Source organism: Procambarus clarkii, chromosome 27, assembly GCF_040958095.1.
Source record: "Procambarus clarkii isolate CNS0578487 chromosome 27, FALCON_Pclarkii_2.0, whole genome shotgun sequence".
NCBI lineage: Eukaryota > Metazoa > Arthropoda > Malacostraca > Decapoda > Cambaridae > Procambarus > Procambarus clarkii.
The window spans coordinates 18,324,485-18,468,663 of NC_091176.1; the positions used below are offsets into that span (position 1 = coordinate 18,324,485).

Here is a 144,179-nt window from a genome sequence, read left to right on the forward strand (position 1 = left end):
GTCACATGATTATTTGTGAAATAGCTGCATTTTCTTTTTTTTCCTTTTCTCGGAAGGGAACTATATAAAAAAAAATTACAAAAAAAATACCTGTGGATGTCTGAGAAGTTAAGTGTCCGGAGAAACAGCAAGCTTTTGCAAATACAAGACTCAAGAATACAGTTATTGAAACGAATGTTGAACTGTCAGAATATTTATTCAATTCAGAGAGGTAATAAAGTCCTTTACTGCATTTTATATCATAAGTGATGAAATCACAAATGTAGCTGCATATGATGCAGCACAACTTGCAATTTTTATAGGTGATATTGATGAAAGTATTTAGATAACAGAAAGGTTTATGGAATTAATAAAAAAAAGAGGTGATGATATATTTGAGAATTTGTTGGACAAATTGCCATTTATTGGACTAAAGCTGAACTGGCTTCAGATAAAAAGAAATGTGGGTAGAAAAGTTGGCGTGCCTAATAAATTGAAGCAAAAACTATTAGTTGTGAACGACAACCATGAATTTCGTAATATCCATTACATTATTGATAGATAAATGCAGTGCGGTTACCTTGCGTTGATTCCGGGGGTCAAGGTCCCCGCGGCCCAGTCTCTGACCAGGCCTACTTAATGTACAGTAAGACATTAAAAATGGTTATATCATATTGATGTCGCCATAAAGAAAGTGATTTTTAGACGAACATGATAACTTAACCACAGACAATTCAACTGCATTTAGGAAGTAAATTAAAATCTCAAGGACAGCCATATTTCACTGATGTTTGAGGGTAAAGTCGAAGAGATGCATTGAAGTGCATTAATTAGTGCAACCGTCCAAAACACAAATCTAAAAAAAAAAAAAAAAAAATCATTTTAACCCTTGACTATACGAACATTTTATAATGAAATATTTTATGGGAGGAGCCCCTAATTGTGACTCCCTGAAGCTATTTTGCTGAGAAAGCCCAACTACTAGATCACATCAGCTGTGGAGATGAGTTCGGTCAACCGGATAGGACGAAACAACTAGAAACACAACACTATAAAGAAAAAAGCACAGCACTGGAACGAAGCTGCATTAGCAACAAAATGTCTAAAGTTATTCTTCAGTTTTATCATGCCCTGGTTAGGCCCCATTTAGATTATGCCAATCACTTTTAGTATTTTTCTTACTATTTGCATACTTATTTTGTTTAGCACATATGGGGGTGACAATTTTGATGAGAGCCATTATTCAAGGGTTAATATACAGTATCAGCAGAAATATTCAATTATTTCAGGAACAAAAAATATAGACTGATACCTTAAGCATTTATTTATCTACACAAAATTTAAAAATTACAGAAGTTTGGAATATTGATTGTGCATGCTTTTCACATAATACAGCAAGTTTACAAGTGCTGTTGGTGTTATGCCTTCAATACGTGTTGCTGACGCAATCTGAAAATAAAAAATGGACAATAAAAACAAGATAGAGGAGAAGGAGGAATGGGGAGAGGAGAGAAGGGAAGGGGAAGAGAAAGGAGAGAAGGGAAGGGGAAGAGAAAGGAGAGAAGGGAAGGGGAAGAGAAAGGAGAGAAGGGAAAGAGAAGAGTGTTAAGCATATGAAGTACTTGATTACAATGTAATAGAATCACTGTGTTGAAAATAAATTAATACATAGAAATACAGTACATGTAAAATCAAACTCTCTTCTGGAATGCTTCCAGCAGCTCCTTAAGAATAGCTCAGGCACCACTAAGTCTTAGCTCACAACCGACTTAAGAATGGTTCAGGACGGACCGAAACGTAGTCATCCCTTCACTTTCTAGTGTGTGGTTTGGTCAACATATTTCAGCCACATTATTGTGACTCCTCGTCTGCAAGCCTTAGCTTCACACACCGCCATAGAAGTATATCCTCAGCTAAAGCACAAGGCTCTAATGCATAGGGGGAGAAAAGCCAAGCCCTAAAGTAATACAGGCACACAGCTAGCAACAATCACTTCCCCTCAACATCCCATGTAGTGAGGAGGAAACATCCACATAGCCCAGAAGCAAGAGGATATGGGGGGGAGTTCAACTTGCATGGGAAGAAACCCATACCCTCAGAGAACAAAACTCTGGTGGGGCTAAGGCAGCACAAGCCAGCTATCAAGGAAGAGGGACCTAACTGACAGCCCAAGTGAAATGGAAATACAGGACACACAAGTTGTGTGGCTAAAAGCAAAAAACTGAAGCATTAAATGGAACAAAAAGAGCAATGAACTCTCGTCTAATGAAATGTTCATAGGCAATCCAATACCACTTATCTGAGCGTGTTAAGCTGAATGTGGATCCACAACCCGTTCACGACTCAAGCCCATTACATCCAGCAGTCGACCCCACAGACGCATTCATAAATTTTAACATGCTGTTCATTCTAAACGGGAATTTTCTCAAACATAAATTAATATTATAGTATATTAGCATATTGTGCATATATAGGCATAGGTTAGGTTAAGTTAGGTTAGGTGTTTAGGTTCTGTTGGCGATTATTTGTATTTGTAGTACGTGGGTGAAGCATTTACAGCGTTGTGGTTCGAACAAAATTCGCCAGTGAAGCACTTGTTCCAGAAGTGTTCGAATGAAATCAGTCGTGAATCGTGTGTAAACTGTTTTTCATTCATAAACAAGGGGTTTGGTGGGCGCATGGAATCACTTTTGGGTCTTTGTTTGGAGGATGGGCTGTGGATCCAGCAGAATTTCGAACCTGGCTGCACCAAGCTTGTGAATGAGAAAACTGGCTGGCTGGAATCCCAAGTGACCTGGCCTGACATCTAGTGGCTGTCAGGGGCATAATGGCTGGGGGTGTTCATCCTGCACCAATGATTGTTTGCTTTTTCTTCCTCAGGGTAACTAATTTCCTTTCAAGCAGTAGCTTGTTTTCATGCTCTTATATTTTCTGGTGGGAGTTTTCTCAATTTTTGGAAGATTTCTGATCCCAAGTATTCTTCGACTCTTAGAGAAACCCAAACTCTGGTCCTGGCTTCTGGTAATCTTGGGTGGGTCTCAGAGGCATAGTGCAATTTGCTAAAGCTTAGCAGCCCCAATGCTATAGCTTAGGAAGCTACTGAGGGCCCTCCCAGAAATAATAGTAAAGCAAAATCATGGCAGAAATAGAGGAGTAAAAAATAATATATTTTATCTTCTACCGATTACTGTCAACTAAAACTTGGAGCAACGTACCGTAGTAGGTCGAACTTGAGACAACTTGCCACGCATCTCATTTGACAAGCTCATAGATGGACTGAAATTAACATACAGTATACAAATATAATGTTCCCTTCCTTTAGACTGTATGGTATATAAAAAATATACTATAATTTACAAATTCATCTACTTTAAATATGTAATGACATCTATTTAATGTAGTTCAGCTTCAAAAAACATTTACTACTAGTAAAGCTGTATAAATAGTATAACATTTTCTAATCTATTTTGTTCAATATAGCCACAGACCTAAGATTAGAATCAGAAAACCTAATTTAACAACGACAATCATACGTACTTATTGTAGTCAATGTCATGGGGAATAACAAGTGCCTGATCTCTGCGTACAGCTTCTACATCCAAACTCTGGCCAGCTACCAAATCAGCATAAAGTGCTTCAATTTTCAACCTTTCTGCTACCCGTGGGTTACTCATGAAGGGTTCATACCGGGGCTCAACTCTCGCCAGCTCTTCAAATGTTGTATTCCAATAATGCATTCCAAGAAACTGCAGTGCACTGGAGAATTTGCTTTGAAATATTATTTGCCAAAAATGTAAGCTAACATCTTAGCATAATTTTTAACTTTCCAGTATTTCAGCTCCTCAGAAACATTTGACATTAGAAAATATATAGGAAAAGCTAAAAGAAATACAGTATATGAATCACGTATAGTAAGGTAGGCAAATACAAATCCTAAAGTTTTTTCAGATATTTCAAATAAAGATTAGAGAGAAGATTAGATTGTTAAAAACCAAGACAGATCAGTATCTGATAATGAGAAGTGGGGGGAGGGGGTTATTTTAAATACCCTCTACTCTAAGTACCTTGACTTTGTATTTATTAAGAGGAGAAATTTATATTATGCCTGCCGCTGAATAAATCTATGAAGGTGATGGAAAGGTCAAGTTGACTAGTTTAGTCATTACCAGAGAGGAAGTTATTAAACAAATTGAAAAATTAAAACCCAACAAGTCCCTGGGGCAGATGGAGTATTTGCTAGGGTTTTTATAGAATGTAAAAAGGAACCTAGTGAGCTCTTATCTTACATATTAAATAAATCATTAGAATCAAGCACAATACTGGAGTCGAAGAAAGGAAATGGATCAGTGACATCTATCATCCAAATAAGTTTAACATCAATTGTAGGAAAATTGCTTGAATCAATAATTGCAAAAGCTATTAATTTACATCTTGAACAAATTTAGATTAATAAAGATTTCAGGACATAGTTTTACTAAGGGGCCACTAGTGTTTAACAAATTTACTCCCATTCCATTATATCACCAGGGTATTGGTGGAGTTATCCAAAGTTGGATTAGGTCTTCTTTATTTCAAAGAAAGCAGAGTATTAACATAAATAGAGTCAAGTCCAAGTAAGAAACTGTTTTAAGTGGGGTGCCTCAGAGCTCTGTCCTGAGACCTCTATTCTTCACTATAGAAACAATTTAGACACAGGACTAAATAACTCGGTTACATGTGTAACTTTGCAGATGATACAAAGAGCGGTGGGAAGTAATATCAGATGACACAAAATTGCTACTAGGCAAACTTCAAAGGCTTTTAAAATGGAGATAAGATTGGCACATGCAGTGTAATGATGAAGAATGCGGGGTTCTGAGCTTAGGAGATGATAATTACCCCTAGATAATGTAGAAATTATGAAATCAGAATGTGAGAAAGATTTATAAGTCATCATTAGAAGAGATCTTAAGCCAAAAATCAAATGTATAAATGTATGGAATAAAGTAAATAGGATACTGAACTGGGTTTTATTGTATTTCTAGAAGGGTTACCAATAAGACATCTAATATTATTCTTCAGCTTTATCTTGTCCTTCTTAGACCCCATTAACATTATGCAGTTCAGTTTTGGTCTCTGTATTAAATAAGACATTCAGTAGAATGCATACAGAGAAGCATGACAGTTAATCTTAGCAAGTAGAAACCATACTTATGAAGATATAAGAAACTTTATTTACATTCTGTAGAAAGACAGAGAATACGGGATGATACGACTGAAGTATATTAATGCATAAAACAGTATAACAAAGGGGATATAAACAAGGTTATAAAAATATACACACAACAATGGATATAAAATGGATAAGTTTAGATAGATGAAACCCAAGGTAAATATTGGTTTAGAAATAGGATAGTTGATTTACGGAGCAAATTACTAGATAACATAACAGATGTGGGATTGCTGGAGTGTTGCAGACAAAGGTTTAACATATATGAACGAGTTTGGGCAGATATATCCATTTATAAGAGGACAATTGTCCCATATCATATGGGACAATAGGCCTTCTGCAATTTCAGTTATTCTAGTGTTCTTAATTCTGCATTATCAAACCCACTAAACCAAACCCACAAAATTCAAGAATGTATTTACTGCATAAAGAACAAACCTTTTGTAAGTGGTTGATTTGGTTTCTTGTCTACCTAGAAGTTTTGTCCATGTTTTAAAGCTTCGGACATCTTCCCGAAGAAGCTGAAGTGCATCTGAAAGCTGGTGTCTTGTCTGCAATAACTGATCATATCTCTCTTGAGACACACATCCAATGCAATAACCTTAAAGGAAACAGAAACTGTATTGTGCAGACTTCTCACACATAACTTCAGACTATCCCAGGCATTCTTTACTAAACTTGCTCTACTTTGAACAAGAATAAATTACTTTCAAAGAGCTGATATGATTCTGCACATTCAATACACTATAACTTCTGCTAATGACCCTCTTTATTGCTTCAAAAGTTAAATTTTACAGTAATTTTCTTCACCAAGGAAATACTGAATATACAGTACTGTAGACATTTTTAAGAACAGTACTGTAAAATATTGATATGGTCCTAACAATTATTATAACAAAATAACAGCATTGAATGTAATGAAACACCATTTTCTGGGTGAGACCTAGAGGCTCCCCGGAGCTTTCTGGGCTGATATGAATGTATTAGACCCTGGCATCGGTCAAGTGAATGAAGTACAGTACTAGGCCTACCGGGGACCACGAGCCAGAACTTGGCCCCCTCAGAGAGGCATGAGGAGCAATGGCCTATAGAAACCCCCCGTGTGGTTGGAAGCATTCTATCTGCCATCGACCGGGTCAGGCACCCAGAAAGGTAGGCACCCCAAAACAAACCCTATCTGGTTAAAAATTTACTACCGAAAGCCGAACTGTTGGATAGAACGCCCCTAACAAAAAACGAGCAAATGAGCATGACGTCACAAGGAGGAAAAGGGGAAAGGGGAAGCCCCAAGCTTTCAATTACATAATATTACATAATAATGGAAAGTTTTATCATTTCAGTAGAAAAAAATTAGAAAAATATATAACTTCAGGAAAATGTAGCTTATAAATTAAGCAAATTGGGCCTTGTATAGTAGGCCAAGAAGTCCATTCTGCTTATTAGGTACATTATATATACAGTGGTACCTCGGAATGCGAGTGTCCCTGTATGCGAGTTTTTCGGAAGACGAGCAGGATTTCCTCGGAAAATATGTCTCGGAAGGCGAGGGTTACCTCGGAACGCGAGTTTGTTGATACGTGTACAGGCCGACTGGCGCGTGGTGGCATGGCGATCGCGCCTCAGTTTACCAGTGTCTCGTGTCCAGTGACTATCCCACCTGAATTCGGTTTTTTGGCCATTTGAGCATAAAAGTTGTCATTATATATCTTGCCATGGGTCTCAAGAAAGCCATTGGTAAGGTTCAACCTAAGAAAATAGCTGTGAGTAGAGGCAGTAGAGGATGTCCCTTCTTGATTAAGAAAATGTGTGAAGTATGGGAAGAACTGCAAAGTTTTGTTGAAAAAACTCACCTAGATAAAGCTGTAGCAGGCCGTTGCATTGACCTTTTAAATGATAATGTGATGTCTTACTACAGACAAGTGTTAAAATGTAGGGAAAAACAAGTGTCATTAGACAAATTCTTAGTAAAACAAGCAAGTCCTAGTGGTATGCAGGCAAAATGTGCCAGAGTGTGCATACCAGTGAAGTCCTCACTGCCTGATGTGATAATGGAAGGGGACTCCCCTTCCAGACAGTAACTCCTCTCTTCCTCCCACCTCCTCACCATCTTCCATACGCCTACAGCATTCAACATCAAGGTAAGTAATAACTTGAACATAGTTTTATAGGTTTATTTAGATGAATTAGGTATAAAAATTTAGTTTGATGTGGGGTTTTTGGGGTAGTCAGGAACGGATTAATTCATTTCCCTTTATTTCTTATGGGGAAATTAGCTTCGGAATGCGAGTTTTCGGAATACGAGGCGTCTCCAGGAACCAATTAAACTCTTAAACTGAGGTATGCCTGTACCTAGTGGCCAGAACGCACTTCTTGGCCTACTAAGCAAGGCCCGATTTGCCTAATAGGTTGAGTGATTTTCTTTATTTTCCACAAGCATTTCCAATTGGCTTATTTGAATTATTATTATTATATTATATTAAGAACATAAACTATTACCTTAGCTATGTTAGTTTAGGTTAGGTTAAGATAGATTAGGTAGAGTTGGTTAGGTTAGGTCATATATCTATGTTAGTTTTAACTCAAAAAATATTAACTCATACATAATAATATGGATAGCTTTATCATTTCATAAAAAAAAATTTGAAAAATATATAGATTCAGGAAAACTTGGCTTAAAAGGCAAATCGAGACTTGCATAGTAGGCCGAGTACTGTTAAAATATATAATTCAATACGATTGCAGGTTCCTACACTAAACCATCTGGTGTTTTCAGTGCTTTGCAGCTGAATAATACAACATGTCTTGATAACATGTATGCAACACTATGCGTGCTAGTGGCTTTACAAGAATGTAAAAATATCAATGCTATGTACTTTCATAAACCTAATGTACCTTCTTGTATATAAACAAATAAATACATAAACTGTTACATAGTAATGTAACATAGCATAGCATAGCATACTAATGTACCATGCTGGTACTCCATGCTGGCATACCAGCATGCTACAATTTGTCCTCAGAAATGTGCCTAACCTTCATTATCTTTAGTTTCTTTCACTGTATTATTTTTGCTAAACAAAGTACTTGTAAATGTAATTAATGTTTATAATAAACAGTTATGATTGCACACCTAGAAAGCAAATCAAATGTTATAAACGTATAAGAATCAGATTTACAATGATTAGTGTACTACATGCACTGTAGAGTATCACAAACCTTTTTCTGTAAGTCGAAGATCAGCATTGTCTGGCCTAAGATAAAATCTAAACTCTGCACGAGAGGTAAACATGCGGTACGGCTCCGATGTTCCCTGGGTGGTGAGATCGTCAATCAAGACACCAATGTAAGCCTCAGTTCGGTCCACGGTAAGACACTCCTTATTTAAAGCCTGGTCAATGGGAATAGTGGTTCAATTTCATGACATAAACTGCATTCTATAGCTTATTGAAGTCAAGTTTATGCTTTTGCATTGTGTGCACACAATAAGATACTGGTATATTAGATATAAATAGATCAATATTACATTGCCATAGAATGTGACAGGCAATTCCTTAATTAACATTTTGCATTAGCAATGGAGCATTATACTCTGCTTTAGGATACAAATCACATTGTACACAAGACAAACATATTTTATAACCTACCCAACCTAACTTAATCTAACCTCATCCAACTGAGCCTAACACAGCCTAAACTAATCTAATACAGTACATCCTAATGATATATATAGTATTGATAATCAGAAAATAAGCTTTGTGGAACTGTCTTATGTATGATTTGATCATACCCCTCCCCCCCCCTTACTATACATCCTAGCCAACAATTGGGAGCATCCTAAGCAATGTTATGCAAACTGTTATGAGCATTATATACAATATTATGCCCTATTTCTAAGCACTTTATATGTAGTATTCTGCCCAATTGTTGTGAATACTATATGTAATATTCAGCCTAATTATTGTGAGCATTATGAACAATATCCCCACACAAGCATTGAGGGCATAATAAACAATATCCTGCCCTGCTGTTGGGAGCATTATAGACAATATCCTGCCCAGCTGTTGGCAGCATTATACACAATATCCTGCCCAACTGTTGGCAGCATTATACACAATATCCTGCCCAACTGTTGGCAGCATTATACACAATATCCTGCCCAACTGTTGCCAGTATTATACACAATATCCTACCCTACAGCTGAAACCATTATCGAAGATGCACACAAAATATGGACACAAACTACGTGCTGACTATACATAATACCTTCGCCGCAGCATTTATTCCGGCCACAATTCCTTGAGCAGCAGCTTCCTCATAACCAGTTGTTCCATTGATTTGTCCAGCCAAGAAGAGTCCAGAAACACGTTTGGTCTCAAGTTGGGGAGTCAGCTCCCGTGGGTCAACGTAATCATATTCTACACCATAGCCTGTATAAGGAAAAGGTAAATTAGCAATAAAAAGAAATTGACATACTGGGTTAAAATACAATATTCCAATGTCAAATCACAGAGTATTTATAGGGAAATACTTGGATGTTTCCAATTCTTTTAAAAATGATTTATGTACAATCAGGGATTGTATACTGAGGGAACTAAGTTCTGGCTCGTGGTTCCCAGTAGGCACAGAACTCCATATGACTGAAGCCCCAGACTAATATAGCTAATATCAGTTCGACAGCTCCAGGGAGCCAACGGGGATCCCTTCAGAAAAATCATTTTACTCTCATACCTGGAGTGACCATTTCACAGTGTTGGAGTCCTGGTATCAAATGGAGCAAAGTGTGCTGGTGCTCCGGGGGCATTGTACACGACAAGCCTTGCGGATACACCAGACTACTATCTAGACCTTCCGGCTCAAGCCACACCTGATGGTTACGACCTGAAAATCTGACAATGACATAAATATACAAGATAAAATAGTCATTGGCTTTCAAAATATTAGCAAAAAGGAATTAATACTAGGCCTGTCCCCAAGCTGGGATTTGGGAATAGAAAACTCCCAGAACCAACTACAGACAAGCTAAACCTTATACATTAGACATAAAAACCAGGGTTATGGATTTGGAGTCGGAAGAATTTCTTGGGTTTCTGGAGTTAGTCAGTGAAAATGTACAGGCTCTGACTCAAATTTCAAATAAATTTAAATCAGAGACAACCTGGCAGAAGAAATTCTGTTTTTAAGAACAACTTGTTAGTAAATTTGGGATTTTATTTTTATTTTAACCCCTATTATACAGCTAGACGCAAAATTCATTTAAATATTTTGTAGTTATAAGTTTTTCAATAATTTATTATTTTATAACTTTTATAACAACTTTTTTTTTTATTTTCATCTTGAAAAATGAAGGGAACTGGTAGAAAGATGTTCCTTTTATTTTATAGTTTCATTCTTTTATATCGTATCTTACTTAATAACCTCAATGTTTTATTTTTTTTAAGTTTTGTCTTTTGTTTAAAATTTAAGGTTACTGAATGTTCGTAATTTCATCGATAAATAATAATAAAAAGAGCCACTATGGTCTTGCTGTAACCTTTAGACTCAAACTTGAATAAGTTAGGGTTTTAAAGAGTAGCTTGATGATTCATGCTGCCAGTGATGAAATAACTTGTATGCTGCATTCTATCAAGCAATATAGGAAATAAATAATTAGTAGTTATTATTTATTTCACATGCTGTATTGATACATACAGTGAGGAGTTGGAGGTATCATAAATTGAGGAGTTCAAGTCAAAAGTTTTATGTACCGACTCCACAGCCCTTAATTAAAAACATAACTGAACCTCAAACAGTCCAACGCTCACTAAAAACAGTATGGTGAATATGGAATTTCAGGAGTCTGAGCCTGGGACAGAGTGTACAGGCATAATTGCCATGACAACCTCAAAGTTCAGTTATAATACCAGTAATAATAATAATAATTATAATAATAATAATAATTATAATAATAATAATAATAGTAATAATAATAATAATAATAATAATCACAGAGAAAACTTACGTGATATACAGTATATCAATGAGAAAATCAACTGGAGCTGCTCTGAGGTGACTTTAACCCATGACCAAGAGACTCCCAGCTGCTAACGCTCACCACTGGACCACCCAGACTTGGTAAAAGTTATACAAATGGATTTCTACCGAAATCACAGGAAGTCAGGAAGCCTCTACTGAAGCCAATCCAAGTTTTATGTATAAACCCCCAGCATTCAGGTGTAGGCAACATAGTTCATCCACCGTAGTTCAGTTCATTGCATTTTTCAATTTTATTAGATGGTTTTTAAACTGCTGAGGAATCAACTGTCGTCTTACAAAGTATGTCACATTTCGCTCGTATGCGTTACACAAGGCCTAAAATTGTTGTACTGTACTTGAAAATGGAAGTAGCTCGCGAAAGTGATGTACTGTCCCATTCTTTGGGTCTTCTGGTATGTTAGGAGGAGAAACTTTAAAGTGACCGTTTTCTTGACGTTGGGAAACCATAGGAGGACGGGCTGGAGGAATTGCTTCTGATGACTTACATAACTTGTCAAAAACAAATTGCATTATCATGTAAAACTGTATAGATTCAAAGACTATACATTTTATATGTAGTCTCAACTTATAGACCACATAGATTCAATCTGTATGGATTATGATCATTTATAATTGAGAATTAACTGTATACTGAATATCATCTCCCTTCTACTTCTTTCATTTGCATAAAGCATACAACTTTCACATCCATTATAAACATTTATATTCTTTAGAATTTTTATGAACAACTTAAATACCTCTATACTGTATTACCATTTGTTACCTACTCTTCTTTGTGCTGTAAATACATCTTAATATTTTAATATTCACATTGTTCACTGCACAATATTCCTTCTTCACTCCCTTTCCAAAACAATGTGAAGAAACTCATTTCATCAGTATGCATCCTGTGCCATTCCAATCATTCTGCTTTTGATTTATTCTACTATTTATTTACCTGTACTGTATAGTTATACAAGAAGGTAGAGTGGGTAGTCAGTACAGATATTGATGATTAAATGGTACCCTCTTGCAAAGCCATTAAGATGGATAGTGTTTTGATTATAAGATCAGATGCGTTTATCAACCCTCAACAAGTCCACCTTAAATATGCAAAATCCTGTACTTCCCCATTTCCTCAACATTCAGCCAAATTTCACTAATTTACAGTTTAATATCACTCCTAGTGGCTACTAAAGATACACAGAATTATTCTCACCTTAAAACTTTTGATTCGATGGATGGACAATAACGTGGCCCATTAATCTCTTCCTGAACATGGCGATTTAGATGTAACGTATCCCTAACAATCTTCTCCACCTCTGGGGTAGTGAATGTGCGGTAACACATTAACTGCTCCTCTGACTGAAAGAAAATGTATTTCATACATGGCTTAACTACAGCCTACTGAGAAGCCAAGATCTGGCTTTCTCTATGAAGCAAGAGGAGCTTGAGAATCATATCAACCCAAAACCAAGAAAATCCAACTATAAAGTGAAAATGAGGCATAGATTCCCAAAACAAGATATGCCACATCCCCAGTCAGAAAACAGCAGAACAATAGCCATGCCACCTGATTTAGCCAGGGGGCTACAGAAAGTGTATCTCGGCTGAACAAATATTGACCCAAGTGAACACTTGGCTAAAGCATTGGTCCTAAATGAACATCAGTAGAGTCGGACACTATAGCACACAAGCACGTACCTAACTACTATCACTTCCCATCAATAGTCCTCCAAGTGAAGCAAACCAAAACCCAGAAGATAAATGACTTATGAGGAGGAAACCTTTAAAGAAGCTAACTCTGGTGAGGCAAGGGAAATGCATGTAGGCCGTCAGGAAAGCCAATCCTGACTTACAGTTGAAGCGAAATGTAAACACGGGACAAATGCAGGGTGGGTGTCACGAACCAAGAAACATAACAAAATGATAAAGGAATGGTCCCATGCGGAACTAAATATTCAAAGGATACCCACTTTCACCGGTTACTTGGTGGCATAAAGCTACAAGCTGGCCCAGAGGAGAACTGTGTCTGTGGTAACACTGGGCAAGTGAATGTGGTGAATGGCTGGCTGGGACACTTGTGGCCTGGGCTTCCATATAGGGAAAGTTAGGTGCATCACAGGAGGGATGGTCTTTCTGCAGCAATGAGTCTTTGTCTTTTATGGAATTTTTGCTTTTTGGTGTTTTTGTACACAGTTTTGGGTTCATATCTGATTCCCAGACTTTTCTTGCCTCATAGCAAGAGCCAGACTCTGCTCTTGGCTCCCAGGATGCTAGAGTGGGTTTCAGAAGCCAAGTGTGATTTCCTAAGGCTTGGTAAATTCATTGTTTTAACATGGGGGAACCCTCCCAGGAAATGAAAACCAGCGCACACTTATCCAAATTATAAAAAAGTGGTCCCAGCAGGATTGGTGTGTTGAAGGCAATATCAGACAAGTCTGAATGGTTCATCTCACAACAACCCAAAATATTCCTGGTAGGAAGGGTTGGAGTAAGAAACTAGCTAAGAAGGGTAATTCAGCTATTGTATCAAACAACTCACATGTAGGAATGGGTGATTAGCATTTTGTTTTGTATATTATTTCTATTTAGATCATGTGTAAATGTCACAAAGTGTGCTGTGTGTGCTATACATACTGTAGTGCCATGTTACCCAATCATGTTTCCCAGGCAGTATAACTATGGTTAAACAGCTTGGGAAATATGCTGCTTGTGTAACATGCTGCTAGTTGATACAACATGTTCAGTTTGTCTTTGTCTTATCTATTTTCATAAAAATAAGTAGAGTACTGCACCTAGACCTGTTTTTGCCCATTCATGGGTGACAAGTCAAACATCTCTCTTCAAAGGTAAGTAAGTATAAATATGTACCATATTTTCTGATGGGCAGGGTGCACTGTCACATCAAGTTTAAGCTCAATGTCTTAGTTTATGTGAAAATACCTGGGAAACGGCACTATTAAACACTTTTGTATGTTTCATTGTACATTTTAAAAGTATTTCACCTCATAACATCCTTGTAAAATAGAAGTGTATCCTAAGCAGAGGAACTTCTTAAATGATGGAAAATACAGTATTTCTTACAAGATCAGCATGTAGAGGAAAGGAGAGGGGGGGGTGATTGGATGAGGCATGTGACACAGATTTTCACTGTACTGTACAGTACTGTACTGTACTTAACTTCAAAGCTCCTATATTAAACACTCGTCTTTCAGTAATAAATCATTACCTTTCGTCTTGCTAAGGAATCTTTTATCACATAAAGGTGTGAAAACGGTCTGTTATAGAAAAATTTCACTAGAATTCTACAGTCCTCCTATCTATTCAGGGTACACTTCAGGAGGTAGAAAATGAATCTCCTGAAAAGCAGGAAACTGTTCAAGTACTAACCTTAATCCAGACCTGTTGATTCAAGAAGGAAAATGGGACTGGTGGGTTGTCAGGGGCTTGAGGTTCACACTGTGAGTAGTCAATAGTGTTTTTGGCTATTCTTGGTGGTGTTCCTTGAGTTGGAAAAAATAAACCCCATATAAAGAGGATTTCAAGACCTTTCATATTCATGTATAAAATTAAATGTCAATATATCTGTATATACAAGAGTTGACTATTATGTACAATACATAACTGGGTGACTCCATGCCTAATACACTTTTCCAACAAAATCTAGATCAGTAATAAAACTACTACAATCAATGGTATCTAAAAAGCAGGTTAGCAAATATGAAGACCCCTATTGTGCCACAATGACCAAATTTGACTACTTGATAGTCATTGATTCTACCATACAAATTAGCAATGAAAGAAAATCTAACAAATATATTGTGTAATTAAATACAGAGCCCATACCAGATGAATAAAAAGATAGTTGCTAGTACGTACTGTGGGTTACTAAGCACTTTCCACAATACCTGTTTTAAGTCTTCCAAGCCTAAACTTAAGCCTTTCTAAGGTGTTGGCAAGCCCAATGGCTGGTGCATCTCCAAGTCTGCCAGCAGGTTTCACATCTAACCCAATATTGACAACTCCTCTCAAGAAGGTCCCCGTGGTGATGACAACACTGCGACACACGACCTCTTTGCCATTAGCTAGTAACACTCCACAGCACTCGACTAGTTGACCTATATACAAGACAAATATGCATTTTTTATGATAGTACATAAATTTTATTTTTGTCAAAACATGCAATTCGAAATATCAGCTCTAAACATTATCTTAATGTATAAAAAGAAACACTGGGCGATATGTTGAACATTAAACAGTGCTATGCTAAAACATGTGCATTAAAAATGTTGTGTTTAACATAATGAAATGGTCTTTCCTGGTAGGCCATCAATAGCTCCCACTCTGACCACTGAGAGCCAGAACCAGGAATTGGATCTCTCTATGAGGTGAAGGGGGAGCATGAGGATCAGAGATCTGCTCAAAACTAAGAAACCTAACCAGAACTGTTTGATATAAAAAACAAGCTACTACTTCACAGAAAGAAATGACCCTAACCCTACTTTCACATCCATTACCAAAGATACCTTCTCAGAATTTTGGTATTCTGTATTCCTCTTGCTTGGTGGACTCGTTTTCAAGTTTTATCCTGTTCTTGGTAGTACTTCTAGACTTGGCTGTTGAGGCCAAGACCTGTTTCAGGGGTGACAAAGAGTACTGTACAGGAGTTAATGTGTATTGTGTGATTTCCCTGTGTTAGTTGATCCCCGATTCCCCATATGTTCCCCTGCCTCTGCGAGCAGGCAAGATTCTGGTACATGCTCATTGTATGAAGAGTTGGTCATAAATGCCTGGCAGGGGTTTAGCCCTGGAGTACCAGTGCCTAAATTCTAGGGAGCCTCCAGAAAAACGGATTTCGTTAAACTCGATGTTATATTTATACCATATACATAGGAGTATTATTTGCACAATTTTAAGAGGAGCGAAGCCCCTCTATAAATCAAAGGCTGCTGGTTAAAGATTTTGGTCAATTTGTATTCCAAGCGCCTCATTCACCTAGGAATTATAATCCACTGGTCACTGGACATTGTTCAACAAGTCGGAGATGCACTAAAAATGACAACCAAGCCTTAGGCACAAACAAATGAACCTTTGACTATAAGAAAAAGAAAGTTGTTATTCAGCTGTACAAATTTCTGGTGCACCCCTCCTCTGAACTACTGTATCAAGCATGGAGACCTTATCTCCAAAAACACACAACTATTTCAGGAAAATTTTAATGAAGAGCAACACTAATCATTCCAGAACCAAGTCGTCTCTTCAATTTCTAGTGTTTGGTTTAGTCAACATTTTTCAACCACGTTATTGTGACTCTTCATCTACATTCCAGAACTAAGTCAACTTTAATAACAACAGAGATTGAGGGCCACAGAACTAACATCATTAGAAACCATACACAATAGAGGTGATATTGAGACCTTTAAAATATTGAACAAATTTGAAAGATATTAATCCAGTTCATTTTGCTAAAAATGCAATGTAACACATACAACACACAGCTTGAAGTTACAAGCTACAATGTAGAGCAGAAAATGGGAGATGCCTTTTCACCCATACCTATCAATTCCGAGATCTGAAGCTGCTTTTGCCTTTTGTGGATGGGAATCACTGAAGATGGGTCACTGACCTACCTTCCCACCCTATTTATATTAGGGAATACAGGTTTATTTGCATTAAAAAATGGTTATCAATGGAGCTGTCACATCCTTAAACACTTTATACCAAGAATAAATAAAAGGAAACAATCCACTACAAGCCCAGCATGTTGCCAAACTATCGTCCTCTTGCACAGGAGATATGCCTTTTCCTTTCACCTGATGCTTCTGTTCACCTAGCAGTAAATAGGTACTTGGGAGTTAGGTAACTGCGGTAGGTTGCATCTTGGGAAATGTCAGCACTCAACTAGGGGTAACCTTTATAAGTTTAGGTACTGGCTTCCTGTCCCCAACAGTACGATTATTTCTTCCATATCATAAAATGAAAGAAATAAGTGAAATAAAATTCATTCCATGGCTACACTTGAAAAGATGATAAACAGACTTTACTCAAATCCACATTTGAGTTGGTCTGTCTATATCGAAAAATATATCAATCAAATCTTAACTGATCCTACAGCATACCATCAGTATGAGGTTCTTTTAACACCAGATCTTCCACTGATGATTCTATTATAGTGAGGTTAGTTGCTTGAAATAGTTCACTCTGAAGATTTGTCTTGTAAAGCACTCGGTCTATTTGTGCTCGTGGACCCCAAACAGCAGGACCCTTGCTACGGTTCAACATCTGAAAACCAATTGTATAGTGATAGTGCAAGAAATTGTTAGCAATCTTTTTCAAAATCAAGATACAGTACTGTACAAAATAAAAATTTCTAGTCAGTTGAATAAAGTACCATACAGTACAAAATTTTACTTAAGTGATACTGTATAATGAATTGATGAATTAAATTGTTCTTTTTTAATATATATATATATAAACTTTCTCACTACTTTCTTTACCTTTCTGAACAAAGGTAACTCATTACTCTCATATATACCTTGTTTAATGTTAAGGATGCATTAAGCATACCCGTATCAGCATAATATGGGGTCATTAAAGCAGTCATTATAGAAAGACATTCTTAACACCATAATTTATTACCTGGATCAACATATTAAGGTTAGCTTCACCAAGGTGTGGTCTTGGTGAAGAGTGGTTGTGAAGGGCAACTACAGGATATTGATGGGCAGTGAAACCAAGTGATCGAGTCTCTAGCCAGAAAACTGTCCACAGTTGGCCACATTCCAAACCACTACACAGATACTGGTCAGGAAATCCATGACACTCAACAGATTCTTAAGGCACTAGCCTGTGAATTACAAAGTTACTAAGCTACTAGTTGTCAGGTGAACCACACAAACACTAAACTTGGTAAATGTCACTTAACTGAATAATTAATCTCCATTAACCATTACACAGTACTGTACAGTATAGTCAGGAGAAATGTGAGGAGGAAATGAGCCTGAGTTAGAGGTGTTACTGCCATGTGATAGTCACACGGCAGAGCAAACTTATTTTAATTAACGGAGTAGAACGGGTTAACCTAATGGAAGGGCATGTGCTTGCGAACAGGCAAACATGTACACTGGTTTTATAAATTTGTAATGCTGTACAAAGTTAAAACCACCTTGATGAATACTACTGAAACCTATGACTTAAAAGACAAATAAGTTAGCAAGAAACTATAGTTACTCCTTACCTTGTAGTTTATGCCCGATATATCACAGATCCGACCACAAAGGCCATCCAACGCATCTACCTCTCTCATTAGGTGTCCTTTACCAATGCCTCCAAAAGAAGGATTGCATGACATTTCTCCTGTTCAAATGTTAAGAAAAGTTATTCAACATTATGCAGCATGCTAAAATTTCAATATTTAAGTACTGTACTGTAATTAATTTTTATCAGTTGAAAAGAAACAGTAGAAAAAACAGAAAAAGACAAAGGAAAAATATTTGGAAACACTACATATTTATAAAAGAACAATAATCAGTAATGTGGAGGTAAAAGAAATGAAAACCATTGTGGATGCTACCCAGTATGGGCAAGTATTTGATAAGTAAATACAGTATACTGTATATGTATTCATAAATGTGTACACATAAGTACTTCCAAATCACAAATATAATAACCTATAGTGGACTTCTTGTGTGTAATAAGTAGTGTTGAGGCCCCCATCCTGGCCGCTGCGGCACAGGCCTCAGTACCAGCATGACCGCCACCCACCACCACCACATCAAACACCTCCCTCGTGGCCAACCTGCGGTACTGATGCACATTCCTCACCCTATCTGCTACTCGCCACCACCGAAACATCATCAGATATCTGGAAAATTAGAATATGTACTATCATACTGTATACAGTAATATACAAAACACAGAAATACATTTAATAATTATGAAATTTGAAAAGTACAGAACAAATAAGGTTTTGAGTTAACTATATGAAGAGCACCTTTCTAAGCAGGACTATGTTGTTCTCAAGGCAAGAAAATTTCTGGTCCCATTTAACCAAATCATGCACAGCCAGGTCACATGCACAGTTACAGCTTGGGTTGCATAAGGTACGTAAAGATGAAAAAGTAAAGAACTTACTGCCACCCCGGCAGATTACATCTTTTCATATCATGATGCCTACAAGGGTCTCATAGCACAGTTGACTTTACTCTTCACTCACAATCGACGATCCCATGTTTGATTTTCGGGAGGGACAGAAATGATTGGGAACATTTCCTTTCACCTAATGTAAATACAGTACGTGCCTGGGAGTTAGGCAATTGTTGTGGGATTGCATCGTAGAGAGGGTCAGTATTACGACTTTAGGAAGACTTCAGTGCAAGCCTAAAGTATATATACACAGGTTTCCTATCCCCAACAAAATTATTATATCCCATCAAAAACCTTAATACACACATCCGTCATGCTCAGCTTGCTACTAAATTAAATACCCCCATGAACATCACATTCAATTTACAAACTGAAAGCATTATCACAGACCATTTACACTGACATCTCTCATAATTCAATTAATGTACTGTATAGGGATGGCAGGAAGTAGTAATTTTCATCTGCCTGACAGAAATACAGTAATACTGTAAAATTGAAAGAAGTATAAGAGTTGGTAACTCGGCCAACAATAACCTTGCAAATTCAACTGTTGGCTATTCTTGTAGCACTGTAAATGTAATCCTTCCACCACTACCCATTGGATATGGGGGTGCATGACAAGCAAACCAAATTATGAAACTAGCTCACCACTTATGTAAGCTGTTTAGTTTAGAGGCTGTACTCATGGTCGTTCTCAAACCCATTGTAAATATAATACTCTACTGTAATATACATTAAACTGTGTAACTATCAAGACTAGGTACCCTAGCTAAATAAATTTTGGTTTTCCATCCCTTAGCTCATTATGTGCCTTAGTAACTTTTTCCACTACAGTACCACTGAATATATAAAGTAATATAAATTCTACAGTATTTATATTTGATATTGTCAATATATATACTGTTCTTAAGATTCCCCCATTTTGCACCCGCAAGATAACGTAAGATTTTAATGGTTGACAAATGTTAATCTTCTTGTTTGAGAAGCTGTTCACTTGAAACAGTTAAGCAAGTCCCAGCTGTGTCTAGGCACTTATGTCTAGGCACTAGGCACTAGTGACAGGCTGAGCAGCCCAGCAGATTTTCTTCCTATTGGGGAGTGTTGTACATGCTGCTATGGCGGTATGTCCAGCCACAGGATGAGTGGCACTGCCCAATAAACTCGCCCCTCAGGGCAAAATTTAAATTCACAATCAAGGCCACTAGAGATAATGCTCCTCAGGCAAATTTTGCTTTAAAAATCTAGCCATTTAGAGATAAAACTAAACTTATGTTGCATGAAATAGTAAGTAGCATTATTGCAAAAGATGAAATATCTAAAAAGACTACATGTGAGATACAATACAGTAATAAGGTCCTATAACTCTATATCATCTGTGGTTAGTCACTGTTAACGATTAACAATTGTCCGGCTTGAAGTGACAATGTACTTAAAAACTTACTCATGTTAATTAAATTGCATATACACATCAAATATTTTACATTTACCAAACCTAACTTTTAAAACTTACATTGCCGGTGATCAATAGTGACACAAACGTCCCCCCTATACAGTACTTGAGCAGTCGAATGAATGTATAAATTTTCTGTAGAATTTCTAGGCCTCAAGGCCTTGTATTTGTCGTACGGTAGAGCATTATTCCCATTGCGCAGGAACTAGCCTGTCAGCGGCCCACAGTCGTGCAGCCGGAGTTGTTGTTGACGGAATGGATTCATAGTGGTCGCTTCAGCTGCTGATGAAACTATCTCGTTTTCTTTGATTGTTAGTTAGGGGTAACCTTATTTTTTTATCTGATTTCCCTGGGAATCATTAACTTTAGTGACCTCGACGAGGACAGGGAGTCGACGGCTTGTAGGTCATTTGCCTTGATGATCTTTTCCAGGTATATTTTAAAACTCAACACAGTCTTGTCAGCTACGGCTTCGGCAGGTAGCCGGGTAGGGGTTAATATAATGGTTTCAAGAGAAACAGGACTCTGGTACATGGCAAATAATCAAAGGTCCCCTTCTTTCCGCAATTTTTCAACCCCTCCAAGCTTTCTTTCAGGCATCAAAACAAGCAGAGGTACAGCATAATCTACTAAAGATCTGATGTATGCAAGGTACATCATTTTAACAATTCTGACATTGGCACCTTCCTGCACCGTGGGAGGTTACACCCTTTCCAGTTTTAATCCCTCCCTTTCCACCCAAAAAGCAAATTAGAGATCAGCCCAAGCTTCGTCTTAAGGCAAAGCTCAACGCCTTAAGCCATATTGATGCTCTGTCTACAGAGCATTCTCTCTCTCAAATCATATACACTAATGGTTCCCTACACCGCACCACGGGTGCAGCTGGAAGTGCAGTTGTTCTGACAATGGGCGATGGCTTGTACTTTGAGTGAGGAGTCCGTATAAACAACTGGGCCTCTACCCTTCAGACCGAACTATTTGCCTTGATCCTTGCACTGAAATGTGTACAAGTCTCCAAACTTGATACATTAATTGTAAGTGACTCTTTATCATCCTTAAATGCTCTCAACTCTTTAAGACATAACTGTAACATGCTTGTGTCCGAAGCTAGACACAAATACAACAAAATTATTAAGGATGGTAACAGAATCCATTTCATGGGCATGGTCTCCATCTCATGTTGGCCTCCGAATGCATGATAGAGCTGATAAGTTAGCCAAAGAATCTGCCTTTAAAGGAGACGTCGAGAGTAACCTTGGATTGTCAATGAGCAATCTGAGAGCAGCAGTACACCGAGAACTTCAGCAAGATCTTGTAGATCTGAGGCAAAGTGAAATTGACACCAGTAATTCCATCTATCATCATACTATCATGCAAGAGGAGCCACACATCTATGGATCATCCAATAAAATCAGCAGACTTCTAGATGTTACTACTGCTCGGCTTAGACTTGGTTACAAGTATCTCTGGGAATTCTCATTATCTGCCGATGTTGACCTGACCAAATGTAAACTGTGTCAACAAAATTATTTCTGCCCGAAACGCTTTGCGTAATAGTGGCTTTAGGCATTGTATGTACTAGCTCTATCTATAAAGCCAACAAACTTTGTAAAATCTCTTTATGTATGTACCTTTACCTAAATAAAAATTATTATTATTATTATTATTATTATTATTATTATTCGCACACCCTCCGTCACTATGTGATGGAGTGCGAAAAGATACGTGAATTTAGAGACAATTCTATAACCAATGTTACAGCGATGTGTAAATATTTCATTCAAAATGATCTGCTACCAGAAAATTTAGCCAAATATTCCCATTTTGCAAACATAAGAACAAAGGTAACTGCAGAAGGCCTATTGGCCCATACGAGGCAGCTCCTATCTATAACCACCCATTTCCACTCATATACATGTCCAACCCACGTTTGAAACAATCAAGGGACCCCACCTCTACCACGTTACATGGTAATTGGTTTCACAAATCAAGAACCCTGTTACCGAACCAGTATTTACCCAAGTGTTACGACCCTTGGTTCCTTAGTTGGAAACCAGAGGTCAAATTGAGTTCTAAATAATTACTATACATTAATTCATAGAACTGGATCATGCTTGGGTCAACACCTCTCCTGTGTGGCTCTGTCTTCTCCTTTTCCTACTCCTCTCTTCCCTTACCCCATGCTGGGGTAATTTTACAGATAAGTTAATTCGTATTAAGGTATCGTGCTACTGGCTAGGTGTGTGCGTTTTGTTTATAAGTATTGAGTAATCTTAGATGTTCTTATGTATACATACGGTTCTTATGTATATAAGTGGGATTGGGTGGTTATAAATAGGAGCTGCCTCGTAAAGGCCTTCTGCAGTTGCCTTTGTTCTTATGTTCTTATTTTCTTATGTTCTTATGGGGATATTAATAGGGTATTAAAAGTATCAACATAAGACAGAACACGAAACAATGGGTATAAATTGGATAAGTTTAGATTTAGGAAAGACTTGGGTAAATACTGGTTCAGTAACAGGGTTGTTGATTTGTGGAACCAATTGCCGCGTAACATTGTGGAGGTGGGGTCCCTCGATTGTTTAATGCATGGGTTGGACATGTATATGAGTGGGATTGGGTGGTTATAAATAGGAGCTGCCTCATATGGGCCAATAGGCCTTCTGCAGTTGCCTTTGTTCTTATGTTCTTATGTATCAACACAAGACAGAACACGAAAATGGATATAAATTGGTTAAGTTTAGATTTAGGAAAGACTTGGGTAAATACTGGTTCGGTGACAGGGTTGTTGATTTGTGGAACCAATTACCGCGTAACGTGGTGGTGGTGGGGTCCCTTGATTGTTTCAAGCGTGGGTTGGACATGTTTATGAGTGGAATTGGGTGGTTATAGATAGGAGCTGCCTCGTATGGGCCAATAGGCCTTCTGCAGTTACCTTTATTCTTATGTTCTTATAGTGGGAGTACATAACATTAGTGTTCTTACATTCTTGTCTTACATACATGAAAATATCACTAATAATTGCACTTTAATTATTTGCCCACCATGTTCTTTAGTCGCTAGATTTGTAAAGAGAGTTGCACATGAGAGGACTGGAGGTGCTTAAGCTTGGGAGCCTCAGGATAAGACGTAAATATTGGTGTCAGGAAGGTGGGGAGAGTCAGGGAGAGGAATCGGACGCAGGAGGAAGTAGGGTTCAAAAAGTGCCCCATAAGTAGTTGTTTCACGTCATCACTGCGGTTTAATTCCTAACCTAACCTATCCTAACTGTCTAAACTAACCAAAGCTAACCTTTCGTATCGTAACCCAAGGAAATTAAAATATAAATCTGGTTTTATTATTCTAACCGTATGTGAGATATGTGACGTCATCATGACGTTATACAGTCATCTCCAGGGATCATTTTGGACACCATCGCTGGTGACGGCAGTTGTCAGGCCAGAGTGACACGGGACGCTGTCTGTTACCTTACTCGCCGCTCCAGAATGGACGAAAACGCCCAAAATGAGGAGGTAGGCCAGGTCCCCACGGTGTGGACTGCCCGGGGTGGTGCCGGTGGCGTGTACAGGTGGGAGTGTTGAGGCCCCACACAGGTGGCCTGGTCATGACATTGTTTACCTCGGGGTCAACATTCTACACCCCAAATTTGTGACCACTCTCTCGAGGCATCTTTTACAGTGTCTAGTTCTTTGGCACTGGAAGATATTGCTGGGAGCTTTGGTTTACCTGTAGTGGTTTCTATTGTTTTCCCTACTCAATTTGATTCAAGGACAAAATTTAATAAATATCATTGTTATTTAAATTTTTATTTAAATTTCTGGGGGACAGGCAGCCTGTGTTTGTATGTACGTTATGCTGGTATCGTGGTCTTCTCCAGGGTCACACTATTGACCCTTAAAAGGGTGCAGCTGGGAAAGTTGACAGTTGACTAACTCCCATGTACCCGTTTGCTGCTAGGTGCACAGAAGCATTAGGTGAAAGGAATGTGCCTAACCATACATGTCCCACCCAGGATTCAAACCGGGATTCTTGACTGCGAGTCTAGAGCGAGAGCAATTGTACCGAGTAGTATAGTAGTAAGGCTGTAGACAGGTGTCCCACCTGTCTAATAGGTATAATAGGTGTTTACACAAGGCTCATTTTCTGTCAAAACCTTTACAGTGTTAAGTCTTAAAATCCATCGTTAAACCACAGTGAATACAAAGTGACTGTTTCGTGGTATATGTAGCATAATACCCAAGATGGTTCGCAAACGTTTTAAAACCTGCCCACATGTAATTTTTACAATTAGCCTTGTTGAAATGCCCATGTAGCAGTTGACTCTGCTCCTAAGGTCATCCCTTCATTTACAACTTTGTACTATTCAGCCTTGTTTATCTAGAGTTAGACTAATGGACAAGATTGGTAAAGTTGGATAGGCCTAAGATTTTTTTTTTAATTTGGTTATTCTATTTATGGTTTGGAGTGAGTTGGAAACTGGGCAACTTCATCTGAACACAGTCCCTGGTGGCAGAGTGAGAAGACACATACCTAGCCAGTGATTTTGTTTGGGTTTAAGTCATGGCCAGGGAGGATTGACTGGGCTGCAATCCTTAACTGTTTGCCACACTTCCTCCAGCAAAAAAATTGGTTGGCGAGTTGTTCTGGGGGAAAAACTCCTGGGGTGAGATTTACCATGAGCTATGGGAAGGGAAAGCACTCGGCTTGCTAACAGGAACACCCCTCTTCCCCCCCCCCCCCCCCCAGGAAAAAAATAATGTTTTGGTGGGAATTTTCTTTTTAGGTTCATGGAAATCCCAGTTTGAATGGTTACAGTTGTCTTAGTTGCCTCAATTAATAGGCAGGCATCTTCGTATTTCTTTTAACTAGTTGTTTAATTTTTTTCTTCAATAAACTGTGGTATTTTAGATTGATAAACAGAAAGCTTACATACCTTCTTGCACAAATTTAATATAGACGAGGTTGTTTCCCTCCCTTACTTTTCCTTGCCTAGTGACCCACTAAAGTGGACAGCATTTTAATGAGAATATTGAGGCCTTATGTAATTGAACCCACATCACCTTCAGTGGTTGGGTTTGATCCCAACATACAGCCTCAATATTTTCTCATAGATATATCACTGATTTGATTGTTTTTTCTTGCAAATAGTGTAAGGTTGGTTATACCCATGCCAACAAAGGAATCTCTATTTGCTAGGCTCTGTTGATATGGATAAGTTTAGGATGGTGTAATGTTGTAATATTAGGCAACAATCACTCGGCAATAAGAGGTATAAAAATCATTCGGCTATTGGTGGAAACGGGGCCTATGATATGTTTGGAGTATGATCCAAACATCAGTATAGGGTAAAAATGCTGATAACCTACAGTCAGGATTGAAAAAATCTCTAGTACCTTCATTAGTGGATAAAACGAAAACTCAGATATATCGGGAAATCTTTGAACGTACAGTACAGTACTGTATATTAATAATAGGGAGTAAATAAAATATTACACAACATATTGGACAGTAATTTTTTTTCTTTACAATGGAATGTCTTAATTTTTATGTTAACTACACAAACTATTTTTTTTTTAGTCCTAATCTGTGAAAGTAAAAAATTTCCCTGTTCACCTATAAGAGCTAGGTTACAAAATAAATGCACTGTCAGTACGGGTGTAGGTATTAAATAGAAGCACTTTTATATTGAAAGCTGCACATTTACATTTTTTCTCAACATTTGTAAATTATTCTACTCTTTCCTAACAGGACCTATAATTTGAAGATAATTGTTCATGTTATCATTACAGCACCAGTTTGTGGTGGATGAAGTAAGCACCATCATTAAGGAAAGTATAGAGACGGTGATTGGAGGCAATGCCTACACCAGTGCCAAGGTAAACAACTGGACATCGCAAGTGGTGGAAAATGTACTGGGAAACTTATCCAAGCTAAACAAGGCTTTTAAATACATTGGTAAGTTATAGCTTAAATGAGATCTTGATTTGTAGTACTGTAGCTCAGAAAATATTTTAATTTATCTGATGTTTTCCCAAAGAATTTCCCCTCCAAAAGAATGGCCACATTAGAAAAGTCTGCAGGTAACCTATGTGTAATCCTTCGCTTCTCATTTGTTCTTGTTTATTTTCCTTACAACTTTACCATTATTTCTCTGCAGATGTCCAAACCATCATGTAATATGTCTAGCCCTAATCTGCCACTACACATCTCTTGAGATGCCATCCCATGTATTCCATGTGCTTCCTTTCACCCCCACCTACTTGTACAACTTGCCATACATTAATTACTTTTAATTAATTAATTTCAACAGCGTAAATTATATTTTTCTGTATTACACATGGGTCAGTATTTGGAACGTCTAGACTGCTCACTTAGTCCTTTCTTAAAGTCCATACTAACGTTTATGCCTCCCTTAATGCTTCCTTGGGTCTACTTTCCCATGCTAATCAATATAAACATTGCAGTTTCCAAATATTTGTCTCTTAATGGTTAAGGCAGGAATTGGTGTATAGATTTTGCAACCTTAAGCACAAGATAAGTTCCCAATCTTTATTTTTAAATGCCACTGTATGAAATGCTGCATTTCAGAACTTGAATCCTTTTGAAGCCGATTTTTCTTGTGTCAATAGGGGAAAGCTATTAACACAACAAAAATGGGCATGAGAAGTAGTAAGTGACATCTGTTAAAGTACCTAGAATATTTTTTTCCAAAATACTGTGTAATATTTTGTCAAGTTCTCTGGCTCTCAAAATGGATGCCTAGACCTGCTTAAATGATGCCATCAGTTGGGAACAAATGTCACTCCATGCAGTAGTGACAAAAATCTGTAATTATTCTTCCTTCAAATCATAATACTGTACTGTACTTGTACTTATTTCTAATTTTTTTTTCTAGAAATGCCTCCCTCAGTAATGCTCCCCTTACTTTGTCAACTGCTTTGCTGCTATGTTAATGTTTACAAACCCAGAGATCACAATAAGTTCTATTATTAATACAGATATGTACTTGACTTTTTCAGCGGTTATCGTCAGTTGTTGATTCACAGGGTAATGCAGTTTTCATCATATGAAGATTTAAGAAATTGTCTGGGTTTTACATGATGTAAATAGGGATATAATAGGTCTATGTAGATGTAATGTAGTTTACCTTGATCCATGAAAAAATCCTATCATTTCATGGTACAAATACGGTTATCATCATGCAGGTTACTAGGGGAATATGGTCACCATATGATTTTAAACAATTATTGTCTGGGTTTTACATGTATGATGCAAATATGGATATAAAAGCTCTCTGGATGGCATTGACAAGTGCCAGACACAACCATGCAGAGTGCCTCTGCCCGGTGAATCGATAAATATTCACACTTTTGTGTTTTTTCTTACATTTTACATCCAATTAATAATTCTATAATTAAAAATAATTTTTGGAATTTTATATTTTTTTTGCATTTATTTTTTTACCCGATTTACCTGAGGCCCGCTAATCCTATTGGCCTCGATGAGAACAGGAAGCCGGCAGCTTGTCGAAGGTCCCCCCCCCCTCCTTTTCTCTATAGCAGCTGTCTAAGTGTTAATACCATATATTTAGGGGTACAGATCTTTTATAGTGTAGCCGTATCGGTATTGGGTAATACAGCAATATCGTTTTTAGTCAAACTATTGGTACACCTTTGCACATTATTGGATGTACACTTTTAATACAGTACATCAATGATGTGTATGTATGATGTATATATACTGTATATAATTTATTTTCCTACAGTTACATGTGTAATAATGCAGAAGAATGGTGCAGGCTTACACACAGCGAGTTCATGTTACTGGGACAACACAACTGATGGGTCGTGTACAGTCCGCTGGGAGAATAAAACTATGTATTGCATCGTGTCGGTGTTTGGATTGGCAATTTAAGATTCGACATGTAAGATTGACAATGTACGTGTTTTATTCCAAGGACCGTTTTATTTTTGCGGCACCCATAGATGGTCAGTTGGTGACTAGCCACTGAAAATCTTCATATTTTGAAAGAACTTCAATGAATTGATTTATGCAGAGTAATACTAGTGTACATGCTTATGTAGCATAATGTGGTATTGCACAACTCTTGATTGTTTTCCATATCGTTAAAACCAAAGCTTTTACAATAGTTATGTAACAATTGTAAATCTCCTAACCATAACTTGCTTTAACTGTTTATTATAATATTTTGGGCTTTACATGATACGTTTAGATGTTTGCAAATGTGGCAGCAATATTATTCGGTCCATGCATCCAAACAGTGCCTGTTATTATATTGGGTGTGGTGTGGTAACACATTTTGTGTAATGTAATTAAGGACAAATTTGACCTTAGGATTTGTAACAAATTGATTTTAAATTTAAAATTAATTCAGCGAGCCAATTGCTCACTGCTTGCCCAGAAAGTCGAGAGGAGCAGTAGTCATGAGGGTAATGATTAAACGAACTTTGTGTAAATAAGTAATTTGTTCTTTCCTGTGCTTTTTATTGAAGACAGTGCTTTGTCCATAGGTATTAGTGTTGTAATACTAATTAAGTACATTGATAAGAGTTTACTGTTGTGGATAATCTTGGAGGTCTGCTTCACAATTAAAATGGTTCAAACATGCTTTCATAGTAGCATGTTTGATTTTACGCTACACAAGTATTAAGTTGCTATATAGTGCAGACAAAGAATATCCTTCATCATCCTTTTTAAGTTCCTCTAATAACCATAACTTGGTTTGCTTCAGATATTTTGAAAGTTACAATGGGGACTTTCGTCTGTCTGGAGGAGTCGTAGCATATTTGAGGCTCCCATTGCTCAGCACACTGATAAATTCTAGTTGAAGAATCATTCTTGAGTTATTATCTTTAGTGCAAGTATTGTAGCTGTTAAACTGTCGTGTCTTTTGAGTGACCTTGAAACAAAGGCATGTAAACTGGTGGTGGCAAACTCAATACAATGTAAACCCAATTACTGTATTGCAAACATCTGACAATTATAATAATTTGTAATAGTACAGTATAAGTAATGCAAGAAACTGGGTATTTTAGATTAGTAATAGAATGCACTTCCAAGCATTTGAAATACTGTACAGTATTTGTAGTGTGTACTTTCATGCCAGAGCCCAGGCATCTACTGCTTGTTTGAGGATGTTATATAAATATGTAGGGCTGTCTTGAAAACTATTCACACTACTTTCTATGCAATATTGGCAAAGCATGTGTTTGAATAATTTTTTATCCTTAAGTAAATTGATCTCCAAATAGTTTTGCATGTCATTTAAAGAGCAGGAAATGGTATGTTTTTTTCTATTACCTACAACTCCATTCAGATAATAGATAAATCCAAGATTAATTGAAATGGAGGGTTATTATATGTAAAGCAGCAGGTGTTGAGGTATATAGTACAGTTGACCGAGATCACCGGCACTGATGTCCTCTGCTGCCAGCCATTCACCATTTATCACTATGTTCATAGTATACATGAGAGTCGATTCAATTGCACTACAGTATTTGCTTTTGACTGCTGGTGCACTAAATAAAATTTTCAAAATATTTTGCCGTGGATCAAACCTTTATTTTGTGTATATACAAGTGACTTGAGCGAAACTGTAATTATATTGTTGAATTTTCAAGTGCATGTGTAGCTAAATTCTGGAATGAATTAATAGTAAATATTTGAATAAGGTAAATATTTTAGTGTACAAAGATACTTTGTGTTAGAAAGAGTAAGGAGGTTTTGTTATTTATTCCTGGTCACTGCTCTTAAAGCAAGCAACATAAATATTATGATGTTCTTCAAACATAATTTGGTACTTTTTGCAAAGCCTTAACTTACCATAAGTACTTGTTCTGAATAACTGTAAGTGAATTATTTTTTATATATTGATAATGATGTATACCTTTCATGTACTTGTTGCCTAAAATTAAAATGTATACCGAGTATAAGCTAAGCTTGCCGTTTGTAATATTGAATTTAATAGCGGAAGGTTTGGTTTTACATGATAGGAAATTTGAGTTTACAATATTAGATGAGTTAGTCCTACACTTTTGGAGTGATGATTATAGGCTGCATCTTTAACTTGTTAGTTCTTTAAAAAATATTCTTGCGATTAATCTCAAATACTTTGCATCTCAAGGGAATATAATTGGCCTAGGATACCCATCCAGTGGTGTGGTTGTGCACACATTGCTCAGTAAGGTTTAAACATTGAAACGGGATTGGGAACAGTAAGGTTGCAGCCTCAACTTTGGCTAAAGAGAGAGAGTACCTCAACAACCCAAGAGTTTCCTATCCTCAACAGGTAACCCAAGGTTTCCTGTTAGGAAACCTAAGATATTTATGTATTTCATTATAAACTGTGAAACTGAAATGTCCAATATAGTCATAATGTACCTTTTTGCTTGCTTCCCTCTAGCATAGATACCTATTCACTTCTATCCTTTTATATTATATGGTATCACTGAATACCTAATAATGGTAATGTGTTTAGTGTCTGGATATTAGGAACAAGGAAATTGTCCAGAACCTAGCATAAGTTGCTACAACTGAAGGCTATCCTACCTTGTTTTCATGACCTGCAAAGGGTTACTATTCTTAATCTAGTGTGTTTTTTCCTCCATCTAGTTTCATTTCATAGTTATTGGTTATTCTCTATTAAAATGTTGTATGTACCATTTATGCAGATTTTTCAATAAAAATGTTCACCATCTTTTGCCATTAAATTTCCAGATAAATGCATCAAATCTCCCTTACCTATAAGTCTTGTGGTCATGTTCATTTAAGTCGTGTATAAGTGGTTACAAATCAGTCATGGTCAGGTGGAAGCAGTATTTAAGGAAAAATATAATTGCTAAATTCTACAAGTAGTAGACTGCTGTAAAGAAAAAAATATGATTATTGACTCTTGATGAAGTGTACAAGTCAGTAAATATCTACAGATGCTGTCCCTACTGTCTTCTGAATTTCCTGTAGAAAATGTTGTTTTCACACTGGTAGTGTCATGTCATGAATCAGTATTGTTATATTATGAGCACAATTCCTCAGTACTGTTTATTACATCAAAATATTAAACAGTACAGTACTTTCCTTTTCAAGAATGGGACCCTCTCCCACCAGTGGTAATTTGTACACCATGTTCAGGTGGCTTCTTCCCTCTCCAGCCTATGGCGACTGGCAACCAAGTGGTGTCACCAGTTGTGGAAACTGAGTCATCTGACCACCTACAAAGAGGTTACCCATGAGGGGTTGCCCTTTGTTGAACATGTTTCTTTGGCTTAGGTTGCAAGGGAAGCAGGGAGGTTGTGTTTGTACAGGCATTGGCGAATGCTCTGGTACTTTGTTTTTTTTTCCCCGTTGAAAAAAAAAATTAGGGCATGCCAATATAACCTGACGTACTGAGATGTTCTTTTGCATGTGTGGCATTTTCAGACATGTGAAGTATAGTTGCAAACCTTTCCCTATTCACTGCATTAATTGTATCTAAAACATTGTTGTACCTGTTGCATTATAATTTTAGTCTTGTATATTTTTGCTTTCGTATTGGCATCTCGAGTGATATTTAGGACCTTTTGACTATTCTGCAATTGACAGTACAGAATAGTCTTCCTGATTTGGTGCTCTCTTCTGATAAGTAATTATTTGTAGACCATTCAAGCCGGGTATGAATATTTTCTTAAATTTCTTGGACTCGCTTGCATTTCCAGCTTTCCTCTACGTTCATTCATCCTACTTTCTCAATTTAAAGAGGCTGACCTTGTCCTCTTGTCCATTCCCCTCCTTATCTTGTATGTTGTGATCATATATCTGTTTCATCTCCTGGGTTGAGGTTTAATTCCCTTAACCTATCTTTGTAGCTTAACCCTTTTAGGTCTGGCACTAATCTTACTTCAAACCTCTGTATTCTTTGAATTTTGATTTTATGCTCTACGAGATAGATTCTAGTCTGATGCTGCATATTCCAGTACCGGCCTAATAGGCTGTATATAATGCTTATTTAGGTTTTTAAAGATGATCTAATGTCTGTAGTTTCTAGTGTACTGCCACTGTTGTTCTTTTTCTTTGTGTACCTTTGGTGTTAATGTTGTAATTACATTCACTTTCAAAAATTTATATTTCTTATTTCTGTAGCTGCCTTCCCCCTTGTAGTGTGAATACCTGCTGGTATTCACACTACAAGATAACGCAAGTTTTTAAGGGTTGACAAATGTTAATCTTGTGTTCTACATGTTAATCTTATTTTAATTTTATTTAATCTTGTGTTAATCTTATGCTCTACAAATCAAGGGATCCAGAATGTGAAATGATCTTCCCAATCATATCAAAGGCTGTACCTCTCTCAACCAGTTTAAGATGAAAACTAAGTACTACCTAATTAACTCCATGTAACCTACCTTGCCCTAAATGTCTTACTATTTAGTTGGTCTTACTATTTTTAAACAATGCTGTTTGTTGACCAACGTGTATATTGGCTATTTTCTACCATGTTTCCCCCCCCCCCCCACCTTTTTAACGCAATTTATACGTTAAACTCAATTACTATTAAGCTTTAGTGTAAGTGTTTTTCCCCCACCTCACCTTGCCCGAAACGCTATGCGTACTAGTGGCTTTAGGTATTGTATGTACTAGTTCTATCTATAAATCCAACATTGTTTGTAAATCAACTATGTATGTACTTATCTGAATAAAATTTACTTTACTTTACTTACTTGTTTGAGAAGCTGTTCACTTGAGACAGTAAAAGCAAGTCCCAGCTATGTCTGGGTACAAGTGACATGATGGGGGGGGTGTTGTACATGGTGTTATAGCGGTGTGTCCACTCACAGGATGAGTGGTGCTGCCCAATACTGTCACTATGGTTGTGTGTCCACTCACAGGATGAGTGGCGCTGCCCAATACTGTCACTATGGTTGTGTCTGCTCACAGGATGAGTGGCACTGCCCAATACAGTCACTATGGCGGTGTGTCCACTCACAGGATGAGTGGCGCTGCCCAATACTGTCACTATGGCGGTGTGTCCACTCACAGGATGAGTGACGCTGCCCAATACTGTCACTATGGTTGTGTGTCCACTCACAGGATGAGTGGCACTGCCCAATACTGTCACTATGGCGGTGTGTCCACTCACAGGATGAGTGACGCTGCCCAATACTGTCACTATGGCGGTGTGTCCACTCACAGGATGAGTGGCACTGCCCAATACTGTCACTATGGTGGTGTGTCCACTCACAGGATGAATTCCGCTGCCCAATAAACTCGTAAGGCTTAGAGTACCAGCTACAGCATCCTTAGCTGTCAGATCAACAAAGTAATGTTGTGCTGTATATAATATAATATTGATCCAAACCACTTCTTCAAAAGGTCAGATGTAACTAACAAAGAGTAAAGGATTCAAGCTTAACAAGCCATAATGTAGGGCAGAAAAGAGGAGTTGCTTCTTCACCCACAGGGTTATAAGCCCACAGACCCGACGAAGCTGTAAATGCCAAAAAACTGCTACAATTTAAAATCCAAATGTCTAAAATTATGAGGACAAATAGGGGGACCTTTGACAAGCTTCTGGCTTCCTGTCCTTATCGAGGCCACTAGAGAGTGACCCTCATAAAAATTTCGATAAGTATGTGTATGTAATTATTGTAATAATAATAATATTTAAAAAGAATTGGAAGAATTTATTATTTACTACTATGTAGTGCTTCCACCACTGCCTTGACCGTTCACGCCGGGACCAGTAATAGAACGGTATGATAGACAGGCAGACCACACACACCTGAATCTTCAGAAATATATACGGTTGAATGACAGTTGAGAGGCGGGACCCAAGAGCCGAAGCTCAACCCCCCCGCAAGCACAACTAGGTGCGTACACACCAGAATCTTCCACTCTGGATAATACAGCTTACACTTCACCGTAGAGGACAGGTGGCGTTGGCTTGGGCGCGAGAACGCTGCTCCATATGTCCCCGCGGCTCATATTAACTACACTAATTTACAATCTTTAACATAACAGTCCATTTAGAATAAACTTTGTCATAATTTGTTTTGCTTATTTAGTTTACTGTGATGGGGTAAGAGGACGGGAAGGTGGTGCATGGCGCAGCAGCGGGAGTCGAACCCATAGTATTGTTAGGGGATATGAATTATAAATAAATTTCTGGTATATAGGGGGAAGAAATTGAAATTGAAATTGAAATAAGTTTATTGAGGTAAAATACACACAAAGGGATGAGGTAGCTCAAGCTATTCTCACCCCATTCAGTACATCGTGTTAATATATACATAGACACATCACAAATAAACACATTACCAAACATAGGGGGGGGGGTGGGCTGGCCCTTGTTCTAGGCGGGATTTGAGGCCTAGGTGGGTGTGGAATTCGTGGGGGCTTGCCTGTGAGTCATGTTGGACGAAAGAGGAGGTTCGGGCTTATAGGGGGAAAAGTTTCCGAAGTATAAAGGTGGGCAGAGTGGGGGGGGGGCGGAAGGGAATGGAGGAAGTGGAGGGGAATGTTACCATGTTGGCGGTAAAGAGGGTGGTGGGGGGGGAGGGGGGTGTTCCTCGGGGAGTACCTGGCCAGGTGGCATGCGCAAGGCCACACAACTACTTGGACTCTTGTACAAGACGGACGCCACGTGCAGCTCCAGTCGACCTACATAAGAAAGTATTCTGAAGGGTAGGCCATTAGAGACGGTTCTTTTTTTGTGTAGACCATTTCTATTGCAGATATAAACATGGCCTGTTGCTTGTGCTGGTGATACGTCTAGAGCATTACTGCTACATACATGGTGAGTTCCTTTTAATTTTGTCCACTCACTCATCCTGTGAGTGGACACACTGCCGTTGCAATATGTACAACACTCCCCAATAGGAAAAAAAAAACCGCTGGGTTGTTCATCCTGTCACTTGTACCCAGACACAGCTGGGACTTACTTAACTGTCTCAGTTGAACAGCTTCTCAAACAAGAAGATTAACATATGTCAACCCTTAAAATCTTGCGTTATCTTGTGGGTGCAAAATGGGGGAATCTTTTAAAACCAGTATCTATATTCCGTTCCTTGTGCTTCCTGTTGTGTATATCTACTACAGCTCCAATTGGAAGCAGGTTGAAGATGAATTCAGCAGAGTAAGGCAAGTCCTAGTCAATAATGGATATTCTAACGGATATATCAATGATATTAAAAGAAAGGTGAACTGGAATGCTATCTGATAAAACGGCCAGACATGTGCCTTACCTATCAAATTATTCTACAGAAACTGCTTTAACACAGCTCGCAAAAAGAAAGAAAAAGAGTCCTGAATGACAGTGATGATTGAAACGTGACCCCTACTGACACCAACCAAAAGACAGAGTTGACAATCTACAAAAGATCGAAAACTTGCTCATGAAAAACTCTCCCGACTCCAAGCGGAACGCCTTGAGACGAATATATCGTCTATGAGTTCAACTGCTCATTTGAGCGATCTCAAAATATAAGCAAGATAACAACTCTTTCAAGGCGCCTGACAATTCATAAATAACAAGGATCCATCAAGCCATTAGAACATAATCTTTTCGCGCAACAGATCATCATCAAAGACATTCTTAGAACCCACATCTAAATCATAGACGGACAACGACAATAGAAGATAAACTACATACCAAAAGTCTCGACCAACTGTTACCATTCAGCGGACACTGGTACATTCTACCACCCTCAACTCCAAGGCAGAATATCCAGCACACTGCCTCAGCCATCACAGTAACACAGGAAGTAAGGAAAGTTCACAAGGCCTATTGGCTCATGCGTCACCTACTTCGCCCCATCATTCTTGGTGATTCAGTTGCTCGAGTTAACTTGTATACACTTCACCTCAGCCTTTGGAAAATGATGATAGATTCAAGGGAATGCATCTCTTGCATCAGCCCCCCCCCCACCCTTTTAAATAAAAAACTGAAATTTATTTTGAGAATAAATTTTTCAACTTGCACGAATCTTTTTTGTTATTTCTAATGTTCTTTACTTCAGATGGAAGTTGAAAAATTTACAACTCCATGTTCATTTTACATTTTAGCCTGACGCTTATGGAAGCATTTCTTTGAAGCTCTCAACATCTTCGGAGACGAAGGTGGAGTGGATACAAGCCGGCTGTGGCTACAAGAGTATGGAAAATCGCAGGGTAATAGGATAATTGAAGATAACTACACTATTAATGAGGTAACACTGGGATAACTATGAATAATTCAGGGAAATTAAAACATGACCCTAGGATAACTGAGGGGTAAACGGAATAACTCGGGCGATGTATAAATACTAGGAGTCGGGACAATACAAGCAATAAAATAACATCAGGATAGCACAAGGATACTCCTGAACATGTTAGGATAATTCAGAGAACCGAGAATAACTTGAGGATTGCACTAAGATTTTTTGTTTCTGGGGAGTAAGTATTTTTTTCTGATTGCTAATGCCTCCAAATTCTCGATAACGGCTATTATTATACTCAAACTTTGCTTTGACCTTTGGCTAAGACAGCTTAGGGGTGACGTCTTGAAGGTACCTGAAGGCTGCCGACTTATGCAGTCATGTGTCCCAGCCCTAGATGAGGAGTCGGCAACCTTTAGGACATCTTTCCTAAGCTAAGACAAAGGTCAGCAAAGTCTAAAGGGAAGACTACCCATTTTCTATACTTGGGAGGCATAAACAATCGGAAAATAACACTTACTACCCAGGGACATAAATTGTGTAATTTGGAATGAATACGAGGGCAATGAGCTAGGATACGAGGACAAGGAACTGGGATACGAGTGCAAGGAGCTGGGATACGAGGGCAAGGAGCTGGGATATCTGGCCGTAGTGAAGGAACAACTGACCCTACAAGAAGCGAGACTGTCCCTCTGGCGATCAATCCAAGTGGACAGGATGAACTTTGCTCTAATTTGTCAAATATCACCAAACTCAGACATGGAGGAATGTCAGTAACTCTTAGCACAACCACACTCTGAATTGATTTACCTGACAGAGTTCGTCAATCTAACACTAATACGTCGCTCCAGGAAACACTTAGTGTGTATATTATGGTTATTGAGCGTGGGACAGCTTTGACCTTCATCAGCCTCAGCACTGACGTGGCCTTTATCAGATATTTCCTCAAATTAACTTACGAACTCAACTTTATCCATTCTATAGAGTGCACATTAAGTTGTCACCATTTAATCTGTGATATGTAAGTCAACAATAACCTGGGGTAGTGGGGGGGGGGGATTTCTGAACACCTCTGAACATAGGGAATTGAACACTCTGGGGGGGGGAGGAGAGTGGGGGAGGTATTTTTGAACATCTCTGAACATAGGGAAGCGTACACACTGAGGGAGAGGGTAAAGTCAGTACTGCTCACTTTAAATGGGAAACAAAAAAGCTTTCAATCAACAATCAACATTCATCATATGCCACAATCAACACTCGCCATAGGTCACAGTTCTGTTCCATCATCCAGTGGTTTTCTGGCAAAGTGTATAGATAGGCTGAAGTGGGTCAGTGGGGAAGTGGGTGGAAGGGGCCAAGAACTTCCCTCTCTTTATATTTAGATAATTACTTACAGCCTACTTATGTAGGTCCATGTTGGCGGTACACAAATCCCCCCCCCCCTCTCTCTCTCTCTCTCTCTCTCTCTCTCTCTCTCTCTCTCTCTCTCTCTCTCTCTCTCTCTCTCTCTCTCTCTCTCTCTCTCTCTCTCTCTCTCTCTCTCTCTCTCTCTCTCTCTCTCTCTCTCTCTCTCTCTCTCTCTCTCTCTCTCTCTCTCTCTCTCTCTCTCTCTCTCTCTCTCTCTCTCTCTCTCTCTCTCTCTCTCTCTCTCTCTCTCTCTCTCTCTCCTCTCTCTCTCTCTCTCTCTCTCTCTCTCTCTCTCTCTCTCTCTCTCTCTCTCTCTCTCTCTCTCTCTCTCTCTCTCTCTCTCTCTCTCTCTCTCTCTCTCTCTCTCTCTCTCTCTCTCTCTCTCTCTCTCTCTCTCTCTCTCTCTCTCTCTCTCTCTCTCTCTCTCTCTCTCTCTCTCTCTCTCTCTCTCTCTCTCTCTCTCTCTCTCTCTCTCTCTCTCTCTCTCTCTCTCTCTCTCTCTCTCTCTCTCTCTCTCTCTCTCTCTCTCTCTCTCTCTCTCTCTCTCTCTCTCTCTCTCTCTCTCTCTCTCTCTCTCTCTCTCTCTCTCTCTCTCTCTCTCTCTCTCTCTCTCTCTCTCTCTCTCTCTCTCTCTCTCTCTCTCTCATCTCTCTCTCTCTCTCTCTCTCTCTCTCTCTCTCTCTCTCTCTCTCTCTCTCTCTCTCTCTCTCTCTCTCTCTCTCTCTCTCTCTCTCTCTCTCTCTCTCTCTCTCTCTCTCTCTCTCTCTCTCTCTCTCTCTCTCTCTCTCTCTCTCTCTCTCTCTCTCTCTCTCTCTCTCTCTCTCTCTCTCTCTCTCTCTCTCTCTCTCTCTCTCTCTCTCTCTCTCTGTCACTTTCTCTCCCAAACTTTTGCCGAGAAGCCGGTAAGAATCTGATATTTCTGACTTCGTAAACTAAACAAGGTGATATTTCACCTTAAGCACTGACATGGTCTTAACCAGCTGTGGCGGAAGGGGGATAGGGGGGACCTGCTGCTTGGGTAACAGCTTCTCCCCCGTATCAACCTATCCTGGCTTTGCTCCTTGGAGAGGCCACTCCAGACCGACAACCAGAGCGCAACTCCATAGTCTCCTGAGACTGATGGATACCTACTGCTTCACTCTCCGCTTCCCGCTTGTCCCATATGAATCGTTTTTAGTAACTTATAAGACACCAACATTCGATTAATTAGAAAATCTATGGAGCAGGAGAGTAGGATGGAACTAACATCCAGCCTCACCCCCAGACGCGCGCCCACCTCCCGCTGCACACACTTGCTCCTACGTATGTAACATTGGGATTTTATTGTGTCCTCAGTTTGACGAGCGGCTGGTACCCTTTGGTCCAGTACTGCCTGTGGTCCTCTTTTGTCCAGCACCTCTCCCCGCCCCCGTGTTAGTTACCACTCATCCCCAGTGGCTATGTACTGTAAGCATTCGTTCAGTCTGCTCCCATACGTCATTACCCACCACCTGAAGCAGGTACGCGGCCACCACCTACTCAATAATGAAGATCCTGCCTCCGGGTGTATGGTGGCGGGAAGGGGGGGGGGGCGGGAGGGGGGGGGGCGGGAGGGGGGGGGGGGGAAGGGGGTGGAGGAAGCGGAAACAACAGTTAGAGCGGGTGTGTGGCGGGAGTGTGTATGGTGCGTGCCTGGTGGCGCCGTTGTGCCGGGTAACCCAACAACATACATTTCATACAACTCGATAATGGGTCACCCGGTACAACCCCCGAGGTCACCAACCACAACATAAAATAACAGCAGTGAGATGACAAATGAGCATTCATATAAAATATTTATTTCCAGTGATAATGCGATGAGCCTTCATCAAGAGAACACATTTCAACAATTTAAAATATGTTCATTCAAAGTTTTTCTTGCAGCATTTTTCTTGTAGACGAAATTTTGATTTGAATTGTATATCAGAGAACAGCGAGAGCCTCTTCAACTGAATGATTACAGCTACACGGGTCTAGAAGTATACGGGAATAATTTAATAACAATACCAAACACAAGCTGTTATAAAAATAAACGTTTTCTTTTGAGTTTCTTAAAAAATATATTTAACGGTCGCTAACGGTTAAGCGCTGTTGCTGGCGCCATTATTTACATCGCCTTCAGCTTAATTTGTATTGCGGAATGCGGTGATAAATTGCGTGTGAGCTCTATTGTGCTCGACGCTCATGGGAGCGCCTGATTGTGCTCGACGCTCCTGGGAGCTCCTGATTGTGCTCGACGCTCATGGGAGCTCCTGATTGTGCTCGACGCTCCTGGGAGCTCCTGATTGTGCTCGACGCTCCTGGGAGCTCCTGATTGTGCTCGACGCTCATGGGAGCTCCTGATTGTGCTCGACACTCATGGGAGCTCCTGATTGTGCTCGACGCTCATGGGAGCTCCTGATTGTGCTCGACGCTCATGGGAGCTCCTGATTGTGTTCGACGCTCATGGGAGCTCCTGATTGTGTTCGACGCTCATGGGAGCTCCTGATTGTGCTCGACACTCATGGAAGCTCCTGATTGTGCTCGACGCTCCTGGGAGCGCCTGATTGTGCTCGTGGGAGCTCCTGATTGTGCTCGACGCTTGTAATAATCGCTACTTACAATTTGTAATGCATACCACCATTGTAATGACTGGCATAGTAATGTCGCTAGTGTGTCATACGTATAACATATCCACATATTCACTCAAGATAATCTGAGCTCTGCGTAGACAACTGGAGGGAGGGAGAGTGGTGGAGAGAGAGAGAGAGAGAGAGAGAGAGAGAGAGAGAGAGAGAGAGAGAGAGAGAGAGAGAGAACAAGAGGGAGACAGCGAAAGGGAGGGAGAGAAAGAGCGAGCGAGAGGGAAGGAAAGGAAGAGGGACTGAGAGAGAGAGAGAGAGAGAGAGGTATTAGCGGCCACGGTCCACGTAAAACTACCCAATTAATGCCGCTTCCACCCTGAACTACTGGACAATTATTCTTGTTTTAGATTCAGTTACTTGGAACAAAAGTTCCGAGGTGGCAACTGTGTCGAGGTATGAGGACTTGTTGGGGTTTATATATATATATATATATATATATATATATATATATATATATATATATATATATATATATATATACATCTGCATTTGTACAGCTACCCTAGACTATATATACAGTGTGTCAAAAACCTAGCTACGTGGTGCTAAAAAATCCCCATCACACAGGATGGTTAGTCATACAGAGGCACGTGATTAGTAGTCTGCACTGGCAGACTCCGGGTGCATTATGAGGATATCATCAACACAAGAGTGAATAAGGTAGCAGTGATACTGGAAGTATAGGAAGATACTTCGTTGAAGTCTACGGAGAATGCATCCCGAATTTAATTACCGTTCCAAGGATCATAATTAATGAAAAGCTTTGTACCAGAGATAGGACTAGTATTTGGGATATTATGTATATAATATAACGATATTATGTATATAATATACTAATATAATATGTATATATATATATATATATATATATATATATATATATATATATATATATATATATATATAATATATCGTCAAAGTGTCACAGAGGTGACCGGAGTTGAGTTAATAGCTAGACTCTCCTTCACCAACGTCGTACTATTATTGTAAACTTTTATTGGACTCGCGGCGTTCGATACCAATGTTTCACCTGCAACACTCGTATGATTTCTCGTCTGACACTTGTAGATTAATTCTCCATGTGTGGGGGAGGGGAGCCCTGACCCTAACTGACCCGCACCATGTGACCCCCACCACGTGACCCCAACATGACTACAATAACCGATATGGCGCCTGTCTTTCCTGTGATATATTGAATAAAATGCTCCGAGACTTTAACACGTGTAGCCACTACGACGCTAAACTGTGTACACAACTCTCCACAAATTGGACTCTGATAAACACACTGTAGATAATTACTAAAGAAGTCATATAAATTAACTAGGTTCGATAGGTAATGCTTTGAATTTGACTTGATCTTTCCATAAGTGCATGTGCACCTTCATGTACGTTGTGCAGCAGCGTGTGTGTACGTGTGTCATCAGGGTAAGTGCTCGGCGTCCACTTTCCTTTGTGGGGTCACTTTAGTAGGTGAACACTGGCGGGCTGCACGCTATGTCTCGCTCTCAGTGTACCAGGGCCTCGCGTGTGTGTGTCCACTCACCTGTTTGTGCCTGCAGGATCGACCTCTTAACTCTTGGACCCAAGACCTAGGTGGACACACACACACACACACACACACACACAGCGCGCGCGTGTGTGTGTGTACTTACCTAGTTGTACTCACCTATTTGTGCTTGCGGGGGTTGAGCTCTGGCTCTTTGGTTCCGCCTCTCAACCATCAATCAACTGGTGTACAGATTCCTGAGCCTACTGGGCTCTATCATATCTACATTTAAAACTGTGTATGGAGTCAGCCTCCACCACATCACTGCTTAATGCATTCCATCTGTTAACTACTCTGACACTGAAAAAGTTATTTCTAACGTCTCTGTGGCTCATTTGGGTACTCAGTTTCCACCTGTGTCCCCTTGTTCGTGTTCTGCCCGTACTAAAGAGTTTGTCTTTGTCCACCCTGTCAATTCCCCTGAAAATTTTGTAGGTGGTTATCATGTCTCCCCTTACTCTTCTGTCATCCATGGACGTAAGTTTCAGCTCCTTTAGCCTTTCCTCGTAGCTCATTCCTCTCAGTTCCGGGACGAGTCTGGTGGAATACCGCTGAATCTTCTCTAACGTTGTCTTGTATTTAACTAGGTATGGACTCCAAGCTGGAGCTGCATATTCCAGGATTGGTCTGACATAAGTGGTATACAGGGTCCTGAACGATTCCTTACATAAGTTTCTAAAGGCAGTTCTTATATTGGCCAATGTAGCATATGCCGCTGAGGATATCCTTTTGATGTGGGCCTCTGGGGACAGGTTCGGTGTGATATCAACCCCCAGATCTTTCTCTCTATTTGACTCTTGCAGGATTTCACCTCCCAGATGATACCTTGTGTTCAGCCTTCTGCTCCCTTCGCCTAATTTCATCACTTTGCACTTTCCTGAGTTGAACTTTAGCAACCTTTTTCTAGACCGCTCCTCCAGCCTGTCCAGGTCGTCCTGTAGTCTCTGTCTATCATCATCTGTCTTAATTCTTGTCATAATTTTTGCATCATCAGCAAACATTGAGAGGAATGAGTACACACACACATACACATACCCTATGTGTATGTGTATGTGTACTCATCTATTTGTGCTTGCGGGGGTTGAGCTTTGGCTCTTTGGTCCCGCCTCTCAACCGTCAATCAACAGGTGTACAGGTTCCTGAAGGTGTAAGTAAGTTCCTGTGTGTGTGTGTGTGTGTGTGTGTGTGTGTGTGTGTGTGTGTGTGTGTGTGTGTGTGTGTGTGTGTGTGATGGCCAGCTCCTGCATCACACATCAATAATGGCGGGAATATATAAATCAAGAAAACCGCCCCATTCATCGTTTTCAACTTGAATTAGCCACTGTTTAAATTAGCTTTAATTCCAACTTAAATAAAAATGCATGTTTAAGGCATAGCAGCAACCATCGATCACATAAACCGTATATAGTGGACAAGTATATTGGACACTGTCCATTGACACAGCTTGACACGCGCCACGCATACGCCAGTGGTATACATGTATACAGACTTTCTCGATGTATTCTTCTACAAAACACGTGTGCGTGCGTGTCTGAATGTATATATATTTTCAGGGTAAGTGCTTGTGGCTCACCTGGTAGTGGAGGCTAGCGTGTTGGCAACACAACGGACGAGGACTGACTGCCAGGCAAATAAAGACTTCTTATGTTAATGTTAACAGGCAATGTTAAAGAAGCCAGTTAACGTAGCATTCCCATTCCTTGTAGACGTGTGATGTGGACTCCTACCAGGGTCAGGATGCATCAGTCACGAAACCTGTACGTCTTTTCTCAATCTTGGCAGTTATATATCCTACTAATAAAACCACAAGCATTACTCCTACTAATATTATTAATATTTTGTAAATGTAAATACACGCACAATTCGTGAGATATATTTTGTGATATTAGTGTATTCTGGTGCACAATTCGTGACTAGAATGTCTGCTTGTCCCCAGATTTGTGAAATCCGTGATGCCTAGGTTACTTCTGGCAGCCGTCTGTCTCCTCACACTACTGGGACCAGGTTAGTATTTGTAAATATTTATGCATTTATATATTTTATATTTATATAATTATTTGATAAGATTTAGGGGCAATACGGTGGGATTGAACTCACGCCTCTGGTGTTGTTTGCTTTTTTAAATATTAAGAATGTATATTCTCTTGACGCACTGGTCTACCGTTAAGACAGGTCGTGTCTATTAGAGTTCAATGAAGCTATGAGCCATCCTCTTACAGCGATTTCCATGCCCTGACTACCAATTGTCATCCCCTAGAACTCAATATCTTTGAATATAGGCAAAAATGAGACCCCCCTTCCTCCGTGTTGGGCGTCTCTGACTTCTCAACTCTGCTGTTCAACCTCTAGTTTTCATCTGAGAATGTTGTTCGGTCTTTGCAATTTATTTTCTATTTTATATATATTATCTGCCGATTATGTTTTTATTGTCTTTAAACTTTTGTATTGATGATTTGTAGCAAATTTTCGCAGTTTTTTTTTAAGCCCTGATGATGGACTATAGTTTCCGAAATATTTGTTTTGAAAAATATATTGAAGCTGTGTGTCTTTCCTCTGATACTACTGTTCCTCTTAAGGTTAAAATGTCTAGGGTAGGGAAGGTGGTGAAGGATAGGGAAGGTGGTGAAGGATAGGGAAGGTGGTGAAGGATAGGGGAAGGTGGTGAAGGATAGGGAAGCCAGCTAGTGATGATGAGGCTTGTGCGTAGTGAAGATGGTTACAGATAGTCAAATGCTTTAAGAAATATTATAATTTAAGAGGCTCATGTGATTTTCATAGTCACGTGTTAGCCTAACCTAACCTAAAAAAAAAGAAACAATATGTTGTGTTTTGTGTAAGGTGTGCCTGAGGTGTGTAATGTCACTATTACTTCAAAATGTTCGTGCCAGTATGTATTTTAGACCCTACTGGCCAACGCACGAAATGTACAATTCCAGTTCCAAAGTTATTTATTTATTTTTATTTATATATACAAGAAAGTACATTGAATTGATGAGAGTACACAGCATTGATGTTTTTACATTCCTGTAAAGCCATTAACACGCATAGCATTTCAGACAGGTCCTTAATCTAACAGATGATATTATGTAGGTAATTTGTAGCAAAATTTAAAAATGTTAACAGGTGTATGTAAGAAAATTTGAAGAATGTTTGCAGGTACATTATAGTCAAATTTGAGGATTATCAACAGCTACATTGTAGCCTAATCTGAGGATTATTTCTAGGTACATTGAAATAAAATTTGCGTTCAACATAACAACCATGATATAAATGATATAAGATGATTGGCAATGATTGTAATGGTGAAGTTGTATGGTTTCTGCACATATTTTGGGGGAGTGGGTAGCACAAGCTACGGTGCAAGGTTGAAGCACTAGGTAGGAAACTATGAGGATGAAATTAGCTACTTTTTGGGTTTTCTTTTGAATAAGGCATAGGTTGGATAGCTTCTTAATTCGTTAGGAAGTGAGTTCCATAGACTAGGTCCCTTTATTTGCATAGTGTTTACACAGATTTAGTTTGACTCTGGGGATATCAAAGATATATTTATTTCTGGTGTGGTGATTATGGGTTCTATTACATCTGTCAAGGAAGAGTTTCAGATCAGGATTTGCATTTAGGTACAAGGTTTTGTACAAATAAATGGCACAAGAGTATGTGTGGAGTGAGTTTGTTTAGCATGTTTAGGGATTCAAACAGAGGGGTTGTCTGAAAACAGATTTTGTTATTTTTCTGATAACAGATTTTTAATGGGCGATGATGGGTTTGAAGTAGTTTGCAGTGGTTGAGCCCCATGCACAGATGCCATATATAAGATAGGGATAAGTTAGCGCGGAGTATAATGAGATGAGAGCAGAGTTTGGAACATAATATGTGATGTTAGGAAGTATACCGACTGTTTTTAAGACTTTTTGGTTGTGTTGTATGTGGGGTGCTGAAGTTGAGTCTCTTGTCTATGTATAGACCAAGGAACGTTTGTGAGATTATTTATTGTTGGGTGACACTATTACAAGTGTCCTCATGCAGTAAGGACTGCACAAGCCAGCACGTTGAATGCCAGATGTGAGATTATACTTTAAAACTGAAATAAATGGTGAGAGCAGCCACCAGAGTCCAAATCCTTGGCATCTTTTATCCATTAGGTCGTTAAGCTCCTTTATCGTCTATAGCGATCTTAAGGGTAACTAATGGGTTCTCACACCGAATTTAATATTCAGTAATAATGGCAATAAATCAGGTTCGAATCCAGAAACAGGCCTTCGGTAAATGCAAGAAATACTTCAATATGTTGTAGCATGGGCAAGACAATAATATTGGAAGCTATTGACATAAAGAAACCTTTCTTTTGGCAACAATAACATTTATTTACCAAAACATAAATCTAATACAAGGCACAACAATCTTAACGTTACGTTAATGTCCTGAAGTGACACTAAAAACAGCTATCCGAACAGCAGTATAGCACGGACTCCTATCCTTGCCGCTCTTAGTATAGTACGGATTCCTATCCGGACCACTTTTGGCTGGTATAATGAACTAGACTGAACATTATGGGTGCTCAGTCGGACTCAAGAAGCAAATTAAAACAATTATCAATGCAAATGCAGCGAAACGGGTCACTGAGACAGTCTCCGGTAACCATCTCAATTACATTAACACACATTTCTAAGGACGACATTTAAAACAACAGTTTAATTACACTAATTAATCTCATTGATTAATTATGTTAATTACTGTCCCAGACAGTCAACAACACAGGCAGTCTATGTTAGTTACAACCTGTCTCTCAGATGGTCAAACAATAATTCACTAACTGTAATTAATGTCACTAGGACCAGTTAAACATTCAGTGAGTAATTACAATAATTACTGGCTAATGGACAGCTAATCAAGAACGAATTACGTTAACTCAACGCTGTCACTCAAGACAGCTTGCCAAACAACAATGTCGCTACACTTGATTACATTAATTACTCTAATTAACTTCACTGACTAATTAACAATTAAAGATTGCATAAATTACAGAACACAGTAACACTAGGCTACACTTCTCAGTGCTAAACCATAACACAGCACAAAATCACAACACAACACAATCACATAAATAATCATGAGGATATTAATCAATAAATCAAGGTATCAGAACAGATCATCCCTTACCTCTAAGGATTCGCTGGTTTCTCCTGAAATAATACAAAGCATACACAGGGAAATCTATAAAGAGAACGGTATAATATTGAACCGAACCACACTACAACACAATGGTACAATCCTGACACAGTGTAATTATGTGTGTGTCACATACCCAACCAAGGACCCGATTACTGTAGTTCCTCAGACTTACTGTAGTCGTCCCTTACATGTGAGTTTCCTCGACTACGCTTCCCTCACCTGTACAGGTGCTATGGGACAACGTCCAGCCAGAGGCTGATGTAAAGTCAACAATAGAAAAATCCAAGCACAAACAACAAAGATAATGTTTGAGTGCTCACATTAGACCGGCCTTCTCATTCAACCTTTCCTCATATATATAGAAACGAATACTGCAGTTGATTGAAGATCCACTAAGCTCTCTCCACATGTGGTTATAAGAGACCGTGTGAAGTATGATCCGGTGGTGAAACAGAGACATAGGCGGTGAGACATTAGGCAGATCATTGATGTATAAAAGAAATAGGAGAGGTCCTAGGATGCTGCCATGTGGCACTCCTACGGTTAATGGTAAAGGGGGGGGGAAGGGTTATATCATTGATGGTTACATATTGGTGTCTGTCACTAATGCTAAGCTACATCGGATGTCAAAACATTAACTGATGATGGCAACAATGTCAGTCAGATCAGAAGAATCATAGGAGTCGAAGGAGCATCTCATTAAGGCTATCACGAAACGTTTCATAATGCTAAAAATTAGCCATGATGTGGGCAGATACGGAAACGAAAAATATACATTCTCTCATAAAAAGCGTCACTCTATCCTTCAGTGTATGCAACTAAAAATAGTAATATTAAATTCAAAAAACATTTTAAAAGGATCAGATTATTAATATTTATGGAATGAGCTAAACACACACACACACACACACACACACACACACACACACACACACACACACACACACACACACACACACACACACACACACACACACACACACACACACACACTGCCATTGCTCCCTGGCCAGCGTGAGCGAACAGCGGCAGCAAAAACTTTGGACGCCAGGACGTGTTTACTCACGATATCTGGTCCCCCAGACCCGCCGCCACACACTTGTACGTATTTCACAAAACATTTACCTCAAATTCGGACCAGACCGAGAAGTGGACCAACCATTTAAGTATGATTAGAAGGTCGAACCACTTGTCGATAAGGTAGAAGCGACACCTTTCTCGTTAGGTTATATGAGGCTTGATTGGTCAGTGTTGGTTTTGGGTGAGGAAAATGGGGTGATTTGTCACATAATTGGAAATATCACTGAACTAATTAACTTACTGAATATTAATCTAATTAACTAATATACTATTAATTTAACCCATTTGCTTCAAATAAGTGTTCACTATATTTGCAATTATAATGCCCGGAGATCCCGGGTTCGATTCCCGGGTAGGACAGAAAAGGTTGGACACGTTTCCATTCACCTGATGCATCTGTTCACCTAGCGGTAAATAGGTACCCGGGAGTTAAACTGTTGTGGTGTTGTATCCTGGCGGGGGGGGGGGGGGGGGGAAACAGTAGTTCGACCGTAGGGAAAGAGTGGGAACTCGCCACAATACTCAACCCGTTCTCGCACTTTCTTACAGTCAATATTGACTTATTAAATACGTGCATATGTGGCATACTAGTTTACCTTGAAAAGCTTCATAGAAAACACCGACCTTACCTAACCTTCTTAGTATGTTAAGATAAGCATCTTATTGCTTCGTAATTACAATTATTACTTAACCTATACCTATAATAGGTTATCTCTGTAATTTCTCTTTACTCTAAGGTGAAGACCTCCTGGAATTTCTTATTCAGTTCCTCACACACTTCCTTGTCGTTTGTAGTGAATCCTTCTGCCCCTATCCTTAATTTCATTACTTGTTCCTTTACTGTTGTTTTTCTCCTGATGTGGCTGTGCAACAATTTAGGTTGAGTCTTTGCCTTGCTTGCGATGTCATTTTCGCATTGTCTTTCTGCCTCTCTTCTCATCCTGACATATTTATTCCTGGCATTCTGGTATCTTTCTCTGCTCTCAAGTGTCCTGTTATTCCTATAGTTTCTCCATGCCCTTTTACTTTGCTGCTTAACTAGCCTACATCTCTGATTAAACCATGGGTTTCTCATCTTCATTTCGTTGTTTTCCTTTTGGACTGGGACAAACTTGTTTGCTGCTTCCTTGCACTTCTGCGTGATGTAGTCCATAATGTCTACATGATGGCCGTCTTTTCCCTGAGCTCTGTTTGCCATGTTATATCTGTTAGGAATTTTCTTATCTCCTCATAGTTTCCCTTTCGGAATGCCAGCCTTTTGTTTTCAGTATCCCTTCTCGAGTTCAATAACCCTTCTTCAACCAGATACTCAAACACCAGTGTACTGTGGTCGTTCATTCCTACTGGGGCCTACTGGTGTGTGTGTGTGTGTGTATGTATGTGTGCGTGCGTGTACATGAGAAATCTTAAGCATTTAAACTGGTTAGTTAGTGGATACTTTGTGAGGAATAAGGATAATTACTTCCGGCTGTGTGCTGCCTCTCCGACGGTTACAAGTTGGGCAGAAGCGCCAGTGTACCCTGTAGCCGAGTGACTTCTTAGGCCCCCAGTATCACCCTACGAGGTTACAAGAGGATGGCTCGAGAAGTTCTTAAGAGTAAGCATATTTACCTATCCAGAGTTGTGTCTGCCATTGTTCACGTCTTTCATTTCAGAGCCGTTGTACTTCTAGACTCGTCATTTATACGTGAATAATGGATGATTAATGATCTAATTACTGATTAATGAGTTAATGACCCCAGACACGAGTTTCGGAGGTGATCCTATTATTCCCCAAGGTTGCTGTAGTGTGAACACTGCAGCGTTAATTAAGCACCAATTAAAGTGATTATAGTCAGATATATACAGCTCAGCCAGTCGTTTTACCTCTATTATCTGCTGCACCCTTGCTTTGTCGTGATAATTAAAGCAATACCTTTAGTACTTTATGTAGATAGTTATTAAATGGATTACTACTATTAAGCCATCAAGTCTTACCTACACCTTGATTTATCTTGGTGCTCCACACTTCTAATAATCGTACTCGTTCATTGTTAGAAATACCATGCCAATCTTAAGTGTACCGGGTCGGGGAGCCGGTCGGCCGAGCGGACAGCACGTGTGTCCAGCCACTTTGACTGGACGGTAGAGCGACGGTCTCGCTTCATGCAGGTTGGCGTTCAATCCCCGACCGTCCAAGTAGTTGGACACCAATTCCGTCCCCCCGTCCCATCCCAAATCCTTATCATGACCCCTTCCCAGTGCTATAAAGTCGTAATGACTTGGTGCTTTCCCTTGATAATTAAGAAAATAAAAACGCTGGACTTGTGATCCTGTGGTCCCGGGTTCGATCCCGGGCGCCGGAGAGAAACAATGGGCAGAGTTTCTTTCACCCTATGCCCCTGTTACCTAGCAGTAAAATAGGTACCTGGGTGTTAGTCAGCTGTCACGGGCTGCTTCCTGGGGGTGGAGGCCTGGTCGAGGACCGGGCCGCGGGGACACTAAAAAAAAAAGAAATCATTTCAAGATAACCTCAAAATACCAAAACCCTCCTCAAGGCCGACTCAGAAGAACAAGACCCTGGACAGCCAAAAGGTGTAGTTCATAGTGGTTAGTGATAGTCTTCCCTCTCAGAGGGTTGGGTAGTCGTCAAGAAGCACTCTGAGGTGTCTTATTGTTTAAGCAATGTTTCTTGACACCGTCTGTTATAGATGGTCTGACCCAAGGTTACTATCTATCTGAGGTTGGGATTCCTGCGGTTGCAGTAAAGGCTGCAGTTTTGTTTTTTACAAAATGTTGCAAAGGATGGATTAACCTCCAGTCTACCCAACGTAGAGCTGTCACTGAAAAAATATGTTTCCAAACAGTACACTAATAATGCCAGTAATAATGCTCCTGGACTCCCGCACCCAACCACTTGGGCTGGACGGTAGAACGACGGTCTCGCTTCATACAGGTCGGCGTTCAAACCCCGACCGTCCAAGTGGTTGGGCACCATTCCTTCCCTCCGTCCCATCCCAAATCATTAACCTGAACCCTTTCCAAGTAATGGCTATATAGTCGTAATGGCTTAGCGCTTTCTCCTGATAAATCTCTGTCTCCGGGAGTGCCGCAGGAGAGGGCCTAGTGTGCTATGTGTGCCTGCCGGACGTGGCGGGGGCGCTGGCCAGCCGGGACGCAGCCGTCCTCTGGATAGCCAACATATCGCGGACGTGGCCAGGCGTGACCCAGAGTGACCTCGGCGCCTGCAGCGATTTCGCCAAAACAGACACTTTCCAGAAGAGTTGTAACTACGGCATTGAGTTCACCGCCTGCATCACCGCGTACAACAGTAAGTGACATTGGTGAGGTGTAGCCTCTTGTCCACCAGAGCGTGACCTGGGGTATGGTCTTGCTAGGTCACACACGTGTGACCTGGGGTATGGTCTTGCTAGGTCACCCATGTGTGACCTGGGGTATGGTCTTGCTAGACCACCAGAGTGTGACCTGGGGTATGGTCTTGCTAGGTCACCCACCTGTGACCTGGGCGGTGTTACTTCTAGGTCAACAAATCCTCCCCAGTCTCAAGAACTCTTTTATGTTCTCATCTGCTCTTTTTTTCTTTTCTTTTCGTTTTTAATTAAAAAAAATCACATTCTCTACTCTTATCATACTCCCATGTATTAGCCTTTCTTATTTAATTGGTATTCATAAAACCCTTATTTTTCTTATCACGTTCTCTTGTCACCGCTTTATTCCGTCATCAGACAGTTGCTGTCACTGTTCAACCAGCTTGTGGACGACAACACACACGTCCTTGACACTCTTAAACAAACATGTATACATGGAATACCAGCGGGCGTAGCCCCAACATCAACACCCATTCAATGTTGAAGCAACGTCGTTTACGTTGATTAAGTATTGATTAAAAGTCGAACCAACACCACTCGTGGATATTGTGACCACTGGGAAGGGGGGGGGGAGGGGGGCTGTATGATTTATTGGTTCAAAATCTCCGTGGAGATTATGAACAAATAATGTGCAGAGTGGAAAGGGGGACCTGCTGCTTGGGTGACAGCTTCTCCCCCGTATCAACCTTTACCCTGGCTTTGCGCCCTGGAGAGACCACTCCAGACCCACAACTGGAGCGCAACTCCATAGTCTTCTGAGACTGATGGATGTCTACTGATCTCTTTCACCAAGATCACTATCAACTCTTATACTCATCTAGCACTTGTCACTCAACTTGTATTCTTCATAACCTTTGGATTCACGGGAGGTAGTTTTTAGTTTAGTCCATTTATTATGCACCCCATGGTATGCTCACACGTTCACTACTATATCTTATCATACACAGTACTGATATGTGGTCAGACCAAAACCATATATTCCCCTCCACACTTAAGTATAACACACACCTGCTGAAGTATACTTCTCTCAGCAAACGTATAATCAACAATATTCTTTCAGAACATTGTCATAATTTACCTTGTACCTGTTTTGTTTTATCATTGTAACAGGTGGTTCCAGGAGCGGACGACTTCTGGTTCCTGTTAGTAGGCTCACAGCTTTCCTTTCCCATAGCTTACCTTACTAGTAGGGTAAGACTTTCCCTTCCCATAGCTTACCTTACTAGTAGGGTAAGACTTTCCCTTCCCATAGCTTACCTTACTAGTAGGGTAAGACTTTCCCTACTAGTTTTTCCTGAAACACTAGGCAACTACCAGGCACCCAAATACTGCTGGGTGAATAGAGGTGAATAGTCATAGATTGGGAGCCCCGGCAATCCTCCCTGGCCAGGAATCGAACCCAGACTAAATTGCTCGCGAGGCGCGGGGTGAGTTTGTTACCCCTTCACCAATAGGGGGCTGTAATGTATATTTATATATATTCTTATACTTAAAATATGTATTAGTTAAACATAACTTTAAGAGTTATGTTTAACTCTTAAACATAAAGTTAAAGTTGAAACTCTTAACACCTAACTCTCAATTATAATTCTTAGTCTTTCAACTATTCCGTAATTTTTTTGTCCTGGGATGCCATTAACACCCATTATGTCGTTCCCGGAGTCTCAGCTCACCCATTATAATTGTTCCCTTAACTCAGGTTACCATCTCCTAGTTTTAAATAAAAACTTAATTTTTTAAAAACTTAGTTTTTAAAAATACTTAAATAAAAATACAAATTTTGGTCTGAGCGTATAGCAAGACAACAACAACCCTTACGCCTTCCAATGTAAATTTCCCCCACACAAACACACAAACACGCAAACACACAAACACACAAACACGCAAACACACAAACACACAAACACGCAAACACACAAACACACAAACACGCAAACACACAAACACACAAACACGCAAACACGCAAACACACAAACACACAAACACACAAACACACAAGCACTTTACACTACATATAGTCGCTGCCCCATACACTTTTATTCATTATCAGTCGTACTTGTTTGATTTCACTCTCATTCTCAGAACAGTTATACTCCATCGAATTCTAAATGATTATTTCCTTTTATCTTTGTCCTATATTAAGCTAGTAAACATATATCGTTTTTTTGTTAACTATTACAAGTTACCACTTTTTATGTTCCTCATTTATTCATCTCACATTTAAGGCATACAAACCTGCATATATTTACTGGAGTGTGGGCAGGTGTGGGTCCCAGACCCGATACCCGTGTTACCTGTGGTAGGAAGAGATTTTGGGTAGATGGGGTCAACTATTCCTAACCTCCTTCCTCCCCCCAACACGACCCAGAGTACGTTCTATCACTCTGTGCCAACTTAATATGCCCCCAAGATGTGTTCAGTCACTCTGGGTCAACTCAAAATGACCCAAGATGAGATTCAGTCACCCTGGATCAGCTCAATGTGACCCAGGGTGTGTTGGATCACACGGGATTAACATTTAAGAGTCCAAAGTGTGTGTTCGTTCGAAGTCAACACTACAAAAAAAAAAAAAGGTGGGAGAGAGATTGGTGGACCAGGCCGGTGCGTGTGGCCACAATTAACACTAAATATTAGGTCACGCACATATACTGCCTTTCATAAGTAATGTTTATAGGTTCGTGTCTCACGCCGTAACGTGTTGGCGGGACGAATGTGTTGTGTTGTGTTGTAGGGGTATCACGGCGACGAGGGGTTACAACCCGATGTTTGGGCGACATGGGGCGGGGACCCGGCGTCACGGAGAAGGGGGGCGGGGACCCGGCGTCAAGGAGAAGGGGGGCGGGGACCCGGCGTCACGGAGAAGGGGGGCGGGGACCCGGTGTCAAGGAGAAGGGGGGCGGGGACCCGGCGTCACGGAGAAGGGGGGCGGGGACCCGGCGTCAAGGAGAAGGGGGGCGGGGACCCGGCGTCACGGAGAACTGGGGTGGGGACCCGACGTCACGAAGGGGGGTGGGGACCCGGCGTCACGAAGGGGGGTGGGGACCCGGCGTTAAGGAGAAGGGGGGCGGGGACCCGGCGTCACGGAGAAGGGGGGCGGGGACCCGGCGTCAAGGAGAAGGGGGGCGGGGACCCGGCGTCACGGAGAACTGGGGTGGGGACCCGACGTCACGAAGGGGGGTGGGGACCCGGCGTCACGAAGGGGGGTGGGGACCCGGCGTTAAGGAGAAGGGGGGCGGGGACCCGGCGTCGAAGAGGTTGAGGGGACGTCGTGGTGGTGTGGGATGTAGTTAAGGGAGGTCGTGGTGGTGGGGACGGGGTGGTAGAGCGCAGGGCCATATTATCCGTTGAAAATCAATGGAAAATATACACCTACAAACAAATGTTTCAAGCAATACGGATCCCACAGAGGCACTCGTGGGTCATCCATGACGACGAGCGGACGTCTGGACGACTGCTCTGTCCTGGGGGCCGCCGGTGCTCTGTCCTGGGGGCCGCCGGTGCTCTGTCCTGGGGGCCGCCGGTGCTCTGCCCTGGGGGCCGCCGGTGCTCTGTCCTGGGGGCCGCCGGTGCTCTGCCCTGGGGGCCGCCGGTGCTCTGTCCTGGGGGCCGCCGGTGCTCTGTCCTGGGGGCCGCCGGTGCTCTGTCCTGGGGGCCGCCGGTGCTCTGTCCTGGGGGCCGCCGGTGCTCTGTCCTGGGGGCCGCCGGTGCTCTGCCCTGGGGGCCGCCGGTGCTCTGTCCTGGGGGCCGCCGGTGCTCTGCCCTTGGGGGGCCGCCGGTGCTCTGTCCTGGGGGCCGCCGGTGCTCTGTCCTGGGGGCCGCCGGTGCTCTGCCCTGGGGGCCGCCGGTGCTCTGCCCTGGGGGCCGCCGGTGCTCTGCCCTTGGGGGGCCGCCGGTGCTCTGCCCTGGGGGCCGCCGGTGCTCTGTCCTGGGGGCCGCCGGTGCTCTGCCCTGGGGGCCGCCGGTGCTCTGCCCTGGGGGGGCCGCCGGTGCTCTGCCCTGGGGGCCGCCGGTGCTCTGCCCTGGGGGGGCCGCCTGTGCTCTGCCCTTGGGGGGGCCGCCGGTGCTCTGCCCTGGGGGCCGCCGGTGCTCTGCCCTGGGGGGGCCGCCGGTGCTCTGCCCTTGGGGGGCCGCCGGTGCTCTGCCCTGGGGGCCGCCGGTGCTCTGCCCTTGGGGGGCCGCCAGTGCTCTGCCCTTGGGGGGCCGCCGGTGCTCTGCCCTGGGGGCCGCCGGTGCTCTGCCCTTAGGGGGCCGCCGGTGCTCTGCCCTGGGGGCCGCCGGTGCTCTGCCCTTGGGGGGCCGCCGGTGCTCTGCCCTTTGGGGGCCGCCGGTGCTCTGCCCTGGGGGCCGCCGGTGCTCTGCCCTTGGGGGGCCGCCGGTGCTCTACCCTGGGGGCCGCCGGTGCTCTGCCCTTGGGGGGCCGCCGGTGCTCTGCCCTGGGGGGCCGCCGGTGCTCTGCCCTGGGGGCCGCCGGTGCTCTGCCCTGGGGGCCGCCGGTGCTCTGCCCTGGTGGGCTGCCCGAACACGTGACGTAATTTTGACCAATGGGTCTTGATACTGCCGGCGGCCATTCCTCTTCAACGACCCGGATTGTTACGCCGTCTGGCGCACCTATTGACTGGGCTCATAAGGAAGTCTGAAGATTTTCTTCGTTTTCCGGTTAGTTCTTCGGGGAGTGAGTTGGTGCCTGGTGCCGGCCGCAAGGGGAAGGGAAATATCAGGAGAAAGCGCCAAGTCATTATAACTATATAGCACTTGGAAGGGGTCAGAATTAGGATTTGGGATGGGACGGGGGGAAAGGAATGGTGCTCAACCACTTGGACGGTTGGGGATTGAACACCGTCCTGCATGAAGCGAGACCGTCGCTCTACCGTCCAGCCCAAGTGGTTGGGTGGTACCGGCCGGAGTTGTACCAAGTGTACTATTAAAGGTATCGGATCCCAAAAATCACGTTTTCTATGCACCGGTTGGTAAGGTTAAGTGGGTGGCTTGGTTTCGTGCGTATCGTGTTAGGTTACGAAGTTGGGTTTTGTGCTTTGTGGCGAATCGATTGAACGGGCTGGAGAGCTGACGTGTCTTGGCGGGCTCCTGGCGGACCGTCGGAGAGTGCTGGCATCTGTGTCTTGCTCTTCTGAAGGTCACTGGAAGGCGTTTTGTTTTTTTGCCCGATTGACGTTAGATCGCGAATTTGCTCAAGTACGCAGTTACAGCGCGTCTCATCGAGTGTTCCAGCAGGTGCTCTGCGCGTGGGGTCCGTCTCTCGACCACCCTTGAGGGACGCCAGGCATCGTCAAGCACCAGGTCACAATGTATTTAGCTGTCATAGGGCACAGTAATGTACACACAGGCGGCGATTTGTTGTAAGGCTTTTGGATTCTGTCCATCACAGCAGGGGGAAAAATACGCCACTAGTGCTTTTCATGGCATATTATTAACATATTAACATATTTTTTTTTTTGAGATATATACAAGAGTTGTTACATTCTTGTACAACCACTAGTACGCGTAGCGTTTCGGGCAAGTCCTTAATCCTATGGTCCCTGGAATACGATCCCCGCCGCGAAGAATCGTTTTTTCATCCAAGTACACATTTTACTGTTGTGTTAAACAGAGGCTACAGTTAAGGAATTGCGCCCAGTAAATCCTCCCCGGCCAGGATACGAACCCATGACATAGCGCTCGCGGAACGCGAGCGCTATGTCAATAACAACATTATTGTTGAAAATAACAACATTATGAAAATGAACAACATTACTATGAACAACTATTACTATGAAAATAACAACATTACTAAACAGAATCTAGCGCTCCTAATCCTCGACAACCGGCCAATCCAACACCCGAATGTCGACCAAAGAGTAATAGAAACAGAATTAAAATTTATCTTAAATAACAACAAAAAACCGCAAAAACAGTGTTAGGCAAACGGAGGAGATTCGGTAACTGAGGCAGGAATATACACCGTCACAAGGCTCTCCAGAATACAGATGACGAGTCACAATAACGGGGCTGAAGATTAGGCTAAATCTGAAAATGAGGAATCGACGAAGATTTTTTCCGTCCTGGACCATGATGAAGTCCTGGTGGGGGGGGGGGGCTGGTGGGGAGGGCAGGGGGGCGGGGGGGGGGGCCACCCACCCCCCCTCCCGACAAAATGAATTGTATATATTGAATGACGTGAAGACCTTTATACACTTGCAGCTCCCTGCAAAAGAGAGCGAGCTTACCTAAGCAATCGATCGCTCAAACTGTGTCAGCAAGGCGGACAGTCCGCCCGCTCTCATAACTCCCTTTATTTCACATTTCATCAGCTTTTTATTTCACCTGAAACTTTCCAACATCTTTATTCAAAAAATCACCCGCCATCCGTATCCAGCCACCCGCTCCCCCACACCCCCCACCACCCGCTCCCCCACACCCCCCACCACCCGCTCCCCCACACCCCACACCCCCCACCACCCGCTCCCCCACACCCCACACCCCCCCACCACCCGCTCCCAACAGCCCCGTCTCAGCTACAGTTCCCCCCTCCTTGACAGCTCACAGGAAGGCCCCACTAACAGCAGTCAGCAGCGCGTGAAGGCTGAATAATTAATTACACGAATAACAGAACAACGTCATCGTGGTGCTGCTTCCTCTCCTGTTTTGTGTCATCCAAGGTGACACCTTCTCCAGGCCGACCCCCACAACCCCAGCCTGGCTGTCTTCCCAGACCGACCCCACAACCCCAGCCTGGCTGTCTTCCCAGACCGACCCCACAACCCCAGCCTGGCTGTCTTCCCAGGCCGACCCCCACAACCCCAGCCTGGCTGTCTTCCCAGACCGACCCCACAACCCCAGCCTGGCTGTCTTCCCAGACCGACCCCACAACCCCAGCCTGGCTGTCTTCCCAGGCCGACCCCCACAACCCCAGCCTGGCTGTCTTCCCAGACCGACCCCACAACCCCAGCCTGGCTGTCTTCCCAGACCGACCCCACAACCCCAGCCTGGCTGTCTTCCCAGACCGACCCCACAACCCCAGCCTAGCTGTCTTCCCAGACCGACCCCACAACCCCAGCCTGGCTGTCTTCCCAGACCGACCCCACAACCCCAGCCTGGCTGTCTTCCCAGACCGACCCCACAACCCCAGCCTGGCTGTCTTCCCAGACCGACCCCACAACCCCAGCCTGGCTGTCTTCCCAGACCGACCCCACAACCCCAGCCTGGCTGTCTTCCCAGACCGACCCCACAACCCCAGCCTGGCTGTCTTCCCAGACCGACCCCACAACCCCAGCCTGGCTGTCTTCCCAGACCGACCCCACAACCCCAGCCTGGCTATCTTCCCAGACCGACCCCACAACCCCAGCCTGGCTGTCTTCCCAGGCCGACCCCCACAACCCCAGCCTGGCTGTCTTCCCAGGCCGACCCCCACAACCCCAGCCTGGCTGTCTTCCCAGGCCGACCCCCACAACCCCAGCCTGGCTGTCTTCCCAGACCGACCCCACAACCCCAGCCTGGCTGTCTTCCCAGACCGACCCCCACAACCCCAGTCTGGCTGTCTTCCCAGACCGACCCCACAACCCCAGCCTGGCTGTCTTCCCAGACCGACCCCACAACCCCAGCCTGGCTGTCTTCCCAGACCGACCCCACAACCCCAGCCTGGCTGTCTTCCCAGACCGACCCCACAACCCCAGCCTGGCTGTCTTCCCAGACCGACCCCACAACCCCAGCCTGGCTGTCTTCCCAGACCGACCCCACAACCCCAGCCTGGCTGTCTTCCCAGACCGACCCCACAACCCCAGCCTGACTATCTTCCCAGACCGACCCCAACAACCCCAGCCTGGCTGTCTTCCCAGACCGACCCCACAACCCCAGCCTGGCTGTCTTCCCAGACCGACCCCACAACCCCAGCCTGGCTGTCTTCCCAGACCGACCCCACAACCCCAGCCTGACTATCTTCCCAGACCGACCCCAACAACCCCAGCCTGGCTGTCTTCCCAGACCGACCCCACAACCCCAGCCTGGCTGTCTTCCCAGACCGACCCCACAACCCCAGCCTGACTATCTTCCCAGACCGACCCCAACAACCCCAGCCTGGCTGTCTTTCCAGACCGACCCCAACAACCCCAGCCTGGCTGTCTTCCCAGACCGACCCCACAACCCCAGCCTGGCTGTCTTCCCAGACCGACCCCACAACCCCAGCCTGGCTGTCTTCCCAGACCGACCCCACAACCCCAGCCTGGCTGTCTTCCCAGACCGACCCCACAACCCCAGCCTGGCTGTCTTCCCAGACCGACCCCACAACCCCAGCCTGGCTGTCTTCCCAGACCGACCCCACAACCCCAGCCTGACTATCTTCCCAGACCGACCCCAACAACCCCAGCCTGGCTGTCTTCCCAGACCGACCCCACAACCCCAGCCTGGCTGTCTTCCCAGACCGACCCCACAACCCCAGCCTGGCTGTCTTCCCAGACCGACCCCACAACCCCAGCCTGACTATCTTCCCAGACCGACCCCAACAACCCCAGCCTGGCTGTCTTCCCAGACCGACCCCACAACCCCAGCCTGGCTGTCTTCCCAGACCGACCCCACAACCCCAGCCTGACTATCTTCCCAGACCGACCCCAACAACCCCAGCCTGGCTGTCTTTCCAGACCGACCCCAACAACCCCAGCCTGGCTGTCTTCCTAGACCGACCCCACAATCCCAGCCTGGCTGTCTTCCCAGACCGACCCCACAACCCCAGCCTGGCTGTCTTCCCAGACCGACCCCAACAACCCCAGCCTGGCTGTCTTCCCAGACCGACCCCACAACCCCAGCCTGGCTGTCCTCCCCAGACCGACCCCACAACCCCAGCCTGACTATCTTCCCAGACAGACCCCACAACCCCAGCCTGACTATCTTCCCAGACCGACCCCACAACCCCAGCCTGACTATCTTCCCAGACCAACCCCAACAACCCCAGCCTGGCTGTCTTCCCAGACCGACCCCACAACCCCAGCCTGGCTGTCTTCCCAGACCGACCCCACAACCCCAGCCTGGCTGTCTTCCCAGACCGACCCCACAACCCCAGCCTGGCTGTCTACAGTTCTTCCACCGCTTTATGTACTGTCCGCGTATTATTTAATTCCTAAACCCCTGCCCTTGGCGTGCATAATGATGACCCACACACCCATACCATTCATGTCTATTGTGCATGACATTCATGCATGACATTCATGCATGACATGAATGAACTAAGGGGCATGACAGGGATTCCAGGAACGTCTTGAATATTATTTAAAAAAAAAGAAGAATTTTGACTAGATAAATGAAATGTTAATTGTTCTCCTATTTATAATGAAATATTTATATAAATAACGTTTCTGACAATAAAATCTTTAAGAACTCTTTCCTCCGTTTTATAAGCCGTGGAAAAGACATTCCTATGCGTCAGACCATAATAGAGTGTGAAAATGAACTTTGGAGAGTTAATTTTTCAACTTCCTGCTTTAGTGAAGAAAAACATAAGGAATGTCGAGAAGATTCTTGCAAGAATCATAAATCTAAAACTTTCTGTCGTTTTCAAGAAAATATGTTTAAAACAAAGACTGCTACCAATTTATATATATATATATATATATATATATATATATATATATATATATATATATATATATATATATATATATATATATATATATATATTATGTATGAGTTAATTTCTTTTAATTTGAGTTAAAACTAATGTAGATATATGACCGAACCTAACCAACCCTACCTAAACTAACATAACTAAGTCAATAAATTATTTTCTTAACAAATTATAATAATAATATTTCAAAAAAAACAATTGGAAACAATATTTTGTAAAAAAGAAAAGAAAATAACTCGGCCTATTAGGCAAATCGGGCCTTGCATAGTAGGCCGAGAAGTGCGTTCTGGCTACTAGGTACGATATATATATATATATATATATATATATATATATATATATATATATATATATATTTAAACACGCGGAAAAAACATTTTTTTCTAGAAAAAAATATTAATGATCTGCTATGGTGTAATGGTTAGTGTACTGGCTGGTTAGGTTAGGTTAAATTCTCTCATAGAGGAAGAGAGTTCTATAGAGTCTGTGTCTATGTGTCTGTGTGCGTGAAGAGAGTCTGTGTTATATATAAAGTGAAGCTTTGAGGTGAGTGTAGGTATCTGCTACAGGTGACTGGACGGCTCGCACCTGCGGCAGGCTGCCTAATGGGGTACAGGACGGGGACTGCCAGACCAACAAAGACGTCACTGTCTGCTACAACACGCAGGACTTTTCCAACCTGCAAGTCGGCAACGGGGCTCCTTCACCAGGCGTCCAGTCACTGCTGGTGCTGGTGTCGGCGCTGGTGCCGGCGCTGGTGTCGGCGCTGGTGTCCGCCTTCACTCCCGCCTGCTGAGCACTCACATACGTAAGTCAGGTCAGTTATACACATTGTGTGTAGACTTCAGTAAGCAAATTGCTAAGAGTTCATGCTATATTTGAATAATGTATGGTTCATCATTCTGATGTTATGCAATATGTTTTGTCAATATTAATCTCACTGTTGTCATTGTAATCTGTAAGTTTTGATTTTACGGCTGTACACATCTTGTATCCAGCCACGACATTAATGATATATATATATATATATATATATATATATATATATATATATATATATATATATATATATATATATATATATATATATATATATATATATATAAACGGTAAAGCGTTGGTGTTCGGCTGTTTCAAAAGCTAGGGGCATGGCCTCGTCACATAAAGAAAAAAAAAGAGAAAAGCTGGAACTTTCGTCTGTGGTAAGGTAATGGGAAGACACACAAAACACAAGTAAATTTAACAATGAAATTTTAATTACGTTAGAAAAGCAAGACATCAATAAAATTGGGCATAAAATGTAACAGACAAGTCAACAAACAAAATAATAAGAATAATCACTGGCAAATGAAAAGTTACGTTAAGACAAGTGAATAATAGCAAAGTAAATATTAGTGCCGGAATATTGGCTTCGAGCTGCCACCTCCCTTAGTACACGTAAGCCAAGGCTTAGTCTACCAATGAGACGTGTCAACTGCAAGGAGCACTGGGATATTCTGCCTTCTCTGGGTCGCTGTAGCCCAGACATCAACTAGTGGCGGAGGGTGGTGGGGCAGGTGCGACAGGACACCAGCCAATCAGCGACCGGCAGGCGATGGACAAGCAGTTTGCCGGTTAACGGTGGCGGGGGCGAGCAGGTGTGCTGGATACGTTTTGCTCTCTGGGCAAAACGTTTTGGAGATACTTGTTGGATATATCTTCTATATTATTTGTTGATGTGACGTACTTTGGAGGGAAGAGCAGGCTCAATCTCTCTTGAAAGAGATTATCGTCACAATATATATATATATAATGATGAAAAATCTTCTAAATCTAAATCATTAGGATTTTTCCGAGCTTAATAAACTGTTTCTGTTTAATATTGCTTTGATAGCTTTAAGAAGCTCAACAGTGTTGCAACAACTTACTTGATAGTCTTCTAACTCTCACCCATCTTGTCACGGCTTCAAAAGTTATCTAAACTCACCTCGGTTCTTCATCTTTGATTAATCTCTATTCTGTTGTTACCTGTACAGGAGCGTGCTAGTGTGACGTCTCACCGCCTCAAGCTGGACCTGAAATCCGCCCTGTGTATCACCGCGTGTTTATAGCTTTAATAAAGACAAATATTTCACCCACCACCATCACCGTGTTCATAATGTCCTGCCTCACCATGCGCATCCCCTTCCTCTCATTTTATTTCTTGGCGGGAGCCCCCCCCCCCCCGCTCCAAGAGGGGGAAGGGCGGCAAAAGGGAAGTATTAAATTTAAGTATTAATTTAACATTTAAGTATTAATGGTTATAATGGCATTTGTTGCACAGAAGCGCCTTGCTGGCTCTGTTCACTCAGTTCAAGTGGACTGTCTGGAATTTGGCAGCCAATGAGTACTGATTGCACGGCCTGAATTGCGCAGACTCATATTAATAATATGCAAGGTCTCATAATCCAGCTCTATCACCCAGAAGGAATCTCATTGTAACCTTGGAAAGAGTCTTGAAGCACAAACTCGACAATACCGCGACTCTTACACACACACTGAGAACAGTGCGGCACAGGAGTAAGATCACCACAAACTTGTTCGTGAAGATGTCTTCCGAAACCCAACGAAAGCCTTGTAAGAGACCAATGTTGTCTGTATCTTTACTTGTCCATTGAGTTACTGTTGGTCCCAACGGTGTATGAGGCACTACGACAACCTCTCTTCCAAGGCACCTTACCATTCACAAAAAGACAAAGTTCCACTAAAAAATCACATTATTTTTTTACACACAACTAGACATCACCAAAAATGTTCTGACCAGCAACGCCGAGATAAACGAGATGTGACGGCCACAGGTGATTAAATATAACAGAAGCACTTTACATGAAACACCCGTCATCCCATTACCAACAGCCAGGCAACACCGAGGTACGACCCAAGTTCTACAAGTTCAAGAGAATACTACTGGTTTACATCACATATTCCACCTGGGCCGACAAATGAGGCTTGTGGACAGGATGGCCCGGTCCCGCCAACAGTTCAAATTCAAAAATTCAAATTCAAATTCAAATGTTTATTCGGGTAAAGTACATACATACAAGGTGTGATACAAATATTGATGAATTTATAGATAGAGCTAGTACATACAATGCCTAAAGCCAGTATTACGCAAAGCGTTTCGGGCAGAAAAACAACCTCACTTCTCATGACACCCACATCATTTATATATATATATATATATATATATATATATATATATATATATATATATATTGCTATGCATCACTTGCTCTTTTCCATTCACTTTGCCGGTGCCTCTGAGGATGCCAAGCTGTACCTCAGCCAAACACATCAGGTCCATTAAAAGTGTAAAACGAACTTTAGAGAGATATTGTTTCAACTTCCTCCCCAAGTGAATAATATAACAAATATATTGAAGACTTACTAGAATAACTGATTTAACCCTTTCGGTCAAAATAACATATTAGTTATACAAAAAGTTTTTGTATTTACGTTTTTTTGTATAATACATATATATATATATATATATATATATATATATATATATATATATGTTTTTTTTTTTTTTTTTTCGGTCATATTTAATAATATATGTCTACAGGAAAGACTGCTACAAAAATATACTAATATATATATATATATATATATATATATATATATATATATATATATATATATATATATATATTGTGACGGTAACGCGTTGGTGTTCGGCTGTTTAAGGCTAGGGGTATGGCCTCGTCACATAGTTATAAAAAAAAAATAGAAAAACTGGAACTTCGTCTGTGGTAAGGTAAGGAGAAGACACACAAAACACAAGTAAACTTTAACAATGAAATTTTAATTACGTTAAATAAATCAAAACATGAAAATAATGCACAAACAAATATGTATAATAAAATCAATCAATCAAAATAATAAGAATACTTAAATGACACAATGAAAAGTTACGTTAAGGCAAAATAACAAGAAGTGCAACACAAAGGTAAGTGGGAGGTGCTGGAATATTGGCTTAAAGCCACCACCTCTCTCAGTACACGCTAACGTCTAGCTGGGAGGAGTGCTGGCTACGAAAGCACTGAACATTCTGAGGACTGATGTTGGGGCGACCCCAGACATCAGGTAGTATTGGGGGCGAGTGCAGGTGCAGCCAGACCGGCGACCAATCAGCGGAGCCGTAGCGATCAACGGGTAGTTTGGTGGTTGGAGTTCGAACAGGTGGCTGGCTGCATACGTTTCTGCTCACCCTGGCAAGCCTTGCTGGTGTTGTTGTCGTTGTTGGACATTTCTTCCATAGTCTTTTTATATAATTGTGAAGACGTAATTATGGAGGGAAGAGCAGGCTCAATCTCTTGAAGGAGATTATCGTCACAATATATATATATATATATATATATATATATATATATATATATATATATATATATATATATATATATATATATATATAACTGAAAACTCACACCCCAGAAGTGACTCGAACCCATACTCCCAGAAGCAACGCAACTGGTATGTACAAGACGCCTTAATCCACTTGACCATCACGACCGGACATAATGAGGTGATAGCCGAGGCTATTTGAACCACCCCACCGCCGGCACTCGGATAGTTATCTTGGGCATAGCATTTTACCAAATCACCTCATTCTTAGGGGCACACGTGAGGAACACAAATGCGAACAAGCCAGAATGGTCCCCTGGACAATATGCAACTGAAAACTCACACCCCAGAAGTGACTCGAACCCAGGGTTCGAGTCACTTCTGGGGTGTGAGTTTTCAGTTGCATATTGTCCAGGGGACCATTCTGGCTTGTTCGCATATATATATATATATATATAACCAACAAAAACTCTTCCCCCTCTGAAGGAATCGAACTACTGGCTAGTCAGTAGCCAGACGCCACCCCCACTCTCGTGGGGGGACAGTCACCATTCCTGTCTCGTGGGGGACAGTCACCATCCCTGTCTCGTGGGGGACAGTCACCATCCCTGTCTCGTGGGGGACAGTCACCATCCCTGTCTCGTGGGGGACAGTCACTATCCCTGTCTCGTGGGGGGACAGTCACTATCCCTGTCTCGTGGGGGACAGTCACCATCCCTGTCTCGTGGGGGACAGTCACCATCCCTGTCTCGTGGAGGACAGTCACTATCCCTGTCACGTGGGGGGACAGTCACCATCCCTGTCTCGTGGGGGGACAGTCACCATCCCTGTCACGTGGGGGACAGTCACTATCCCTGTCACGTGGGGGACAGTCACTATCCCTGTCTCGTGGGGGACAGTCACTATCCCTGTCACGTGGGGGGACAGTCACCATCCCTGTCTCGTGGGGGACAGTCACCATCCCTGTCACGTGGGGGGACAGTCACCATCCCTGTCACGTGGGGGGACAGTCACTATCCCTGTCACGTGGGGGGACAGTCACCATCCCTGTCTCGTGGGGGACAGTCACCATCCCTGTCACGTGGGGGGCAGTCACCATCCCTGTCACGTGGGGGACAGTCCATTTTTGTTTACGGAGATATATATATATATATATATATATATATATATATATATATATATATATATATATATATATATATATTCCCAATATACCTGTGCGTCACCTACAGTATTGTGTTGTCAAGGCCACTTGTGTATGCTCTTTCCGCTTTCATGGACATTAATATTGCCTGACGGCCTTAATCAATTGCAGAAACCCTTTTATGCATGGCATGGGTCATTTATCACACTGAAATGGTTGAAAATTTTTCGTTAACCATGTTCGAAATAAACATGGCAGAAATAAACAAAAGCTAGATCAAGATTTAGGAAGTTCGTATGGTCGTTGAAGGAATATTTTTTCCCTTTGCAGTTACGTAGCATGATGATGACCAAACCACACACCAGAAGATGAAGAGACGACGACGTTTCGGTCCGTCCCGGACCATTATCAAGTCGACCATTACCAAAATCGACTTGATAATGGTCCAGGACGGACCGAAACGTCGTCGTCTCTTCAATTTCTAATGTGTTGTTTGGTCAACATTTTTCAGCCACGTTATTGTGACTCCTCGTCTGCGTAGCATGATGTACATGCATGCCCCAAGTTTGGTAATTCTAGATTTATTGTGTTCGATGTTTTGTTGATCCGCACACTCCCGACCTGCACTTCTCTAAGTGCAGGTCGTCTAAGTCCCCCCTCGTCTCTTAATACAAATAACTGAAAACGGAATAAATATAATTCTTCCTACCGAGGATCAGGCCCCACCAAAGTCAGGACCCTACTACTTCAGGAGCCCCATCGATCAGGGCCTCCTCCGAGGTCAGGGGCCCCCACTGAGGTCCAGGCTTCCCCACCGAGGACCGAACACCACCAAGCTAGGCCTGGCATCAATGCCTCGATGGGTTTGTATATCACCATACTAATGTAAAGCAGACCAACACCTGGACACTCACTTGTGCATTACGTCTTGTACTGCGTTATCTGCTTAGAGATTAAACTATACGTACGGTGCACGAAATGGCAAATTCCTTTTTAGCTAACTAGATGGGGGTACCCGGGGGTCCTCTCCTCCCACCACACCACAGTGTCACCTACACTTTCCCTACGGCCAAAATCCGATGAACTAAAACTAATAGCGGCTCCCGAAGTTAACGTGATGTATCCCGTTTTCTGTTCGAGGGTCCCCGGGTAGGGAAGCTTAGGGCAATTTTAGTACATCAGTTTAGTGACGTTCTGAACGCTCTGGAGAACGGCGAGTATAAACAATCATTACACAGTGCATGTTATGTTACTATATATCATTAACATTAAAATCTTTACAGACATTTTGTAAAAAACGTCAAACAACATCCACAAGAGTCTTTTGTGCCTTCTGCAATCCTTTTCTGCTAACACTCACGGGATGAGTGTAGGGTGCACAATAAACTACCGCTCACAGGAGGAGTATGGGGTGCACAATAAACTACCGCTCACAGGAGAAGTATGGGGTGCACAATAAACTATGGGGTGCACATTAATAATAATAATTAGACCTCACGAAAAGAGATTGCCTTATCAACCCTTATCGACTGATTAAGGACTGACAAACTTACCAGTTTGTAATGTTATTGAAGAACACACACTTCTGAGAAGGATGAAGAGTGTAAATAGGGTTCACTAGTATCGACCTACCCTGGCTTTGCTCCCTGGAGAGGCCACTCCAGACCGACAACCAGACCGCAACTCCATAGTTTCCTGAGACTGATGGATGCCTACTACTACTACCATTGCTATATTTTGAATTACATTTATGGAATAAGGGGGTATCAAAATCTTTTCAGTGCTTAGGGCTTCTGAAGGTCTTAATCCGGCCCTGAATCTGTGATTGTCTGCTGCTATTTGAATTCCTTTGTAAATTCAACTTTTAACCAGTTACAAAATGGTTACGTTTGGTTTTTGCTGCATACATAACCAACTAGATGAGGTACCTTGTTGTGTCAGGGTCTCTTCTCCTATTCCCTCTCCTACTCTTCCTCTCTCCCTTTTAATCTTTCCCTTCTCTCACCTCTCTTCCGCTATCTTCCATTCTCCCACTCTCTACACCTTTCTTGCCCCTAATTTCAACGGCATCTCCCAATCTTCCCTATCTCATCTCTTGTCCTCTGTCCCCCTCTCTGCTCCCCCATCTTCTGTCTCCTCTGTTTCTCCAACATCTTCTCTCCACCATTCCCCCCCCCCTCTCCACAACTCCGTTCCTCTCCTTTACCAGAAAATATAATATTAATTAGTGATGAAAAACTACTGGAACTCTACGGAAAACAAATCCACAACATCAGACTGTATGGAATCGCAGCGGTCGCTATAAATGCTGATACCTTTAATGGGTGGGCCTGCCGATCCCGACTGGCATATGATACTCCCATACCCCTCATGAGTCATCTCGGAAAGTTGGATGAGACTAACCACAAACGTCTGGTTTTCTACTTTAAACAGACAAACCAACAGACAGACATTTTTCTCTTATAGATGCAGTGTATAGAAGGCTGGTCCTATATGTGTGGTCGCGTCGCTCATATCAGTGACAAAGGGAGGAAGGGGGGGGGGGTAGAAATAGCCTAAGCTACTCTATCCCTTTGAGATGTATTTCTTTCTTGTCTCAATAAACATACTTCAACTTGAAGGGAGGAAGTGAGTCCTGACTCTTTAGGCTCCATTATAATTTAACTAGTGTCAGTAGTTTTTGTATTTTTTCAATTTATATTCACTAAATTTAATATACGTCACCCCCATCTCATGTAGATCTATTGTAAGAGTAGTGTCGTTCATTGCTTATTCCCAAAAACTCGATACAAAATATCGTCAGCTTCTGCTTTGTAGCATTTTTTCAGATTCTGAAGGCTATATATAATATTTATAAAAACTCTTCAAGCAACATCTTGGGAAACCCCTTAGGAAGACGCGAGGCTCCTCACTGTAGTGAGACCACTTCACAGACGTGTAAAACCCTGAATGCTGTTTTTTACGAAGAAAATAATACGTGTATTTTCAAGCTACACATTATCATTAGTCTCGCTAGCATGTGCTTCACAACACAAGACGTTGGATAAAGATGCCTGTCGCTTTTTACCTAAAGCACCACAGTTTTATCGTTATCGAACACAGCCTCTGTTCACCCAGCAGTAAATGGGGGCGTTAAACGATTTAGATGGTCGTATTCCAGGGGGGAAAACCTTAGGACTAAGGACCTGCCCGAAACGCTATGCGTGCTAGTGGCTTTACAAGAATGTAAGGACGCTTGTATATATAAAAGTAAATAATTAATAAATAAAATAAATAAATATATGCGGACAGCACAAAACATGCACTGGACAATGTGACATTAATAAATGTGACAATAATAAATGTGACCAGTAATTGGTAATGAATTAGGTTGTAATATCTGTGACAAGTGTTTGCAGTTAATGTTTACCCCCAATGGTGAACATTCTAAATGTAAACTATGCCAACAAGAACTAGACGATGCGAGAGAGAGAGAGAGAGAGAGAGAGAGAGAGAGAGAGAGAGAGAGAGAGAGAGAGAGAGAGAGAGAGAGAGAGAGAGAGAGAGTGTGTGTGTGTGTGTGTGTACTCACCTAGTTGTGCTTGTGGGAGTTGAGCTTTGGCTCTTTTGGCCCGCTTCTCAACTGTCAATCAACTGGTGTACAGATTCCTGAGCCTACTGGGCTCTAATGTATGTGTGTGGATATATGTGTATGTGTGTATGTGTGGTGTGTGTGTGTGTGTGTGTGTGTGTGTGTGTGTGTGTGTGTGTGTGTGTGTGTGTGTGTGTGTGTGTGTGTGTGTGTGTGTGTGTGTGTGTGTGTGTGTGTGTGTGTGTGTGAGGGGCGGGGGGAGAGAAATAAACATCTGAGGAGCGTCCAAATCAGTAATATATATATAAAAGATCTCCGGAAGCTAGGCAATAACGTCACACCTCGCAAAGATTATATATAAAAAAATCTGATAGGTTAGATTTGGAAAGATTAGGTTACATTAGGATAATTTTGTTTAAATAGTAACGATGACGTATACGATATATTTTTTAGTCATTTTTGAAGTGTTGAGGAAGGCGGCCTCGACGACCCGGCGGGGCGGCCGGCCAGTCCTCGCCCGCCGCCACAAGTGAGTACACGCTCTTCTCTCTCTCTCTCTCTACTCACCTCTTGTCCTGTTTTAGTCCTGCCTCGCGCTCCCTCTTGGTTAGTATCGAGTTTGGGAAGCATTTCGTGTTTGTTCATAGCGTGTCATTGTCTAATACGGGTGAAAATTGACTTTGTGAGGCTGGTGACCTTGGCGTGGGTTACTGCGTGTATGGGGAACGGCTCCTGTGTCACGGTGACGAGGCGTTTGTCCGTTATATGGAGGTGGTGACACTGGTGAGGGCCACACCAGCACCTGGTGGTGTGGCCCTGGGTGTGTGGGCACCAGCAGGTGGTCAGGTGTGACTGTTGCCATGGTTATGGGGTGTTGCTACGCGCCTGGCCATGGCTGCCAGCCCGACACATCCCGTTACCCAACTTGGCCGCCACGGCTTAAGTGTAGGACTAGGAATTGGTTAATGAACTTAAATTCGGTGTCTGGGGACAAGCAGGCAGAGTATTTATACACATTAGGCTTGTATAGAGGGGTAGGGCCCCCCCCATTGTCAATTGACTTGCCCCCACTTCCCCCCCCTCCTTCCCAACAAGCACTCTAGATTGTACTTGGAGAACGAAGCAGACTGCTACCAGGACCCTCATAGTTTACCTAAAGACATAGCTTGGGTTGTATTAGGGCCTATAGCTTGGGTTGTATTAGGGCCTAGTTGGGCTGGGTTAAGTTTAACTAGGTTCGGTAGCTTTTGGAATCCGTAGACAAATAGGATTGTGTACAATGATGTATCCGTATACTGTACCTACTCTTAATTTAACTTTAATCTCTCAATTAGTTATAGATGGATACCACCTCCCTGCTTTTGTGATCTAGAATGACCTCTTAAGGCAATACAAAAGTTGAAAAGCACCTCTACATTACTGGCGAGATAAATTTTAATGTTGTAGGGCAGTAGTCTGCCCGAGCTCGGCCAGTAACCGAGCATCCAGGGTTCAATTCATTAATGGGGCACATGCATTTTGCACATTTTTTAATTGCTATTTTGCCTTGGCATTGCTTCTAATCCTAATGGGTTTCAAACTATGGGCAAATATAAAGATGAACCATGTACTGTATTATGTGCAGTATTGTCTATTGACAAGAATGACTGCAGAAAATTCAAAGGTTGAAGCCAGGCCAATGTTGGTGGAAACCCTACATGGTGTGCCTGGTAAAGGAGGGGTTAAGTTTGCCACTGTACCTGCAACAATTGTTTATTAAACATTAACATTTAAATAGATATTTAGGCACTTCAACTTACGGTAACCATATGCTGTGGCCAGATAGACATTATACAGGTACTGCATGTGTAGGTTGAAAGATTAACTTGGCAACACTAACAATAGTGGCTAAATTTGTAATTGACTAGTAATTTAGTGGTTTAATAGCTTGTGGGGGGGGGGGGGGGTTAGGAAAATAGTTCTGCTAGACTACTAGTACATAGGTGTACTGTCTTGTTGCCAAATGATAGCCTATTATGGAACTGCAAAGTTACTGCTAGACTTTCCATATTTTGCAAGATCTTTACTTGGGTTAACTTGTCACTAAATATTTGCAATATTTAGGGTACTACTTTAAAGTTGATCTACTAGGTTATTGCTGGCCTACCTTTGACAGATAAAGCACTCTCATTCTTACATAAAACTAGTTTAATGGCAAATCTCGAATTTTTGTACACTAATCCTGTTAAATGCTGGTATATATGTAATGTTAGAGTACTGTATGTGTGCAGTGACTGAAAATGTAATTAAAAATCTTGATGTATTTGGGAAAAGTTTTTGTATTACTATGCATGTGTATCTTAAACTGAATACAGTAATTTGTTGTATAAATTAAAATTTAGTGTTAAATGTTTAATATTGCTTGGCATTGTTGGACTTGTACTGGTGTCCAGGAGGAAAGATTGTATAATTTATATGTAAAAGTTCTTACGGTCTTGTAAAGCCACTAGCACGTATAGCGTTTTGGGCAGGTCCTTGACCATATTTTTCCCTGAATAAGACTTGCCAAATAGTTTAACCAGGTACCCCATTCACTACTGTGTGAGCAGAGGCTACAGATAAAGATGGGTGCCCAGTCAATACTCCCAGGGTCAAAACTCTTGCGACGTGCCAGGCGCCACTGTTCACTGGGGACTGCACCAGTCCCAGTGGTGCTTGTGGCGAGTGCCCACAACCTCCCTCCATCCCCCTTCCCCTAAAATAGGAAATGTCAACACAACATTGCTGATTTAAAAATTGTGGATCACAATGCTGATCCCTAAATTTCAAATATAAATAATTTCCAATTCCTTTTCTGAAGGAACATGTGGTCCCATTGCATAATGCGCAGACAAAAACCTTCTGCTGGTTGGCCTTGCTTTGGGAATGTCAACAGGATTCAGTTTACCAATTCCTAAATGTTGTATACTATCCTTTTTACTATCACAATCTCATTAGTCAATGAATAGCTGCAGATATTCACTCAGTGATGCTATGTTGCAAATATTGCATTGCATGGCATTGATGTTAGGTACAGCAACTTGCACTACAGTTTACCCATGGTTGCTGTTGTTATTGAGGTTCTTGCACCCATGGTGGATGCACACAATTGGTTTTAAAAAAAGGCATTGATTACTAGACCTCCAAAGAACAGGATGAGCCCCCCCCCCCCCTTTTTGTACCTGTAAGTTTTAAATCCTGTGCTAGGCCTAAAGACCCTAAATATGCCTAATAAAGGTTAAATGGGTGCTGCTGAGGTTGCTAGTGCCAAAGCTTTGGCAACTAGTAATCGGTATCTAGTGCCGAGGCCATTTTTAACAATACAGTACTGTAAAATACTTGCCAAAATATAGGTAACCTTGGTTGCAATGTTCTTGTAATATTTTCTACAATCTATGTAGACAGTTTATCTACTATACCCAGTTTTAAACACTATTGCAGAACATTCTTAGGGCTATACCTACAGGTTCATAATGGTGACTGGAATTCTCTAAATTTATTAGTTAGCAATTGACAGATAAGATAATTGGTTTTAAAGTGGTTTACCTGCATGCATCCTTACTGTAAAGATTTTATATTGGTTCATTATAGGTAAATTTGAAATTTTGGGTTTCTTGCCATGGCTTTAACACTAGGCAAAAAAGTAAGTTTAACCCATAACTACCAAAGTTGATAACTGGCAATCTTTACCATCATTAATACTGCTTTAAAATTGTCCAGTATTGGCTCAGTATTACCGACTTTGTATTTTCAGTTTTGATTAGTTAGCATAGTTGTGATTTTAATTTTGCTCTACAGGAAACGTAACCATGGCTGACCTGAATGCTTACATTGCTGCTCTGGAGAAGAAGCTGGCAGAGCTGTCTGGGATTGAAGTTGATCAGATCCACAAAAACCAGGTAATTTTTTGTAACTTCTTGAGACATTGCTAATGTAACTAGAACTTTCATGCCAAATATGCATTGATTTTTAAATTGCATTAGGAATAGTTTCTTGTTTAGAACTACTCTTAATTATTGGCTACTATTCTTGTGAACTGTGCTTAAAGGTTAAGTAACATAATAATTGTGGGGCCTAATTGTTGCGAGTTATATTCTTGTGTGCACTTGAACAAAAAAAAATCTTAACATTAATACCTGTACAGCTGTAGTAAAATATGGTTGTTAATCTAGCCCTATACAGTATACTGATGCCATTCTTAAAATTTTTTGTAAAGATTCATAAGGCTTGAATAAGAAGGTAGTTTGCCCTTTTGAAATTGTTAGGGATCGGTTAATTTCCAACGGGAAGAAACTTGCTTCATTAAGAAAATGAAGTAAATTATAATTTGACAACTGTGACTTCCATGAGCTTAGTTTTGTAATGAAGCGGTAATCATAAATTTTGTTTAAATGTATTAAAAGGTGACAGTTTAAATTATAAACTGCAGTTTTGGCTGTTAAATGACCAAATTAGTATCCTTTGTGTGGGCTGCAGGTGTGCTTGCAAAGGGCTGCATGCAACCTGCATTGACTTGCCTGCTTTAGTGCATAGGAAGAGGATGTGCTCCTGAACTATTTTTTCCACGTTCCTTACAGGACAAGCAAGGAAGAGCACTGGTTGTGATTAGCAGCAATTGAATTGACAATCTTGTGGTTAATTAGCATTTTGCAGCTTAAAGGAAACAAATTTAACTTCATAATTTTTTTTCTCAGCTTGCCAATGCAGCAGATGAGGCTCGTGCCATTACTGAAATGGCGGAGTATGTGTCCAGCATTCAAGTACAGCAACCAGGTGTAGCAGAGGCAGGAGTAGTCAACCCACAGATTGCTGCAGTTTACGACTACATTAATGCTGAACTTGGTAAGTGTGCTGAACTTGACATCTGTTCTGTAAATATATTAGGCTAATTTTACACATCTTTCTACATTTGTACTGTCCAGGTTTTTCTTATCAAAGTGGACACGGGCTAATGGTGACAAGTGGGTCACTGGTACTAAATCTTGTATTGTGGGGGGAGGAATGATATCCAACCACTTGGACAGTTGGGATTGAACGCAGACCTGCATGAAGAGATTTGTTGCTGCCATCAGACTTTTTAGCAGCATTGCTGAAATCGGTGTTGCTCACAGCATTGTGGTACGTACTCCAACAGTAAATATACTTGGAGACAGTTTCTGCCATTGCCCCTGATTGGTGCAAGATGCAAAAGTATTAAACTGGCTTCCCAGTGAGGTTAGGGGGAATTTACTTCATTCTTGGTTACAAAAGTAGACTTGCAAAAACAGTGCAATGAGGATTGGACCTCTTAAAATGCCAACACATGATTGAGTTTGACAAAACTTTCAAAGCAGATTGTACTAAAGAACTGCAGGTTCTGATTTTAGGTATCTAATATATATAGTTTGAAGGACTGTTTAGCTAAAGTTCCTGCTTCTCCATTTGGAATTAACCCTGTTAACTGAACACTAAAGGGTATACTGTACAATGTTTAAAATGGGCCACGATATTTGTAGCAAATTGGTCCATCTTCCACTGGTTGTCATTTGTGACAAGAATAAGCAAATGGATATAAATGTTACCTTTTACAGAGGGTATCTAAGGGGCCCAAATGGTGACACTAATTGTTTATTGGTTCTCTAAACATTTTCTTAGTGTTGCTGTAAATTTGACAAAGCTTGTAAATTAACTTCCTAGTGCATAGATTCAGAATCTGATGCAAGTTTGCATGCTTTAAATGTTCTTTTTAAGCCTTTTTAAAATCTCTCATTTTAAAACAAAATGGGAATGTACATTATTTTTAGGCACTTGGATACTGTTGGCAGGTAATTTTCAAAATTGGGGAAATTATTCTAGTCTCAACCAAGGTTCTACTAGAACATTAGTGTACAGATATGGATTTGTTGAAGTTTATAGTGTATTATTGTGTGTGTGTGTGTGTGGGGGGGGGGGTGTCCTGGAGACCTTGAAAATATTAGAGGGTTAAGAATAAACAAAGTTGAAATGGTTGTCTAGTGATAAGATAATTGGCAGAGGTGATCTCTGGATGGTCCCCTGATAAGCTATCCCCCACACCGCTCTTAATATTATCAAATTTTTAGGATGTAGTTTTAGCCAGTGGAATGTTTAGTCGGTGGATGTTTTATCATTAAACGCTTGTTAATTAGGGTGTAATGGAAATAACACTTAAAGTTTAGTTAATGATTTTGGATATTTACTCTATTGCAGTTTTATAGATGAAAAAAAAAATAGAGTAGCACCAGTGTTTTCTAGATAATGTTTAGTATTTATAAATAAGAGTTGTACATTACATATTTGCAGACTGCTTCCACTTTGCTTTGTCCCTTGCCTGAGTTGGTTTCTTACCATTACTGGCATACCTTTCTGGCATTCCTTTGACCTTTTTTGCTGTAGCCTTTGGTCAGGCTGCAATATTCAAATTGGTTGTCATTCTTTATCTGAATTAGAGGGCCAAAGTAAAGTAAATACTTTGACAATTTCCTAATGTAAATTATTTCTGATTCAGAATGGGGAAAATTTTTGTTTGAAATGAATTGCCCTATATACTGTACTTGAGGAAAAGTTTCAAAAATGCAACTTCAATAAGGTTGCAAGTAAAAGATTCCTGATTGGGAAGTATGAGCAGATAAATTGATTTAAGTGGCATGCTTTTAAAAGCATCCAAACTTTTGTATTACATTGTACCCCATCCTCCTGTTTGGTACGTATTGTGACTCGTGAATAGTCACGAATTTGTACGTACTTTGCTTTTATATGGTAGTACTGTATACTGACTAGTAAGGAATTCTTTTAAAATAAATGAAGGTAAAGAAACTAGAGTATTCAAAGGCCCTAGTATATCATGTATTAGGCCCAGGAAGGTTAGGTTAGTTTAGTTTGTCAAAGAAAAAAAGTAAATTTTTTTTCCCAGTTTGTCAAACTTGATACTGTAGCTCAGATTTTTCAAATTTCGTTGTACGTCTGTATACAGTATATACTATGGTGGTCATAGTTACTATATGTAATACTAAAACAGGAGGATGGGCTGTACATTGTGATTTGAACAGCAGTTTAAATTCAAAATTGAATAGATTGACTTGCTAGAGTAATTATAAAAGTTTTTCTACCAAGTTGGTAGTGCATATTAACTTAAAAGGCAGAGAAAGAGTAATGCGAGTAAACCAATTGGGGAATGTACAGTACATTAGCGGGGCTAATGCTTACCTTTGCTACAGTAGTTACAGGCTGTAGAGGCAAATTAATGGGGCACCTTTGTACAAGATGTGTAATAAACTTGGTGGGTTTTACACTTGTGCTAGATTTCTTGTGAAGTGAAGCATTGGTAACCAGATTATTTATAATAGTTTATCAATTAATGTACCCTTTAAAATAGATGCAATGTGACTGTTGCAGGTGAGGCTAGAGGAGCCCATTCTCTGCCACCACTAAAATACGAGTATTCGGCACTGGAACCTCACATTTCTGCATTGATAATGGAGATCCATCACCAAAAACATCACAATGCTTATATCACAAACCTTAAGGCTTGTACTGAAAAAGTAAGTGCTTGATGTGGTAGTTTGGAGTGCATCCAAACCAGGGTATGTTGGGTCTCTTGCTCAAATATAATTTCTAAATTGTAATTTTAAAGTTAGCACAACTGTAGATTTGTATAATGGTGCATGTAAAGTCTTGCCAAGACTTTCACTGAAGATGTAAGTCTTGGAAACGAGCATCTTGCATTCCCCTGATGGGGTGAATTGCCTTGCCTCTCCCCTTCCCCTCCTACACTTCTTGGGGCAACCTAAAAGTCCTCCCACACTTTTATAAACATTTCTAAAGAGTAGTGCATAGTCCATATAAAAGGTGACTGGCCACCCTTTTGAACCTTTTTGGCATCTTAAATTGTTCATTAATCTTAAGTTGGCTGATTTGTGGGTACAACCATTTATAGGCTGAGCAGTAGTTACTAAAATGTCTGAATTGGGCACTTAAGTTGGGGGTGGGGGGTGGGTGTTAAGCAAATACCAAATCTGCTTCCTGGGTCACTACTCAAAAGGACAGCATTTGGAAGTCTTGCCAACTTTGGCATAAATTAATTTGTACTGTACAACCTATAAATGCCTCTTGGGATACAATTGGAGGCAGTATTCATCGTTTAATGAACTAGTTCCTAGTTATACTTCTATATATAAAATGGAAACTTTTTATTGTACAGTAAAGTTTAGCAAATGTTACATTTGACGGACCATAATTTCAAAGTTAGAATAATAAGGTAAAACTCAATGTTGGCATTTTACACTCCTCCTTGAGACTCCTAAAGAGATTAAAATTTTAGGTAGTGCTAATAAACACGAAAGTTGTAGATAACGTGGTTTTATGGAACAAATTATTGGGTAATGCTAGTTGTAAGATTACTGGATTTGTGTAGGTAAGACTTGTAAACTTAGGGTGGCTAAAAATTGGCTGCCTCACATAACCCAATAAGCGTTCTGCAATTGTTTGGTTTCTAGGGTGAAAATCGTCGAGGCTTTATAGAAATGTGTAAAGGGGCCTTTCCTAAGATTATTGAAGAGGAAAGGAAAATTTATTTTCTTGGTTTACTCTTGAAATTGTGTACATGTATACATTTATGCAATTAACAAATGTATAGCTAGTTTCACAAGATTACTTGCAAAGTATTTGTTCACTGCTTGAACATAATAATTGAATCGACAATATGCAGACCATATTTTTTATTACAACGATGATTCGCTCATTTTATTGTATAAATATATCACACTAAACACTATTGAATATTACAGCCAAAAAATATGAAAAAAATCAATCGGACATTGAAATAATTAGGTAAGTATCTCTTTGTGGCTGAAATAATTAGGTAAGTATCTCTTTGTGGCCACTCATGCCTGACGGCTGGCGAGCAACGGACAGTCTAGGACGCACGCTGAGTCGGAGCTTGTTTTTTTGCCAGACTTCCCCACCCTATAGCAGGCAGTATATGCCACTTACTATTTTTTTTATCATTTTTTCCATGATCAGAGAACACAAATTAACAGGTTTAGAAGAATTTTTTATGTGCCTGTGGGTGACACATGCTAAATAGCCCAGAGCCACACAAGGGTTAATGCATGCTAGATAATTCTTATTTGGGTCTTAATGGACAGTGGTTAAAAGGCAAAGTAACTACTGCCTATCTTGGCTAATAATTTTTTTTTTTGTTTTTTTAGCTGAAACAGGCTGAAGAAGCAAATGATGTTGGAGCCATGAATGCCCTGTTACCAGCTATAAAGTTCAATGGTGGCGGGCATCTTAATCACACCATCTTCTGGACGAACATGGCTCCTGATGCTGGCGGCGAGCCATCTGGTCCCATTGCTGATGCCATCAATGAAGAGTTTGGCTCTTTCCAGAACTTCAAGGTTGGAATTAGTGCTACATTTTTCATTGTACTGTGCTTGGAATCTAGTTAACTTTCGTTAGTGAGCAAAATGGAAAGTACCAGTTTATTTATAAACATGAACTTAAGAATTAAGAATTTTCATGAATAAGCTTCACAAATAGAATTCAAACTTGTAGAAAACTGACAGCATTTTGGAGTGGGGGGGGGGGGGGGGGGGTTAGATAATGATGGAGCCCGTTTCCAAGCGGCTTGTTAAAATTTAGGCCTAATTAGCGAGTTCACAAAATTAAATTATAAACACTGTTAAGTGGTTAAATGTCTTTAAAAACTTGGTATATTTAAGTGTTTTCTTTATTCAGGACAAGTTCTCTGCAGCCAGTGTAGGAGTAAAGGGATCAGGATGGGGCTGGTTGGGCTACTGCTCAAAGAATGACAAACTAGCTGTGGCCACCTGCCAGAACCAGGATCCTCTCCAGCTTACATATGGTATGTTTGACACTAATACAAATTTGTGTAATACTAGTAGGTAGATGGAAGAAACTCTAATGGTTGGCATGACTACCAGATAATTTGCTATTAAACTCGTTCACACATGACTTGTCTGGTACAGTGCACATCTGCATGAATAAAAGCCACTCTGGAATTGGGCTAAATGTTCGGGAAGGTATGGCTTTATGCCAAACCACTAATTCCAACCTGTACATTAAGGTGTTGTACATGCTGTGAATGATTTAAAGTGTGCTCAGTGATGTCTCATTGACAGTATGGTGGTATTTGCTATGGATTTTCTATGCAAAGTACAGTATAGAATAAAAAATTGAAAAGTGGACTTAAAAGCTTGAAAGAAAGGAAACTTAAACTAGTAAAAACTGGTTTGAGCTTGAGAATCGGTTAATGATTTTAACAAATTGCCAAATGCTTGCATTTGTTAGACTGATAAAGTTGAGGTATAAATTGCGGAATAAATGTTTAGTCAAACTACTTTCACGTTGGCAGGTCCCACTTGTGAAGCTTTGCAGGTATTTGACCCATGTGATAAAGGTTTCAACCCCTCTTACTCTGAAATGCCTTTTCCTTGACCATTTTTCTTCTCATAGATGGGGTCCAAGTCTGCTAGTGGGTTTGGATACTCTTTTTTCTAGACCAAACCTGTGTTGCCTATCTCTGGAGGCTAACATCTTCATGGCCAAACTGTGTACCATCTTGTGTGCCCTTCATAGATTTTCATAATAAACACTCCTTTGTCAGTGATACTCTTGTAGTGCTCTTATGGCTAGTCATTTACTCCTGTACATTTTTTAGAAATCCAATATTGGCAATATTCAAACTAGCAGTTTTAAGTTTTGCTGGGTTCCCAGCCATAATGATTAACTTAACAGCATTGTCTGCTCGCTCATTTAAGGAGGCTATCTGCACTTGTTTTATTTATCAAAAAGGTACTCCTTATTCTGAATTCCTCATTCATTCCTCGATCTGTAATCATGTGCAGGGTTATTGGTCTTAATAGTAAGAAGCTGCATGCTCTTAAGGGTAGTGTCCCCTTGGTCTTCCACCATAACAGGTGGGAAACTGCTCTAACTTGCACTTAATGGAGTACTGCCCTGCTCCTTGTTAGAACTGAACAGACTTCTTAGTCAGTCATGCCTATCCCTGTTGAACGTCCCAACTTTAAAAATCATGAATCTTGCTTCCTGCCTATTCCTCGCCATAGTTTGCCCCTCTAGCATCCTTGGTGAATCGGATACCTTTGATATTGCTCTCCTTATTTGCTTTTCTCGTATTTGTATCCTTTATGTTGGTGCCTTTTTTTATATATATATAAATATCCTGAAAGTTTGGTGCCTAGTGATTTTCCCCTCTAGGGTAGAAGCAAAAATTTGGGACAATCTTGCAAAATCTTAATTGTTTAATTTTAATTACAATGTTGAAACTTCTTCCTGAATGTTGATGTGCTCATTTACAAAGCCAGCTAATTTCTTTAAATTTAAACTTTTTTTCTTTATTCCAGGTCTGATACCCTTGCTTGGACTTGATGTCTGGGAACATGCCTACTATCTCCAGTACAAGAACCTACGTGCTGAGTATGTCAAGGCATTCTTTAATGTAATAAATTGGTCTAATGTGAATGAACGCTATGAAGCGGCCCGCAAATCTGCTGGACACTGACTAATTAACTTGCCTTCTGAATTGCCTAGGAACACTTTAGTTGCAGTTGCATCACATTTGTGAAGTTGACATTAAACTGCTCATCTGTTCATGTGGAAAGTTTATTGAAAGCCAGTAAATATGTTGGCACTGGCTGTTGTAACTAGGAAATTCCTTTTCGGTGGTTATAGGAAGCGAGTGCATTAAATATTCAGTGTATTGTACCTATTATAAAATAAACTTTATTTCCTGCAGTCATGGTTTTTAAGAACCTTTCACACTAGATACTATACCGATGATGCTTTTTAAAACCCTACCGAGTAGAGTCCTGCTGCACAATGACGACCCCTTTCAAAGCTGGAGAGCGTGCAGAAATCCTGTACTGTACTGCTAGAATCAATCTGTAAAACATCTAAACTACTGGGACAGACTAAAGAGCCCCAAATCTGTATTCCCTTGAGTGCAGGCAGGAGAGATGCATAATGATTTACACATGGGAAAATAGAGGGGGCTGGTCCCAAACCTGTACACACAAATATCACGAGACCAGAAGGCATGGCAGGATGTGCAGAACACCCCTGTTGAAAAGCAGAGGTGCACCAGGTACTGTGAGAGAACTATCAACATCAGAGGCCAGAGACTGTTCAACATGCTTTCACTACACACAGAGATATAACTGGCCAGCACCTTGCAGTGTTAGAGATAACCGAGTAAGCGCCACCTCCAAAGGATACCTGACAAAGCTGTGAGCAGCTGGTTCAATGGCCTGGTTGACCAGTCCAGCGACCGGGCTGTGGGGACGCTAAGCCCCGGAAGCACCTAGAGGTAACCGCAAGGTAAGGTATGCTTTAGTAGTGACCTTAAAATGATTTAATGGAGAGTACAAAGTGCACTCCAAACACTAAAGGTAATATAGAAATTGCATATTTTAAAGCTGTAGTGACATCTGTGAGGAACTAGCCAGGTCAGGGCAAGTAAAACTGATATAGGCAAACAATTGCTAAAATGGTGGAAATTAATATTTAAAATCTAAGATTAGAAAACCTTTAAACTATTACAAAGGTAACAAAGCATTGTCACTGTTTACTGTCCTTATTACCACATTAAACAACATTTGGACACTTGTGCAGGGTGGGGAAGATGCCATGTAACAAGGCTTGTACTGACCAGTGTAAGATTGACTTAGTGGTGCCACAGTAATTGGCCAAATGCTTAAAGTCGGTAACGGTTTTTCAATCATACTCTGGGTTTGGTGGGTGCATGAGATGGACTTTGTTTAGGAAACAGGCTGCCTCACCATTTCATGGATATGCCTTGTGGCAAGATGGCATATGTGACTGAACTAACAAATTGCTTCATCCACTAGTTTTCCCTCTGGACTTTGAATGTGCTAAGGAACCCAGACTGTCCTTTTGGATTATTGGACCACCCACCAGTGGGGTCACCTCATGAGGGACACTTGGAGGTAGGTTTTGGCCATTTGAGCTGGGGCTTTATGGACAAGTTTGTGCTGGTATTTAGTGTGTGATGCAGGATACCTGTTTCATACCACTGCTTTGGACAATGCACTTTTACTACAAATATCTCTACATTCTCCTTGTTGCTGTAGTAATGATATCCGATGACCATGGCCTCGTCTCTCCCTCTCGTAGAAGATGGCCATGCCCTCAAGGCTGGTCAGCTTGGAAGATCTGTTAACCCTCTCCTGAAAGGAGTAGTGGTATCTTCTGATCCACTTTATTGGAGGGAAGTTTTCCATGTATTTAGTGGCAATTGACTCGCTTTGGAACAATGCCTGTTACAACAGCCTTGTGCATCTCGCCACTGAAGCATTGTTGTAATTGAACTTGAACACTTGCCATTCCTGCACATACTTCTATTCTACAATTTGTTTGGTCCATCTGTGGGTAAAATATTGCCATTTATCTGGACACTACACCCCTGATGATTTTCATACATTACCATTTTGTCAATCAGTCCTCAGATCAAGTCTATTCCAACCAGCGGTTGACCCCCAAAGACACGTTAATAAATTTTAAAGCGCTGTTCATTCAAAACGGGAATTTTCTCAAATATAAATTAATATTATACGGTAATACATTGGGATATTGTACCTATAGGCATAGGTTAGGTTAGGTGTTTAGGTTCTGTTGGGATTACTTGTTCGTGGGTGAAGCACTTAGTGTTACAGTTCGATCAAAATTCGTCAGTGAAGCACCTGTTCTAGAAGTGTTTGAACGTCATCAGTCGAGTCATGTGTAATCCGTTTTTCATTCATAAACAGGGTTTGGTGGGTGCATGGAATGGACTTTGGGTCATTGGTTTGGAGGACGGGCTGCATCCCAACCAATGCACTCGCCAAACATCCTATATCCCATCCAATATCCTATTACAATAATTATTTATATTTGAGAAAATTCCTGTTTTGAATGAACAGCATGTTAAAATTTAGGAATGTGTTTGTGGGGTCGACCACTGGATGTAATTGACTTTGAGTCGAGGAAGGGTTGTGGGACGAGAATATTTGAATTAACCAACTGGTGTGGCACTTGACAGGGTAGTTATGTCCCCATTGTTACATTTGACCATATGAAAAACATTTGGATTTAAAAGTATTAATCTGTTGAGTATTTTAATGGTCTTGATGTGATCAATCCTATTATATTTGGTTCGGTAATGTGTTAGGCCTGAGGCTTTCAACCTTTCCTAGTATGAGTTGAATTGGTTTTGGTATGATTTTTGCATACTGACCCAATTGTGCAAGTTTAATATCAAGCAAGTGCATATGTCTTGTATAAAAAGTAATTACCATAAACAGGCATTGTGACCAATGCTTTATTTAGAAATCTGGTCAAAATAATTTTGTCCATGTACAATATTTAAAATTTCATCCAAGTCAAAATTTGTACCCATTTGCTCAAAACAGCAAAGTATTTTTTTTTTTTTTAAGTTAATGACAAACCATGGATAGGTATACATGACTTATAATACTTGGATAAGTCATGTAAAATATGAATAACATTTGTAAGGAAAACAAAATTAAGTTTTAGGAAGTTTCAGGTTTAAGTTTTTTATCCTCAAGTAGAGAGAACTCTGGCAGCCTATTCTCGGCTAACACTCCTCCTGAATGTCATTGTCTTTACTCCTGGGAATTTTTTCATATCAACTGTAACATCTGCACTGTCCCCAACATCAGAGCCTTGCTCACGATGGGCTCCATCTCGCACCTCAATGTCATCCTCGGTCTCCCACTTGCGTCCTGTGTGATGAGTTTTGCTGGTTCCTTCATTAAACTGGCTGTAGAACCTCTCGCTATTAGTTTCACCTTCTTTGACTCTGCTCTCCCTGAAAGCCTTGCTTTCTCTGCCCCTCACATCCTTATCCTTGGAATAATCAGGGTCGAGATCCACTGAGTCACTCCTAGATTCTACAGATCCTTCTTTGGTATTCATCATGTCTCTTTGGGTATCAGAATTTTCCTTTTTTGACTGTGACTGGTATTTCTTGGGATCCCCTGAAGGCATGACAGGGCTAGGACTAGAGGATGATGTCTCTGCTCCTTCCTCACGGTCCTGGCGCATACGGCTGCTGAGTCGAGATTGACCCGGCCGATACAGTGCCATAGCTGGACGATCCTGCATTAATAAATTATTTTAATTAATACTTTTGGAGATTGAGTGGTACCAGAAAAACGTAAGATAAACGAAGGAATAATACAGTGAAATACAGTGAACATATACGGCATACATAAGACGCAATAAAGCACCTAAATTATTGAATTGTCTCAAAGCTCTCCAAGTGTACTCACTAGAAAGGAGACGGGAGAGATATCAAATAATATACACATGGAAGATACTGGAGGGCCAGGTCCTAAATCTACACAGTAAAATAACAACATACTGGAGTGAACGATATGGAAGAAAATGCAGAATAGAACCAGTGAAGAGCAGGGGTGCTATAGGCACAATCAGAGAACACTGTATAAACATCAGAGGACCACGGTTGTTTAACATCCTCCCACCGAGTGTAAGAAATATTGCCAGAACAACTGTGGACACCTTCAAGAGAAAACTAGATCATTTTCTCCAAGGAGTGCCGGACCAAACAGGATGTAGTGGGTATGTGGGCCTGCAGGCCGCTCCAAGCAACAGCCTGGTGGACCAAACTCTCACTAGTCAAGCCTGGTCTTGGGCCAGGCTTTGGGAGTAGAACTCCCAGAACCCCATCAAGCTGGAGCAGTAGCTGGACCTGAGGGAATATGAAATGGAAGATGTATAGATGAAGTTCAGGCTTCCTAAAGGGCATGGTAGGAAAGCTAAGACATCCCAGCCCCAATGGGGCTGACCATGGCAAAAAGAGAGGCAGTTTTGGCATTTCAGACCAGACCCAACTCGGTCTGTTGGGTCTGGAAGGAAGCAAATGATTTCCATTCACCTTGAAAGGAAGCAAATGATACTTCTGCCAGTTAACCAGAAAGCCGAATCCCTGGTTAGCAGACAAGTCGCACGACTGGACCTGAATCGACCAGTTTTTGCTTAATCTGGTGAAGATCCTGGTTGCCAAATTCATACCAAATGACAAAGCTAATAAGTGGTAGGAGAGTTGCCCCATTCTGAAACCCAGTCAATCTCTGAACTTGCCAATAAACTTCCTGAAGCATCAGGGAAACAAGTCATAAACCACTCAAAACCATTTGGCAAACCTGGGAAAACATGATCATCCAGACAAGAAATATACCATTTGAGAACAGACAGGTCCAGAATGTAATGAGGCTCCCAAGCATCTTGTCTGGAAACTGAAAAAACATGGGACACACACTGCCATGAGGCACTGGTGAGCACATCCTTGTCCAACAAGTTGCAAATAACAGCAAATTAGAGGGGTAAGTGACTGAGCAGGATCCCAAGATGCCAGAGGGGAGGCTTAAATCTACTGAAGACCTCAAGACACCATTCACTACCCCATGGCATCTCGGGTTCATACCTACTAAGAAGTGCTCAGAAGTTCACCCACCATACCACCAAAGTCCAACACTGACAAACAGCACAAACCTGAGGGTGAAAGGAGTCCTAGACCCAACAGGCTGTGATAGGCAACAAGTGTGTGTCCATAGGTATCCAAGAACATCAACTCGCACTAAAAATCTGCACACAGCTGCATCAGGCAAGAATATAGACGAGATAACTATAATAGCTCACATTAACACAGACATGACCTTTCTCCACCCCCAAAAAAAGAAAGGTGGGGGGAGGGTGTGAGGAATACTAGTCACTTGTCTACAGATGAGTAGGAAAAATATCTTGGCTGAACAAACATCAACCCCAAAATCATTCACTTGGAGAGAGAAGGAGTATGCAACTACTAACATGGTCACTTACACGACAAGAGCACACCCACAGCCCTAGTGCATGAAGCGACTGCACATGGGGCACAGCCAGGTGAGACGGCCACACAGGCACACAACCAGTGACACTCACTCCCCATCAACAGGCCTCTCAATGGGGAGCAAACCCATGCAGAGCCTGGAGGTCAGATGACTCGAGAGGAGTCGGCTAGTAGGAGGAGGAAGCCCGAACGTCACTTAAAAGATAACTCTAGGAAGGTAAGTGAAATGGCAGCCAGCCACCAGTGAAGATAGCCCTGACCCATAGTTGGAGTGAAGACAGCTGCTAGCTACACAGACTGTTAAAGGGCACAACAAAGAGCACCTTGCTTAGAAAACATAACTTTATCAGTGATACAGAATTCTGTAAGAACAAAAATGGTCGAGATCATTAATATATTGACAACTATACCTTTAACACGGGGCCCTAAGCCTATGGCTGGCCCACTAAGTGTTAATGGGGAGGGGAGGGCCTAATGATAACAGAAGTTACTATGAATGAGTGGAAAAATATTATACCATCTCTATGAAGTATATTGTTTTATGGATTAACTATATTGTTGAATCTTAAAGCCTACCTTATTTCTTATTCTTCTTTCCACTCGTGGATCTTTCTCCCTCTTCTTGCGAGCACTAGGCTTCTCTTCAGAATTTTCATCTCTTTCTTGAGGTTCCTTTCCTATGTGCTCCTGGTTAATGCCATCCCTGGAAAGCCTCTCCTCACTAACTTCCTGATCAGCCTCCCTGGTCTCAAAGACCTCCACTGGCAGTGTTGCTTCACTTATGTCTTCACTCACTTTATCTTCAACCATCTTGGGTTTTGCTTCCTTCTCTTGCTCATCTTTGCTTTTCTTTTCTTTATCTTTTTCCTCTTTAATCCTCTTCTCCCTTTCTCTCTCCTCTTTTCTGCGTCCCTCACTATAACGCTTTGATTTGGCCCCCTCAGGTTTGTTTACATGCAGTCTTTCCTCTTGCCATTCTTCTTTTACTTCCTCTCTATGTCTTGATCTCTCATCCTCCTTCACTTTTGCCTTTTCTTCATGTCTTCTTATCCTGAAAAGCAAAAGCATATCTCACTAAAAATAATTTTGTAAACTTGCCTGAACCCTATAAAAAAATTACAAAACCAACCAAAACAACCCTGTCTAGAGGGCCACAGATTGCACCTCCTAGTCCAGTAGACTCAGCTGGAGGTCCAGATGTAGAGATCAATGAACAGTTAATAAGGCTAGTGTATACATGCTTGATCAAGCAGCCTTAATACTAAGATTGAAATCTGTTATGACCCAGTCATTAATTACACTAGACTACACTATTTAGTATTATCTAAATTTAACCCTTTAGACTCATATTTTCAACCTGTGCTAATATTAATTGCAATTATTGATAATGCAATGGTACCTTCAAGTAGCAGTGATATTACACTCAATGAAGTTGCATGCTTGTATTATAACATATAAACAATCTCCACTGTTTACTAGTGAGGCGAGGAAAGTTATGCATGTTTGTGCATACATGTGGGCCAGAGTTGTGCGCACAGGTAAAAAATGTGTTTGGATAGCATGATATTCCTTGTGGTGTCCGGGACTGTCAGAGGTGCCAACAGTAGAGACTACCTTGAACTTTAATTTGAAAATTAATAGAAGTATTATTACCAGATTCTTGGATTCATTATTATTAATGGCCTTGTTGGTCAGTTGGATGTAAAATTTATTCTTTGTTTTGACGAGTTATGTGTAGGGTTGGTCACTTTGAGTTGTTGTAGCTGATGGCAGAACCATGCTTCTTCCTCAGTTGGATTAAGACAGAGGTTGCTGTGCTGAGTTAAGTGTAGTTTTATTTTGTAGGCCAATTTTTATTGTCTGGTAAACCTTGATATAATGTTAATGTTTGTAGTAAATTAAACAGGGAGTGTGCTAAGCTCCCAGTGAAGTAAATATATTTCTTATAGAGTACCTATTGAACTTTACCTGTATAATATTAATTAAATATTCTCTACCAAAAAAAAGGCTTTAGCCAGTTAATTAAATTAATCAGTAACTCAGCGAGTTGGAGAGTTAATTTCCACATTATATCTGTTTTATGTTTTGTTTGTGAGTTCGGAAATACACAAGAATTGTTAAGTTTTTGGTGTAGTTTTTATTTCCATTTACTTCTGTTTGAGTTCTTTAAGAGGGATTGGATTGAACTGCTTTGTAAATACGAGCCATATTCGAAAGCTTTACTGTAAGTAAGTAAAAAAAAAAAAAAAAGGAAATCTAGCCCACATATATGAATGATAAACCAACAGACTTGGGAAAGAACAATGCAATTATGCAATTATGAAATCACCACTAGGCGAGAAGTAAGTAATTATTAAGAGAAGGTGCCAAGCTGGGAAGATCATGTAGCACCACCACCACCAGACAAGAGTGTGAAGGCTTCACCACACCAAGAGTGTGGCAGGAAGCCACCTAGTAATGAGGTAAGATGTGATCATTATGTGCTCCTTGCTCCTTGGAAGAGGCAAGCCAATCATTATGTGCTCCTTGCTCCTTGGAAGAGGCAAGCCAATCATTAGAATGGTACTTGCTGCTGGTGCACAGAGATCATCAAATGAGCCTGGCACATTAAATATGCCCCTGCAGTCTCAGCACCATGAGCTGAAGGACACTACTGAGGAAACCTGCCCACAAATGTTCTTATTCTAACACCATGTAAAAGATGAAGGAAAATTCCTGTGTAGAACTGGGGACAACTTAAATTCAGTTTAAAAATTAAATATGAAGGAAACGTAGCCTAAGTGGGATAAAACTTAGTAAAAATATATATAGTTTACCTATCTTCTCTCTCCTTTTCCTTTTTCATTAGTCGTCCTTTTTCACGTTCTCTTTTTTGTCTGTCTTCTTCTAATCTCCTTTGGCGTTCTTTCTCATACCTGTCTTTCTCTCTTTCCTTCCTTGAAAGCCTCACATCTGAGCTGTAGTCATCCTTGATTCTTTCAGGTCGCAAAACCTGTGTTTTAAAAATAAAATCATAACTTGTACCGAAATCAAAATTTTCTTGCTTTATGCTATAACACAGAAAAGTGACACGCACTCTTTTTAATCAATGCAATTCTTCAATTTCAGAACAATATAATGTCTACTATAACAACATTTAAAATTATTTAAAAAATCTCCAGAAATTAGAATATCTATGACAACTGTCCGCACAAGAATACAATGTCGAGTGTAATGAATCACTACTTTCTCAGTGGTTGTTGAGTGGCTACCCAGAGCTCAGGCACTGATATAATGCTCTGGATGTGTGCTGTCTACTGAAGACCAAAACCAGAATCTGGTTTACTCAAAGAGGCGAGGTGAGCATGAACTGATCCAAGATTAACTTGATAATCCAAGATAACAACCGAGAATAAAAACAGGCAAAACAAAAACCACTTCTCTGACCAAAACAATTCAATGAAGAAAATGAGGTTTAATAATTTATAACGAGCAAATAATCCTAGCAAACACTCGCCTGGCCAGCACCAGATGGCAAAGGGTCCAGATTCTGTTCCTGGTCCCCAATAGCCACTTGTGGGCCTTGATGCCTGGTATGATCCCCAAGGCTTCATTATTGTTAGGTTGTAGCACTGGAAAGCTAATGAAGGGGTCCTCCCAGGAAAATCCAATAGGGATATTTGTTACTAATACCATTGAAAATATTAAAGGTCTTCATAATTAAATACCCTTTGAAGATGGATACTTAAGTTACTGAAGCTTCAGTTTATGTGGGTGACAAAACTATTTAGGACTGGAGAATGTGAAAAATGTGCGCCACATTACATCTGGGTACCGTAGAGTTTAATGTATTCAGTCATTCCTTAATGGACCTATAGCCTCATGCTTTGATGTCCTGCTCTCTCACGTCTCTCGTGCTTCCTTCCCTCCTGCCTTGATTCAAGCCACTACCCATAAACATTTAAATGAGTCTGCATGTAAACACTGAACATTATCAACAAAAGGCAACATTCACAATACTACAAACAACAGAATTACAGTTAAGAACCCCCTACCTACCGAAGCCGTAAATGGTGAGACATTACTTCAGCTCAAAATCTAGCTGAAAAAAAATCCTCAGGAACAATGAGGGAATCTGGGAATCTTTGACAAGCTGTTAGCTTCCTGTCCTCATCAAAGCCACTAGAGATAGTGGCCCTCAGTTAAATTTAGATGTGCTGATACTATTATTTTGACCAATACACCATTTTGACTATGACCACAAATTTGACAGATACTAATACAATACTGTCTTATATACTGATAGTGAAAATTTTTGTCGGTTGTTAAAACTGTATCCACCTACAGTATTTAGAAATCACAAATATTAAAGTATCACCTGAAACTTTAAAGATAATGGAAAAATAGGCCAGATCACAGACGTTGATTCACCAGTACGCCTCTCGTGATCCCCAACACATGCAAGGTACAAAAACAGCCAACCTTTACTGAGTTATCATCTTTTAGCTCTTCCTTTTTTCTTATGTCCCTGTGATCCTTAACTTCCTTCTTCTTTCTTTTATCATCTTCTCTTGCTTTCTTCCTTTCAAATTCCTTTCTCCTCCTCTCCTCCTTTTTCTCTTCCTTACTTCGCAACTTTTCAGCTTTCTTTTGTTCAATAAACTCAAGTAAAGGTGTCTTGATTTTCATAACTCCATTGTTTGCTGTGATTATTAAATAAGATATTCATTATATAAGAAACTAATCTACAAGAATGATATATTTCAATATTTATATAAGATTTTGTAACACATTTTCAGAAAACATTTTAAATACTGTACTGTAATTACATTCTTAACCTAATGCTTAATGGAACGTTTAATTAATATTTACTAAGCTATAAATGCCACAGATCTACCATTATCCTAACATGATTAGTAATAACAGAGCTCTCAAGAAAATCAAATGAAGGGAGCTTTACCCTTCAGCTCCCTATCTTGTGCTTGAATCTCTTCGAGTACGACCTCTAGCGGAGGCAGTGTCACAGTTACAGGGTTGGTGATCGACTCCAAGAAGGTGAGGAAATCTGGGTCTTGGTCTATGGTTCCACACCTTGCATCTCTCTTTTTCCCACTGGTGCGCTTTGGAATCTTTTGAAAAGGAGCAAACTCCACCATGGCTGGATTTTCATTCCCTGTAAAATACAAAAATTCTGATAAAAGAAAATAATCATTATTCTCATATAAAGTGAAGACAATAATATCTGATCACTGAGCAAGCAAGCTAATAACCATTTTTATAACCTTTTAAATAGTTATGCCTAATTAGGTGATATCAAGAGCATAACATATAGGCAACAGATATTCCTGGGCCCTCTCAACAGTAGATCACATATAATGACACTTTTATGAAATTATTTTAAAAACCAAAATAGTTTGTTGAATGTAATGACACTACCTTTTCTGGGAGTTCCTAAGTTGGGTCTCTGAGCTTACGACTGGAGCTCCAGAAATAACCCCGATCCATCAGACACTGCGACCATCTCTGCCTAACGTGAGCAAGTACCCTTCCCGAATCCTACTAAATTCTGAGAAAGAATATAACAAACTCCAAAACAAAGACAAATATTTCATTACAAGCAAATTGCCAAACAAAGCTCAAACAAGCAAAATTTCACCTTCCCAACTTGTGAGCTGTCTCGATCCTGGGTGTACCCAACCAACACAGGGAAGAAAGAAGAAATGGATGGGAAAGAGGAGCCACTGAGAGGCCCCTAAAAAATCAGTGCTGAATGTAATGAAACGCCAGTGTCTGGGCGAGACCCGGGGTCTCCCTGAAGCTATCTTACTGATCAAGTCCCATCTACTTGAGTGTCATTAGTCGCAGAGTTTTTTGTAAGCCTACCAGGGACCCCAAGCCAGAACCTGGTCCCATCAGAGAGACAAAGCGAAGAATGGCCATGACCACTTTACATTTAAAGTATGTCATCTTGCCATCGACTTGGTAAGAACCCAGAAAGGTAGGCGAATAAAAACAGACCACTGTCTGGTTGAAAAATGCAGGCTACTTTTGTGAAGTGGGAAGTGCAAAAGTACTTCCCCAGAAAGAAAACAAACAAGCAAAACTTCGTTCAACTAGCCCCCCGCTCGTTACTCCCCCCATCCCCTGCTAGGGGGAGGGTGAGCCAGTCTAGGTAAGTCAGGCCGTCACTCTCCAGTTCTTTGAATGATGAAAGCAGTCAGCAGAGGGAGGGTTTTCAGGGAGCCTCCGGGGCTCACTCAGAAATTAGCATTTCATTACATTCAACGCTGGTTTTCTGTGGGAAGCCCCATCGGCTTTTGAGGCAAACTACCCATAGAGAAGGAAAACAGGGAAAAACCCCGGAAGGTGGCAGCTCTGCAGAGTGCAACCCGACAAAGACAGCCGTTCTCCACAGAAGCCACAAAGCAGCAGAGGGCTTGGGACGGGCATGAGACACCTGGAGGCTAGGACCCTGACTGACCCCCAAATTCCCCCTCCGAGGCCAAAAACCTTTTAAAGACAGCCAAATGAGCAGCATACATCTGAACAACATGGGTACAAGGGGAGACCACAAGCCAGCTAGACAAGAAGACAATGCGGACAATCCGAGATGCACGAACCCTGGAACTGAGAAGCAGGGAAACATGATCAACCCAGAGCACGGCCACCGACACAGAACTGGTGGCCTGCAGGAAGCAGCATAAAGCCACCACCGGACACAGCACGTGACACACCCCCAGCCTAACCAACCAAGCATCCACAACCAACGGATCCCTCCGGAAGCCCACCATCTCATTCTATTCCAGAAAAGAAGGTGCAGGCAGCCCAATGAACAAAATACACACCACCACCGCCTGATCCCCGAGATCAACAGACAAGGAATGAGGAATTTGAAGTACTGTACAGTACAAGTGGGGAAAAAGTTCCGCAAGGCTCATAGGTCAGAGGTAGGTCATAGGTGTCACCAACTCAACAGGCAGCATGATGTAAGCAGTACGGATGATCGTCTCCTTGAGGCAGGGGTGACGAACAACCTTAAACTTCGCAACAGGCGAGAGAGGACTCGGAAGACGCATCCATGATACCTCCAACCCCACTGGGGTGTTCTAGGCCCCGTAGGGTGAGTAAGCCCTACCGGAAGCCCAGGCATTGGGCTAGCTAAGCCGGTAGAACCCTGTCTGTCAGCAGACAAATGAAACAGCCATGAAACATCTGGTGAGCCAGAATTCGGGTGGAGGGAGGGGGGGTATATTTCAACATTTTAGGCAGTAGATTGCACAGGTTAACCAGACAGTGGTCTGTTTTGATTCACTTACCTTTCCGAGTCCTTCCCCAGTCGATGGCAATTATGACATGCTTTAAATGTAAAGTGCTCATAGGCCATTGCTCCCTGTGCCTCTCTGTAGGGGGCCAGGTTCTGACTTGTGGTCCCCAGTAGGCATAAGAACTGTGACTGATTACCCCAAACTAATATAGCACAAATCAGTTCGGATAGCTTCAGGGAGCCGACGGGGATTCCCACCGAAATGCAAGCAGGTCATAATAATAATAATAATAATAATAATAAAAATAATAAAAATAATAATAATAAATAATAATACAGTAATAAATAATAATAATAAATAATAATAAATATTAATAATAATAATAATAATAATAATAATAATAAAAAAAGAAAACTCAGTCATGGAGGACCAGAAAAGAAATGTGTTATCTTGAGGTTATCTTGAGATGATTTCGGGGCTTTTAGTGTCCCCGCGGCCCGGTCCTCGACCAGGCCTCCACCCCCAAGAAGCAGCCCGTGACAGCTGACTAACTCCCAGGTACCTATTTACTGCTAGGTAACAGGGGCATTCAGGGTGAAAGAAACTTTGCCCATTTGTTTCTGCCTCGTGCGGGAATCGAACCCGCGCCACAGAATTACGAATCCTGCGCGCTATCCACCAGGCTACGAGGCCCCAGGGGAGTGTGGGGACACTAGAAAACCTGCCCCTCACCCATTGCACCCATGTTCAGTGGCTCATTTCTTTGCATCCACAAGTCGTTAATATACAGTATTTGGTAAATAAGGTGTTTGGCACACAATGGCAGTACAGTATCTCTAAATAATTGGGATAACAGTATTGTATAAATTTTGATTCTGAAATCCAGATATAATTTTTTATATGTGTACAGTATAATGTTCTTTTCATGGTGTTTGCTCATGTACTCACCTAATTGTGCTTGCAGGGGTTGAGCTTTAGCTCTTTGGTCCCGCCTCTCAACTGTCAACCAACTGGTGTACAGATTTCTGAGCCTACTGGGCTCTATCATATCTACACTTGAAACAGTGTATGGAGTCAGCCTCCACCACATCATTTCCTAGTGCAATCCATTTATTAACTACTCTGACACTGAAAAAATTCTTTCTAATGTCTCTGTGGCTCATCTGGGTACTAAGTTTCCACCTGTGTCCCCTTGTTCAACCTACGGTTTAGCACAAACATCAACCTAAAATCAAGAGAGGGAAGAAATTAAATAAGAAATTACCATTTTAATATGAAGATAAAAATTCTTATGATTTCTATAAGACTCGTGCACAAAATCATTAAAATCTCAAAACTATAATATTTATTCCAACAGTTCATCATATATTGTACCTTAATGTTCTAACATGTTATCTATGCACGGTATATTCAAAGAATTTTGGGAGTTTTTGTGGATTGTTCCTATGCACTGGTTGAGGGATTACAGGTATTCTTTGGCATCACTGTCCTGTCGCAAGTATGTCAGTAATATACTTGCTCCATATTCACATTAGCTTATGTGCAGATAATGAGATGGGGCTGTTAATTCTACTTTGTCCACTAATTATAATTAATACCTCTTCCTACGTGTACTGTTAATACCTTTCCCAAACCTGCTATAGGATGGTCGGGTGAGGTGTAGGACTGGTAATATAAGTAGTCGACAGCAAATCCTCATCAGTCTAACTCCAAGAGTGGTTCAGTACAGATGCTTATGAGATACAGTATCGCATATCTTCAACATTCACCAACAACAATGTAACACTCGACGTGTCCAGTTCAAACCCCTCACAAGACGCTTCAGCCTCGACACAGCACACAGCCAGACTCCTGTTGCATTGAGCTTCCACGCTCTTGTCCTGCACCGAGCTCCTCGACTCCGCTCGTATTCAGAGCGCCACACTCTACAACGCTCACTCCGCATCCGAGCTTCTTTCTATCCCCTGTCTCGCTCAGCTCTCTGCCCTGCTCCAGGCATCATCTCAACTTCTATGACACTTTATTGCACTACCAACACACCGACTGCTATAACCAAGACTATACGTACTAAATAATTATAAAACAAAAACAAAAAAACACTAAACTCTGTGTCTAATCAACCAAATACGTACACATAATATACATTAGTCTGGATAACTGCTAGCTGTCCAGATTCAGGCAAATTTACCCGATGCAGAGGATTGGCTGTTGGAGCTACTAGTACCCTGGTACACCTTATAATGTGTATGGCAAATGACTAAATTATAATAACTTGCAAATGACTAAATTATAATAACTTGTACTATAAAACTTACTATTTGTTTTAATTTTACATATAAAATCCAGATATCTGGATCCCTTTAAATAACAGACTAGATCTTTCCTCCAAATTTCTAATGTTTAAATAAGTCCAGAAAGAATATTGCCTAATTTATAAATTTAAACAGGTTCCAAGAATATTTCATAGGTCAAATCATCCACATTACAAAATCATATCTCCCTAATTACAGTGGAACCTTGGTTTATGAATGCCCTGGATTACAAATTTTTCGGTATACGAAGTCAATTTCCTCGTAAAATTTAACTTGATGTACGAAGTTTGCCTCGGAATATGAATGCTGGTTGATACATGTATGGGTAGAGCGCATGGGTGGTGCTGGGCGTGGGGCAAGGCACGCTCAGTTTATCAGTGTATCCCGCCTAGTGACGACAGAGCTTGAATTCTTTGTGAAGAATTTCATTGTTTTTCTGGTATTTTGGTTTCTGAACATAAAGGTTCTTATTATACTTAGACAATTTTTTATATAGGGGGTACCAACTCTGGTTGATTGTACCGACCCATAAGCCTCAAAGAAGACGATATGCAGCACCCAGGAGAGCCTTGTCGGGCTCTCTCGTGCACTGGCACATATCGTCTTCTACCATCCCCTTATATATTCATATATATAGGGAAATTTATTGTACAAGATTTCATGATTACAAAATGTGGCCTTAACACACACACAACACAATCAATACAAGTAGAATGAAAAACATGCCAATTGGAAACATTGATAAAAGTCATGGACAGATTCGATCATTGTTGCAAGTCAAACACTTCTTCCAATTCCTCCAAAGTTGGACTCGTGCCCAAGACGCAACAGGCACGTCTTGGATCTTGGATCGTCTTTGAATTGCAACACTGAGGCGCTGGAACATGAAACTTTTCGCTCTCTGGTCTTTTGTAGCGCCGATCAATTTGTCTCCCAATTCCTTTAGGAACTTCAATGCACATTTTCCCCACGAACCGAGGGTCTCCGAACCAATCAGACAGTTAAATATATTTAATTAAGTAAATGTGTGCAGTATGGGAAGAACTGCAAAGTATTGCTGAAAAGACTCACCCAGATAAAGCTGTAGCAGGCCATTGCATTAACGTTTTAAATGACAATACAGTATGTCTCACTCCAGACAAGTGTTAAAACGTAGGGAAAAACAAGTTTCTATTGACAGATTCTTAGTAAGACAAGCTAGCAGTGAGCCACAACCAGGCTCTAGTGGTATGCCTGCAAAACATACGAAAGAGAGTACCCCAGAAATGTAATTACCTAAGTGTAATTACCTAATATGTCACCACTGCCTGATGTTATAATGGAAGAGGACTCCCCTTCCAAACACTAACACCTCTAATCCTCCTCTTCCCCTCTTCACCGTCTTCCATACGCCAACAAGAGTCCTCAATAAAGGATATGCAGCACCCAGTAAAAATGCAGTTTTTTACAGCACCCATATTGTAAAAAATATGAGTAGTATTCTGTATAAAATGTATTTTTAAGTTAATATTTTTGGGTGTGGAACGAATTAGTTCAGTTTACATTATTTTTTATGGGAAAATTAGTTTCGGTTTAAGAACCGTCTCTTGGAACGGATTAAATTTGTAAACCAAGGTGCCACTGTATTTATTTTAACAAGTCCCCATATTTCATAAAATTTGAGATAAGTGTTTTCAGTATTTTGGGGTCAAGCTCCTATATATATTATATAAAAAAAATAGCATTATGGTGTTGGATCCTCGGAAATAATGGAGATAAGGGTATAATCTCTCTACATTAACGTTCTTATGGTATATGACCATCATCCTGATAAGTTGAAATTTAGAAATCTGTATTGGGTCAGAAACAAAATGACCTGAATTTTGGCTTCAGTTGTAGTGCACTGTTCACCATTTCTAGCGAATTATAGTACTGCCCCCATTTCTCTTTCATTCTCTATATTCTTCACACCAATTTCATTTATCACATGTACCCTCTAATCCACTTGTTATGGTCTGAACTATTGTCACATATTATCCAATTGTTCCCCCATCAACTGTCAGCTCTCAGATATTACTTCTCACTTGTTTACCCTCGAATCCTCAGCCTCTCACTGTCATTCTGTATTCCTCTCCACAACAATATTTCTTTGTTTTGCTCAGGTAATGCATAATAACAAATAATATAGAAAGTCTTCTCACAAACTGTTTAATTTCAATGAATATCTCAATTACCTTTCTGATCAACAAATACATAACCATCAAACTTGTCCCTGAATATATAGACATCATCCACATTCTTGAAGTTTATGTATGCTCGAGTATATGCATTGGGACCAAGACTGCCATCAGTTGGACAGAAGGTAAAGTAGTCATGTTCTGGAAGAGGAGAGACAGCTTCACGGAACTCCTCCTCTGTCATGTTAGGAGGAAGTCGGCGTACCACCACCTGTGTATAAGAATATTTTTGTTATTATGAAGGCACTGTAGAACAAAGCACAATAGCTGGTATAGTTGTGTTTGTACAAAATTTGTTTCTAATATAAATTACTTGCCCAATGCATTATCCAACAACAGTGTATACGACACACACCTGTTACTTTATAGTGTAAAGATAATAGTAAACTACTATAAAAAAAAGAAAAGAAAAAAAAGAAGATATTCAGCAGGAGTGAGAAATGGTTTATGGAACTCACTGCATTTCATACAGTATCGAATGCACTCTTACATTCCCATACAAGAGTGATGGTTAAGAGCAAGAATAGATTACATGGGGCATACAGGTTATGAGACAAGATATTAAATACATGAGAGATGGTAAAAAATCTATTAATGAATATAAATAAACTTTCTATGGAATACCATATATATATTAAATTATATTGAACCCTCATGCAGTATAGACCAGATTTATAATTAAGGTGCCAGATATATTATATTCAATCAACCAATTATATATTGGCATTCAATTATGTGGCCATAGAAATGCTAGAAAAATTATTTGAAGCATTCATTAGACCCAAGATGGAATAAGTAGCATTAGTGGAGTGCCCTTGCCTGAAGAAATACATCATGTTAGAAAGAATGCAGAGGAATGCCAAATGGGTATCAGGAATGAAATATATATAAGCTATTCAGGAAGGCCAACCACTTGGGCTGGACGGTAGAGCGACGGTCTCGCTTCGTGCAGGTCGGCGTTCAATCCCCAACCGTCCAAGTGGTTAGGCACCATTCCTTCCCTCCGTCCCATCCTAAATCCTTATCCTGATCCCTTCCCAGTGCTATATAGTCATAATGTCTTGGCACTTTCCCCTGATAGTTCAATTGAATTCGGGAAAGCCAAAACAATAAGTGCTTACAACACTGGAAGATTAAAAGGAAAAAAATCCAATGTTATATTTAATGAAACAGTTCTATTGATTGGCTTTGGCAGAACCTCTCTTCGATCTTTGGTGTCAAGATTTCGTAAGTTGTCATATGCCTTCTTTCGCCCATGGCCTGCTAATTCTTGCCCTGAGCCTTCTTAGTCTCTAGATTGGGTGCTTGATTTTCTGTCTTCCCTTCATTTGTTTCTGTGCCTTTTGGTCCAGCATCTTTTTTTTTTTTTTTTTTTTTTTTTTTAAGATGGTCTTTATGTTGGCCCATGCTTCTGGTTGTTGGGTCGAAGAGCTTTATCCTCTCCTCAGGAAGAGGGAAAGTTTTGTTCTTCAGTCCTGGGGATTGGGTCCTATGTCTTCAGCTGTCTTCTTTTCTGGCTAAGATGCTGGTTTCCAGAAGGGTCATTTGGTGGGTATGGCTTGATTTCTAAAGCCAGGGATTCATCACATTCTTTGTCCAGGTGGGCAGTTCACTGTTACCCGTGTGTCACTTGGGCTGCCCCAAAGGAGGCTTTGTTTGTCAAACCATGTCTCTGGCTCCCAGTTCCAGGGCTTGGTTGTCTCAGGTTAGTCACAAGGTGGTAACCTTCGGAAGGAGGGAAAGACATGCATAACTGACCTAAGCCAAATAATGGAGATAAGGGTACACTACACCACTACACCACAGTCTCCGTGGTGTAGTGGTTAGACACTTGCCTGGCGTTCCGTGAGCGCTTTGTCATGGGTTCGTATCCTGGCCAGGGAGGATTTACTGGGCGCAAATCCTTAACTGTAGCCTCTGTTTAACGCAGCAGTAAAATGTGTACTTGGTTGTAACAACGATTCCTCGCGGCGGGGATCGTATTCCAGGGACCTGCCTGAAACACTACGCGTACTAGTGCCTGTACAAGATTGTAACAACTCTTGTATGTATGTATGTATGTATGTATGTATGTATGTATGTATGTATGTATGTATGTATGTATGCATGTATGTATGTATGTATGTATGTATGTATATATGTATTTATATATATATGTATTTATTTATATATATATATATATATATATATATATATATATATATATATATATATATATATATATATATATATATATATGTATATATATATATATATATATATATATGTATATATATATGTATATATATATATATATGTATATATATATATATATATATATATGTATATATATATATATATATATATATATATATATATATATATATATATATATATATATATATGTATATATATATATATATATATGTATATATATATATATATATGTATATATATATATATATATGTATATATATATATATGTATATATATATATATGTATATATATATCTGTAATCTATATATCTATATCTATATATCTATATCTATATATCTATATATCTGTAAGACAATTGGCCATGTCTTACAGAGTATTTATGTTGCGATATTCTACATTTTAAATCTTAGATGTTTGCCCGACATAGAACTTGTTACATTCCTTACAAGGTATTTTATAAATGACGCAATTATCACTACGAGGGCTGTTCCTTACTAATAGCTTACCAACAGTGTTTTCGTAGCTAAACATTACATCAAGATTTAAAATGTAGAATATCGCAACATAAATACTCTGTAAGACATGGCCAATTGTCTAATGCTTTGTTTGTGCATTTGTCAGAAAAAGCTCATCAAATTGATTGGGAGAGTGCTTCTTCAATAACAAATTGTAAAAGCACCTATAACAGAAACATAATTGAATCTGCTTTGATACAGATCACCAAAGAAAGTAATTTGAATATTAGCAGTGGTCTATATAACTTAGATCCATTTCTAATAGATCAGCTAAAGGGCGATTTAAGTAGAATCATTGAAAAACATTTGTCTCACTAATTTATTGTATATATTTACTTCTTTATGTTATAATTACCTATATATTATGCTTGTATGTCTGCTGTATCAGATGGGCCATTGGGCTACATCGGATGTGCCAATTGGGTGCATCTGATGGGCCAATGGGCCGTCTGCGTTGTCCAAGTATTGTACCTCACCTTACTTCACCACTCCTTCCTGCCTATTTATACCCATCACTCGATCTGTAAAATGACCTTCTGAAGATGTATTTAATATACGAAAGTACTTAAGGAAATTTCCTGTTTCATTTTTCCTCCGTGGTCTGACATTGTCATATATATATATATATATATATATATATATATATATATATATAAAGCACTCATCAACAGGTCAACCAACAACACAAGCCTAGAAGTGGCCAAGAGACATTCAGAAAGTACTTGGCAGCCAGTACCCTGTATGAGTGCCACAAACTTTAAGCCCATGGACATGTGAGCAAAGAAGGCTGATAAAGCAACAAACTTGCACACATCATGAGCTAACCTAACCGAACTGAGCCTAACACAGTCAAACCTATGCTTAAACATCCTAACCTTATGATGTATATGGTTTTAACAATCAGAAAATGAGTTTTGCTGAACTGTCTTGAGTACACTTTCCCCATAAACAATGTATACTGATACATATACCTCTGTCAAGGACAAAAAGCCAAACAGATTTATGACGGTTCCCCAAAACAGGAGCAAAGCTATCCATTTAGTCATCATTCCAATTTCTGATCATACCCAACTGGCCCCTAAGCCTGGCGAGTAAATTTATTTAGTTTTAAGTTTTATTCTAATTGTTTTTCCCACATCTTGCCTGAAACGCTGTGCGTCTTAGTGACTTCAGGCATAGTATGTACAGTACTAGCTCTATCTAGAAATACAACATTCTGTTTGCAGCTCATCTTGTATGTATGTATGTATTTTTACCTGAATAAACATTTATTATTATTATACGAACTTTGAGAACCCTCTCCATGTACTCCAAGTACAATGATGCTTAACCTGACCAAGTAACATATGCATGTCCCTGTGTCACATTGCGGAGAGTACAGTGGATAGAACATTGTGGCATACAGAAACCTAAACTTTAAAGCAAGTGCTCAATAAGGGGGTTTATGGTACGGTTGTGAGTACCTTGGTGAGAGGAGAGTTGCTCTTGTCTTTCTTGTTCTTGACATTCTGTCTGTTATCTGACGGCCGCTTGGCAGAGCTGTCAACAAAGCTCTTGGAACCGTCTCTCCTTGAGGATTCGCTGGTTTTGACTGTCATGTGAGCCAAAAAAAAACTAGTGCAGCAACAGACGGGCAGCAACAGACGGGAAGCAAGACTCACTGCCACAGCTCTTGTTTACATCCAGGAGTCAGGGATCCTTTGAGTAAACTGTCATGCTGTTAATACAATAATAATAATAACAGTAGTTAATAATAATAATAATAATAATAATAATAATAATAATAATAATAATAATAATAATAATAATAATAATAATAATAATAATAATAATAATAATAATAATAATAATAATAATAATAATAATAATAATAATAATAATAATAATAATAATAATAATAATAATAATAATAATAATAATAATAATAATAATAATAATAATAATAATAATAATAATTAATTTATAAGATATATAAACGATCAGTTTTTTATTAACAAGCATAGGTTTACACAGCACTGACTGTGCTTTCAAACAATACTGCTTATGTGCTTATTTTCAAACAATTTATTTATATATTAAATTTATAGAAAATAAGCAACTAACTATAACTATAAAAACTATATATTTATATATTAAATTAAGTGGGTTAAAGGTATACCTGCTATGCCAGTTGCTGTAAGGCTTCTGTGCTGGCTAGGGTTCGAGTCTCCTGATGGGAAAGTGTTCTAAAGTTGTAAAACTTCACATGCGTGTTTTAGTCAAGCTAGTGCATTAAACATAGACACAGCGTTCTCCCATATTAACAGGGACTTGATGGAACGGGAGACATCTCCCGTCATGCAGGGTGCAGCCGCACCTGCACAGATCTCCAGTATCATCTATTGATACTGGTAATGGTTCAAAAGGGCCACCACTTACGGGCTATTCGTGCCCGTGCCACCTTTTGGGTGGCTAAATCTTCATCAGTCAATCAGGGACTTGATGAAAGAACTTGAGTGACCTCTTACTAGCTCTAGTTGCCCTTGGGAGGTGGTGATCTTTGGGGGGTGTAAATACCCCGAAATCACCATCTCTTTTAAGGGTCTGAGTTTGGGTGCAGTGGGTTAAAGGCGTACCTGCTATCCCAGTTGCTTTGAGGCTTCTGTTCTGGCTAGGGTTCGAGTCTCCTGATGGGAAAGTGTTCTAAAGTTGTAAAACTTCACTTGCGTGTTTTAGGCAAGTTAGTGCATATGTATATATATATATATATATATATATATATATATATATATATATATATATATATATATATATATATATATATATAACTGAAAACACACACCCCAGAAGTGATTCGAACCCATACTGCCAGAAGCAATGCATCTGATGTCACTTAGCTACCTCATCCTGCCACTTAGCCTCGTCTAATTTCGTTATAAAATGATATTATTTCAGAATCAAAATATGTTTTTTTCATGTTCTACATTCAGCCCTAACATTATAGTGAGTAAATATATCATTGTTCTTCATTAATTACGTAATGCTAGGAAGCTTTGGGTGGCTCTGAGTAGTTTTGGGTAATAAGACGGAGCGATTCTCGGTTTTAAACATATCATAGTTCTTTATACTCGTGCTCTCTGGTCTCTGAATATCGGTAACTGCTTTTCTGTCATCCGTAATTTCATGTAATACTGCGGCTTTTACAGCAGAGATGGGAATGCCCATATCCAACTCCATTTCAGGCTTATCACATGCAGTTTTAGCTGCCTTGTCTGTGTCATCATGCTGGACAACACCTGTGGGAGATGGTATCCATACAAATGAGACTCTGAAACGCTTGCTCTGTGCATTAATGATGTTGTTTATAATGGATGTTACAATATTCCTATCTGTTTTGGCTTAGCATGTTGGGTTTCTAAGTGCTTGAAGAGCTAACTTTGAATCACAGAAAATTACTCCACCACGTCTGTTCTTCAGTGCGTAAATGGGCAGTTGTAGTGCAGCTAACTCTGCATGTGTGGAGCTAAGGCCAGTTATTTAGCCTGACACTTGAGGTCTGTGTACATATGTTGTCTTTGTATATTCTACAGGTTGCTGCAATACGACAAGTTATCAATAAAGCAGTCCCCGTGGCGCAGTGGTAAGACACTCCCCTGGTGCTTCGCGAGCGCTTTGGCCTGTGTTCGTAGCCTGGCTGGGGAGGATTGACCGGGCGCCAATCCTTAACTGTTCACCCAGCAGTGAATGGGTACTTGGTTGTTAAACGATTTGGCGGGTCGTATTCCAGGGAAAATTAGGATTAAGGCTACGCTATACTATGCATGCTAGTGGCTTTACAAGAAGCAACACAAACAAGGAGCAACGGTTTCAAGCTCAACAAGCCACACTGTAGGACTGAGAGCAGGAGATGCTTTTCACCCACAGGGTTATAAACCCGTGGAACCGCCTACCCGCCGAAGCCGTAGATGCCAAAACATTGCTGAATTTTAAAATCCAGCTTGAAAAAAATGATCAGGACAAATAGGGGACCTTTGACAAGCCGCCGGTTTCCTGTTCTCGTCGTGGCCATTATAGTGTGTTAGTGGCCATTAGGTAAATTCAGGTAAATTTTAGAAACCATTAATTACGGCAAGCATAAAAGGAATAAATTAAAATAATAACTGATTTTATGTTTAAAATTTATTGGGAATAATACTATATGAGAATCAAGATACAGATACAGAATTAACTCCTAAATAAATTAGCTAATGATGAACCTTTAGAGTTAATCTTAATGATGAAAGGCATGTATAAGTTTTTTAGGTTCTGAAGCAAGATTCTGTGTCTATTAAGGTATAAGTACAGTAGAGTAAAAGTATATTTATAGCAGTTACAATAACAACAAACCTAAACTATTTAACTTTGAATGAAGAAAAATGTGAAGATTTTGTTACATTATGTTAAACATGTAAATTGTGCTAAATATGTAAATTGTGCTAAATATGTAAATTGTGCTAAATATGTAAATTGTGCTAAATATGTAAATTGTTCTAAATATGTAAATTTAAACTGATTTGGACAGCATTTGAGTAAAATTGAAGTTCATTCCACAATTCAGGACGTTTCCTGCCTCTGAGGCCTTGCGGTACACAGAATGGGGGAAATCTATTGTAATAAACTAAGATAATACATATAAATGTAAGTAAGTAAGAGTACTTTGTTGGTTATGCCACTCTGTCACCTGGTGCCTCAGTAGGACCAGGTGAGCTCTCGACGAGGTCTTCCCCTTATTCAAGCCACACTAACATCCTCCAATAGCTATCAACCCTACTGTTAACACAAGCTGTAGCCACCCTATCTTCATCCTCGGTTAAGATGGATAAAGACATCAGGACCGCTGGCACTGACGCGGCCCTGGTGGCCATGGCTGGCACTGACGTGGCCCTGGTGCCATAAACATGGGAGGAAGAGGAATGGCTTAGTTTATGGAGACATGCCAACCACAGAGGAACTAGGCGAGGAGCGGCTGGTCTGAGACCTGGTCTTGTGATGGTGCGCATCACAGGCGACTGTGACCTGTTGGTCTTTGTGTACTGATGGGCCACACCCACCGCTCCATGATGGGATCTCTCCTGCTGACCGGTGTTTGCTCTGAATACTTGTCCTTAGAAATGAATTTGGTGTTGATTTCGCTCAATCCTTGTCTATCAGAAGCACCTGTAACTCTCCTTGGTGCTGGGTTAGCCTGGCGTCTGGTGTGGCTCCAGACCCACTGGCGCTCCTCCCGCTGGGGACGCCTGCTGGGTAACGCGCCTTGCCTTAAATGTTGGCGGTTATTTCCGTTATTGAGGGAGAAGGGTAACTTGCCTAGCGTGGAAGGTGTACGTGTCTCAACAACCATAGAGGCTGTGACAAGTTTTGTAAAAGGCTCGAAGACTGTTGGCTCTGTTATAGCTGAATCATGTGATCCCGAGAGTGCAGGTCTTCCAGTGTTTTGTGCTTTAACAAACTCTAAGGGGTTTCTTAGCTTTTGTGTTGAGAACATCTTTTCTAGAAGGTTGTCCCTTTGTACAGGACTGTTTTGTTGAGTCATAACCAAGGGTAGTCTGCTCTCAGCACCAGGACGCAGGTCCGCAGCTACTGCATCATTCTTATCTTCTTCTGAGCTGTCAAGAAGTATGTAATCGACATCAGAGGAAGAGTCGGTATTTAGGTTGGAATCCATAATGTTTGCTGTCTTTGGTGACGATTGCATTTCTGCACTATTGTCGAGTAAAAGCACTTCTTCTTTTTTAAAATTAGTTCTAATATCTGTTTGGTCTATCCTTAAACTACCTTTGCTTCCAGTGGTTGTAAACTCACGATGCAGATCTGAGTTAGTTTGTTGTGGGTTCAAGTGAAATCTTTCCATAACAAAGATGTGATCACTCTTTGGGTGTTGGATCTTCGCATTATTTGGCTCGACGCGTCCAGGGATCCGTCTCTGTGTTGAGAAGCTAATACTATTATCAGGTTTTAGAGATGGTAATGCAGCAACACTGCTTAAAAGAGAATGACTCGTGTCCTTTTCAACATATAATGAACCATTTTCTGCGTCACTGGAAACGGGCTTAAGAAGACCACCAAAAGGCCGTTCCTCAATGGTTATAAAATGACGAATATTTGGCGGGACGAGACCTTGAGACACTGGAGCAGGAGGGAGAGACTGGCCGCTGGCGGCGTGTGTGTGCTGTGCTAGGCCAGCGCCGCCACGCGAGGTCTGCTCTACTATACCTGTTGCCTGGGACCAAATTTTATAGTCACCGGAGATGTTCTGAGGAATTACTTCCTTCAGCCTTGTATCTTGTCGCCTCAAGTTGTACCTTGCAAGCTCTTCATTTAAGTGAATGTCTCCTGAAGTGACATCAGCCTTAGAGGGAGACTGTAGCCTCTCTTCTACATGTATACCAGCCTTAGAGGGAGACTGTAGCCTCTCTTCTAAATGTATACCAGCCTTAGAGGGAGACTGTAGCCTCTCTTCTAAATGTATACCAGCCTTAGAGGGAGACTGTAGCCTCTCTTCTATATGTATACCAGCCTTAGGGGAAGACTGTAGCCTCTCTTCTAAATGTATACCAGCCTTAGAGGGAGACTGTAGCCTCTCTTCTATATGTATACCAGCCTTAGGGGAAGACTGTAGCCTCTCTTTTAAATGTATACCAGCCTTAGGGGGAGACTGTAGCCTCTCTTCTACATGTATACCAGCCTTAGGGGGAGACTGTAGCCTCTCTTCTAAATGTATACCAGCCTTAGAGGGAGACTGTAGCCTCTCTTCTATATGTATACCAGCCTTAGGGGAAGACTGTAGCCTCTCTTCTATATGTATACCAGCCTTAGGGGAAGACTGTAGCCTCTCTTCTACATGTATACCAGCCTTAGAGGGAGACTGTAGCCTCTCTTCTACATGTATACCAGCCTTAGAGGGAGACTGTAGTCTCTCTTCTACATGTATACCAGCCTTAGAGAGAGACTGTAGTCTCTCTACATGTATACCAGCCTTAGAGGGAGACTGTAGTCTCTCTTCTACATGTATACCAGCCTTAGAGAGAGACTGTAGTCTCTCTACATGTATACCAGCCTTAGAGGGAGACTGTAGTCTCTCCTCCACATGTACATCTGGTTGTTCAGCTTGATCACCATTCAGATGTTCATTAGCTTCGTAGATGCTGCTGTAGTTTCCACCTGGTTTTACTTTATGTGTTAATATTCCTTGAGGCACTTGTGACGTTATGAGTGGGCGTCGTGACGTTATGGGTGGGCGTCGTGACGTTATGAGCGGGCGTCGTGACGTTCCTGTAAACGGGAGACGTTGGTTGGGTGCGCTGTAATCACTTGCAATATTGGTATCGTTCGTAGGTGATTGATGGCTGTCACCTGCTGCTAAATGCTGCTTCCTTGTGCTGAGATCCCGTTGAATGGTCGCAACGCTGCCTCTCTTTAGGCTTGCATTCTCTTGTTCACTGTTACTGGGAAAGGCTGGATGTGTGACCTCCTCATTTGAAGGTACGTTTTCTGAGCTAAAATCCGTCTTGATCAAGAAATTATTGTGTAGAGTTGTGTTGGTGCTTGATGTAGTCGCCTGGTCACTAGGTAGTGGTGTGTTTACATCCGGCGGAGTGGGTGCCTTTGGGCGTAGAGGTTTGCTCTCTCCTGTACGCGGCACTGTGTCGGGATCAGGAAGTCTGTCTGTCGTCACAGCTCCACTGTCTACAGAGACAACTCTGCCATCACCATTCTTGCCACTTACAGACATGTCATTGACAAATTCCGATATTTTGTCAGTAGTACCTAAGAGATTGTCACTCTGGGTCACACTCACGGCTTTCAAGTCCCCATCTGCTGGGTTTGGAGTGTATAATTGAGTTTTGAAGTCCATTTTAGCAGCGTTTGGAGCGTATAGTTGAGTTTCCGTGTCTCGGGAAAGAGTCTCATCTCCCCGGGCAGCACCAGAGGGAGTGAAAGTTGAACTCTCTACGTATTCCGTTGTGCTGCGTGGCGTGTATGTGTTTGGACCCACTGTGACTCTTGCGTCGAAATAAACGCCTGCTGCTTCCACACTTTTATGGGCAAGTTCAGTCACACTGGTGATGTCTTGAGCATCATGACGTTCTTCAGTACTCTCAGGTATGAAGAATCTGCGCAGAGGGTGAGAGGCATCTGTGTCGTGGGTGTAAATACTACCGTTGATCACAAGATCATTCATCACACCATTATTGATCACAGTATCATTGATCTTACCATCATTAATCCCACCATCATTGATCACAACATCAGTTGAATAAAACGATTCTGAAGGTCTGTCTTTCCTCACATTTACCTCACGCTGAAGGATATTTCCCCCCGAAGCAGCTTTTGCCTCCATATTAATTCCATCTAGACCACTGAGAGCCTCATACACCATTCCTTCTTTTGCAGATTTCCCACTGAAGACGTTGTCGCCATTATTGTCTGGCTTCATCTTGGCCGTCGGTCTGTTAGAGTTGCGAAGAGTTTCTCCTGAGTCGTCCCCATCACCTTGTGGGTCTTGCTGGAAGGTCTCAGCCTCTGAGGCGGTGTGGGAGACGACGGGGAATGTTTCTTGGCTGAAATTCAGTTGGTCGCTGTCTGTAACATTTTTCCTGTAAACATGGACGGTGTCCGGGTTGTGGCCAGGGTCGCCAGTGTCCGGGTTGTGGCCAGGGTCTCCGGTGTCCGAGTTGTGGCCAGGGTCTCCAGTGTCCGGGTTGTGGCCAGGGTCGCCAGTGTCCGGGTTGTGGCCAGGGTCGCCAGTGTCCGAGTTGTGGCCAGGGTCTCCAGTGTCCGGGTTGTGGCCAGGGTCCCCAGTGTCCGGGTTGTGGCCAGGGTCTCCAGTGTCCGGGTTGTGGCCAGGGTCCCCAGTGTCCGGGTTGTGGCCAGGGTCGCCAGTGTCCGGGTTGTGGCCAGGGTCGCCAGTGTCCGGGTTGTGGCCAGGGTCGCCAGTGTCCGGGTTGTGGCCAGGGTCCCCAGTGTCCGGGTTGTGGCCAGGGTCGGCAGTGTCCGGGTTGTGGCCAGGGTCGGCAGTGTCCGGGTTGTGAGTGGCATGGGTGATGTAATACGTATCATGTTTCTGTAAATTTTCATCTACACCTCTCTTATACTGTGGAATTGTTTCATCTTCACGTAAACCTTCCCCAACACCTGTGGTATACTCCGGCACTGCTTCATCTTCACGTAAACCTTCCCCAATACCTGTGGTATACTCCGGCACTGCTTCATCTTCACTTAAACCTTCCCCAACACCTGTGGTATACTCCGGCACTGCTTCATCTTCACTTAAACCTTCCCCAACACCTGTGGTATACTCCGGCACTGCTTCATCTTCACTTAAACCTTCCCCAACACCTGTGGTATACTCCGGCACTGCTTCATCTTCACGTAAGGTACCCAGCTGTGCTCTGCCGCCTTCTGTTGGTGTGTCGTCATCATTGTCTGCACCAGTTGCTATCCCAGGGTTCAGAGTGTCCCGTGGGACGGTACGGGGGTGTGGTCCCAGGGTCGTGTGTGGGACGTACCCGTAGTGAGGGTCGGGTCCATAGTCGAGGTATCCATACTGTTGCCCGCCCTTCACACCTGGTGGTGTGGTGTGCCAAGGTCTGTTGTTATGGTTAAAATAAGGCATGTTTAGTATGCCTAAGTTACTGGAGAGTACCTGTGGTTCGTCTTTAATATTAAGGCTGACTTGAGTGTTGGAAATGTTGGGTACAGCTTGGGGAGTGGGGACAGCCTGGGGAGTGGGTACAGCCTGGGGAGTGGGTACAGCCTGGGGAGTGGGTACAGCCTGGGGAGTGGGTACAGCCTGGGGAGTGGGTACAGCCTGGGGAGTGGGTACAGCCCGGGGAGTGGGTACAGCCTGGGGAGTGGGTACAGCCTGGGGAGTGGGTACAGCCTGGGGAGTGGGTACAGCCAGGGGAGTGGGTACAGCCTGGGGAGTGGGTACAGACTGGGGAGTGGGGACAGTCTGGGAAGTGGGGACAGTCTGGGGAGTGGGTACAGCCTGGGGAGTGGGTACAGTCTGGGGAGTGGGTACAGCCTGGGGAGTGGGTACAGCGAAATGTGCGTCTGTAGTGGTCACAACATTTGTTCCATCATTTTTATAATCTCTAGAAAATCTTTCACTTTCTTTCTGTGTTTCTTGCTCCTTACTGATCGTCTCTTGCTTTTCATCTTGCGTCCGTTCTTGTTGTTGTGGCTGGCGAAGACCAAAGCTCCCAGACAATGGCTGTAACCAATCCTGAGAGGCGGGATGGTGGGGTGACTCAGGTGTTGAGATATAAGATGACAGACGCCTTCTGTTAGTGGAGTGTGCCGGAGGATAGAACACATCAGCTGGGTATGATTTTGTAGCTCTTGAAGAATTGGTTTGTAAGTCTTCTTGAGCATGTCCAGGAGATCCTCCCGTCTGACTAACAGCATCATCACCATATTCTTTCCCAACGAGGCTACTCACTAGTCCAAGCAGAGGGAAAATACTTCTATTGGGAAACTTAGTTGTGTTTGTATTAAGATTGGAAGACCTCTTGTCTGGTGAGGTATTGACTAACTCTTCCAAACTTTCTTTAACAGACGCATTCACTAGTTGAGGACGCAGCATCCCAGGACTCTGGGCTCCATAATCCTCCGTCATCTCTGTGGCATCCTCTCTTGCCAGCTCGTGCCCGGCCAAGCCATTATCTGACACGCTTGAAAGGAACATGTTATTCATGATATGAAGCGATGGGATTAACTGAGATATCTTCATCATGCTTGGTGATGGGTCACCGCTTGACGTTAGTGGAGAAGAATGTATGAGTGCGTTGGTCCTCCTGTAAGGCTCACGCACGGCGGAAGTGTTGCCAGGTAGACCAGGAGTACCTGTTGAGTACAGAGACTCTTGGCCACTGAGTGCATCTTGAGGGGAAATTACTTGGGCATTTTCCTTTCCCCTCTCCGAAAGTGGAATATTTCCATCGGGTTTATTAGTGAACGCCTCTGTTGAGTGGGAGGTGAACCCCTCTGTTGGGTGGGGGGTGAACCCCTCAGTTGGGTGGGAGGTGAACCCCTCTGTTGGGTGGGAGGTGAACCCCTCAGTTGGGTGGGAGGAGAACCCCTCTGTTGGGCGGGAGGTGAACCCCTCTGTTGGGTGGGAGGTGAACCCCTCTGTTGGGTGGGAGGTGAACCCCTCAGTTGGGTGGGAGGAGAACCCCTCTGTTGGGTGGGAGGTGAACCCCTCTGTTGGGTGGGAGGTGAACCCCTCTGTTGGGCGAGAGGTGAACGCCTCTGTTGGGTGGGAGGTGAACCCCTCAGTTGGGTGGGAGGAGAACCCCTCTGTTGGGCGGGAGGTGAACCCCTCTATTGGGCGGGAGGTGAACCCCTCTGTTGGGTGGGAGGTGAACCCCTCTGTTGGGTGGGAGGTGAACTCCTCTGTTGGGTGGGAGGTGAACCCCTCTGTTGGTTGAGATGAGTTCTCAATACCTTCAAAAATTCTTGTAGGATCTTCAACTGTTGAGTCTCTGGAGGGTCGTGGCCTGCCGTCGTCAATGGCCAAGTCAGAACTCTGGACGTCAGTTGCAGATGTCACTCTTGTCTCTAGATCTTTCAAGGAAGTGTTAATGAAGTCAGGGAACTCCACGAAGCCTTGAAGGCCTCTGTCTGAATTCCTTTTAGGGTCTGTTGTAAGCCCGGGAGCTCCTGTGGTTGTGCTGTGGGAGGAAGCTGTAAGAGCTGACGACGTCAGTATCAAGATGGATTCTGTTGGAACTTGTCTATTTGGTTTAGGTTCGTGGGTAGTGGAGTGGTGTACAGACGAGGCAGGTGCTGTGTGGTCACTGTGAGGACTGTTGCTGTCAGCAGACGTCATACAGGTCTGCTGACCATTGTCTGCTGGTTCCGCTGTCATTTGTTTACTTAAATGGTGGACGGTGTTCACCAAGTTAGAGTTTATTTCTCTCAAAGGCTTTGGATCATCTTGGGTGTGTGGATCATCTTGGGTTTGTGGATCATCTTGGGTTTGTGGATCATCTTGGGTTTGTGGATCATCTTGGGTTTGTGGATCATCTTGGGTTTGTGGATCATCTTGGGTTTGTGGATCATCTTGGGTTTGTGGATCATCTTGGGTGTTTGGATCATCTTGGGTGTGTGGATCATCTTGGGTTTGTGGATCATCTTGGGTTTGTGGATCATCTTGGGTGTGTGGATCATCTTGGGTTTGTGGATCATCTTGGGTTTGTGGATCATCTTGGGTTTGTGGATCATCTTGGGTGTTTGGATCATCTTGGGTGTTTGGATCATCTTGGGTGTGTGGATCATCTTGGGTTTGTGGATCATCTTGGGTTTGTGGATCATCTTGGGTTTGTGGATCATCTTGGGTTTGTGGATCATCTTGGGTTTGTGGATCATCTTGGGTTTGTGGATCATCTTGGGTTTGTGGATCATCTTGGGTTTGTGGATCATCTTGGGTGTTTGGATCATCTTGGGTGTGTGGATCATCTTGGGTTTGTGGATCATCTTGGGTTTGTGGATCATCTTGGGTTTGTGGATCATCTTGAGTTTGTGGATCATCCTGAATTCCTTTATCTAAGACTTTTGTAACTCTTGTGTGTGTAAAGCCTGAAGGCTGTGACAGCTCTGGGGAGTTAACAGGAGAGGCCAGTGGAGGTCTCCGTGTTTGGGTCATAACGCTGCCAGTAGGCCGGCGAGACACATGTTGTGAGGGCGTAGATGATGTGGATTTTGATATGTCTGGATACTCTGCTGGAAAGTGTATGTTGGCTGGAAAAGGCAGCGGCTTTATTTCAAATACTGGTTCCTCTAGGAAAGTAATGCTCCTGGGTGTTGTGAATGGAAGTGTTGAGGAGTTAATAATGGATGAAACTGTAACATGGAATCTGTCGGCATCATATGTTGCAGCAAGATGCGTGTTGTCCATGTCTTTTTTTGGTGCTTGGGTTTCCTTTTGTACTCCATCATTTAGAAAATTGTGTTGCTGATGGTATGCAGGACCAGTTGTGTCACCTGTTTCCAGTAGTGAGGGTACTAATCGTCGTGATAAATATTGGTAATCTGAAGCATTAGCGCCATCTGGAGGGATCACTGGAATACCAGTTGGTCTCAGTGGCGGGAGGCTAGAAATAATACTTTGATTGCTCAGCGGCTGTTGTAGCTCTTCTGGTCTTTTGTTATGGTTGTAATCAGATGGTAACTGGCTGTGAGTGTTGTGCTCGTACACATCACCAAGAGGCTCCAGCAAGAAGGAACCCTCGTGATAGGGGCTAGCTCCTGAGTGCTGCCTCAACGGTATGGATTGTGGGTAAAATGGCAAGATTTTTCTTTGGCGGTGTGAGAGTGGGGAAAGTTCCACTGCCGGAGGAGACCCTAGCGAGAGACTCTGGGGCTGTGAAGACACTGCTGGAAGCTGTCCAGGGTGTGGAAACACTGTTGGGAACTTGTGAGGTAGAAGAGATATTGTCTGACGTTTCTCAGGCAGTGGTAACACTAGTGAACGGGTTCCAGGCAGTGGAGAAACTGTTTTAAGATCCTGAGGAATTGAAGATGTGGCTGAAAGTTTCTGAAGAAGCAGGGGCATTGTTGGAACTTTCTGGGTTTCTTTAGGCACAAGAGAAAATTCTTGTGATTTTCGAGATGATGTTGGAACCCCAAAGGAAATCGAAATATTGTTGGCATTAGAAAAAGTATTCACGCTTTGATCAATGTTCTCCCTATTGTTCAATGTGAGGGAATTGTTTACGTTTTGAGGAACACTTTGCCTCTTTTCATTAAATGGAAGTTCAAGTACATGCAGAGGTTCAAATGGAAGAATATCTGAATTTGTTTTAATAGACTCAAAGATTTCCTCTTTACCAGTGTTGGGGTCGACAGCCTCAGCAAGCAGGGAATAATAAGGTAACCTTAAACCTTGATACAAGTCAGTGTTGATGTTTAATATAGAAGCTGTTGTTTGCTGAGGGCCGAGATCTTCCTGCAGTTGTGCCAAGTATCCTTCACTACCTTCAAGCTGGAATATTTCATCATCTTCATATTGTTCTATGAACTGGTCCAGTTCTGGAACAATGGTTGTCATTTCTAAAGGAATAACGCCTCCAAAAAGCTTTTGCTGAACTTTCTGCTTCGAGTTTTCTGAATGGGATGATTCTACTGAAGACCTAGAGTGTGGATAAGCCTGGAGAGGAAGCCTTAACTGGCCATCAATCGTAAGAAGGAGATGAACTGAAGGTCCACTATAGTCATGGTTTCCCTGCGGTTCCTCATCGTCATAAGAACGTTTTCTGTTATTACCGAGCAGCTCGTCATTAATGTGTACACTGGGGTTCCATTCTCTGTAAGCTGCCTGTTCCCCTTCCTTTGAGGAAACTGCCATATCAGCTGCAATATGTTTATTTCCATCCCCAAGAAATGTATTATAACGTGTATGATAACGGTATCGTTTTCTCCTTGTTGGAGATGGCTGTGTGTTTAAGCTGGCCATGACGGGCTCCGGTCGTGTTGGAGGAGCGTAGAGTGTGTGTGGCTGACGAAGGGGTCGGGCGGGTGACCTGGACGACCGGCCTCCTTCACGCCCGGCCCTTTCACCACTCACGATTTTGTGTGTTGCCTTTCTGGCACGAGGGACACCAGGGGGATTATTGGCCACAACACTTTCTCCAGGTTCCATAAAGTCGTGTTCAGTGACGCTTTGGTGTTGCATGTTTCTGTTGACCACTGGGGCAGGCTGCTGGGGTGCTGGGGTGTTGACCACTGAGACAGGCTGCTGGAGTGCTGGGGTGTTGACCACTGAGACAGGCTGCTGGAGTGCTGGGGTGTTGACCACTGAGACAGCCTGCTGTGGTGCTGGGGTGATGACCCCTGAGACAGGCTGCTGCATGCCCAACAATCTGTGCCCCGGGACAGTTGACAGTGGGTATGTAATAGTGTCCAGATGGTGGTGGTGGTGAGGATAGTGATGGTGGTGTACAGGTGCTGGCGGTGCAGGCGAGGGTCGCGACACTTGCACCATCACCACTGCCACCACTGTCACGACCTGTGGGATACAACACTTTGTTACTGACTTGGCAACACTCTATATAGTGTTATACATATTGTTGATACTGTATGTAGTGTTATACATATTGTTGTATCAACAATATGTATAACACTAAATAATTACTAAAGAGACAAAGAGAGGGATGGAGGACTTTAGAGGCGCAACAATAGCATAATTCAGTATTTTAATCCGTAGGAGAAATATTTTTGTTTATTTTTGAATTGCTTCTTGATAATTTTCGAAGCTTTATTGGTTTAAACATTTCAACATTGTTTGAAATCAGGATATATAAAACAAATATATAATCAACCATTTAAGAGTGAAACAAGCCTATTTTCCTACATCATAATTACTTCTGTAATCCTGATCTAATATATTAATGTGTTTGAGTGGACATCAATAATAGCTGCCGCGTACGGGACCATAGGTCTTCTTTAATTTCCTAAAGTCACATGTTATGTGCGATACATATAATATGTAGAATATGTAGTGGGTTGTCAAGGTGGGAGAAGAAGGTATGTGGCAGTGGGGGACACACTGGTGCCTCCGCCCTCGCCTTGTGGAAGTGGAATTCAACCCGACTTAAATTTTTATTTTATTATTTCTATAATTCTTTCTGTCTTGAATTCGACTGTCACTTTGGCACGATCAAATAGGCCTCGGCGCTTCTTCCGCGCAAACAGTATCAACAATATGGTCTCAGTGTGGTCTGGATCCCTCAAACCAGCTTGGGGATCCTCACCCTGGTCCGGGGACCACAGCCTAACGTGACTTTAGAACGTCAGTCTGACATGGGTCCTCAACCTGTCTTCTTTTACTTCACTCCGGCTTGGGGACCAATACGTTGGTGAATAATACGTCGCAGTCTTAACACAATCGTCAAAACCGTTAAAATTGCAACGCAATAATACAAATTAAAGCACCATATGATCGACAGTATATATATATGCAGTGACATCACTAGGTTTAGTAGGCTACTTGGGTTCGTCCGTTTTCTGTGTAAGTAAATAGTTGCATGTTGTTTACGGATTGGCACATTATTTGAATGGGCTGCGCTGTGAATAAACACCTCGGGCTTGGTGTCTCACGCCACCTGGTGATATAACCACACACTCTCTCTCTCTATGGCGCTGCTTTACCCACTCTCTATGTCATTTGTCACTGCTTGGGCCCACTATTATAAATGGTGTAACATACTAATAGTAAGTGGCTGTTAGTTTGTATTTCACGTATGTAAATTACGCCAATTGCGTTGATTTTCAGGTGTTGTAGGCTACATACTGACACCCCCTTCTGTATTGTCTCATGTGCATACATACACACGTATACATACATGAATGGTAACATGAACAGATGCGTATGTATGTATAAACATTTAGGAATCTGGGAAACATTTGGGGGAAAAAAATAAGAGATTCCTGAGACTTGAGATTGCCGAAGTGTTTCAAGCGTAGGTCAGATATATATATGTATGAATTGGCCAACTTTTCGCTGAATGGTGACTTTAAAATGACTGACTTGAGAAAGTTCTGTTTTTGTACGAAACTCTGAATAAATGTAAACCAAATTATTTTTGTTCTAGTTAACTTCATTATTAATGTCATGCATTATTTGCGTTATATCTGACTTTTTGGATCAATCTGAGGCTTCTTACGAGAGAGAGAGAGAGAGAGAGAGAGAGAGAGAGAGAGAGAGAGAGAGAGAGAGAGAGAGAGAGAGAGAGAGAGAGAGAGAGAGAGAGAGAGAGAGAGAGAGAGAGAGAGAGAGAGAGAGAGAGAGAGAGAGAGAGAGAGAAAGAGAGAAAACAATGAGAAGGAAGAGGAGACAGCTATCAGCAGACGAGTATGGAATCCAGCATGAAACACTTGTGCCTGCTGCCAGCTCCCTGGAGGGGCTCAGCCTCGGGTAACCACAATGAATTCCATCATTGCTCCTGGGTGCTTAAGGGAGGCCAGGTGTCTGATGTAAACACTGTCTCGCTAAAAACTTTCTACGCCTGACAACAGAGACGCCGTGGCTACCGCTGGGGTCCCGCCTCGATGGCTGTGGCCCTGACATGGCGTCTCCTCGTATCTTCCTTACTGTATGCTCTCGCATAATTCATTGGTTGATGAATTCTGTTGCCTCCTTGGTTGTGTTGGCCAGTAACATCTCTGGTTGTCCTGGTTGGCAAGTTATTAGAGTTACATCGTGGGCGTGATGCCAGGCAGCGTCCTTGTCGTACTCCACTTTTCAGTTCGATTTCCTCACCCAAGAAGCTGCCAATGCTGAGCTCGGCAGTTCAGTTGTCTATGAAGGTTCTTAGTGTGGCAGTGAATCTCTCTGTGGAAGAGATCTTGTACTGTGGTCACTGTAGGACGGTCTAGAAAGGAAAGAGGAGGGAAGGAAAGTGGATGGTGATGGTGGGTGGGGGAGAGGGGTGGGGAATGGCAGGGGCACCACAGGGAAGTAACTACACTTTGGAGGAAAGTGGAGGAAAGTTATGAAGCCGGCGGGCAGTACTGGTAAGTGGGTGTCACTTTCCACCACCGTGACGACGCCTCGCGAGACTCCGGGCGCTGCCGTGACCCGTCGCAGCGCTGGTGAAGCAGCCCGTCCTCCTAGGGTTTCCCAACCTAAAGAAAACAGTCAATTTAAAGTGTCCTCTCCTAACCTACCAGAGGACCCAAAACAGAAAACGGAAGAGTCACTTTCGCCAGCCGCTACCATTTTCTAGTACGACAATTTTTGGCCGTATGTAACGCATACGAACGAAACACAACGTTCTTTGTAGGAGGACAGGTTGGGTGATTAGCGGCGTTGATGGTAGGAAGGTGGATGGTTGTGACGGTGTGGTGGATGGTTGTGACGGTGTGGTGGATGGTTGTAACGGTGTGGTGGATGGTTGTAACGGTGTGGTGGATGGTTGTGACGGTGTGGTGGATGGTTGTGACGGTGTGGTGGATGGTTGTGACGGTGTGGTGGATGGTTGTGACGGTGTGGTGGATGGTTGTGACGGTGTGGTGGATGGTTGTGACGGTGTGGTGGATGGTTGTGACGGTGTGGTGGATGGTTGTGACGGTGTGGTGGATGGTTGTGACGGTGTGGAGGATGGTTGTAACGGTGTGGTGGATGGTTGTAACGGTGTGGTGGATGGTTGTGACGGTGTGGTGGATGGTTGTGACGGTGTGGTGGATGGTTGTGACGGTGTGGAGGATGGTTGTGACGGTGTGGTGGATGGTTGTGACGGTGTGGTGGATGGTTGTGACGGTGTGGAGGATGGTTGTGACGGTGTGGTGGATGGTTGTGACGGTGTGGTGGATGGTTGTGACGGTGTGGTGGATGGTTGTGACGGTGTGGTGGATGGTTGTGACGGTGTGGTGGATGGTTGTGACGGTCTGGAGGATGGTTGTGACGGTGTGGTGGATGGTTGTGACGGTGTGGAGGATGGTTGTGACGGTGTGGAGGATGGTTGTGACGGTGTGGAGGATGGTTGTGACGGTGTGGAGGATGGTTGTAACGGTGTGGTGGATGGTTGTGACGGTGTGGTGGATGGTTATAGTGTTATAGCTCCATCCTCTAACACCCTAACCTAACCCACCTTGTGCTTATCTTGGTTACCTTGCGATGATTTCGGGGCTCAACGTCCCCGCGGCCCTGTTGGCGTCTCATTGTTTAAGCCTATTCAGGTTTCCATAGCCTATTCAGCCTATCCAGACCCTACTGGAGTGCCTCTATCCCTGTGCTCGCGAGGCCAACAATCAAGGCTTAACTCTGAGGATTAAGGCGTGGTTAAAATATAGAAAAATGGGCCTTGTAGCACAGTAGTCAGCTGTCAGATTCCAGGCAGAAACCGTGGGTACAGCAGGCGTTTCCCCTCTGGATCGCCACACTCAGACGCTGACATGATGATATATATATATATATATATATATATATATATATATATATATATATATATATATATATATATATATATATATATATATATATATATATATATATATATATATATATATATATATATATATATATATATATATCGCTTGCCCACTATATTAAGGGAGTTTAGTTTAGTTTAGTTCATTTATTATGCACCCCATACCCATCTTGTGGGCGGTAGTGGAAAGGGTTACAGAGGCACATAATGGGCTCAGGGACTGAACCCCACAATTCATTTAGCTAAGCAAGTTACAATCTTGATGAGCTAGTTACAAAATTCAGTATAAGTCGTCACATCAACAATGGGTTCGAGACCGACCACAAGTACAGGTTCTAAACTAAGCAACTGACATATGTGGAGAGCTAGTGTCAAAATTTATATGTTTGTCCTGCACACCGCCCCCCATCCAGTGGGCAGCGGTGGATAGGTTACAATCACTCAGTTACTACCTACAGTTAGCGAACTGGGGATATTTGGCTAAAATTTCTGGAAGCAGATCATTTTGAATAAAATATTTACACATCGTTGGAACATTGGTTATACAATTGTCTCTAAATTCACGTATCTTTTCGCACTCCATCACATAGTGACGGAGGGTGTGCGAATAATTTTGTTGACACAGTTTACATTTGGTCAGGTCTACATCGGCAGATAATGAGAATTCCCAGAGATACTTGTAACCAAGTCTAAGCCGAGCAGTAGTAACATCTAGAAGTCTGCTGATTTTATTGGATGATCCATAGATGTGTGGCTCCTCTTGCATGATAGTATGATGATAGATGGAATTACTGGTGTCAATTTCACTTTGCCTCAGATCTACAAGATCTTGCTGAAGTTCTCGGTGTACTGCTGCTCTCAGATTGCTCATTGACAATCCTAGGTTACACTCGACGTCTCCTTTAAAGGCAGATTCTTTGGTTAACTTATCAGCTCTATCATGCATTCGGAGGCCAACATGCGATGGAGACCACATGAAATGGACTCTGTTACCATCCTTAATAATTTTGTTGTATTTGTGTCTAGCTTCGGACATGAGCATGTTACAGTTATGTCTTAAAGAGTTGAGAGCATTTAACTAAGGATGATAAGGAGTCACTTACAATTAATGTATCAAGTTTGGAGACTTGTACACATTTCAGTGCAAGGATCAAGGCAAATAGTTCGGTCTGAAGGGTAGAGGCCCAGTTGTTTATACGGACTCCTCACCCAAGAAGCAAATTAGAGATCAGCCCAAGCTTCGTCTTGAGGCAAAGCTCGACGCCTTAAGCCATATTGATGCTCTGTCCACAGAGCATTCTCTCTCTCAAATTATATACACTGATGGTTCCCTACACCGCACCACGGGTGCAGCTGGAAGTGCAGTTGTTCTGACAATGTGCGATGGCCTATATTAAAGAGAAGAAAGAATTGTTAAACGTCGACATACTCACCCGCATGTTGATTGTTACAGCTTCTTCAGTCACGGATCAGCGGTGGGTCTATGGCGGGTCTGTGATTACTCACATGCTTTACATTCCCTCTGCCTCATTTGTAGACATTATTTATGATAATAATGATACTATTTAAAACCTTTAAACTACCGCGGTCATAGGTGTTGTCTCTCACAGCTAGATATAAGAAAATGGTGAATGTTTGTGTCAAAGCAGCGAGGTTAAAGCAGAGGGTCACACTGGAGGTAAACATCAACACTACCACGTGTTCTCACACTAAAGCTTGACAACACACTGGACCACCACCACACAATGTGCCTTTCCGGCTGCTTAACTTTCCATCTTAGACAGCTTGAGGCGCCTGGGGCCTCCTACTCCATTCACACCAACTCCGCGTGGCGTAAGCTTTAGCGTCCCCGGACGAGTAGTCTAACACTTGAGAAAAGTATGTAAACCTCAACGTCATCGCTACTCTATAAACAAACGTAACGTAACGTAACGTAAAGTAACCTCACATAACCCAACATAACCTTATCTAACCCAACTTAGCTAAACGAAAATAATATATAAAATTTTGTGCTTGTATCAGTATGACATCTTAACTTGTATACCGTTACAAGTTTTAGATCCTGCTGCTCAAAAAAAATAAAAAATAATAATATTTATGAGAACTTGTGAATGATTCCTTAACTTGCAGGCCTGAGCCTGAGGCCAGGAAGGGGATGCCAGTAAGTGCGAGGATGAATTCCTAAGATGCGTCTTGAACATTTCCTCCATACAAAATTTAGCTTATCAAGGTGTGCCTTTCCCAGACCTTGTAGCTCAGATTCATTCCGACTGAGATAATGAGTGTCAGGGAAGAGTTCTCCTTACAAGGTGTTAAGACGACCACTCTCACACACACATATATAAGGGCTCACTTACCTTATTCTTGCATTCTTTTAGGACCCTGTCTAAGACTTAGTTTGTTGCTGGGGACTTGTCTAAGACTTCGTCTGTTGCTGGCTCCCATGGTACCATCACCTGCTGGGGCTCCCATGGTACCATCACCTGCTGGGGCTCCCGTGGTACCATCACCTGCTGGGGCTCCCATGGTACCATCAGCTGCTGGGGCTCCCATGGTACCATCACCTGCTGGGGCTCCCGTGGTACCATCACCTGCTGGGGCTCCCATGGTACCATCAGCTGCTGGGGCTCCCATGGTACCATCAGCTGCTGGGGCTCCCATGGTACCATCACCTGCTGGGGCTCCCATGGTACCATCATCTGCTGGGGCTCCCATGGTACCATCATCTGCTGGGGCTCCCATGGTACCATCAGCTACTGGGGCTACCATGGTACCATCACCTGCTGGGGCTCCCATGGTGCCATCAGCTGCTGGGGCTCCCATGGTACCATCATCTGCTGGGGCTCCCATGGTACCATCAGCTGCTGGGGCTCCCATGGTGCCATCAGCTGCTGGGGCTCCCATGGTACCATCAGCTGCTGGCTCCCATGGTACCATCACCTGCTGGGGCTCCCATGGTACCATCATCTGCTGGGGCTCCCATGGTACCATCACCTGCTGGGGCTCCCATGGTGCCATCAGCTGCTGGGGCTCCCATGGTGCCATCAGCTGCTGGGGCTCCCATGGTACCATCAGCTGCTGGCTCCCATGGTACCATCAGCTGCTGGGGCTCCCATGGTACCATCACCTGCTGGGGCTCCCATGGTACCATCAGCTGCTGGGGCTCCCATGGTACCATCACCTGCTGGGGCTCCCATGGTGCCATCACCTGCTGGGGCTCCCATGGTACCATCAGCTGCTGGCTCCCATGGTACCATCAGCTGCTGGGGCTCCCATGGTACCATCAGCTGCTGGGGCTCCCATGGTACCATCAGCTGCTGGGGCTCCCATGGTACCATCACCTGCTGGGGCTCCCATGGTACCATCAGCTGCTGGGGCTCCCATGGTACCATCAGCTGCTGGGGCTCCCATGGTACCATCAGCTGCTGGGGCTCCCATGGTACCATCAGCTGCTGGGGCTCCCATGGTACCATCACCTGCTGGGGCTCCCATGGTGCCATCAGCTGCTGGGGCTCCCATGGTACCATCAGCTGCTGGGGCTCCCATGGTGCCATCAGCTGCTGGGGCTCCCATGGTACCATCACCTGCTGGGGCTCCCATGGTACCATCACCTGCCTGGGCTTCCATGGTACCATCACCTGCTGGGGCTCCCATGGTACCATCAGCTGCTGGGGCTCCCATGGTACCATCACCTGCTGGGGCTCCCATGGTACCATCAGCTGCTGGCCCCCATGAACGGACACTGACCTGAGGCTGTGATGAAACAGGTAAATTAATTAAACAGTCCGCCCTGAACGTTTTCTGAACGGTGACCAACCGGTGTTGCCAGGGGTACCTTGCACAACCCTACCGAGCTCCTCCCCTGTCCCATGGTACCCCCTGTCCCTCCCTGTCCCACGGTACCCCTGTCCTATGGTACTGTGTTTGTATTAATTGCTTCAGTTGGTCACCGAATCCCATGTATTAATTACTATGGTTGAATAAGTCTCTCTTGTTGTCTGTCCCACATTATGATTTGTTGAGTGTGAAGCTGTTGCCCCTTGTGTCAGCCTGCCTCGGACCTTTTGAAGCAATGGTATGGATAATTATCTCCAATTTATTCCGTGTATTTATTATGTTGTCGATGAGATCAGCCCAGACTTGTCTAGTTTTGTATTGAGGTGAACCTGCGCTTGATGAGTCGTCACTGTATGCAAGATTTTCATCCTATTAATTACACATGCCAGCTGCTCACGTAGTTTTGAAAATGACATGACCTATACAAACCTAATCTTACTGAGAGTATCTAGACTTAAACATGAAGATAGAGACTGTTGTTCTGGTTGGTCAGTGACACCGTTGGTTTTGATATGTCTCACACGACACGCTAAATGTCGCAAGCTATCGTAGGGCCGCTGTGAGGAGTCATTGGTGTGTGAGGCGCCGCCTGGACCAGACTGTCTCCTGCGCCTTCTCTGATTCTTCCTCGACCTTTTGAGTAATTTAATAACAGGTGAGTCCATATAGTTTTTAAATGTTATTAATAGGTTGCTTTAGCGTTTTCTTTGCTTATTAGCTGTGCTCGGTGTAATGATAATGTATATTCTAGACCATAGCGGAAGTCTTGAAGATTTAGTCAAATAATGATCGGGAAAGAGGCAGTAAGCTATGTCATTGTTGTGGCTCAGCAAGGATATAAGGGAAGAAATTTGATGGAAATGATTTGGATTGAAAAAAGGAAATGAAAAAATATCTTTGAATATGTTTTGGCAAAGAATTGTAGCTAACTTAATCTTGATATGAATTTGAAAAGCTTAGGCTTACCCTACTTCCTGCTTTCACACCCACTCATTCACACTGCAGAATTACACCCCAAATACTCACATCCACACACTCACACCCACACACTCACATCCACACCCACACACTCACATACACACACTCACACCCACACACTCACATCCACACCCACACACTCACATACACACACTCACATCCACACACTCACACCCACACACTCACATCCACACCCACACACTCACATCCACACACTCACACCCCACACATCCAAGGCACCCTCACCCCCATACACCCACAACCCAAAATCCACACCCCACACATCCAAGACACCCTCACCCCCATACACCCACAACCCAAAATCCACACCCCAAAACGAACAAACACACCCAACACATCAACAACCCACACACCCACATCCCATACAACTACACCCCCACACACTCGCACCTCAAGAATGAACCAATAGCAACCATTGTTATCTTTCATCAACAAAGAATGAGGGCGGTGTGGATGGCGGCGGCGGTGGTGGTAGCGATGGCGGCGGCGTCCCAGGCGGCCGGGAAGGACAGACAGAAGAGATTCATGTTTATAAACCCTACTGCCCCGACCTTGATGGGTGAGTGGCCTTGTCTGCCCCTCGCCTGAACCTGTGCGAGGTTGTGCAGGGAGAGGGGTATGGAGTTCAGGTGTGTAGGTATACGGCTGAATATAAATATTATAAATTCTTTTGTTCTGTCCTTGAAAATTTTTGTGGTTTATCATCTATTCGTGGTTATTTAGCTATGGCGGTAATCCAACGTCTGTCCTTGTTAATCGTAATAGATACACACACACACACACACACACACACACACACACACACACACACACACACACACACACACACACACACACACACACACACACACACACACACACACACACACACACACACACACACACATTTGGGAATTAAACCTCACTTCGCTGGAAGACAGAAGAGTTAGGGGGGACATGATCACCACATTCAAGATTCTGAAGGGGATTGATAGGGTAGATAAAGACAGTCTATTTAACACAAGGGGAACACGCACAAGGGGACACAGGTGGAAACTGAGTGCCCAAATGAGCCACAGAGATATTAGAAAGAACTTTTTTAGTGTCAGAGTGGTTGACAAATGGAATGCATTAGGAAGTGATGTGGTGGAGGCTGACTCCATACACAGTTTCAAGTGTAGATATGACAGAGCCCGATAGGCTCATGAATCTGTACACCTGTTGATTGACGGTTGAGAGGCGGGACCAAAGAGCCAGAGCTCAACCCCCGCAAACACAACTAGGTGAGTACAACTAGGTGAGTACACACACACACACACACATACACACACACACACACACACACACACACACACACACACACACACACACACACACACACACACACACACACACACACACATGTACACAGAGACACAACAAGGTGAATACACAATCCAAGAGCTAATAGCTCGATTCTGCAGACACAAATAGTATATATATACACACACACCCATACATACACAACTAGGTGAGTACTAGCATATCTATATCTCTTCTTGTAATTATAGGTTATAATATTGTTCCTTATATTTTATGTAAGGAATTGAAATACTCCAAGTCTTTCGCATTCTCCTGAATGCCTCATCAAGGTATAAGTAAATACTATGAACAAGACTTACATCTCAACGACCAAATATGAAATATTTCTCATAATGTCGTCTAATTTCGATCTTTCGTCTAATGTCAAGACGAAAGATCGTCTAGACATTATTTTTTCCCCTAAAATTTGACGTAAATTAGTTCACCGATGGTTACTTCCTTCTGGACTGTTTTGATCAGTCCTTCACACGTGTAAGTGTTCGTTTTAAGGCTATTAATAATGGATTATTTTTCCAGCTTTACTTCTCACTATACCAATGAGCATTTTGATACCCACATTGAAACCTGAGGTTGGAAGATCCTTCGACTCCTTGAGCCTGAATAACGACGAGGTCCTTCCGGGTGGCCTGTTGTGGGAGCCAGCGTACGAGGAGCCCTTGCTTCGTCTGGGTCTCTACTTTGATCATCTTGAGGTAATTATTGCAGCGGGAATATTAATGATATTTATAGAAGCTGGACCCTGACTTGACGACAGTCACCTCTTTGTGGTAGAGGGGAAGGGAGGGCCTGAGTTGAAGACTGGCACCTCTCTCTGGCTGGGGGGGTTCCATACTTGAAGACAGTCAGCTCTCTGTGGTTGGGGACACTGACTTAAGAACTGCCAGCTCTTCGTGGTTGGGGATGGGAGGGAAGTGATGATGGTCTCTTTAAGGATGCCGTGAGCCACATCGCATTAGTCTTCTCATCGTAACAAGGGGTGTAAGACGGTATAGTTGATAAATCCGAAAGGAATCTGCTCCCTCTCCTTGGTCACTAGTCATAATATTTTGTGTGAATGTCAAAATGGCGGTCGCCAGGTAGATGCAGGCAAGCAGTGAGTTACCTCAATATTTTGACCAGACCACACACTAGAAAGTGAAGGGACGACGACGTTTCGGTCCGTCCTGGACCTTTCTCACAATCGATTTGAGAATGGTCCAGGACGGACCTAAACGTCGTCGTCCCTTCACTTTCTAGTGTGTGGTCTGGTCAACATAACTTCAGCCACGTTATTGTGACTCCTCGTCTGCATATGGCTCCCTCAATTTTGTTAATGTTGTTTTCCGTCCACAGCTGCCATTAATGTCGTGTCGAGAGCGCCTCTTGTGCGAGATGGCAGCCTCCCCCGAGTCTTTCGTCCCCATTGGCGAAGCCTTTATGAAGGAACTGAGGTATGATAAGTACAGTCTATGTCTTCCAAGACTTTGATGCGTACACATACACGCACAATTACCCAATTTGCTCGCAGCTTCGCGGTAGACATTGAGTACTAGGGATTGACGGTGTATTTGGGCTAATAAATTTATTAAATGATAAATTAAGATCCGTACTCTAGTGAATTACATTATTCACACTACATATTGAGGTTAGTATGCTCATCTGTTTTTTAACTTGACACGCTGAAATATAAAACAACATTATGTAAATATAAATGCTGTAATTAAATATATACAAAATATTGATACTTATTCACGAATCAACTATAAATAATTACATATTAAAGCATCATATATCCCCCACTTGGACTGGTTGGAACAACAACGGCTTCGCTTCTTGCAGGTCGGCGTTCGATACCTGATGTTGGAAGTGGTTGGGCACCGCTCCTTCTCTCCCTCCTCATATCCCTGATCCTTGCCCTCATATCCCAGTTCCTTGCCCTCATATCCCTTCCAAGTGCTATATAGCCATGTTAACTTTGTGCTTTCTCCTCATAACTACCTCACCTTACCTCACTGATGAAGCATAACTAACAGCCCGTGTACCCTTCCTCCCACACGGGAGACATCTCCTGTCCACGAGGCTAACCATAACCCGTGCTTCTTGCCCCGCTCATGTGCCAGGTAAGTTACGGGCTCACCATAGCCCGTGCTACTTGGAACTTGTTCCGAGTAGCTGAATCTATAACAACAACCCTTCCTCCCCAGACAAATATACGGGCCGGTGGAGATGAACCGGAGGTCGTTGATGTGGCGCTATATGACGGCTGCGCGCGAGGGCTTCGCGGCGCCCGCGGACCATTGCGCCGATGTCTACTCCAGCTGCGGCCTGGCGCACCACCGCATCATAAACATGTCCGTCCTTAAAGTCTGGAAATACATCGCTTCCAGATTGCACTTGCAGCTTTACTAACAGGGATAACTTGCTGGAGCATAAGAGACAGAGAACACTGGTCGCAATAACATGTGGCTGAAACAAAACGACTTTACGAAGAACCTTAACCAGAGAGCTTTCATCAGGAATTTACGCAACGATTTACGAAACCTGTACATCTTTCAACCCTTGTGGCGGCTTGGTCTAACAGTTTAGGAACTTCGAAACTTCGTAATCAATGGTTATTATTGTTATAAACAACCTTGCATGTGCTTCCGAGTTCATAGATTGTTTAATAAATGGGAAGAAATTCGCTGTGTTCGTTGAAAGATGTACAGGCTTCGTAAGTGGAGGCGTTAGTGCTTGATAAACCCTGGCCTTGGACGCATCTAGCGTCGCCACACTATGTATGTGTCGGGGGCGTTACAAGATAATGTATTTTTGAATTCTGAAAGGAATACACGCTAATAAAAACCTTTGAAATGAATATGGAGTTTGTATTTTGCATTTTAACTACGAAATAAAATGTATAATTAATTTGTGTTTCCGTTCTTATTTGGTATTTTGAATTTGAGCAAGACAGCTCTGCCTGTCATTCACACTATATACACAATATAGGCCTAGCTACCAGGTTTATGGGAACCAGAACTGGTTACTAAAGTACTGAAGACAATGGAAGATCAGAGAAGCTAAGTGGAAAGATGGCGCCTGGCTCTTCCTATCATCCACGAGAAGAGGAGCCTGTCTGTCTCCCCATCAATGAGGGGACCAGCCCCACCTCCCTCGCCCTGTGAAAGGAGGATGGACCCTTCACCCCGTGAATGAAGAACCGACCTTAATGAACCTTGTTGAGGTCAGCCCTTGACGAGGTCAGCCCTTGACGAGGTCAGCCCTTGACGAGGTCAGCCCTTGACGAGGTCAGCCCTTGACGAGGTCAGCCCTTGACGAGGTCAGCCCTTGACGAGGTCAGCCCTTGACGAGGTCAGCCCTTGTCGAGACCTAACACTTGCTTGTTTAATAAAAATGACCGGAGTTGAGCAGTGGACTCAGTGAGAAATATTCTTAGGTTTTCAATAAAAATTTATACAGTACAGAACTTGCTTTTATTAACAAAATCAATAAAATATACATACAATGGACAGTATTGCTTGCAGTGTAAACATAATTATCAGTGTGGTTTTTTAGAACAAATATTACTGCATTCAGTGTACACAGTGTTGAACACAATTAAATTTAATGACAAGAAATATCAGTTTTATTTGACTTTTCTGTATCAATGTGTATATGGTAGAATTGGTGGTTAACGAGGCGTGAGTGAATGGTGGTACAGTGAGGTGTGAGTGTTTGGTAGTACAGTGAGGTGTGAGTGTTTGGTAGTACAATGAAGTGTGAGTGCATGGTAGTACAATGAAGTGTGAGTGCATGGTAGCACAAAGACTGTCGGAAAGCCTCTGACACAGTACCCTATAAGAGACTGGTGCATAAGTTGGAGAAACAGGCAGGAGTAACTGGTAGGGCGCACTAGTGGATAAGGGAGTACCTAAGCAATAGGAAGCAGAGAGTTATAGTGAAGGATGAGACCTCAGAGTGGTGTGAAGTCACCAGCGGAGTCCCACAGGGCTCTGTACTCGGACCTATCATGTTTCTGATAAACGTAAATGATCTCCCAGAGGGTATAAACTCATTCCTCCTAATGTTTGCTGATGATGCCAAAATTATGAGAAGGATTAAGACAGAGGAGGACAGCTTGAGGATTCAAGAAGACCTGGACAAGCTGCAGGAATGGTCTAACAACTTGCTGTTAGAGTTTAACCCCAGCAAATGTAATGTAATGAAGATAGGTGTAGGGAGCAGGCCACGTCAGACCAGTCCCCCGAAGCCTACATCAAGAGGATAACATCAGCGGCATATGCCAGGTTGGCCAACAAAAGAACGGCTTTTTGAAACTTGTGTAAGGAATCCTATCGAACCATGTTTACCCAATATGTCAGACCAATGCAATTTTTCAGTGCTTGAAATTACTTTCGGAATGACAATAATGACTAGAGTAGTACAAGTAGTAAAATCTCATTATTAGGTTTTTATTACATAATCACATCACTGATATAAATTTAATGTTCACTGTTGACTGTCATTAGTTTACATAAGACCTCTGCTCACTAGTACTCTACGCTTCTTTAACAGTTTGAATAATTTGTTTAATAATTAATTTGTTTAAAGTTATCACCTTTAAATGGTTCTAAATGAAATTTTCTGAAAATGTGTTGACTAACTGGTGTTGAGAACCGGCTAGACAGCCAAAGGAGAACTGGAGCAGAAGACTGCACAGTTTGCATTAGTTTCCGATAATAGGTTTTAAAGTGGTTTTATATCCAGTTTGGGGAAAACATACTGCCAGACTCTGAGAACGGGCATGTTGAGAACTCGCTGGGCCGACAGCGGACAGCTGGGGAAGGACAGAGCACACTTGTCAACCGGAGCAGTGAAGCCCTCACGTGCCGCCATCATGTACCGCCACATTAGAGACCGTTCAGTAGTGTCCACAGGACCGTTCAGAAGCCTGTAGGGGATTTAAGATTTAGATTTAGAGTTTTTTGGGACCTTAGGAACAGTAGAGTGAAAATTTAAACACATTGCAGCAGAGTGAGCAATTAGCCATGGTTTCGAAATTTTCGTTTTCCAGAAGGTACTTTAATGTTGCTACTAAAAATATGACGAAAATCAGTATTTATGTGATTGCTCATGTGAGAGGTATATAGGTTTTACTCTACTCATCTGAAATGGCAATTTTTGACACTATTCATGTGAAATGTATTTGTATGCTAAAAAAGTAATGTGTATATATAATGTGTGTATATATATATATTATATATATATTAATATATTTTGATAGCAGTCTTTCTTGTAAACATATGTTGTTGAATATGACCGAAAATGTAAGATTAATAATTCTAACGCGATTTTTCTCAATATTTCTTATGTTTATCTTCACTGTCGGTGGTAATAAAAATATCAATTCTCCAAAATTATTTTTTTAATTGTCTGACGCCTGAACGCGTTTCGTAATGCTTATTACATTTTCATTACATTACTGAAAATGTAATAAGCATTACGAAACGCGTTCAGGCGTCAGAAAATTAAAAAGTGAATTTTGGAGAATTTATTACCACCGACAATGAAGAAAAACATAAGAAATATTGAGAAAATTCGTGTTAGAATTATTAATCTTACATTTTCGGTCATATTCAACAACATATATATATATATATATATATATATATATATATAATAAAAAACCTGACAAGATTCCTTGTCTTACTTAAGTTCCTTCATGAAGATCTGGCTGATGGGAAAGAGACTCTCCGGGTCAGCAGTCACCTCACATATGAATCGTTCCTGGCACGACAACGTTGGCAACTGCAGAGAGTAAAGCACGTTACGCTTTTGTTACTACTTACCTAAATGTTTTAATTCAAAATAACATAAAAAATATGAGTGCATTTAATGTAAAGGACTTCTGCTATGTTTATTCTCTAATTGTCGATATCTGTCTTATATTATTCCAGTGTTTCTGGTCAGAACATCTTTTGAACGACCGTTATAAATAAGATCTTGAGTCCAAATGATATGTGTATTGCAAAGTACCTCTGTAGTCATTCACAAATGCCTACATTCACTGCTACTACCCCTTAATATCACCAGAGCCATGTCGCTTACACACAAGGCGCTTATAAAACCCAACACTGCAACAGTAATGACCTCGAGATGAGCAAAGTAAGTTGTGAGCCGACTTAAGGCTTGCTCGTAGGCCGGCTCCCAGGCGAGGTCCTCTGGGAACACCTCGCTCTGAATGGTGTTGCTGAGGTCGAAGGAGCGTCCGTTCACAGGTGCCAGTGTTGGGATGGCCAACGACACTGGCAAGTTGATGAGGAAACCTGCGAAACAGCAATGATGTTCACCCAAAACACCAGTATTATTTGCCAAAAATAGAGTGATATTTACCAAAACAACAGTAATAGCTACTAAAATAACTAATATTTACTAAAACAACAGTAATAGCTACTAAAATAACTAATATTTACGAAAGCAACAGTAATAGCTACTAATATAACAGTAATATTTACTAAAATAACAGTAATAGCGACAACAGTAATAAAACATAAAACAACAGTAATAGAGACAGATAAATAGCTTGCATAATATTGGATATTTTTATGAAGCTTGGATAACTTACATAGCTGAGATAATTTACACAGCTGAGATTTTATAATTATAATTTAATTAATTTATTTAATTAATTTATATAGAGCTGCACGGTGCATGTCAGAAGACAGACTTGATTGCGCTGATATTTCAGAAACTCGTCTAGTAAACTGAATATAATTTTATGACCCGATAAGACTTGTATGAGTCGAGCTCACCTGTTGGTGGGAAATTCCCATCTGTTGCTTCAATTATTAGCTAACTAAACAGTATGTATACTCACATAGTCGATGTATATCATGAGACGGAATTTGCAGCAAAATCTGCAACTAACAATCGTTTCCATACAACTAATGTGATGGTTAGCAACATGGTTTAAATCTGATCAAAGCAAGCACACAAAATATCCAATAACTTGTTCATTCCCGGTTTTTTTCGAAGATAAAAAACTCCCAAAAAAGAATTACTTGTATATGTTGCTGTATTTTGAGACCAAAATCGGTAATTTCTTGAATATTAGTATTAATATATATCATACATTTTGTATGTTGACCAGACCACACACTAGAAATTGAAGGGACGACGACGTTTCGGTCCGTCCTGGACCATTCTCAAGTCGATTGTGATGATTGTGACAATCGACTTGAGAATGGTCCAGGACGGACCGAAACGTCGTCGTCCCTTCAATTTCTAGTGTGTGGTCTGGTCAACATACTTCAGCCACGTTATTGTGACTCATCGCCTGCATACATTTTGTATAGTTAGGTCTAGGATAAGTTAGTCTAGGTGTTGGTTCTCTTGCTAATTATTTGTGTTTGTAGGACGTCGGTGAAGTGTTTAGAGTTCACGTGCGATTTGAACACAGTAAGCAAGCGAAGCACTGTTCGAGAAAAAGTGGTTCGAACGTAATCAACTGAAAGTCTTGTGTAAAGCTTTTCACATAAACAGTGGGGGACTTACAGCTAAATTAACGACCGTATGGCCATCGTTTATGAGGACGAGCTGGTAATTAACGCGTCCACACGTTTCACCCTATCTGGGATTCAATCTCGGGTCGAATCGACCCTGAACCGACTGCAATAAATGCTGTTTCGATGAACATCACCCGAGGACGGGTTGCTATATATAGCAACCATGGTCATCACTATGAGCTTACGGGCTATTCATGCCCGTGCCACCTCTTGGGTAGCTTAGCCTTCATCAACACTGAGTTAGTGAGGAGAAACAATGGATTACTGCTGTAATGTATACAATAGTCGGCCGAGTTTAGCTTAGTGGGGCATAGGACTCACCCACACGAGCCAATGGACTCACCCAGTCTCATGTTTACATCTGGGTTGATGTAAATATATCTCTTATCCCTGTGCTTGGCCGTCACGCCGCCCAGTGTTGCTGCGGCCATCACCATGACCACACACGCTCGCATCCTCAGCTACGAAAACAAAATTAGAGATCTCCTGCCAGGCCATTATAGAGCTTATTACATTATATATGACTATACATTAAACAGGATAATACATTACACATTAGGCTGGATTATGCATTGTACATTAAACAGGATTATAAATTGGGTAGGATTATGCATTATACTTTAAGACATGATTGTACATTATACACTAGACAGGACAGGATTATGCATATATACATGGTATCCATATGAAATCTTTACGAAGTCTCAAATAATAATAATAATAATAATAAAAATCTCAACATTATCAATACATAAACTTTATAACGCATTTACTCCCATTTAAAACACAAAAAACAAAACATATACTGTATAAATTAGATGCTTATTTGTTTTAAAGAGAATTTCAGTTAATTTATCTTAAATTGTATTAGTATATGTTGTTGGGATTCGAAGCCTCATAATGCTTGTCCGTGTGGACCTGGATGCTGCTCCGATCGATACACAGTTGTCACTACTGCTTACGGTGAAGTAATGAGAAATACAGACAAATTCATGAAGTCTATGATGCTTCAACTGTAACAATTTAGATCTTGAAAAGGATGGATGTTATTCTCCTCTGTTCTACCTTTGTGTACTTACCTAGTTGTGCTTGCGGGGGTTGAGCTTTGGCTCTTTGGTCCCGCCTCTCAACCGTCAATCTATTGGTGTACAGATTCCTGAGCTTCTCGAGCTCTATCATATCTACATTTGAAACTGTGTATGGAGTCAGCCTCCACCACATCACTTCCTAGTGCATTCCATTTACTAATTATTCTGACACTGAAAAAGTTCTTTCTAATGTCTCTGTGGCTCATCTGGGTACTAAGTTTCCACCTGTGTCCCCTTGTTCGTGTACCACCCGTGTTAAATAGTCCATCCTTGTCTACCCTGTCAATTCCCCCTGAGAATTATGTATGTTGTGATCATGTCTCCCCGAGCTCTTGTGTCTTTCAGCGACGTGAGGTGCAGTTCACGCAGCCTTTCCTCGTAACTCATGTCTCTTAGTTCTGGGACTAGTCTAGTAGCATACCTTTGGACTTTTTCCAGCTTCGTCTTGTGCTTGACAAGGTACGGGCTCCATGCTTGGGCCGTATACTCCAGGATTGGTCTTACATATGTGGTATACAAGGTTCTGAAGGATTCCATACACAGGTTCCTGAAGACAGTTCTGATGTTAGCCAGCCTCGCATACGCCGCAGATGTTATTCTTTTGATGTGGGCTTCAGGAGACAGGTTTGGCGTGATATCAACTCCTAGATCTTTGTCTCTGTCGGTTTCGTGAAGGACTTCATCTCCCATTCGGGATCCACTGTCTGGCCTCCTATTTCCTGCCCCTAGTTTCATTACCTTACATTTACTTGGGTTGAACTTTAGTAGCCATTTGTCGGACCATTCCTTCAGTTTGTCTAGGTCATCTTGTGGCCTCATACTATCTTCCTCTGTCTTGATCCTCCTCATAATCTTTGCATGTGTGTGTGTGTGTGTGTGTGTGTGTGTGTGTGTGTGTGTGTGTGTGTGTGTGTGAGTCAGTACTAGAGTACATTAGTATGTGCACGAGAGTATGATAGTTAATTATGCAGACACTGAGCACATTGCAGCGGGTGTGTGTGGTCACCGTGCACGCTACAGTTATGCTGTGTGGCCAGGTTTGGCAACTTGTCTGGCCTGTTCACCCGAGGCCAGGGAACCCGAGGCCAGGGAACCCGTGGCCAGGGAACCCGAGGCCAGGGAACCCGTGGCCAGGGAACCCGTGGCCAGGGAACCCGTGGCCAGGGAACCCGTGGCCAGGGAACTCGGTGCCAGGGAACCCGGGGCCAGGGAACCCGTGGCCAGGGAACCCGGTGCCAGGGAACCCGGTGCCAGGGAACCCGGGGCCAGGGAACCCGGTGCCAGGGAACCCGTGGCCAGGGAACCCGGTGCCAGGGAACCCGGGGCCAGGGAACCCGGTGCCAGGGAACCCGGGGCCAGGGAACCCGGTGCCAGGGAACCCGTGGCCAGGGAACCCGGGGCCAGGGAACCCGGTGCCAGGGAACCCGAGGCCAGGGAACGCGGGGCCAGGGAACCCGGGGCCAGGGAACCCGAGGCCAGGGAACCCAAGGCCAGGGAACCCGTGGCCAAGGAACCCGTGGCCAGGGAACCCGGGGCCAGGGAACCCGGGGCCAGGGAACCCGTAGCCAGGGAACCCGGGGCCAGGGAACCCGGGGCCAGGGAACCCGAGGCCAGGGAACCCGTGGCCAGGGAACCCGAGGCCAGGGAACCCGAGGCCAGGAAACCCGGGGCCAGGCTTCCATATACGTAATCATTTCCTAACTCTTTACACCATTCCTCAATCATGGCAACTTTGTATACAATTACTAAACCGTTTCTGAGCTTCCAGACTTCGCACTCCAGGGCTGTTATCATGGTAAACAATCTCTTAGGGCTTCGGAGCTCATCAATTGTTGAGTAAATGTAAACAAAAGCTTCATGATTGTTGAAGGATGGACAGGTTTCGTCAGTGGACAGTGGATGAGGTTGATGAATCCTGTCCCGATGGCTGTTACGAGGTACGACTCCAGTCCAGGACGGTAGAGCGACGGTCTCGCTTCATGCAGGCCGGCGTTCAATCCCCTACCGTCTAAGTGGTTGGGCACCATTCCTTCCTGGACTCGTACGAGTGAAGACTAGATTCCCTAGAACATATAGGCAATGGAGTCGATGACAAGTCAATCCTGCATTACTAGGAGATGGACCCTGGTCCCTCGGGTGCTAGTAGATGACCCATTCTACTAGTAGAATGAACTAGTAGATGAATACTAGTCCCGGTGATACTAGAAGCCTCCTCAGACTCGAGGAACTAGGAGTCAAGACCACAACTTAATGGAACAAATTATAAATGTACAAGTATCCCCGCCTGCATTACTCCGTGTGATAACATTACGCTTGTACTATTTTAACTCAAAGTGCACCTCTTTGCACAGTTAATATTACATTGCGATATCTGATACTATAACCTGAAAGCTTGCGCGCGCACACGCACACACACACACACACACACACACACACACACACACACACACACACACACACACACACACACACACACACACACACACACACACACACACACACGTAATTCTGTGGCGCGGGTTCGATTCCCGCACGAGGCAGAAACAAATGGGCAAAGTTTCTTTCACCCTGAATGCCCCTGTTACCTAAAAGTAAATAGGTACCTGGGAGTTAGTCAGCTGTCACGGGCTGCGTCCTGGTGTGTGTGTGGTGTGGAAAAAAAAGTAGTTAGCAAACAGTTGATTGACAGTTGAGAGGCGGGCCGAAAGAACAAAAGCTCAACCCCCGCAAGCACAATTAGGTGAATACACACACACACACACACGATAAACAATAAACAATAAAGACACACACACATGATAACCACCTACAAAATTCTTAGGGGAATTGACAGGGTGGACAAAGACAAACTCTTCAGCACGGGTGGAACACGAACAAGGGGACACAGGTGGAAACTTAATACCCAGATGAGCCACAGAGACGTTAGAATTTTTGTTTTCAGTGTCAGTAGCTTTAATAAATGGAATGCATTAGGCAGTGATGTGGTGGAGACTGACTTCATACACAGTTTCAAATGAAGATATGATAGAGCCCAGTAGGCTCAGGAATCTGTACATCAGTTGATTGACAGTTGAAAGGCGGGACCAAAGAGCCAAAGCTCAACCCCCGCAAGTACAATTAGGTGAGTACACAGCATGGAGTTCATATCTAGTCAAGCATAAGACTAAACTGGAAAAGGTTCAAAGGTTTGCCACCAGACTAGTACCCGAACTGAGGGGTATGAGCTACGAGGAGAGACTACGGGAATTAAACCTCACGTCACTGGGAGACAGAAGAGTTAGGGGGGACATGATCACCACATAGAAGATTCTCAGAGGAATTGATAGGGGGTAGATAAAAACAGACTATTTAACACAAGGGGCACACGCACTATGGGACACAGGTGGAAATTGAGTGCCCAAATGAGCCATAGAGAAATTAAATTTTTTTGTTAGTGTCAGAGTAGTTGACAATTAGAATGCATTAGGAAGTGATGTGGTGGAGGCAGACATGAGGAAAAGTTGCTGAACTGAATCTAACGACATTGGAAAACAGAAGAGTTATGGGAGACATGATCACTACCTATAAAATTCTCAGAGGAATTGGCAAGGTAGATAAAGGTAAACTGTTTAGCGTAGTACACCCGTGCTGAATAAGTGTTTAGCACTTGTTTATATAGATAAATATATAAAGATAGAGATAGAAGGTATACAGATGAGGGCACTGCCGGGAAGCACCTAAAATTGATATATATTATAATATGCCAAAAATAGTAATAACATTTAAAGATAACAAAGAGGACAGCATAGTTATATCAGTAAAATTATGGGTCAGAACCTATGCCAAACTCCCCCCTTCCCTGGCCCGAAAAAAATATATTACCTGCACAATCCAATACAAATGGATGACCCGAGAGAAGAGGTGAATACGACCCTTCACTGACGGTGTCACGGAGCCGACTGGTCCTCTCACCTCCACCACCAGCTGCTCACAACACTGTGACGTCATCGGTGACGTCACACTGCTAACCTCTTTTTTTTTTTTTGTTTTCAAGCTAATTTTTCGTGAAGTGGTTTAAGACTTTTTTTGGTACAGTCCCACCAGACTGTGACATCCCTGTGAGTGTAGACCACAACATAACAACGCTGACTCGGTACTGTCGCTACTCTACAACTATGAGAGAGTTAGTCATTATTTGAAAGGTTTTAATACATTTCTTATGCTCTAGTCCAGTCTTCCGCCCAAGTCTTAGCAAACATTTACTGAATCTGATCCAATAATTTAGCAATTCTTTCTGCCCCTGGAAATTCTTCCCCATTCCTGGAATTCCCTCCGTCCTTCTGCTAATCCAGCCCCACACTGTGTAATCCCTCCTTACCCATCGTAATCTCTCTTTCTCCATATCTTGCAAGCCCTCCTTATCCCCCCCCCACCATGCCTGCTGCACGTCACCTACCCCATGGCCGACTTCTAAGTGTTCCTCAGCTCTTAGCTAATAATCTGCTGATAAACGGCCGCTAACCCCATCTATGTGACGAAATAAATCGAGCTTAGTAGTCAGTACTGGTCACCCAGCCAGCGGTCACTGCGGCTATCCTACACATCGGATCCTCAACTACGATAGCTACGTGTGTACCTACCTCAGTCTAACTGTTCCCATAAACTACGATATCTACAAGACTTGCTACCTCAGTCTAACCCTCCACATAAACTACGACAGCTACGTGTGTACCTACCTCAGTCTAACTGTTCCCATAAACTACGATATCTACAAGACTTGCTACCTCAGTCTAACCCTCCACATAAACTACGATAGCTACGTGTGTACCTACCTCAGTCTAACTGTTCCCATAAACTACGATATCTACGTGTGTACCTACCTCAGTCTAACTGTTCCCATAAACTACGATAGCTGCGTGACTTGCTACCTCAGTCTAACCCTCCACATAAACTACGATAGCTACGTGTCTTGTTATCTCACAGTAACACTTAACATAAGCACTATCCCGGATGGATACGGAAAAAATTAAAATATTTAAAATAATAAGCTTTCGTAAAGAACTTCAGGAAATAATCATTCGAAGACGATAATAAAAATCAACAACGTGAAAGTACATTACTGTTAGGAAACAGAGGAAAGTCGCCCGACTGGACCTCACAGGAGGAGGGGAGATATAGCTTAAGCTACTTCATCCTTTTGAGATGTATTTCATTACCTCAATAAACTTACTTGAACCTCACAAGACAGACGAATTATACGGGAAGAACCCGCATGAGAGGGAAGTCAGCAGGACGCTCGCTAAGAAAAGAACAGTCAGTCATTTATCATAATAAAGCAGAAAGTCTCTTAGTCTGTCTGTGTTTAAGACTATAAGTCTGCCTTAAGTTTATAAGTTTGCCTTAAGTTGTTCTCCGTTGCTCATTTGGTCTCCGAGGAAGGACAATGGTTTGTGGAGTTAAGTTTATGGAGTTTAAGATGGAGTTAAGGGAGCCTGACATCTGATTGGACAGCGCTTGGGATTCGTAGTCCTAAGATTCCGGGTTCGATCCCCGGTGGAAGCGGAAACAAATGGGCAGTTTTTCACCCTTATGCCCCTATTCACCTAACAGCAAATAGGTACCTAGGAGTTAGACAGCTGCTACGGGCTGCTTTCTGGGGATGTGTAACAAAAAAAGAGGCCTGCTCGAGGACCGGGCCGCGGGAACGCTAAGCCCCGAAATCATCTCAAGATAACCGCAAGTATTCCCCTTCATATTCTTCATATCTCCAGAATTCATATCCTTAGCGATGCTTGTTTTGGTTCAGTAGCTATACTGTACTCTAAAAGATGGTTTCTCGATTTTTGCAGGGGTCGGCGTTCGATTCCCGATGGTCCAATTGGTTGGGCACGATACCTCTACTACGTTTTCATATCCAAGCCTCTTGTCCATATATTACTGGCAATTACACTACAGTCATGCCGCCTTCTTGAGGTTATCTTGAGATGATTTCGGGGCTTTAGTGTCCCCGCGATCCGGTCCTCGACCAGGCCTCCACCCCCAGGAAGCAGCCCGTGACAGCTGACTAACACCCAGGTACCTATTTTACTGCTAGATAACAGGGGCATAGGGTGAAAGAAACTCTGCCCATTGTTTCTCGCCGGCGCCCAGGATCGAATCTGGGACCACAGGATCACAAGTTCAGTGTGCTGTCCGCTCGGCCGACCGGCTTCCTTAGTGGTGTCTACTCAAAATAATTTTACTTTGCTTTGCTTCCTCTGTTTGAAGACAACCTTCTGAAAGGGTTCGCCCGCTCTCTGTATTTACAAATATTAAAAAAAACTCGAGGAAGGCTGTAGGCTGAGTGGGGTTCCAGCTCTTGGACCCAGCTTTTAATAATGACCTTTTCTTTGTTTATGAAAATAGCTGCAGTGAAAGCTATGGAAGCAAACAGATGAGAGGAGAGTGAGGCTGACAGTTCGTCAGGGAACAGCCATGATAGCCATGAAAAAGGCGGGGGGCCGAGGAGCTGTGTCTCTTGTGTATAAGATACAAGATGGGGTACCCGGCTGCGCCCGGGGTCTCTCTCCCCCCGGGTGTGGCTCTTCCAATTTACCTCCCCTCTCTCATGACACTTTCCCTATTTCCCACCCCTCTTTACTTTCCATCTCCACCTTCTACCCCAACTTCCCCATTAACCTTTTTCTTCCCACTCCACCCCTCCCTCATCTCTGCCCACTATTCACCTCTCTCTCCACCTTTCTCCCCTTCTCTTCTTCCCTCTTTTTAAACATTTCCCCTTTTCTCCTGTCTGCCAACATCCCCCTTTCAACCCTTCTCCTTCCCTCTCTCCTCCTCCCCATTCTCTCTCTGAAAAATTTATATAATGAACTAACATGGTTAAATACGTCTACGGACTAAACAACCAACATTTAAACCGTAACGCTATTTCTTTAGGTGTTACACTGGAGCCGACCTCAACTGGCCTATGACACTCCCATACCCCACATGCTTCATATGGGAATGTTGGGTAAACTTGCCCCAAGTATCTGTCTTCCAACCTTGGATAGCCAGATAAACATGGAGACACGCAAACAGACATTCTGTCATATAACTTATACTAAGTTATCCAAACCTATACTAAGGTATCCTAGCCTAAGCTAACCTATACTAAGGTATCCTAACCTAAGCTTGCCTATGCTAAGGTATCCTAACCTAAGCTAACCTATACTAGGCTCTTCAAACCTAATCTAACCTATTCTAAGCTATCCTGACATAAGCTAAACTATGCTAACCTTACTAGCCTATAAATACCTAAATACAGGATCAATGAAGACAGATACTCTTCACCTCTAAGGCTGTGACTCGTGGCTCAAGAGCTGAAGCTTAAACCTGCAAACACTTTTAGGTAAATACTAGTGGACCAGCACGGGGCGTCTGTGTATGAGCGGCGGGTAGAGACCGCGCCGCCTCGGCCAGTGTCGCAACACGTCGACGGTCCGGGCGGCTGTGAGGCGTCACTCTTGGGTGCGGCGCCGCGGAGGACAGACGTACAACCATTTAGCTCTGCTCAGAGTAATTTTACGGGCTATTCATGCCCGTGCCACCTCTTGGGTGGCTTAATCTTCTTCATCAATCAGAGTAATTAACAAAATCTTTCAGGTGAGGCTATAGTTGTAGAGTTTTATTGACTGTGGATTTATTAATGTTTTCGTATGAAGGTTGGGCATGGTTTAGAAAGGCGGATTATGGAGATAGTTAATGTCGTTAGTTTGTTATCAATATCTGCACAAGGTCTCCACAGCTCTGTCACGCGTATCAGGTCATCAGGGCAATTCTAGCGGGCCTTTTTATGCCAACATGGCAGCCCGAGACCACCATTCATCAAGTATTTACGCAATAACTTACGGAACCTGTACATCTTTCCACAATCATGGCGGTTTTGTTTACATTTATTAAACAGTTTACGAGTTTCAAAACTTCACAATCCATAAAGCACTCAAAGGTTGTTATAAACAACCTAGTTGTGCTTCGGAGCTCATAGACTGATTAAATATTGCAACTAAAGTTGCCATGATTAAAGAAAGATGCACATGTTTCGTAAGTGGTTGTGTAAACACTTGTTGACTCCTGCCCCCGCCTCTTAAACGTTTAGTAAAGACCCTTGCACAGAGATAAAGACTT

The 144,179-nt window shown here is 42.2% G+C and overlaps 10 protein-coding genes across 14 annotated transcripts; 5 read left to right on the top strand and 5 right to left on the bottom strand.

Annotated features, from left to right (window-relative positions):
- Positions 1-1,287: 1,287 nt before the first annotated feature.
- LOC123762627 (protein MTO1 homolog, mitochondrial-like) lies at positions 1,288-21,055 on the bottom strand. The gene is made up of 14 exons (XM_069332393.1): positions 20,859-21,055; positions 18,874-19,067; positions 18,441-18,559; positions 17,323-17,485; positions 15,112-15,321; positions 14,594-14,706; positions 12,420-12,565; positions 9,917-10,074; positions 9,452-9,615; positions 8,405-8,576; positions 5,627-5,789; positions 3,517-3,735; positions 3,195-3,255; positions 1,288-1,428 (listed from the first exon to the last, which is right to left on the bottom strand). Exons 2-14 carry the CDS (start codon positions 19,058-19,060, stop codon positions 1,327-1,329), a joined length of 1,977 nt encoding a protein of 658 aa, XP_069188494.1. The 5' UTR covers positions 19,061-19,067; positions 20,859-21,055; the 3' UTR covers positions 1,288-1,326.
- Positions 21,056-24,152: 3,097 nt separating this feature from the next.
- Positions 24,153-31,515, top strand: Dlc90F (dynein light chain 90F). Its single transcript, XM_045749243.2, has 3 exons — positions 24,153-24,310; positions 26,588-26,753; positions 28,564-31,515. Exons 1-3 carry the CDS (start codon positions 24,284-24,286, stop codon positions 28,710-28,712), a joined length of 342 nt encoding a protein of 113 aa, XP_045605199.1. The 5' UTR covers positions 24,153-24,283; the 3' UTR covers positions 28,713-31,515.
- A 3,876-nt stretch (positions 31,516-35,391) lies between these two features.
- Positions 35,392-63,934, top strand: LOC123762826 (uncharacterized). 3 transcript variants are annotated; one of them, XM_045749587.2, is made up of 6 exons: positions 35,398-35,474; positions 44,134-44,337; positions 44,517-44,584; positions 51,927-52,142; positions 62,381-62,628; positions 63,827-63,934. In XM_045749587.2, exons 2-5 carry the CDS (start codon positions 44,294-44,296, stop codon positions 62,605-62,607), a joined length of 555 nt encoding a protein of 184 aa, XP_045605543.2. In that variant the 5' UTR covers positions 35,398-35,474; positions 44,134-44,293; the 3' UTR covers positions 62,608-62,628; positions 63,827-63,934. The 3 variants fall into 3 exon arrangements, with proteins under 3 accessions (XP_069188167.1, XP_045605543.2, XP_045605544.2); XM_045749588.2 differs by having other exon boundaries at positions 62,381-62,619; XM_069332066.1 differs by lacking the exon at positions 44,134-44,337 and having other exon boundaries at positions 35,392-35,474.
- Positions 63,935-71,361: 7,427 nt separating this feature from the next.
- Positions 71,362-82,684, top strand: LOC123762630 (superoxide dismutase [Mn], mitochondrial). 2 transcript variants are annotated; one of them, XM_045749247.2, is made up of 7 exons: positions 71,362-71,417; positions 74,705-74,805; positions 75,601-75,748; positions 78,299-78,444; positions 80,113-80,304; positions 80,645-80,771; positions 82,294-82,684. In XM_045749247.2, exons 2-7 carry the CDS (start codon positions 74,716-74,718, stop codon positions 82,449-82,451), a joined length of 861 nt encoding a protein of 286 aa, XP_045605203.1. In that variant the 5' UTR covers positions 71,362-71,417; positions 74,705-74,715; the 3' UTR covers positions 82,452-82,684. The 2 variants fall into 2 exon arrangements, with proteins under 2 accessions (XP_045605203.1, XP_069188495.1); XM_069332394.1 differs by lacking the exon at positions 71,362-71,417 and adding an exon at positions 71,765-71,849.
- A 2,567-nt stretch (positions 82,685-85,251) lies between these two features.
- On the bottom strand, positions 85,252-103,992 carry LOC123762629 (regulator of nonsense transcripts 3B). 2 transcript variants are annotated; one of them, XM_045749245.2, is made up of 7 exons: positions 103,763-103,992; positions 99,585-99,798; positions 92,755-92,967; positions 92,283-92,497; positions 90,632-90,807; positions 88,392-88,866; positions 85,252-86,065 (listed from the first exon to the last, which is right to left on the bottom strand). In XM_045749245.2, exons 1-7 carry the CDS (start codon positions 103,895-103,897, stop codon positions 85,532-85,534), a joined length of 1,962 nt encoding a protein of 653 aa, XP_045605201.2. In that variant the 5' UTR covers positions 103,898-103,992; the 3' UTR covers positions 85,252-85,531. The 2 variants fall into 2 exon arrangements, with proteins under 2 accessions (XP_045605201.2, XP_045605200.2); XM_045749244.2 differs by having other exon boundaries at positions 92,277-92,497.
- A 19,615-nt stretch (positions 103,993-123,607) lies between these two features.
- LOC123762535 (circumsporozoite protein-like) lies at positions 123,608-124,153 on the bottom strand. Its single transcript, XM_045749034.2, has one exon. The coding sequence runs from the start codon at positions 124,151-124,153 to the stop codon at positions 123,608-123,610; it is 546 nt and encodes a 181-aa protein (XP_045604990.2).
- A 327-nt stretch (positions 124,154-124,480) lies between these two features.
- On the bottom strand, positions 124,481-124,957 carry LOC123762536 (circumsporozoite protein-like). The gene has a single exon (XM_045749035.2). It carries the CDS (start codon positions 124,955-124,957, stop codon positions 124,481-124,483), a length of 477 nt encoding a protein of 158 aa, XP_045604991.2.
- A 1,576-nt stretch (positions 124,958-126,533) lies between these two features.
- LOC138369180 (uncharacterized) lies at positions 126,534-131,079 on the top strand. Its single transcript, XM_069332120.1, has 4 exons — positions 126,534-126,644; positions 127,943-128,118; positions 128,759-128,856; positions 131,067-131,079. The coding sequence occupies exons 1-4, from the start codon at positions 126,539-126,541 to the stop codon at positions 131,077-131,079; spliced, it is 393 nt and encodes a 130-aa protein (XP_069188221.1). The 5' UTR covers positions 126,534-126,538.
- LOC123762537 (uncharacterized) lies at positions 130,942-135,380 on the bottom strand. Its single transcript, XM_045749036.2, has 4 exons — positions 135,293-135,380; positions 133,535-133,710; positions 133,095-133,192; positions 130,942-132,335 (listed from the first exon to the last, which is right to left on the bottom strand). Exons 1-4 carry the CDS (start codon positions 135,378-135,380, stop codon positions 132,131-132,133), a joined length of 567 nt encoding a protein of 188 aa, XP_045604992.1. The 3' UTR covers positions 130,942-132,130.
- Positions 135,381-136,989: 1,609 nt separating this feature from the next.
- On the top strand, positions 136,990-137,727 carry LOC138369181 (uncharacterized). The gene has a single exon (XM_069332121.1). The coding sequence runs from the start codon at positions 136,990-136,992 to the stop codon at positions 137,725-137,727; it is 738 nt and encodes a 245-aa protein (XP_069188222.1).
- The last annotated feature ends 6,452 nt before the right edge of the window (positions 137,728-144,179 follow it).

What these genes read in the sequence shown, in the direction of transcription:
- LOC138369180 (XM_069332120.1), top strand. Translation starts at nt 126,539, where the DNA reads ATGGCGGCGGCGGTGGTGGTAGCGATGGCGGCGGCGTCCCAGGCGGCC. An exon ending in TACTGCCCCGACCTTGATGG is followed by an intron (nt 126,645 to 127,942) that starts GTGAGTGGCCTT and finishes TTATTTTTCCAG; the next exon opens with CTTTACTTCTCACTATACCA. An exon ending in TCTACTTTGATCATCTTGAG is followed by an intron (nt 128,119 to 128,758) that starts GTAATTATTGCA and finishes TTCCGTCCACAG; the next exon opens with CTGCCATTAATGTCGTGTCG.
- LOC123762536 (XM_045749035.2), bottom strand. Translation starts at nt 124,957, where the DNA reads ATGGGAGCCCCAGCAGGTGATGGTACCATGGGAGCCCCAGCAGCTGAT.
- LOC123762629 (XM_045749244.2), bottom strand. Translation starts at nt 103,897, where the DNA reads ATGACAGTCAAAACCAGCGAATCCTCAAGGAGAGACGGTTCCAAGAGC. An exon ending in GCAACTCTCCTCTCACCAAG is followed by an intron (nt 99,799 to 103,762) that starts GTACTCACAACC and finishes TCTTATACACAG; the next exon opens with GTGGTGGTACGCCGACTTCC. An exon ending in GAAAAGGAGAGAGAAGATAG is followed by an intron (nt 88,867 to 90,631) that starts GTAAACTATATA and finishes TTTGCTTTTCAG; the next exon opens with GATAAGAAGACATGAAGAAA.
- Dlc90F (XM_045749243.2), top strand. Translation starts at nt 24,284, where the DNA reads ATGGACGAAAACGCCCAAAATGAGGAG. An exon ending in AAAACGCCCAAAATGAGGAG is followed by an intron (nt 24,311 to 26,587) that starts GTAGGCCAGGTC and finishes TTATCATTACAG; the next exon opens with CACCAGTTTGTGGTGGATGA. An exon ending in CAAGGCTTTTAAATACATTG is followed by an intron (nt 26,754 to 28,563) that starts GTAAGTTATAGC and finishes ATTTTCCTACAG; the next exon opens with TTACATGTGTAATAATGCAG.
- LOC123762826 (XM_045749587.2), top strand. Translation starts at nt 44,294, where the DNA reads ATGTGGACTCCTACCAGGGTCAGGATGCATCAGTCACGAAACCT. An exon ending in CCTCACACTACTGGGACCAG is followed by an intron (nt 44,585 to 51,926) that starts GTTAGTATTTGT and finishes GGAGTGCCGCAG; the next exon opens with GAGAGGGCCTAGTGTGCTAT. An exon ending in CTGCATCACCGCGTACAACA is followed by an intron (nt 52,143 to 62,380) that starts GTAAGTGACATT and finishes TATCTGCTACAG; the next exon opens with GTGACTGGACGGCTCGCACC.
- LOC123762627 (XM_069332393.1), bottom strand. Translation starts at nt 19,060, where the DNA reads ATGATGTTTCGGTGGTGGCGAGTAGCAGATAGGGTGAGGAATGTGCAT. An exon ending in GCTTGGAAGACTTAAAACAG is followed by an intron (nt 14,707 to 15,111) that starts GTATTGTGGAAA and finishes TTCCAACTCAAG; the next exon opens with GAACACCACCAAGAATAGCC. An exon ending in TCTTCGACTTACAGAAAAAG is followed by an intron (nt 5,790 to 8,404) that starts GTTTGTGATACT and finishes GTTTCCTTTAAG; the next exon opens with GTTATTGCATTGGATGTGTG.
- LOC123762630 (XM_069332394.1), top strand. Translation starts at nt 71,780, where the DNA reads ATGGCTGCCAGCCCGACACATCCCGTTACCCAACTTGGCCGCCACGGC. An exon ending in TTAAGGCTTGTACTGAAAAA is followed by an intron (nt 78,445 to 80,112) that starts GTAAGTGCTTGA and finishes TTGTTTTTTTAG; the next exon opens with CTGAAACAGGCTGAAGAAGC. An exon ending in GCTCTTTCCAGAACTTCAAG is followed by an intron (nt 80,305 to 80,644) that starts GTTGGAATTAGT and finishes TTCTTTATTCAG; the next exon opens with GACAAGTTCTCTGCAGCCAG.
- LOC138369181 (XM_069332121.1), top strand. Translation starts at nt 136,990, where the DNA reads ATGATAGTTAATTATGCAGACACTGAGCACATTGCAGCGGGTGTGTGT.
- LOC123762537 (XM_045749036.2), bottom strand. Translation starts at nt 135,380, where the DNA reads ATGGCCGCAGCAACACTGGGCGGCGTGACGGCCAAGCACAGGGATAAG. An exon ending in CTTACTTTGCTCATCTCGAG is followed by an intron (nt 133,193 to 133,534) that starts GTCATTACTGTT and finishes TACTCTCTGCAG; the next exon opens with TTGCCAACGTTGTCGTGCCA. An exon ending in ATCTTCATGAAGGAACTTAA is followed by an intron (nt 132,336 to 133,094) that starts GTAAGACAAGGA and finishes AATCCCCTACAG; the next exon opens with GCTTCTGAACGGTCCTGTGG.
- LOC123762535 (XM_045749034.2), bottom strand. Translation starts at nt 124,153, where the DNA reads ATGGGAGCCCCAGCAGCTGATGGCACCATGGGAGCCCCAGCAGCTGAT.